This window comes from Podarcis bocagei (assembly GCF_964188305.1).
Source record: "Podarcis bocagei genome assembly, chromosome: 1".
Taxonomy (NCBI): domain Eukaryota; kingdom Metazoa; phylum Chordata; class Lepidosauria; order Squamata; family Lacertidae; genus Podarcis; species Podarcis bocagei.
In genome coordinates, this window is record NC_138125.1 from 130,906,928 (window position 1) to 131,051,106 (window position 144,179).

A 144,179-nucleotide genomic window follows, 5' to 3' on the forward strand; every position below is an offset into this window, starting at 1 on the left:
AGGGGTCCTTTACCTTAACCAACCCTCTGAAGCAGGAGAAATTAAGTTGGCCGCAGAACCCACCTGGGCACTGTGCTGAACACCAAAGAGTGTCCCGAGTTCAGAGTTGAAAGCCATTGAAGCAGTCAGAGTTGAGGCACTGCCGTGAAGAAGCCCAAATTTAAAATTAACTTTAAACAAAGGGTGCAGTAAGCCAGGAGTCTGAAGCCGGCACTCACTCAGAAACCGAGTTTGGGGAATGCCGGCAGCAGGTGACTGACTTTTAAAAACACCACCTGCTCCACCAACTCAGCCTCTTAAGTGGCTGTGATAGGTGAAATTATAACTACCCATCTTCAAAACACCCTCTCACTTGGGATTTGGGTCAGTATGCAAGACAGCAGCTTGTGGGTAACCTAACCTAGGTCCTAGCAGACGTGGCTTCAGGCTGTCCAGTAGGCCAAAGGATTGTTCACTCTGTCTGACAGGTAGTGCACCACAATAAATTCAAGTGCTATCCTGGGTGGAATCTACATACACATAAAAAAAAGTTCTGATTTTTTTAAAAAAGTTTTTTAAAATACATTGAATTTTCCATAAGTTTCACCATCGCTATTTGGTGTTACCTTGTATATTAACAACAACAACAACAACAACAACAATAATTATTATTATTATTATTAATAATAATAATAATAATTTATTTTTTATACCCCGCCCATCTGGCTGAGTTTCCCCAGCCACTCTGGGCGGCTTCCAATCAAGTGTTAAAAACAATACAGCATTAAATATAAAAAACTTCCCTAAACAAGGCTGCCTTCAGATGTCTTTTAAAAAGAAGATAGCTGCTTATTTTCTTCACAGGGCGGGTGCCACTACCGAGAAGGCCCTCTGTCTGGTTCCCTGTAACCTCACTTCTCGCAATGAGGGAACCACCAGAAGGCCCTCGGTGCTGGACCTCAGTGTCCGGGCTGAACGATGGGGGTGGAGACGCTCCTTCGGGTATACAGGACCGAGGCTGTCTAGGGCTTTAAAGGTCAGCACCAACACTTTGAATTGTGCTCGGAAACGTACTGGGAGCCAATGCAGATCTCTCTCTTTTTTTATAATAATTTTTATTCATTTTCCAAATATTTTTATACAATCAGCTCATATTTAATCACATAATCATCAATTTTTGACTTCCCTCAGTTTCTCTGCCAATCTTTCATTAAAATTTCTATTGTTAACGCATTTCTAACCTTATTATTGCCTTTAACCATTCCTCTTCCTTTCTCCTACTTTCTTTTTTACAATATTTCTTAATTTTTCACAGAGACTCTTCAAAACCAACAAGCGTTGTCTGTACATCACATATGCTTTTCAGATATTCTGTAAATCTCCCCCAGTCCTCAATAAACTTTTGGTCTTTCTGATATCGAATCTTCCCAGTTAGTTTATCCAATTCTGCGTATTCAGTCAATTTCATTCTCCATTCTTCCACTGTTGAAATTTCTTCCTGCTTCCATCTTTGCGCCAGAAGTATTCTTGCTGCTGTAACTGCATATCGGAAAAGGCAATGCAGATCTCTCAGGACCAGTGTTATGTGGTCCCGGCAGCCGCTCCCAGTCACCAGTCTAGCTGCCGCATTCTGGATTAATTGCAGTTTCCAGGTCACCTTGAAAGGTAGCCCCACGTAGAGCGCATTGCAGTAGTCCAAGCGGGAGATAACCAGAGCATGCACCACTCTGGCGAGGCAGTCTGCGGGCAGGTAGGGTCTCAGCCTGCGTACCAGATGGAGCTGATAAACAGCCGCCCTGGACACAGAATTGACCTGCGGCTCCATGGACAGCTGTGAGTCCAAAATGACTCCCAGGCTGCGCACCTGGTCCTTCAGGGGCACAGTTACCCCATTCAGGACCAGGGAATCCTCCACACCTGCCCGCCTCCTGTCCCCCCAAAAGAGTACTTCTGTCTTGTCAGGATTCAACCTCAATCTGTTAGCCGCCATCCATCCTCATTAAGTGCAATATTGCACTTAAAACGTTTTATTTGCAGCTGTATAGCTGAGTTCCAGGTTGGGGACTTCTACGTGCAACCACAGACCCCAACGCCCACATTCCCAGTCCACTAATGCTGTACAGTTTCTTCCTTTTCCAATTTACAGTTCAGTTCTCTACATTTCTGCATCAGTTTCCTTTTTTTAAAAAAAAAGCTTTGTGAAAATTCATCAGCATTTTAGTATGAGTCTCTCCTAAAATACACATTTTTTGTATGAAATTCTATCCAATATACACATTGTTGCAAAATGGTTTTCCCCCAATTAAAAAGTGCATTATGTGTTATTTTCACAAATATATGCATTTATATACACACTTCACTTTAGTGTATGCATTTTTGTACACATTTATACACTGCAGCATTTGAAAGACTACAGATTTCAAAGAATGGCTTTACAGTGCTACCTCAGGTTACAGACGCTTCAGGTTACATACGCTTCAGGTTACAGACTCTGCTAACCCAGAAATATTACCTCGGGTTAAGAACTTTGCTTCAGGATGAGAACAGAAATCGTGCTCTGGCGGCGCAGCAGCAGCAGGAGGCCCATTAGCTAAAGTGGTGCTTCAGGTTAAGAACAGTTTCAGGTTAAGAATGGACCTCCGGAACGAATTAAGTACTTAACCCAAGGTACCACTGTATTTCAGTTCATGTATTCTTTTGGAAAGTATGAATTAGGTAGATTTGCCTTTAAATGCAAACGACATCGAATGTAAATATCTCTGCTATCCCTAGAAGAGAAGAGCTGTCTCTTCTCCTGCCTGGTCAGACCACAGACTTTGTTCCAGCCCATTGCCATTTTCCAAGTGGAATTCAATCACATGACAGAGAATTCAGGTAGCTCTGTAAAAATTGGTTTGGAAGGCTTGCACAACATAGCCTGATCATGCAAGTACAGTGGTACCTCGGGTTAAGTACTTAATTCGTTCCAGAGGTCCGTTGTTAACCTGAAACTGTTCTTAACCTGAAGCATCACTTTAGCTAATGGGGCCTCCAGCTGCCGATTTCTGTTCTCATCCTGAAGCAAAGTTCTTAACCTGAAGCACTATTTCTGGGTTAGCGGAGTTTGTAACCTGAAGCGCATGCAACCTGCAGCATATGTAACCCGAGGTACCACTGTAACACGAAAATGCAATAGAAAATGTGGGACAACACTTGCTTTGACATGTTGTCTAACCTAACAAACACAAATGCTTAATGAATAGCTGGTGTTTAATTTTGTTGCAAACAGATCAATAATAAGTAGATCACCTGGAAATTACCTGAGCACGCTCGCTTTCAGAAGCCATGTTTATTAAATCAAGAGAGCTGCACCAAGAATGAATTCGACATACTGGGTGGTAGGTGGGAGAAAAAAGGTTTCTGAAGTCATGAGACCAATTGTGGCCGAGACCTTATGCAAGTCATATGAACGTTCGTGCCTTTCCAAGCTCTGGCAAACTGAAGGGGAAACGGATAACAAGAGAAAGGAAGAAGATCAAATCGTCGGAAGACAGGAGAACATGGGAGAGGTACTATGCGGAAACGCTTTCAAGTCTAATTGCAGATGTTGCCATGAAGAGATAGAAGACTCATCACAAGACACTATTCAGCCTAATGGAGCAGATTGTGTTTTGAAGGTAAGTGGTATTCCAGCCAGGCTTTGGAGTTACATATATGGGAGAAGGAAAAGGGATCATATTTTCCATGGGATGTATACGGAAATCTCTGTATACATCCCATGGAATGTTTAGTTCACATTTTTTTAATACCATCTGTTTATATATAAAAACCCCTCAAAGTGGTTAGGGTTAGTAATTATTTTTAATGGCTCTGAGTAGGACTCTCAATAGCAATAATCCTATGTAGCTGTGTTGCAAAAAAAAGCATGAGAGAAAGCAAGATGGTGTAAATTCATTGGCTCGACTAATAACGGTCGACTTACGTGCATTCTACTCAACACAGCCACGTATGCACACAGCACCAGTGTAAGAAATTGTGAAGAAATGAAAGATGTGGGCAGGAATATTTATATTTGGGTGCCTTATCTTTTGCCTTTTTGCCCTGGCCAGGCGAGAGAGCCAAACAAGATGCCAAAGCCAGTGGATTCAACGCAGCCACAGTGGTTCCAGACACTTCCGGTCCAAAAAGCTGGAAGACGGCGGCAACGCCGTCTCAGTGATCCTTCTCAGGAGCTGGATTTTGCTGCGAGGTTCCAGTGGGTAAGCTTGCATAAAGTGATTAATAAAAGGCATTTATAGTCATGTATGTGTTTAAAGGTAAAGGTAAGGGTGGCGCTGTGGGTTAAACCACAGAGCCTAGGACTTGCCAATCAGAAGGTTGGTGGTTCGAATCCCCGCCACGGGGTGAGCTCCCATTGCTTGGTCCCTGCTCCTGCCAACCTAGCAGCTTGAAAGCACATCAAAGTGCAAGTAGATAAATAGGTACCACTCAGGTGGGAAGGTAAACGGCGTTTCCGTGCATTGCTCTGGTTCACCAGAAGTGGCTTAGTCATGCTGGCCACATGACCCAGAAGCTGTACGCCGGCTCCCTCAGCCAATAAAGCAAGATGAGCGCCGCAACCCCAGAGTCGGTCACGACTGGACCTAATGGTCAGGGGTCCCTTTACCTATACTTTATGCGTTTAAAGGTAAAGGTAAGGGACGCGGGTGGCGCTGTGGGTTAAACCACAGAGCCTAGGACGTGCCGATCAGAAGTTCAGTGGTTTGAATCCCCACAATGGGGTGAGCTCCCATTGCTCGGTCCCTGCTCCTAGCCAACCTAGCAGTTAGAAAGCACGTCAAAGTGCAAGTAGATAAATAGGTACCACTCTGGCGGGAAGGTAAACGGCGTTTCCGTGCGCTGCTCTGGTTCGCCAGAAGCGGCTTAGACATGCTGGCCACATGACCCGGAAGCTGTACACCGGCTCCCTCGGCCAATAAAGCAAGACGAGCGCCGCAACCCCAGAGTCGGTCACGACTGGACCTAATGGTCAGGGATCCCTTTACCTTTACCTTTATGCGTTAAAATGTGCAGTCCAACCCACTGTAAATAAATTTGACAATAAATGTAATAGATGAGCCAATGATGATCACAGAATCATAGAAATGTAGAGTTGGATGGGTCCCCAAGGGTCATCCAGTCCAACCCCCTGCAATGCAGGAATCTCAGCTAAAGCATCCATGACAGATGGTCATCCAACCTCTATTTAAAAACCCCCAAGAAAGGACAGTCCACAACCTCCCAAGAGAGAGCATTCCGCTGTCAAACAGCTCTTACTGTCACTTGTTGGGGACATGCAAGTCAGACTGTGTTCGTTCCCGGCCATCTTGAATCCCATCACCTCTCTTTTTGGCAATAAACAGCTGCGGATTTGTTCCACATCATGTAATCAGCTGAAGATCAGCTGCTTATCCAGTTTGTCCGATGAATAATTTTGGGTAACTTCAAAAGCGTGTTCACTTCAATACCATACCAAATCAATCCAGTAATAAGTATCATCCGTTTTCCATTCATTGACAATATAGCCTGTGTTTCTGCTGGGTTTGAAACTCCTTTGTTAAATCTAGTATTGAATACAGGCTTTCTCTGTCCTCACCCACATCTAAGCAAAGAAGAGGTCTCCCGTTTGGAAATGCTTCATCCTACCTGAATCTGGAGAAGCTGAGTGGGAGTTCTCATTCCACAGTATACAAAGGAATCAGCAGGTGAGTGATATTACAGGGGAAACCTTGGCTACTCTTGCATTAGTTGAACCTATAATGATTAAAATGTATCAGATTAATTGAGCACCATCAACTTAAGCATCACATGATAGATGAAGTATTACAAGAAACATTCCAGAATGCAAAGAAAATGTTTGCAGAGGAAATGAAAAGTCTGATATCTGTGCATCTGTTCTAGGCTATAAAAAAAAGGTAGCTTAAAATAGTCATACTGAAGATAAGTAGTTTTGGGTCTAATTTTAGGCATTTGTAAACATTTGACGCGGGTGGTGCTGTGGGTTAAACCACAAAGCCTAGGACTTGCTGTACAGTTCGAAAGCACCTCAAAGTGCAAGTAGATAAATAGGGACCGCTCCGGCGGGAAGGTAAACAGCGTTTCCATGCACTGCTCTGGTTTGCCAGAAGTGGCTTAGTCATGCTGGCCACATGACCCAGAAGCTGTACGCCGGCTCCCTCGGCCAATAAAGCGAGATGAGCACCGCAACCCCAGAGTCGGCCACGACTGGACCTAATGGTCAGGGGTCCCTTTACCTTTTTAAACATTTGCAAAATGTTTTCTGAATGTTTATTTTATTTTTGTAATATTTTTTTAAAAAGTTTTCTTACACAATTATCTAAATATGATGCATACAGCAAAGTTTGCCTGACCTGGATTAGAGGACGTTTCACCTGCAGACACTGGGAGGGAAGATTTGTTTGTGAGTTGAAGATGGCACATAGACAAAGGTGTACCAGCTGGGCCATCAGGGCAGAGCTTTGGAGCAAAAGTCCACACACACACACACACACACACACACACACACACACACACACGGCAATTGCAGCAGGGCTGATGACATATATTTTGAATTAAGGGAAGAAATGCACATGACCATATGGAGAATTTTCACCCTCTACAAATAAGACTCTACAAATAATAATAATAATAAAGTAGAGACATCACCTTGCCAACAAAGGTCCGTATAGTAAAAGCTATGGTTTTCCCAGTAGTGATGTATGGAAGTGAAAGCTGGACCATAAAGAAGGCAGATCGCCGAAGAATTGATGCTTTTGAATTATGGTGCTGGAGGAGACTCTTGAGAGTCCCATGGACTGCAAGAAGATCAAACCTATCCATTCTGAAGGAAATCAGCCCTGAGTGCTCACTGGAAGGACAGACCCTGAAGCTGAGGCTCCAATACTGTGGCCACCTCATGAGAAGAAAAGACTCCCTGGAAAAGACCCTGATGTTGGGAAAGATGGAGGGCACAAGGAGAAGGGGACGACAGAGGACGAGATAGTTGGGCAGTGTTCTCGAAGCTACCAGCATGAGTTTGACCAAACTGAAGGAAGGCAGTGGAAGACAGGAGTGCCTGGCGTGCTCTGGTCCATGGGCTCACGAAGAGTCGGACACGACTAAATGACTAAACAACAACAACAAATAAGACCATTAAGTTCAGGCTCTAACATTACTTAACAAAATCACTGTTTAACTCCACTGCTTCCCTGCTGGAAAACTGTGGATGTATGTCATTAAAGCATATATAAATATATTGGGCAACCATTAAAAGTAGTGGGTTCTCCGTGCAAGTACTGTTTTCATGTGTCTGTAAAACTACATGTCATATAATACTATATGACCACAATTTGGAGAACAGGGGAAAGTTTTTTATCCTGTATTCTCAAAACTCGCAGAACATTGGTTTGCGGGAGAAGTTTGATTCAATTCGCATTTAAGGCCAACCAACCTAAATCACACTTTCTGAAATAATACACGAACTAAAATGCAGCCGTCCTTCAAAATTTGCACTTTCAGTGCATCTATCAGTAGAAGTAGCTTGCAAAAATGAATAATATTAAATAAAATTGCTTTGCAGAAAAATGTGTGCTAGAAGAAATTTGCACTACAATGTTGTTGAGTTTCCATGACTTCTTTTCCAATAATAATTGGAAACTGGTGTGAGAAATGTGGACCTCCTGCAAAACTCTACAAATGAGTAAAACAACTTTTAATTTATGGCAACACAACAGCATCATATTTCCTGACACAGTAGTCACTGATTGTTCTTTTTCTTTTCTCTTTCTATTATTTTAAATTTTATTCATTGCTTTTTGGTTACAGGTATACCAAATACACCGTTCTGTTTATGTAAAATTTAATAAAAATATAAAAAAATTCCTTCCTGTAGCACCTTAAAGACCAACTAAGTTAGTTCTTGGTATAAGCTTTCGTGTGCATGCACACTTCTTCAGATACACACACATGTGTATCTGAAGAAGTGTGCATGCACACGAAAGCTTATACCAAGAACTAACTTAGTTGGTCTTTAAGGTGCTACAGGAAGGAATTTTTTTATTTTGACTATGGCAGACCAACACGGCTACCCATCTGTTAATAAAAATATATTTTTAAAAATGTTACACGCATTAGTATGTAATACACAACTTGCTTCTTCAATGGTACTAAATCAGTTGACTGAACCAGTGGCTGAACTAGGTTGAAACAGTTTTGTGTGTGCCTTAAATAGTGGATCCAGTTGTTATGTATGGGGTTTCATCAGTTGTGCTCTGTCCCTTTAGGATATATGGACAACTAGTAGCTTTGAAAGTCATTAGCCTGAAGACTGAGGAAGGAGTCCCTTGTACAACCATAAGAGAAGGTAAGATATTCACCATCTCTGGTAGCAGGGCTCAGTCCCTGAATCCACTTTCTGTACCAGGGCCGAGCCCTACACTATAGGAACTAATAAAAGTGCGTCTACATACATGCAGAGTACCAGTTCCTTGCTGCCAAACTATCTCATCTAGCAGGGCCAGGCTGCCTCAGGCATCTGATTTGGGGGGTGGGGGGAAAGGGAGATGCATGTGGGATTTTCTGCCTCAGGTGCCTAAATAAACCTCATCAGCAGTACTATGCACCTTGACTTTAGGAGAGGAAACAATTTCCTGCTGTCTCTCAGGCAACCAATTATATCTGGCAATTCCTGGCACATACAATTAAGGAGGGCTCCTAGCACAAATGGGACGCGGGTGGCGCTGTGGGTGAACCACGGAGCCTAGGACTTGCCGATCAGAACGTCGGTGGTTCGAATCCCCGTGACAGGGTGAGCTCCCGTTGTTCGGTCCCAGCTCCTGCCAACCTAGCAGTTCGAAAGTACGAAATGCAAGTAGATAAATAGGTACCACTCCAGCGGGAAGATAAATGGTGTTTCCGTGCGCTGCTCTGGTTCGCCAGAAGCGGCTTAGTCATGCTGGCCACATGACCCGGAAGCTGTACGCCGGCTCCCTCGGCCAATAAAGTGAGATGAGCACCGCAACCCCAGAATTGGCCATGACTGGACCTAATGGTCAGGGGTCTCTTTACCTTTACCTTTACCTAGCTTAAATGACAATAGTATATTCCAGGGACATCCAACTTCCAGGGGACTGCGATCTACTCACATGATTAAAATCTGTTTCAGGTCAAGGTTGTTAAGCTTTTTTTAGAGAGGAGCGTCACGCGTTTTAGGGAGGAACAACCCGATTTTAGGGGCGCGGATTCAGGTCATAGGGAATATCCATTTATTTAGGTGTTTGGGTAAAATAAAATAAAAAACGCTCACAAACAGATCAATAATGACAGTCTGCCGCACAGAGGAAACTCCAGCTTCCGCTCTAGCAATCTAGACGATGGGGGGAGGGGGCAGGGCCGGATGGAGGAGCCAGCGATCTACCGTGATCTACCTTAACCTCCTGGGGATTGCCCAGTCGATCCCGATGGACCTCTTGGACATCCTTGGTATATTCTAAGAAACCAAAGAAATTGCAAGTTAAAAGGTAAAGGTGAAGGACCCCTGACAGTTCAGGTGAAGGTGAACGACCCCTGACACAAATGACTCTGGGGTTGCGGCGCTCATCTCGCTTTACTGGCCGAGGGAGCCGGCGTTTGTCTGCAGACAGTTTTTCTGGGTCATGTGGCCAGCATGACTATGCCGCTTCTGGTGAAACCAGAGCAGTGCACGGAAATGCCGTTTACCTTCCTGCCACAGTGGTACCTATTTATCTACTTGCACTTTGACATGCTTTCAAACTGCTAGGTTGGTAGGAACTGGGAGCGAACAACGGGAGCTCACCCCATCACGGGGATTTGAACCACCGAAATTGCAAGTTACTCAAGGGCAAAAAGTTACTCTTTTTGTTGGTGTGGTACCAATACCTATTTTGAGAGTGTTCTCCCGCCATAATTGTTTTCGTTGATCTTGTACTGGGCAAAATGTCCAGAGTTTTCTTGGTGTCTCTGAGTTGATGCATTAGATTAAGATTTTAATTATTGCCTTCAGGCCTTTAGATGCTCCCACTGATATAACATCCAAAAGCAGCTTGTTTAATTTTCCATTAAGACTGTTGCTTTAGTCTGCCTCTAAGTCCCAGTGGAAACATATTATTTTCCCCTGCTAAGGGGTAGATAAACAATTTAATGCCAGCCTCTAGAAAGAGCAAGGGCTGCAGAAATAATTTCTCATGGTGCTCCTAATTTTTTGTTCTTTCCCCCACTCAGCTCTGCATTTCCTAATAGGGGTGAGCAAAAAATAAAATAAAAAATGATCAAGATTGACAGGTAGATCTCTGGGGGATTTAACAATAGTCACAATTGAAAAAGGTTTTCTTTTTCTTTTCTAAATTTAGTTACTGTGATTTAAAAAGTTTGCGGGGAGGGAGAAAGGACTTACAGTGGATTTTTTTGTGAAGGGTTATCTGTTCAGTTGAAGTTCTGAACATATATTTCTGGCATGTAATATGAGCACATACTAAGAGGCACTCAGTTTCTTATATCTAGGTATATGACATCTAATCACTATTTTGCACCTGTCTCCATTTGTAGATCTTGGGGTGCTAGTGAAAAAGCAAGGTATAGAGATCCCACAACAAGTCTGAAGTCTGCCCACCCCCATCCTAACTCATCCTGAATGAAATCGTGCATTGGGATAAATGAAAAAGACTAGATTTTGTCCAGCTAAGTCAGTATTTCCCAAACTTGGGTTTCCAGCTGTTTTGGACCACAACTCCCATCATCCCTTGCTAGCAAGACCAGTGGTCAGGGATGATGGGAGTTGTAGTCCAAAAACAGCTAAAGACCCAAATTTGGGAATCTTCCACTTCCTCCCGCAGTTTGGTCAAACTCATGCTGGTAGCTTTGAGAACACTGTCCAACCATCTCGTCCTCTGTCATCCCCTTCTCCTTGTGCCCTCCATCTTTCCCAACATCAGGGTCTTTTCCAGGGAGTCTTCTCTTCTCATTAGGTGGCCAACGTATTGGAGTCTCAGCTTCAGGATCTGTCCTTCCAGTGAGCACTCAGGGCTGATTTCCTTAAGAATGAATAGGTTTGATCTTCTTGCAGTCCACGGGACTCTCAAAAGTCTCCTCCAGCACCAGAATTCAAAAGCATCAATTCTTCGGCGATCAGCCTTCGTTGATTCGCATAAATATGGAAGGAGTGGGAATGTACTAAATGTGGAATAAGCAGTAATGTGAACATATCCAGAGTCGCATACAACCCGAAATTAGTAGGAGAGGGTAGTGTTCTTTTATGCCAGCATCTGGGGCTTTGCCCTGTGCTGTCATTGAGAGAGCCCAATATCTAGGCTGTTTTGGCATCGTAAAGGTAAAGGGACCCCTGACCATTAGGTCCAGTCATGACCGACTATGGGGTTGCGGCACTCATCTCGCTTTATTGGCCTAGGGAGCCGGCGTACAGCTTCCGGGTCATGTGGCCAGCATGACCAAGCCGCTTCTGGTGAACCAGAGCAGCGCACGGAAATGCCATTTACCTTCCTGCCAGAGCGGTACCTATTTATCTACTTGCACTTTGACATGCTTTCGAACTGCTAGGTTGGCAGGAGCAGGGACCGAGCAACGGGAGCTCACCCCGTCACGGGGATTTGAACCGCCGACCTTCTGATCGGCAAGTCCTAGGCTCTGTGGTTTAACCCACAGCGCCACCCACGTCCCTTTGGCATCTTGGTTAACCTCTAATAAGAAAAGCATGGTGGGAAAGGTTTCTAATTTTAACTGTTCTATCGCTTCTGAGGCATTCCTCCTGTTTAAGAAGAACACAAATTGGGACCAGCTCCTGCTCAAAATTCCAGGTGTGGAAATGATGGGCAGTTGAATTTGACAAAGCAGTCTTGCCTTGCTTTCTGTGCTGTTAAATTGTTTCCCCCTCTCGCAGACAGCAGGCTGACCCCTATTTATGTGTCCTTTAGCATCTCTCCTCAAGAGCTTGAAGCATGCCAATATTGTGCTCCTTCATGACATCATCCAGACCAAGGAGACCCTGACGTTAGTCTTTGAGTATTTGGTGAGTTGATTTTCTCAGGTTTATTTAGGGTTTGTGAGCTTTCTCACGAGCCGGTAAACAAACCCTGGGTCCTATTTTTGCAGTGCTACACAGCGTTTTATAGCAATGCGTAAGAGTCCATCATGGTGACATATGTTTCTTGCTTGCTCCCCCTAATTGCCTTTGAGAGCTATCTTCTCAGATCCCTAACTTCTCTTAAGTAACAGCTGCGTTTTAAAAACATGCTTCATTTGCAGAAAAGCTGGTAGGAACTGATTACTCTTGCAGCTGCCATGACAACAGACTCGTAAAACCACTGGTTTGTTCGTTCACAAGCACACATGCAAAAACCTTTCCCTCCCTCACCATTTGAGTAATGATCCTTGTAAAAGCAGCACAAGCAGAGAAATACAGTGGTACCTCGGGTTACAGACGCTTCAGGTAACAGGTTACAGACTCCGCTAATCCAGAAATAGTACCTTGGGTTAAGAACTTTGCTTCAGGATGAGAACAGAAATCATGCAGCAGTGGTGCAGCAGCAGCAGGAGGCCCCATTAGCTAAAGTGGTACCTCAGGTAATAATAATAATAATAATAATAATAATAATAATAATAATTATTATTATTATTATTATTATTATTATTATTATTATTATTATTATTATTATTATTATTATTATTATTATTATTTATTATTATTTGTACCCCGCCCATCTGGCTGGGTTTCCCCAGCCACTCTGGGTGGCTTCCAACAAAGACCAAAAATACACTAAAATGTCACACGTTAAAAACTTCCCTGAACAGGGCTGCCTTCAGATATCTTCTGAATGTCAAGTAGTTGTTTATCTCTTTGACATCTGATGGGAGGGAGGTTAAGAACAGCTTCAGGTTAAAAACAGACCTCCAGAACGAATTAAGTTCTTAACCCGAGGTACCACTGTAAAGTCGTCAAGCTGTAAAGCTAAAGGTAAAGGGACCCCTGATCATTAGGTCCAGTCGGGACCGACTCTGGGGTTGCGGCGCTCATCTTGCTTTATTGGCCGAGGGAGCCGGCGTACAGCTTCCGGGTCATGTGGCCAGCACGACTAAGTTCTGGCAAACCAGAGCAGCGCACAGAAATGCTGTTTACCTTCCCGTTGGAGTGGTACCTATTTATCTACTTGCACTTTGACGTGCTTTCGAACTGCTAGGTTGGCAGGAGCAGGGACCGAAGAATGGGAGCTCACCCCGTGGCGGGGATTTGAACTGCCGACCTTCTGATCAGTAAGCCCTAGGCTCTGTGGTTTAACTCACAGTGAGGTATATGTAAATTCTCCTACCTTCTGTGTACAATCTTCTGGTGATACTCTGACAAACCTTTTGTGGGATTAATTCAGTCATGGTGTGGGGACCCTGAATTCCTCAGATCTTGTTGGCTAGTTCTCTCTTCAGCCCCAGCCAGCAAGGCCTCATCTCAAGGATGATGAGAATTGTTGTCCAGGAGCATAGGTAATGCCACGGGTTTCCCATTCTTGCATTAATCCTACAGAAGGAAGTGCAACCTCCATTAAGAACAGGCCAAACAAACGGCGAGACTTTTATATGCCCAAAGATGGAAAAACTCATTATTACCAACAGTGGAGGAATGCTTGTTAAAATTAATGGACTTAGCTGAGGTGGTGAAATTGACATGCTTAATCAGAGAAAAGTCATTGTTAACATTTACTAAGGATTGGTAACCTCTCATAGATTTTTTGCATGAAAAAGAAAAAGAAATAAAGACATTTGGATTTGAGGATTGAAGAGAACAATCAATAGAAAGTGGCTTTATTAGGTGTTATATTGGAGTGGATGACGTGAGTAATGCTCATATATAGCACTGAGACAAAGAATCGGAAATTCTTTAGTTCTTAACTTCCTTCCTCTCGTAATTCTGGATTGTTTTATTGATGTTTTAATATGCTGTAAACCGCTTTGAGATTTTTATTTAGAAATATAAAGCGGTATAAAAATGAAATTAATAATAATAATAATAATAAACCTTTTTCTCTCTATATCTATCTCTTTTCACCTTTCTCCTCTTTTCTTTCTTCTTTTTGCCTTTAAATTAACATTTTAGTTTGGACAAAATAAGGATATTTGTTAATAATCTTTGTATTTTTATTACTAAACCCTAATAAAAATGTATTTTAAAAAGAAGAAGAACAGGCCAAACAACACCTCCACAGCCAGAAGGGCCACCTGCCAGCAGCCTCCATAGTGTCTGGATTCTGCCTCAATTTCTTAGCTCTCATCTTAATCTTCTATTGACTCCAGGCATAGCTTTTAATTATCAAAATTGCAGAAGGCAGAGAAGGGAAATGTTCCTTCCCCTGCTGAGATCCTGTAGAAACATCTCGTCTGAAGCTAATATTTGTACTGGGACGACATGCACACATACACTGGCCCAGAGGAGGGATTTTCCTCAGGACCTCAGCAGGGATGGAAAGGGTTAAATGACCCCTCCCTGGTTGTTCTCATTCCGCTGATTGTCAGCCGCTCTCCAGCAGATGCAGTTTGCCCTTTTAAAAGACTCCTACATCATGAAAGTATCGCAGCCCATGTTAATGTACTTTATATATTGTGATATCTTGCTCGCATGGTCGACACACTTTTAAATGGCTGTGTGTTGAAAGTAAAGATGGATTCAGATCATGATCTTTTGCCTCAGCATAGTTCAAGGAACTGGCATCGATCAGTGTAGTACCGTATTTTTCGCTTTATAAGACGCACCAGACTATAAGGTGCACCTAGTTTTTGGAGGAGGAAAACAAGAAGAAAAATATTCTGAATAAGGCAGAAGCCAGGAGAGGTGCTTCGCTGAAGGGGCACTGTGCAGAGAGGGAGAGCTGTGCAACGTCCCTTCCGCGAAGTGGAAGGAGGAATAGAAGGGGTTCCGTTCCTCCTTCCGCTTCGCTGAAGGGGCGCTGCGCAGCTCTCCCTCTCTGCAAAGCACCATTCGCTCCATTAGACACACTCATATTTCCCCTTACTTTCTAGGAGGAAAAAAGTGCGTCTTATGGAGTGAAAAATACGGTATTTGTGTGTCCCCAAGGCACACACAAAGCTCCAGGAGGAGAGTTTCCATCTCCCCATACAATGCCCTACTAGTTTCATCAACAAGGGGCTGGCAGGAGGCTTGTGCAAGGCACATAACATGTGGTTGCATGGATTTTGCAGAAAGTATCTAAGAAAATTGGGTTCACCGCCCTCAATTCCATTTCCTGTCTATTTATTTAGCACACAGACTTGGCACAGTACATGTCCCAGCATCCTGGTGGGCTTCATCTTTATAATGTTAAGGTAAGTTCTTGAAGAAAAATGTACTGTTCTTAAGTGTGCAACAGTTCAATCCTATGCATGTCTACTCAGAAGTAAGTCCCATTGGGTTCAATAGGAGGCGCTCCCAAGTGAGTGGACATGGGATTATAGCCTAAAGCTCATATGCCAAGAGCAGCTCTGGTTATTGGATAGATTGTTTCACTGAACTGAGGAGACTTGGGACTCAGCTACACAGGTCAATTATAACATTAAAAATGTGACACCAGATGGCGCTGTAGAGCAGCAATCTGAAGTCAATGGTAAACTGCATTGTGAGCTATATATATTTTCAGAGCAGTTTTTTTATATCTGTGTAGATCCAGCCTTGGTTCAAATCTCTGGTTGGTTGGTTGGTTGGTTGGTTAGTTGGCTATATATTTATTTTACAGTTTCTGTCCTGCTTCTAAGCCCAGGCATGGGTGCTCAAAAATTATCAGTTGCAATAAAACGAGGTTTGGTTTTTTCTTCTTCTTTTTCAAAGAAATCAGTTCCATTCATACATAAATACAACTACGAAGCTCATTTAGCAAGTCTCTCTCTTGCAGCTGTACCTATCTTGCAGAGGTCTTGCAATAAATGAAACCTTGAAATGGTTTTTTTGAAGCTGTAGACAGGTATGTCCATTGGTGCCAAACGTAAATAATTTGATTTGCTCTGAAGCAAAGCACCCCATAATAGTCTACTGCCTCACCCTGTGCTGTTGATTATAAGCAGCTTTCACCATATTTTTCACTCCATAAGGCGCACTGGACCATAGGGCGCACCTAGTTTTTTTGGGGGGGGGAATCAAGAAAAAAAATCTTATCCCCCCCCCCAGCCCCAAAGAGCAAAGAAGCCAAGGCAGCGAGTGGGATCCATCCTGCTGGCTGTCTTGGCTTCCTCTTTAGCCGTGTGCAACCTCTCCAGCCGGGAAAGCTTTGCGCAGCCATCCCCAAGCGAGAGCAGCGCTCCGTCTCACTGTTCTGGCTTCGGGGACAGCCTTTGAAGCCTCCGCAGGGCAGCGGGGTGCCTTCACCCCACTGCCCTGCGGAGGCTTTGCGCAGCTAACCCCAAGCTAGAACAGCGAGACGGAGCGCTGCGCAGCGCTCCGTCTCCTTGTTCTGGCTTTGGGCTTAGCTGCGCAGCCTGCATTCGCTCTATAGGACGCACACACATTTCCCCTTAATTTTTGGAGGGGGGAAGTGCGTCCTATAGAGCGAAAAATACGGTATATGTATTTGCTTACTTTTCTATCAAGGGTTTATTCTTTTGCTTGAAATGCAGCAGTAAAACTGATCAGTCATTAACGAATTATGTCCTTTTTCTGTCTGCCAGCTCTTTATGTTCCAGCTTCTGCGAGCCTTGGCTTTCATCCATGAACACCGCATCCTTCACCGGGACCTGAAACCTCAGAACCTCCTCCTCAGTTGCCTTGGAGAGCTTAAGCTAGCTGATTTTGGTAAGCCATCATAGTCAGACTGCTGGACAATATCCAGACCTTCTGGCAAAGGCCAGCTTTCCCATCTTTATGAATCCCACATTGACAGGGGGTTTTTTTTGCTTTCACTGATCTTTTGGAGGAGCACATTGCTGTACAATGTCTTTTGTCATCATCCCTCTCCTACGTATAACATAAAATAAACAAAGAATTTAGAAAATATCCCTGGTGAAACCAATTGACTTCAAATGAGAATTCTCTCCAGCTCCATAGGGAACGCATGCCTGCCAACAGTTGAAAATTAAAAGTAAGGGGCAGAGATCCATAGTTCATTGGCAGGGCATATTGTACAGCCGTCAGCATTGCATTCAATACTAAGGTTAAAAATTGCCTTTTTGTATGTATGGAATAGCCCTCAGTGAAAACAGTTGACTGCACACAGACATGACACATCTTGTGTGTGTGGCTGGGGAAACCCAGCCAGATGGGCGGGGTACAAATAATAAATTATTATTATTATTATTGTTTCATTTATTGCAATTATTTATTTCATTGGCATCTGTTTGGCTACATTTTCATAGCTGGCCTTGTATCTTGGGTTTCCATCTTTGCACAGGGACGAGTACGTTTCTTGAGAGGGCATTAATGTAAAATCTACACTTGCAGGAAAGTAGCATAAAATAAATGTAATAAATTTAGCTCCCTAACTAATAAGAGTTAAATGAGTCTGCTGCTCCATGTACAGAGGCCCTTGGGCTCTTTGTACTGCTGTGGCAATTATGTACACTTTAAGGCCCCTTCATGTAATGTCCTTGTCTATTAAAATGGCTCAGAGACATCCAGAATGTTCAAACTGGACTTCCGGAGGCGGCGCGAAACAGCAATGGCGGTCCTCTTCGGTCTCTGAAGAGGGGCTCCGCAGAAAAGGGTCGTCTGCTGCGGCACAGCGACGACCCACTAAGAAAAACCACGGGCAGAGCGAGCCCGTGGCCGTGGGACTCGGCGGGCACCTGGAGCGACCCCCAAAACGAAGAAGCGTGGAGGGGAAACGGTGCTGTGAGTTCATCGCTCTTTCTGCGGGAGTGAAGCCGCGCGGCTGCTGCTGATGAGCGCTGACCTTTCTTCTTGAAACATCAGACTCCAAATTACTTACTCGTGAGTAAGGATTATTTTCTTTGGAATTATAAATTTGAAATTCGGCTGAAAGCGGGGGACGAAAAACAGGAAGTCCGTCTCCCGGCAGTGCTTAAAGCTCAAAGGCAAAGAAATTGACAAGCGGGAAGCAATTTAAAAGGACTTTAAATTTGGAACTATCGTGCGTTGGAATTGGCATATAAAAGAGAAAGGCAAGTTTCCTTTTTTTCTATTTATTGTATTGGATTTTAATTGGGACTCTCCTCCCTTTTGTGGATTATAAAAATTAAAGATTCCAAATATCGGACTGACAGGAGAAAAGAGAACTATCATTGCGGAAACTGTATCTAAAGTAGAATTGTTACAGTTGAGCGTTACTGGAAGATACAATCAAAGAACTGCAACTTGCACCTCCTGTATGAGACTTTGTGGCAATTTGGGAAGTGCTCTGTAAGTTAAAAAAAGTTTGAAGGACTATTGTTGAAACGTTCGGGACTGCAGGGGCTTTAATGGCGGATTAACTTCTTTCTTTCCTTTCTGAACTGTAACAACACTCCCCCTAGTGGAACTTTGGATTTATAAGTGCCTGGGAACAAACTTTATTTTGACTCTCTGCTGCTTTATTGTTTACATTTGGGAACTGTCTTTCCCATGGGACAATATATAAGTTGACCTTGACTCATAGACAGGTGTGGAATGAGTGGCCCACCGAAAACAAGATCTGCAAAAACGAAAGCAAGGCAAGCTCAATTTGTGCAAACAACTTTGACTACTCAGACACGCAGATCATCTGTCCCAACTATACTGGGAATACAAGGAAAGGAAGCTGAACAGCCAACAACAGAGGATATGGCTGCAGGAGGATCTGATACCTTCTTAAAAGAAATGCTAGAACAATTTGCAATTTTAAACAAGAAGGTGGATGATCAAACAGCAAAAATTGACCTAGCCACATCCTCTATTACAAAATTGTCTGAACAAGTTGCACAGCATACACAAGTAATTGGGAACCTTAAAGAAGCCACGGCTGAGAATCGGAAATTGGCCGAGGCAGCCAATTTGAAGGCAGATCAAGCAAATCAGAAAGTTGAGGCTATAAAAGGGGAGGTGAGGCCACTCCACAAGCATATTAGTGACCAGCAGGCCTACCTGTCTATGGTGGAATTGAGAAATCGGGAAAATAATTTGAGACTAAGATTTATCCCAGAGCTTGAGAAAGAAGATTTGATTGGCTATCTGACAGCAGAATTTTCCAAGTTCTGGGGTATAGAAGTAGACAAAGACTTTAAAATAATAACTGCGTTTAGATTGGGAAGAGTGGCAAGGAAGGACAGGCCCAGAGACTGTCTGATTATTCTGAGATCTAAACAGGAGAGAGACAAAATATTAGACCTCCATTTCAAGAAATCACTTGACATTCAGGATAAAAGAGCGGAAATCTACAAAGATATTCCAAAACAACTTTTGGACCTTAGAACCGTATATACTGACTTGGCAAGACTACTTAGAGGCAACGGGATTCCTTACAGGTGGGAGTTTCCCCAAGGTTTATCTTTCAACTACAAAGGAAAGAAAGTTAAAATCAAAACAACAGAGGACAACCAGAAGTTCCTGCACGACCACGGTGAGGATTTGCAGAAGGGAATCGCAGTTCTTTGGCCACAGCCACAGTTTGGAATAGAACCAACACCGTCCCCCTCGGGCCTGGACGAAAAGAAGGACACCCCATAAAGAGGAAGGACAGATTGACTCAGGATGTCTCTGCAGCTGTATAGTTGGAACATTCATGGAGCAAATTCCCCGGAGAAAAGAAGAAGGATCTTTCATATTTTGAAAAAAGAACAATTGGACATTATCTGCTTGCAGGAAACGCATGTGACCAGACTCCACAGGAAAGTGTTAATTAATAAAAGACTAGGCCAAGAATTTATTTCATCAGACAAAGTTAAAAAGAGAGGAGTGGTGATCTATGCAAAGGAGAACTTGTCACCGAAATTTTTGTTTAAAGATGAGCAAGGAAGAATTTTGGCAATCGAAATACAAACTCAAGGAGAAAAATTTTTGATATTAGGAATTTATGCACCAAATGAGGGGAAATCGGAATTTTATAAGAAGCTACATGAGACATTGCTGGACTATCTGGATTATTCCAACATCATCATGATGGGCGACATGAATGGGGTGGTCTATACCTATATGGATAAGTCACAAAATCAAAATCTAACCAAAGACGGCAGACTACCAAAAACTTTTTTTGAACTAACCGACAATATGGATTTGATTGACATTTGGAGGACAAGAAACCCCCTAGGTAAAGAAGGAACATTCTTTTCTGAGGCTCACCTGTCATGGACAAGAATCGACCAAATATGGACAACTAGAGGGCTGGCACCTAAGACTAGAAGAGTGGAAATCTGCCCAAAGACTTGCTCCGACCATAACGCGATGAAAATGGAATTGAGACTTACTCCGGCCGGTTCTTTTAGATGGAAAATGAATGACACCCTACTAAGAGATCAAGAGACTGTAAAGAAGGCCCAAAAAACCTTGAAGGACTATTTTGAAATTAACTTGAACACCTCGGTGGAAAAGAGAACAATCTGGGACGCAAGTAAAGCTGTAATGAGAGGGTTTCTGATACAACAGAATACGATCAAGAAAAAACTTTGGAATGGAAAAAAGGACAAGATATTAGAGAAGATAAGAGATGGAGAGAAAAAATTGAGATTAAAACCAAAATCAAAAGAGATTTTAAGAGAAATCAAATTTCATCAAACACAATATATGAAATTGATAAATCAAGAAGTGGAATGGAAAATTAAACAAATGAAACAAAGATCATTTGAATCGGCAAACAAATGTGGGAAACTGCTAGCATGGCAGTTGAAAAAGAGACAAAAATTGAACTTTGTTACCAACTTGGAAGTTGAAGGGAGAAACATTCAGAAACCAGACGAAATTAGAAAGTGTTTCCAGAAATATTTTAAAAAACTGTATAAGCAAGGGCCCGAGGAAGTATTAGAGATGGATCAATTTTTGAAAGTTAACGGCTTATCAAAGTTATCTCAGGAGAAGAGATCAATCTTGAACTACAGAATAACACAACAGGAAATCGAGGGTGCCATTCAGAATATGCAATTAGGCAAATCTCCAGGCCCAGACGGACTTACCTCCAAGTATTATAAGATACTGAAAGACTACTTGATTCAACCATTAATGGAGGTTTGCAATCAGATTATGGAGGGAGGGAGGGCACCGGAAATGTGGAAAGAAGCTTTCATTACATTGATACCCAAATTGGAAACTGAGAAGACTCAGCTTAAGAACTACCGTCCCATCTCACTCCTAAATGTGGATTATAAAATATTTGCGGACATCTTGGCAAATAGACTTAAAAAGGTATTAAATGAAGTAATTCACAAGGACCAGGCAGGCTTTCTCCCAGGTAGACATTTGTGTGACAATATTAGGAACATCATTGATATTTTGGAACTGTTGCAAACTAATATTAACACTAAAGCAGTGTTAATTTTTATTGATGCGGAGAAGGCCTTTGACAATATTTCCTGGAAGTTCATGAAGAAAAATTTGGAAGGGATGGGAGTGGGACGGGGGTTCGAAAATGGTTTAGAAGCAATTTACTCAGAACAAAAAGCTAAGTTGATAGTGAACAATGTGGTGACAGAAGAGTTTAAAATTGAAAAAGGAACACGACAGGGGTGCCCTCTCTCCCCCTTACTATTTATCTCAGTCCTGGAGGTGCTTTTGAATATGATTAGGGAGGACCGGCTGGTCCAGGGTGTGCGGGTCGGAGCGAAACAATACAAACTGAAAGCTTTTGCAGATGATTTGGTTTTAACACTACAGGAGCCAGAATCTAGTACAAAAAGAGTTTTAGAATTGATTCATGATTTTGGTCGGGTGGCGGGTTTTAAGTTGAACAAACAAAAAACCAAAGTTTTGGGAAAGAACTTGACTCCCTTAGAAACAGATGGGTTTCAGAAGGAAACAGAGTTAAATGTGGTTAAAAAAGTGAAATACCTGTGGGTCAACTTGTCTTCCAAAAATTTGAACTTATTTAAAGACAACTATGAAAAATGTTGGTCAGAGGTAAAAAAAGACTTAGAAACTTGGTCAAGACTGAAACTTTCCTTGTTGGGCCGAATAGCAGCTATAAAAATGAATGTTTTGCCAAAGATGTTGTTTTTGTTTCAAACTCTACAGATCGTGGACAGAGTGGACTGTTTTGGAAAGTGGCAGAAGGATATTTCGAAGTTTGTTTGGCAGGGCAAAAAGCCCCGAATAAAGTTTAAAATATTAACTGATGCAAAAGAAAGAGGGGGGTTTGCCCTGCCAGACTTAAGGTTATATTATGAAGCTGCAGCCTTCTGCTGGATGAAAGATTGGTTGCTTTTAGAGAACACGGATGTCCTAGATCTGGAAGGGTTTAACAATTCGTTAGGATGGCATGCATATTTGTGGTACGACAAGGTAAAGACTCATAAAATGTTTAAAAACCATATTGTCAGAAAAGCAATATTTATGGTCTGGACAAAATATAAAGACTTACTAGAAAGTAAGACCCCGAGGTGGCTATCACCAGTGGAGGCTAAGGCTCGAAAAAAAACCAATATGGAGGCCGGCTGGCTGAAATATGGGGAAATAATAGAAAAAATTGGAGACAATTGGAGGTTACAGAGCTATGAAAAACTAAAAAATAAGGTGCAAGATTGGTTTCATTATGCTCAAATTCAAGAGGTCTTTAAGTTGGATAAAAAAGCAGGATTCCAGGTGGAAAAATCGAAACTAGAGACAGAACTGTTAGAACCTAAGACTAAGGTACTTTCGAGAATGTATAACTTGCTGCTTAAATGGAACACTCAGGATGAGACAGTCAAATCAGCCATGATAAAATGGGCTCAGGACATTGGGTACAACATTATGTTCGAAGACTGGGAAAGGTTATGGACCACCGGTATGAAATTTACGGCATGTAATGCCTTGAAAGAAAATATTATGAAAATGATATATAGGTGGTACATGACCCCAGTCAAGCTGGCTAAGATATATCATTTGTCTGATAACAAATGTTGGAAATGTAAGGAGGCTGAAGGGACATTCTTTCACCTTTGGTGGACTTGTCCCAAAGTGAAGGCCTTCTGGGAAATGATTTACAATGAGTTAAAAAAGGTGTTTAAGTACACCTTCCCTAAGAAACCAGAGGCCTTTCTCCTGGGCATTGTCGGCCAAAAGGTGTTAAAGAAGGATAGAACGTTTTTTATGTATGCAACTACAGCAGCAAGAATTCTTATTGCAAAATATTGGAAGACTCAAGATTTACCCACACTGGAAGAGTGGCAAACGCAATTGATGGACTACATGGAATTGGCTGAGATGACTGCCAGGATCCGAGATTTGGGAGAAGAAGCAATGGAGGAGGACTGGAAAAAATTTAAGGATTATCTGCAAAAATTTTATAAGTTATATGAATTATAAGAATTCGCATGATTTGGAAAGGTTAGCTCTTGCAATGAGAGTGGATGATATATGAAATTAAGCAATATTAATGAAAGGTCCAATGTTTAAATGTTTAAAATAACATTATATTGGTTTTTGGAGTAAATTAATTAAGTAATTTAAACTTAAAAAGCAATTAGCTGAAAGTATAAAAGAAACGCATGAAACAAGGTTATAATTTGCTGATATTTTTATTGTTGGGAATGCACGGTGAGGGAGATGTGGGGAAGTCCGGTAGAAGACTGAAAAGAAGTTTTGAAATGATTCATCTTTCTTTCTTTTCTTTTCTTGATGTTCTTATGTCTTTGTATATCTGACTGTGTATTTTTATATGGAAAAAATGCAATAAAAAATGTTATAAAAACAAACAAACAGAATGTTCAAACTGAACCATAACATTGGGCACTTAAACTCCCGGTAATGAACCAATTAAGTGGCAGCACTTGGAAATAATCTAGTTTAATGCCCATGAAGCTACTGGGGGAAATTATCTTAAATCCAAGTGCTTTGACGTAAGATGAATTGAGGAGTTGGGGTTGGCTGCTCACTTTATATTGACACTAGTGGGAAGTGCCCACTGCTGCCCAGGATTTTGTAGACCCCCCCAAAAAACCCCAGTGATTTCAAAATAGATGTTATAATTTGTAAGCTTGGACCCATCATGCTAACAATTGGGTGAAGTCACACCAAAGTCATGTTTTGGTTCGCCATTTTAATTCAAAATGGTGCCTTGTATCCAAATGTTGATGAAGGCTGCTGCCCCCATTTTGGGAACCCTTTGGCGATGATATCTCAAGAGGCGGCTGAACGCCTAGTGATCAAACAGATAAACCACTTTCTTTCCAAAATACACAGTGGATGAGTTAGCTGTCGGAGCCTCTGTACAACCGAGCTGAAATGGCTCTCCTCCTCGTCGTATCTTTGGAATCCATCTAGGCTCTCCTCCGATGGTGATTAATGACTTAAACCTTTGAATGAGGCTTCAGGCACGCTCCCCATTACGCAGAGTACCCAGACAGCAGAAGGAGCCAGAAATATGTGCTACATTGCTGCTTTTATTTCTAACTATGCCAACAAAGGTCCTTATAATAAAAGCTATGATTTTCCCAGTAGTGATGTAGGGAAGTGAGAGCTGGACCATAAAGAAGGCTGATCGCCGAAGAATTGATGCTTTTGAATTATGGTGCTGGAGGAGACTCTTGAGAGTCCCATGGACTGCAAGAAGATCAAACTGATCCATTCTTAAGTAAATCAGCCCTGAGTGCTCACTGGAAGGACAGATCCTGAAGCTGAGACTCCAATACTTTGGCCACCTCATGAGAAGAGAAGACTCCCTGGAAAAGACCCTGATGTTGGGAAAGATGGAGAGCACAAGGAGAAGGGGACGACAGAGGACGAGATGGTTGGACAGTGTTCTCGAAGCTACCAGCATGAGTTTGACCAAACTGCGGGAGGCAGTGGAAGACAGAAGTGCCTGGCGTGCTCTGGTCCATGGGGTCACGAAGAGTCAGACACGACTAAACAAGAACAACAATGCAGGACAGAAAAGAACATGCGTCTGCTCTCTGTGAGAGACAGAGAACAACAGGGAACAAAAGAAACAGGAAACCAGTAACTTCAACATCCGTCTCCCGTGAGACTTCCAATGGTCTGGAATGTCAACAGAGTCTTGTGACTCCAAAAACTGCACAATGTCATAACAGAAATCTAACATCCTCCCCCTTTCTGTGAACACCACTGGGCAGTGTGTCAGTACAATCTCAGTACAAACCCAGTTTCTGTACATAGGTACAGTGTTGATCCCTTGGAACAAGCTTGGACAATAAATCAGCAGGAATTAGGCTTATGCTCAAACTTGCTGCAGAGGAGAATCTGCAGGTTTCTCATCACGATGTGAATACAGTGTTGACATCAGCCAATAAGTATAAGATACTGAGAGTTTAGATATTTGGGCTTCTAGATTATTCAGAAACTGAAAAGCCACCAAAAAGTGGCTGCATGTTCAAGGCCTTGCATGGCTATCTATACGAGAAACTCATTTGATATTATTCACATCAAAAAGATGCGAAATAATAGTAATGGGTTGGTGTTGCAGTTAATTGTAAAGGAAAACTTCATAAAGGCTAAAATCCTAATCCTGTCTATTAAGAAGTAACAAAGTGTTGTAGTTGTTTTTTAATTTACTGGGGCTTATCTCCAGGTAGGAATGCAGGAGAAATTTGGCTCTATTTGCATTTAAAGGCTAACCTACCTAATTTTCACTTTCTGAAAAAATGTGTGAACCGAAACAGTTATCCTTTATAATTCGCATTTCTCTGAATTTTGCAATGCAATTCTCCCACTAAGTGATGTCCACAAAAAGGCATGTACTGGGGTAAAGTATGCATTAAATGTATATATGAGTGAAAATAACATACAGAAATGCATTGCATTAGAGAAAATCGCACTATTAAATGTGTATATTAGGCAAAACTACATGGTAAAACATTAGAAGTTAGTACTAAATTGCTGATGAATGATTTTTCAAAAATTCTGCAAGCTGATGTGGAACTGATTTTGAAATTTGAATAGTTAGAAACTGAGAGAAACCAAAATTGACGGGATTGCATATCATTTAGGATTGCAGCCTAACCTTGATAGAAATGGCCGTGATATTTATGCTATAGAGAGTGGATTGGAATTATAATTTCATGCATGGTTTTAAAGGACTTGTTTCTTGGCAGGTCTTGCTCGTGCCAAGTCCCTTCCCAGTCAAACATACTGTGCTGAAGTGGTGACATTGGGGTACCGACCTCCTGATGTGCTGCTGGGAGCCACTGACTATTCTGCTGATGTGGATATCTGGTGAGAGCCAGCTGTGGAGATGCTATAAATCATGTTGAGCGTAGCAATCTTCCCCTTTCAAGCATATACAGAACGTTGGCAGGGTGCAATAAGAGACTTTTTGAGACCATCATTAAAAATCACTTGAACTTCATAAAAATTAGGGATGCGGGTGGCGCTGTGGGTTAAACCACAGAGCCTAGGATTTGCCAATCAGAAGGTTGGCGGTTCGAATCCCCGCGACGGGGTGAGCTCCCGTTGCTTGGTCCCTGCTCCTGCCAACCTAGCAGTTCAAAAGCATATCAAAGTGCAAGTAGATAAATAGGTACCACTCCGGCGGAAAGGTAAACGGCGTTTCCGTGCACTGCTCTGGTTCACCAGAAGCGGCTTAGTCATGCTGGCCACATGACCCGGAAGCTGTACGCTGGCTCCCTCGGCCAATAAAGTGAGATGAGTGTTGCAACCCCAGAGTCAGTCATGACTGGACCTAATGATGGTCAGGGGTCCCTTTACCTTTACCTTTACATAAAAAGTAAATTTGCAAGCATAATAAAAGGAAGAGCTTTTCTCGACTTTCAAGGCTGACACAGAAGTGGGGTTTGTGGGACCTAGATCCCTACCCCCAAGCCAACTGATACCACCAATTTCTAGACTTGAATTGGACTTGAGCCCCTATCAGAATAGATACGGAGATTCTTCCCTCTTTCTTACTGAGACAGGTCCAGAAGAACGTAGAAGCAGAAGTGAGATATTTTACCATGCCCTTGTGTTCGTGGTGAGGAGCACCACACATGCCAATACTCATTCCATCTCAGCATGGTAAATGCACACCTGACAGGATGCTGAGAGGAGTTTTTATCTCTCTTCAACTAATATATAAAGTCCCTTTAAGCAATGATGGCAGGAGGGCTAGACATTACATCCACTTCAAGGCAATGACACATATGTCCGATCCACATAGCATTTTATTTCTGAATTATTTTTGACATTGCTGCTGCTTTTCTTCTTGTGAGGCAAAGAGAGAGACAAACTTAACATACTTGAAACAGTGCAGGTGATCACTTCTGTTCATGATTAGTTCCTGTCCATTTTAGTTATTTAAGACCTGCCAGTGCTATTTTTTCTAGGAAAAGAGGTGTGGGGACTCACCATTAACACCTTGTTCTGTTATACAGTGGTGCCCCGCAAGACGAATGCCTCGCAAGACAGAAAACTCACTAGACGAAAGAGTTTTCCGTTTTGGAGGTGCTTCGCAAAACGAATCTCCTATGGGCTTGCTTCGCAAGACGAAAATGTCTTGCGAGTTCCTGCTGGTTTTTTTCCCTTCCCCCCCTTTTTTCTAAGCCGCTAAGCCGCTTATCAGCTGATCCAATAAGCCGATAAGCCGCTAAAAGCCTCTAATAGTGCTAATAGCGCTAATCCGTCAATGAATGGGCTTGCTTCGCAAGACGAAAAAACCGCTAGACGAAGAGAATCACAGAACGGATTCTTTTCGTCTTGCGAGGCACCACTGTAATGGCACCTGAGAGGTGCCAGAAACTGAGTTTCAGCAAGTTCTGGCTGAAAAAAAGCCCTGTAATTATTATCTGTATTTTACTTTACTTTACTTTATACCCCGCCCATCTGACCAGGTTGCTCCAGCCACTCTGGGCAGCTTCCAACACATATGAAAACATAATAAAACATTAAACATTAAAAACTCCCGATACAGGGCTGCCTTCAGGTGTCTTCTAGAAGTTGTATAGCTATTTATCTCCTTGACCTCTGATGCCAGGTTCTTTCTTGCATTATGCTCACTGAGTGGGAGCCATTGCAGAGTAGCTCCTGCCCAGGTCACCACTGAAACGTGATACAGCCGGGGGCATATGGGAGAAACCTGTACCACAGCCTAGGCCAGTGCCATCCCAGAAACTGGGATGCGTGAAGGAGGTGTCATTTTCTGGACTGACACCACCCCCTCCCTATTCCCGGAAGCTGCTCATATACCATATTTTTCGCTCCATAAGACACACTTTTTTCCTCCTAAAAAGTAAGGGGAAATGTCTGTGAGTCTTATGGAGCGAATGTGTGGTCCATCGCTGGCTCCCTTTCTGGCCTCGCCCCCTTGCCCAGGCCTCCATTGTTGAATGTTCTGCAGATGGAGGCTGGTTTTCCCCCCAGTGACATGTGACTGCCTGATTAGATTATCTGTCTGGAAACTAGGCTACATTATTACATGAGCCCTGTTCCACAGCATTTGATATTTTCATTTCCATACATTCATTCGAAATAAGATGGGTTTGGGTTTATGAAGCAATTCTATACAGTGGTGCCCCGCAAGACGAATGTCTCGCAAGACGGAAAACTCGCTAGACGAAAGAGTTTTCCGTTTTGGAGCTGCTTCGCAAAACGAATTTCCTATGGGCTTGCTTCGCAAGACGACAATGTCTTGCGAGTTCCTGCTGGTTTTTCCCCCTTCCCCCCCCTTTCCTAAGCCGCTAAGCCGCTTATCAGCTGATCCAATCAGCAGATAAGCCGCTAAAAGCCGCTAATAGCGCTAATCCGCTAATCCGTCAATGGGCTTGCTTCGCAAGATGAAAAAACCGCTAGACGAAGAGAATCACAGAACGGATTCTTTTCGTCTTGCGAGGCACCACTGTATCCTCCCACCACACTGACAAAGAATTCTACAAAACAGTAGCTAATATCTGGAATCACTGTTCAGTGTTGGACATCATATTTGCTGAATATACAAAGCTTCCCAGCTTGTCTTTCATCGTACAAAGTCTGGTACCTCGCTTCATTTAAAGATTTTCATAGACTTTGAGACTAAAGATTTCATTTTGTACTTGTTATGGTTTGAAGGAATTCTATAAAGATTGTCTATTGCGTATGTACATGGTCATCGTGTTGACTAGACATTGCTGATGGAAACTGTAGAAAGGGCTCCTTTTCCTTTCCTAAAGAAGCTGCAGAACTGTGCATTGAACCCCATAAAAACAGGATTTCCCCCCTTTGCAAAGTAAGCTCAACAACTTTGAGCTGATCCTCAAAAAATGGGGCTTTCCCCCTTTGCAAAAGAAGCTGCACAACTTTGAGCTGATCCTGAAAAAAACCAGGGCTTTTCCCCTTTGCAAAAGAAGGTGCAAAACTGTGAGCTGATCCCCCCAAAAACGGGGCTTTCCCACTTTCCCCCTCTAAAAACTAGGTGCGTCTTATGGAGCGAAAAATACAGGTACAGTGGTACCTCGGGTTAAGTACTTAATTCGTTCCGGAGGTCCGTTCTTAACCTGAAACTGTTATTAACCTGAAGCACCACTTTAGCTAATGGGGCCTCCTGCTGCTGCCACACTGCCGGAGCACAATTTCTGTTCTCATCCTGAAACAAAGCTCTTAACCCAAGGTACTATTTCTGGGTTAGCGGAGTCTGTAACCTGAAGCATATGTAACCCGAGGTACCACTGTAACTATAAAGAGAACTGGGTTGGTTTTTTCCTGGGAGGAAATAGTACCCGAGGTACTATTTCTGGGTTAGCAGAGTCTGTAACCTGAAGCGCATGTAACCTGAAGCATATGTAACCCGAGGTACCACTGTAGTTGCATTGCACCTGTCTCCCTCCTGCCCGCCCCAATGACCAATATAGCAGCTTTGCAGAAGTGATTCGGATTAGGAGCACAATGTGGTGCATGTGTTGGGAGCAGGGAAGAGCTGATCACCCTATTGAGCAATCCTATTTAACAACTGTCTTTAATTGGGAGAGCCATTGATTGTCCAAATCAGGCCAGAGGGTTTGATGTTTTGGGAAAACACTTTTTACTTTGAATAGAAAATGTAACTGAGGACGTAGTGCATGTGGTTTTCTTCCACCTCGATCTGGACTTAGGCATATTTATCTGTGTATTTAATATCCGCAGTGTGAGACTGAGTGAGTGAAGAGAATGTATACCTTTTCTCCAGGGGTGCAGGCTGCATATTTGCTGAGATGCTTCAGGGTCAGCCTCTGTTTCCAGGGGTTTGCAACACCTTTGAACAGTTGGAGAAGATCTGGGTGGTAAGTATAATGATACATCTGGGAAACTGGAACAAAGATCATTAGCATCTCAAAAGGGTCAGCTTCTATCCGTCTATCTATCTAGTCCCAATGATGGATGCAACAGAAATAAGGCAATTTGATTGAAAGTCTCACTCACTCCCAGTGTGTTAAGTTTGGGGTTGTAGCCAATAGGCTGGTCTATATTTGGCAATTTCCCCACAAACACTAAGATAAATCAAAGTGACTTCCCTTTGATGCCTCTCTTATCTCATCAAAAATTTAAAGCCAATTAAACGGATAGCAGGTTGAAGGAGGCACACAAAAATGGAGTTGCTGCACTTTCTGCTCCCTCTTGTATTTCTTTGTGTCGTGTAAAACAGCCTTCTTGTGTGTGTGTGTTTTGGGAGTTGTTTTGGGAAGATTATCCAAAGCTGCAGCCCTATGTTGGGAACAGGAACAGTGCTTTTTTGTGATGGTACTCAATGGTATGGCGTACCGCAGGCATAGGCAAACTCGGCCCTCCAAATGTTTTGGGACTACAGCTCCCATCATCCCTAGCTCACAGGACCAGTGGTCAGGGATGATGGGAGTTGTAGTCCTAAAACATCTGGAGGGCCGAGTTTGCCTATGCTTGGTGTAAATGCTCAGAAGAAACTGATACGATAAATATTAATTTTAAAAATCCTTAGCATTTTCTAAGCCAACTCTTCAAAGTATTGGTCTGAATCACAAGTTTTGAATCAGTTTGAGCTTTGTTTGTCAATTTGTTCAAGTTTGGAACCACAAATTTGCTACAAAGGGGAAGGGGGATATCTATACATTTGGAATTGTTGGTTTTTTGTGAACTTGAAATTTCAAAAGAAACCAGTCGAAAAGAAAAAGTGTGACAGGATGAATATTCATTTCATTATTAGCATTTTCTGATGCTTTTAAAACAGCTATGTAGCTGCTCCAATTGCAAAGGCAAATAAGGATTCAGAAGTATTGATCACTCAGCCAGTAACAAAAAGCTTGCTTTGGTGGGGAGGACGTATCACATTTTCATTGGCACAGATTTGTTTGCTTGCGGGCAGAATCCTAAGGTGGACTCAGACCACCTCATCAAGATACAGCGTACTTGAGGCCCAGAATGTCTTTGAATTGTGCCCCGGATGGGTTTTTTGAACACCTGTCAGAAGATTCGTTTGCTATCTATTCCTTTTCATCTCAAAGCAGCAGGGATCTCCATCGCAGCCAGTGTACGGCTTCGGAATGCCTATCATTTGGGGGGAGCTACTACCATCAGGAGTCACTCATCAATGCAATCCTGGTCTCTAGGGGAGCACCTTGGGTGTAAAAAAAAGACTGTACCATGATCCTGACTGCTGCTGATATATTTGAAATGGCACCTGTCTTTGCAGTCGCTAAAGCACATTTGTATTCCTAGCTACATCCTCGTAAGAAAACCTTGCTGGGCACCCTTTTCCAGGAGCAAAACTGAGACTAGAATCTAGTCTGCATACATGTATTTGGAAAAGACATTGGGTGTGTGCTGAGTTGTTCTTTTGTTTCTGGTTTGTCTCTTGCTTTATGCAGGTACTGGGAGTCCCAACCGAAGGAACATGGCCAGGGGTTTCAAAGCTTCCCCTTTATAAGCCAGGTATGATCTCTCTTCAGATGGCAAATATGCCACAAATGCTATTTGAAGCGGCTTTTCATATGAGCAAAATCCATGGTTGCATCCTGAAGGTAAAGGTAAAGGGACCCCTGACTGTTAGGTCCAGTCGTGACCGACTCTGGGGTTGCGGCGCTCATCTCGCTTTACTGGCCGAGGGAGCTGGTGTACAGCTTCCGGGTCATGTGGCCAGCATGACCAAGCCACTTCTGGCGAACCAGAGCAGTGCACGGAAACACCGTTTACCTTCCCGCCGGAGCGGTACCTATTTATCTACTTGCACTTTGACGTGCTTTCGAACTGCCAGGTTGGCAGGAGCAGGGACCGAGCAACGGGAGCTCACCCCGTCACGGGGATTCGAACCGCCGACCTTCTGATCAGCAAGTCCTAGGCTCTGTGGTTTAACCCACAGCGCCACCCACGTCCCACAATCCTGAAGGTAGCAACACTTTTAAGAGCTTTTGGCTCATCCATAAAACAGTTCAGTGTTAAACAAGAACCAGAGAAAGATTGATAATACTATGACATTCATCACTTCATACCTTCCATTCATAACGCTATGGAAGGTATAGGCTTTCTCCCTTCTGGCTATTCTCTTTGGTTATAATAATACAATAATAATAATTTATTATTTGTATCCCCGCCCAGCTGGCTGAGTTTCCCCAGCCACTCTGGGTGGCTTCCCCCAAAGATTAAAAATACATTAATATGTCACACATTAAAAACTTCCCTGAACAGGGCTGCCTTCAGATGTCTTCTAAATGTTAGGCAGTTGTTAATCTCTTTGACATCTGATGGGAGGGCGTTCCACAGGGCAGGCACCACTACCGAGAAGGCCCTCTGCCTGGTTCCCTGGTTGCCCTCTCTTTTCTGTAATAATAATAAAAAATAGTACCCCACCCATCTGACTGGGCTGCCCTAGCCACTGTGGGCGGCTTCCAGCATATTCTACATTATTTCCTTTCTCTCTTATGCTCCTGGTTTCCTCTGTCCCTCTACTTAATCATGTATTTTACTCTCTTTTTCTCTGCTTCCCTTTTCTAAGGTTTCTACTTCTGTCCCCTCCTTGGACTCCTCTCTGGCCCAGTTCCCCCTTTCTCCTCCCCTACATTTCTGGGCTCCCCAGGCGTCTTCTGCCATTCCTTATTTAAACACCCTTTCCCTCAAAAGCCCCTTTGCTGTTTGACGGAAGCCTCCTTCTTGGGCTTTCCTCTGCCTCTCAGTCACTTTGTTACCTTCCTGCAGGAATTCGCACTCAGGGCTCCATTCCCCCCCCCCCCAAAAAAAATGCTGAGGATGAGGGTGCTTGGAAAAGTGGTATTATACCGACAAAAATAGAGTGGCTTGCCAAATTATTGCAGTACTACAATATATCCAAAACAATGGGATAAATTGGAAGGTTCTCAAAAGAGAAGATAGACAGGGACTGGAAGGTGTTTAAAGGATACTTGCAAAGCCATATCGAAAAATCAGAACTCCTATTAGAATAAACAAGTTCCGTTTTAAATACTGAAATACTAAATAAGATGGATAACAATGTGTAATAGAAAAAGAAGCATGAAATTAGGTTAAAGGTGTGTGAAAGAAAGTAATAGAAGTGGAAAGAAATTGCAATTGAGTAGACTGGAAGTCTAACACAAAGGTGGGGTGAAGGGTGGTGGACGGTGATGGGAAAAGGAATTATCTGTGGGATTGAGTGTAGGTATGTTTGAACATTTTTAAGGATTGTATGAAATGTAAGTTTGTATGCCTGTATATTTGCAATATGTGTGTATTAATGCTGAATTGTTTTAACAATAAAAACTTTTTTTAAAAAAAGAAAGAAAAAGGAATTGTAGCTCTGAGAGGGGGAAACAGCCATTTCCCAGGTGATTAAAAGGTGTTTAAAATGTGCTCTGCGCATGGGCGTAGCCAGGATTTTTGTTGGGGGGGGCAGAACCTCAGTTTGCTATGTATTTTTATTGATTTTTTAATTTAAGGGGGCAGCGGCCCCTCCCTGCCCCCCCGGCTATGCCCATGGCCCTGCGTATGCAGCCTTCTGAAGCTCACCTCTACTCTTCGTTCCGTCTTTCTTTTTTCCACTCGGCATGGCAGGCCTTCGGGTGCATTGCCACATGGTGGCAGTGTGGGACAGCACAGGCTAGGGAAATCTGTAGGTGGGGGGGCACCAGCAGGATACGTGCCATCTGCCCCTTCCGTCAGCCATGCAGCCATTGTGCTAGACACTGTACATGTGCATCAAATACACAGAGTCCTTCCTCTGCAGAGTCTGCAAGAGGTGGCAACAGGTGGAGGCCACAGATTGAATAGTGACATGATCTCTGATCAGCCTAAAGAGATCCCTGTGTATGCTAATCATGTTGGCTTGTCAAATTTGAAATACGCTGGCTGATATTATATTTTGGCTTTGGTGCTATAAAACAGATTGTGGCTATACAGTGGTAAAGGTAAAGGTAAAGGGACCCCTGACCGTTAGGGCCAGTTGTGGCCGACTCGGGGGTTGCGGCGCTCATCTCGCTTTATTGGCCGAGGGAGCCAGCGTACAGCTTTTGGGTCATGTGGCCAGCATGACTAAGCCGCTTCTGGCGAACCAGAGCAGTGCACGGAAACGCCGTTTACCTTCCCGCTGGAGCGGTACCTATTTATCTACTTGCACTTTGACGTGCTTTCGAACTGCTAGGTTGGCAGGAGCAGGGACCGAGCAACGGGAGCTCACCCCGTAGCGAGGATTCGAACCGCTGACCTTCTGATTGGCAATTCCTAGGCTCTGTGGTTTAAACCACAGAGCCACCCGCGTCCCTATAAAGTGGTACCCTTGGTTTAAGAACAGTCCGGTTTAAGAACGATTCAGTTTACAAACTCCGCAAAATCGCAAATAGTGTCCTGGTTTGAGAACTTTACTTCGGTCTAAGAATGTAATCCGAATGGTGGAAGGGCACTGGCAGCGGGAGGCCTCATTAGGGAAAGCACGCCTCGGTTTAAGAATGGGTTCGGTTTGAGAATGGACTTCCGGAACGGATTAAGTTCGTGAACTGAGGTATCACTGTATTGTTCAGTTTTTCTTGAGATGGGTCGGAGGGTCCCCTCTGCCTTTCTGTCTCTGATTTTGATGTGGGCAAGGCAAGAAGTGTGTGTGAGAGAATGTGAGCGAGAGAGAGAGAGAGAGCGTGCGCATGCACAGCCACACATGTGATTTATAAAGCAAGTTTCTTTTATTCCCATGCAGACTGGGTGAGACTTCTGTGTCCTGAACTTCAAAGGGCCAGTTGTCTCTTATTTTGATGTGGGCAGATTGAGAAGTGCGCTTTGAAAAGAAGGCTCCCCCCCACCTCCCGGTTTTCCTTCCCTTCCCCCCTCCTCTTTTTTTGTTTAATGTTTTCTCGTGGGATATCTTTCAGAGCACTATACCCAGGTGCCAGAGAGGGCTGGGGTTGGGAAATGATCAACACCAATTCTCTACCTCTCAGCAGGATCATTCTTTTGGAAATATATATATATATCTAAAAGTGAAATATTTAAAAGCCTGAAATGTGAAATCCATCCATCTGCGTGTTAGCTGGTGTACCTCTTGCTCGCACTTGGAGTGATGAGGAGGGAGCTGTTTGAAAACCAGGAGTAGCAAGAATTGTGATGGGATGGGGGGGGGGAGAGAGAGAATGCTTTCAGCCAGAGGTTTGCAGGTTTAGCAGAGCATAGTAACATCTCTTCAAAGAAGTGGGTGTTGTTCTGTGACTTGCTCCAAACTGCCCTTTCTCTGGCTCCAGTGCTCGAAAACTAAACCTCTTCTTATTTTCACATGCTAGCCGTGATTGGCTAAACAATAACCCAAACTTGCATTGTAAAGGTCTGGAATTTTTCACACAATTAGCCGAGTCTCATTAATCAAACTGGCGTGAAATGAGAATGTGTCGCCTTCCTCTGCAGACGTAAGGGTCGGGTGTCCCATCTTCCCCACATAATAACCGGGGGGGGGGGGTGCGAAGGGCAAGTAAGTTTGCTAGCAGGGGTAGCTGTACTTACTCCAGCGAAGTACTTTAAAACAAAATTGGAGAAGAGGCACATTCTGACATTGGGACGAGAGAGCAGATCACTACAAAAGAACTAAGGAACATTTTTTTTCTTTTTGTTAAGCGAAATATTCACCAGTGGTGGATAGTCATTGCTCATATTTGTTGGTGCTTTTAAGAGAGACCTTGATGAGTTCTATAGATGGGAATGATCTAAATGTCTGAATAACAAGCTTTTTAAAAGACCACAAAATCTTGTGAGTCTGAGAGGCATGAGCTGGGTTGCTGATTTTTTATTTTTTTTAATATAGCAGAATAATACAGTTCTGGAAAGCAAGTGAAAGCAATTCATTTCTGACTTCAGTGTGTTTTTATACAGACATGGCATAAACCTACCCAGACATCTGGGTAGGGAATTTTTTTTTTCTCCCAAGCCATACAACCAGGAAAAAAGCAAAGGGAAAATGTGTGTTGTTGTTTTTTGGAATGTCAAATAAAACACCGTACATTCCAATTGTTCTGAAACGATGTAGAAAGGAGGAGGAAACTTTTAAAAAGCCAAGAAAAACCACAGATAGGAAGGAAAGCCCTCTGATGGGATAGAGGGAATGGGTCAGGTTCATCAGTTGTCAGATGCTACATAAAATGAGGTTGGGGCCATGGGCTGCCCACCTGTGTTGTAGGTGCACAGGTGAGTGGACAGGTGAGAGTTGTTATATGATGGAGATGCAGGTCCTCCCCATCCTCACTAATACACAGAGGTAGAAGCTTGTGAATTAGACACAACAAGGTGATCCCATGGGACCTTTGTTGTTGTGTTGTTTAGTCGTAGTCGTGTCTGACTCTTCGTGACCCCATGGACCAGAGCACGCCAGGCACTCCTGTCTTCCACTGCCTCCCGCAGTTTGGTCAAACTCATGCTGGTAGCTTCAAGAACACTATCCAACCATCTCATCCTCTGTCGTCCCCTTCTCCTTGTGCCCTCCATCTTTCCCAACATCAGGGTCTTTTCCAGGGAGTCTTCTCTTCTCATGAGGTGGCCAAAGTATTGGAGCCTCAGCTTCAGGATCTGTCCTTCCAGTGAGCACTCAGGGCTGATTTACTTAAGAATGGATCAGTTTGATCTTTTTGCAGTCGATGGGACTCTCAAGAGTCTCCTCCAGCACCACAATTCAAAAGCATTAATTCTTCGGCGATCAGCCTTCTTTATGGTCCAGCTCTCACTTCCATACATCACTACTGGGAAAACCATAGCTTTAACTATACGGACCTTTGTTGGCAAGGTGATGTCTCTGCTTTTTAAGATGCTGTCTAATGCCTAATTCATGCCTAATTCAGGGCAACATGTCCACTACTCCCATCATATGAAGGCTTTGCCGGTTTGATGAATGTATAAATCTGCCCAGGCAGTGAGTATCAATCATGGTTTAATTAGCCTGCATCTCCTGCGTTCCAGAGCAACGTTATCAATAGAGTTCCTTGACAGCTGCCTTGCAAAATAGTTATTTCACATTGAAGTGTACACTTACGTGCTGTGTTCACAGTATGGAGAACATTACGCTCCAAAGGCTACTGAGAACAAAGAGTCTGCCTAGCAAGAGCAATATAAATGCACGATTTAAGATTGGCTTCTCTGCTTTCACCCCTACTGTTCTCAATTAGTCACCACTTGATACTCTCAAGCTATCGTCCCTTTTTACGTGGTGGTTGGCACATTTACACAAGATCAACTGCTGCTCGGTGTTAACCTGACCTGGGCTATAAAACGCCGTAAGACCAAGTGAATCATTGACAGAGATGCTTCCAAATTCACTGGTTTTAAGTTCGTTTCCTGAGACACATGGCAGATACAGCGTTACACTTTTGCTCACACAAAAAGGAACTGAGCACAGCCCCCGCACTGAAATCAACACAGCGTCACACTGGCAAAACCTGCCAGTTTTCCTTCCTCCTTTGATTGGTTGGGGAGATCCATACATTTAAAGCACATCCACTGCACGTTGTGTGAAGTAGTTCCGCAGGCATTTCGGGGGATTTATATATAAAATTTGGAGTGTATGTGGTGTTAGGAGAGGAGGAGTAGCACCTCTGGTGGAGGGACACATTGTGCTCCTTCTGGGGTAGTTTGTCCACCTTTGTGTCTGGAGGCGGTTGGAGGATGGATGGCGGCTAACAGATTGAGGTTGAATCCTGACAAGACAGAAGTACTGTTTTGGGGGGACAGGAGGTGGGTGGGTGTGGAGGACTTCCTGGTCCTGAATGGGGTAACTGTGCCCCTGAAGGACCAGGTGCGCAGCCTGGGAGTCATTCTGGACTCACAGCTGTCTGTGGAGGCGCAGGTTAATTCTGTGTCCAGGGTGGCTGTCTACCAGCTCCATCTGGTATGCAGGCTGAGACCCTATCTGCCTGCAGACTGTCTCACCAGAGTGGTGCATGCTCTGGTTATCTCTCGCTTGGACTACTGCAATGCACTCTATGTGGGGCTACCTTTGAAGGTGACCCGGAAACTACAATTAATCCAGAATGCGGCAGCTAGACTGGTGACTGGGAGCGGCCGCTGAGACCATATAACACCGGTCTTGAAAGGCCTACACTAGCTCCCAGTACGTTTCCAAGCACAATTCAAAGTGTTAGTGCTGACCTTTAAAGCCCTAAATGGCCTCGGTCCAGTATACCTGAAGGAGCGTCTCCACCCCCATCGTTCTGCCCAGATGCTGAGGTCCAGCTCCGAGTGCCTTCTGGTGGTTCCCTCACTGCGAGAAGCCAAGTTACAGGGAACCAAGCAGAGGGCCTTCTTGGTAGTGGTGCCCGCCCTGTGGAACGCCCTCCCACCAGATGTCAAAGAGAAAAATAACTACCAAACCTTTAGAAGACATCTAATGGCAGCCCTGTTTAGGGAAGCGTTTAATAGGTTATTGTATTTTAGTGTTTTGTTGGAAGCCGCCCAAAGTGGCTGGGGGGACCCAGCCAGATGGGTGGGGTATAAATAATAAATTATTATTATTATTATTATTATTAGTCCCCCCCCTGCACTCGGCTCTCACCTGTGGCTCTTAGAAGCTGTCAGCATGTGACAGTAGCCACAGCCCAGGAACAACTTCAACTGGCCAGCTAAACCAGGTGAGGGTAGCCAACGGGTCTCAAACCCTCAGTGGGTTAGGGACTTCTCCTGTATGCAAAGACAGGCTCTGGCGTGAAAAGATCCCTCCGGCGCCCCCCCCCCCCGGTAACTCCAAAACAAGGGAAGGGGCAGTGGAAAATGTCCTCTGCCTCCCCCACCGCCCCAATCCCCGACGTGGCACTCCCATTTCTTTAAGAACTTGCCATAGTTTGCTGTGGTCGACACAGTCAAAGCCTTTTGCATAGTCAATGAAGCAGAAGTAGATGTCTTTCTGGAAAGCGTGTTCTCCTTCATGGAGAGCACGTGTTGCGGTGGGGGCCACCAGGACACTCCAAAGTTGGGGGGCGGGCTAATTGATCGTTGGCCACTGATACGATTGGGGCTTCCCTTGTTGTTGGGAAGAAGTTAATGTTGCCATTTTTTGATTGACAGCCAGAAATAGTAAAACTCCTTGCACGAGGCTAGGGCTTCCTCTTTTTGCCCGTGCATCAGATTGCCCGTCCCCCCCTCCCTAGAATTAGGGTTGTTCGCTTGACCTTGCTATGCCTGTCATGGGGTCGTCTGCTCTTGGGGCAGGGGCCTGGTAGGAATTTTGTCCATCTGGCTGATTGGCTGGGGTCATTTGGTTTTTGCCTACTGCGTAGCAAATCGTCACAACTTGTAAGGTTCGCGGTTAGGCATTGGTCTATGGTTTGGTTGGTTGAGGGGCATGGATTGGCTGTGCCTGCCCCTCTAATGTTACTGCTGCAAGGGATTCCGTTAAAGGAATACAGGGGCTCACTATTGCTTGTCCACTCTGTCAAGGGGGCTCGGGCCATAGCAATGAGCTCCTGGTTGCATTTGGGGAGGGCTGAGGGCAGGTTCCCTGCTCTGCGTAACCCCCAAGTGTATTCCCCCATTCTGACTTTCGCATCGTGCGGAATGTCAGTCTGTCCCCCATGGTGGGGGCAGATAGTCGCAACCAATGCCTACGCAACCACTCACAAATTTGTATTTTAATAATGTTGTGGCCAAAATTATGCCAAAAATCTTAAACAAAAACTTCTGTGTGATGTGTGAGTTATTGGGGTGGACCTGGGGACCTCGACACGCAACTCTCTAGCTTTCTCCATAATCCAGCGCATGTTTGCAATTTGGTCTCTGGTTCCTCTGCCTACCTGCTGCTAATGCTTTAGCAAGAGTTTTGCCTTGTGCCTGTTCATTTGGTTGGGCTGTCTTATTTTGCTGCTTCCAGGGAGGAAGTTGTAAACTCTTTTAATACAATGCTACCCCCCACCCCCACCCCACATCCCATGCTGGGTGAGCTTAAATCCTCGCATTAATCCACTGCTGTGTTTGTTTCACCATGCTGAAAAGCAAGACATGTAAATCCTCTCTCAATTCCGCTTGTGCACCTAAAGGCCAGCAGCCTGATCTTTTTCTAGATATGTTAGAATGAGGCAGTTGGACTCTAGATACATCCTGAGTTCAAGGATAGGAAAGGATTAGGGATGACGGGACAGCTCTAGCCAAAATGAAATTGCTTCCTGCTGCGTTGAGGGGTTTGGGGGGTCACTTAGTTTAAAACTTGCATCACACTGAAACCTGCATCCCCACAGGGGACTGCCTTGCCTCTAAGCACTGCTTTTTCCATTTTTAATCAATGTGGCAGCACATTCATTTTTAATTTTATTTTCTTGGTCTTTTCCCCCCAGAACCATTGCATATACTGTACGTTCTAGAAGCAAGGGTCACCCATACAAAAAAAAAAAAAACACAAAAAAAACAAACACACAAAAAAAGGATGTAATCTGGTTCTGGGGTATGATGAAGCTTCATAGACCTGGTCAGTGTCTCATGTGAATCACTTGGGTGCGCTCTCTCTCTCTCTCTCTCTCTCTCTCTCTCCCATGTGGAATGCCGGAGAACTTCTTGGCAGTTGAATGAATGAATGAATGAATAAGGAAGAGGTCACTGAAGGTAGAAGGTAGAAAGTTTTTGGAAATTGGAAACTATAATCATAGTTACTTGAGCAGAGCTAAAGTGGTCCTTCCCCATTTCACTATCCCATTCACAGGCGGCAAAAATGTCACCAGTTTCTTTGGTGTAGGAGATGTGTGAAGGCAGAATTTACTGGTAGTAATTCCTCCTCCTCCTCCTCCTCCTCCTCCTCCTCCTGAATTCAACTGATTGCCAAAATCCTACAATTTATTGATGTCTAGGATTTAGGAGGGCTCCCCCCCAATCTATTACATTATTATCGGTTCATATAAAGGTAAAGGGACCCCTGACCATTAGGTCCAGTCACGACCGACTCTGGGGTTGTGGCGCTCATCTCGCTTTATTGGCCGAGGGAGCCGGCATACAGCTTCCAGGTCATGTGGCCAGCATGACAAAGCTGCTCCTGGCGAACCAGAGCAGCACACGGAAACGCCGTTTACCTTCCCGCCGGAGCGGTACCTATTTATCTACTTGCACTTTGATGTGCTTTTGAACTGCTAGGTTGGCAGGAGCAGGGACCAAACAATGGGAGCTCACCCCATCGCGGGGATTTGAACCGCCGACCTTCTGATCGGCAAGTCCTAGGCTCTGTGGTTTAACCCACAACGCCACCCGCGTCCCTACTGATTACCATAGAGGACACTATTTCCCCACCTCAGAATCACCCCTTGGAATGATGCAACATGATCGGGCCCAGTGTCAACATCTGACATAGGGGTCACCCAGACTTCCTTTTCACCTGTGTTTTTAGGCACGCGTCCAAACTTTAATGCTATGCGTCCTATTGTAGGTGTTTTGTTTTGGCGCTTCCCTCGGGAAAGCCCATGTTTTATCATTGAATTATAGCAAATGGCAGTCGGGTTTTCTGCAGATTGACATTTGCTCCAATTGAGCGGTAAAACGTGGGATTCCCCAGGTAAAGCGCTGGGACAAAAAACCTTTTTGGTCAAGGAGCTTCAAAGATGTGGAACCTGTGCCTGGAAAGCATGATGCAAGATGAAGTATAGATGTGTGTTTGTGTTGAGCTGGGTGGCTGCAGCTGCCACCATCTTCCCCCACTCCCATGCCTGTAGGCCTCACGCCCAACGTAGTGACACTGAACCAATAATAAGAATAATAATAATTTATTATTTGTACCCCGCCCATCTGGCTGGGTTTCCCCAGCCACTCTGGGCGGCTTCCAACAAAGATGAAAAATACACTAAAATGTCACATATTAAAAACTTCCCTGAACAGGGCTGCCTTCAGATGTCTTCTGAATGTCAGGTAGTTGTTTATCGCTTTGACATCTGATGGGAGGCGTTCCACAGGGCGGGCGCCACTACCGAGAAGGCCCTCTGCCTGGTTCCCTGTAACTTGGCCTCTTGCAGTGAGGGAACCGCCAGAAGGCCCTCGGAGCTGGACCTCAGTGTCCGGGCAGAACGATGGGGGAGGAGATGCTCCTTCAGATATACTGGACCGAGGCCGTTTAGGGCTTTAAAGGTCAGCACCAACACTTTGAATTGTGCTTGGAAACGTACTGGGAGCCAATGTAGGTCTTTCAAGACCTGTGTTATATGGCCTTCCTTGAGGACCTGTCATGGCCTTCCTTGAGGATAGATGAACACAAGGAGTGTAAGGAAGAGCCCATGGATCAGAGCTCTCCCACCCAAGCTGGGAGCTGAGTCCTTCTGCTGTGACTCTCCCTATGGAAGTCCCTCAGGTCCCCTCTTCCTAGGGATGGGGAGCTAGAGCTGGTCGGTGGGCCAGATCTTTACCTCAGTCAGCCACCCATGAGCCAACAATCACTTGTGAATTGTTGTCATTATGACATCAGGTGGTGACTTCAAAAGGGCTTATTCTCTCTCTTTTTAAAAAATAACTTTTTATTCAAAATTAAAACAAAACATATTATCCAGGAGCATATCATCCTTATCCCCCCCCATTTTTCCTCCCTCCCCCCACAGAACCCACCCACTCCCACCCCCGACTTCCCTCAGTTCCAGTCTTTGATTTCTCTAAAAATGCTGTTTTCTGCATGTTACACAGTTGTATAGATCCTCAAACTATTTAGCTGATTATCAATAAAAAGATTGTGAATGTTTATTCAAAACCAGCCAAGGAGTCCAGTTCACTTTGTTGCATCTTCAAATACTTTGAAAGGTTCCCATTCATCTTTAAAGTTACAGTTATCCTTGTCCCGTAGTTTGTATGTCAGTTTTGCCAGTTCTGCATAGTCCATCAATTTTTCTTGCCATGTTTCTTTAGTTGAGGTTTCTTCAGTCTTCCATCCTTGTGCTATTAACACTCTTGCGGCCGTTGTCGCATACATGAAGATATTTTTCAGCTTTTTGGGCAGATCTTTCCCTACAATCCCTAATAAAAATGCTTCAGGATTTTTACCAAATGTTAAATGGAACATTTTCTTCAATTCGTTGTATATCATTTCCCAAAATTTTTTAATTACCTTACAATCCCACCACATATGATATAATGTCCCCTCCTTTTCCTTACACTTCCAACATATATTTGAACTAGTTTTGTACATTTTCCCTAACTGCACTGGTGTCGTGTACCATCTGTACATCATCTTCATGTAATTCTCCTTCAGTAGGGAACAATCTGTAAATTTTAAGTCAGTTTTCCATAATTTTTCCCAATCTTCCATCATAATGTTGTGACCCACATCTTGTTCCCATTTAATCATAACTGATTTTACCTCTTCATCTTTCGTCTTCTTTCAAAAGGGCTTATTCTCAGCGCTGCTCAGTTGACGGGCAATGTGAGAGTGTGCCTCTGAAGTCCACATGCAGACTTCATATGCATTCAAAACTCTGCCTGCAAAATGTCCATATACTGTGTCTGGAAACAGCCTTTGGAAAATGGGAAGACCCTGTCCCTTACTCTAAAGCACAGGAGCTTTATTTTTATTTTATTTTTAAGGCCTCTTGCTTTTTCACTTTCTGCCAGCAGATGGAAGCAAGAAACAAGAAGCGCAGTCTTGCCAAACAACAGAGTGCATTTGTTCGATAAATGACGTCCAAGATCTGGAATGTGCATTTTAATATTTTGAAAGCTTTTTCTTCCCTTTCCCAGTTTCGTTGATTCCTTTAAAAGAATACATCTCTACGGGGCTGAAAGAAACAGAATTCTAAAATGAAGGCAAATCTTCCTTGTCATAGGAGCTTTTAGATCTAAAAGTAATCATAGCTGCTGTGTGTGTGTGGATCAACAAGGGAGTTTGCTGTCTCCACCACGGCCTGGAGGAACCCTTATTGGCAGAGTCGTCTTCTGCACTGACAAACTGAGAGTGCCTTCAGCCTCTGTAATTTAAGATAAATAGTTCAAAGTTCAGATGTGGGAAATTCAGGGTCAGTTCCCTTCCCACTCAGCCATGAAACCCATTGTGGGGCAAGTCATTGTACGCCAACTCTAATCTCCTTACACAGTCATTCTCAAGGCAAAAATTAGCCAAGTTTGTGCTATGTAAACAGGATCTGATTAAGGGAGTTCACGCAATATATATGGACTAAATAGATCCATGCAGTGTTTGACACTCAGCATCGAAGCAGCCAAGTGATTGCTCAAACATGCATCCAAGCCATAAATCAGATCAATCCCAACTCACATCCAACAGCTTTGCAGATTTGACAAATAGCAGGCTCACCTTGATGGAAGGTTGGGCTGCAAATGTGACAGACAGATAGGCAGATCAGTGTAGATGCGTAGCCAGGTAATCACTCCCAATGCTACTGCAAGACTTTGGATCTGCCACCTGGCGTGTAAATGTTTGCATCTGCAATCCTGAGAATAGGTGGGCTGTTTGAATTGCATTGGGTTCAAATGGTGCTTAAGGCATTCAAGTACACAATGTCAAACTGATCACCTCTGTATGTTGATTGAGAGTCTCAAGGAACTCTTAAAGGTTCATGAGAAAGGACTGGCCCTTGCAGAAACCATTCTGACTTTGCTTCAGCAAGGCTTGTTCTCATATATTTTTGTTGTTGTTTAGTTGCTTAGTTGTTTAGTTGCAAGGTGATGTCTCTGCTTTTTAAGATGCTGTCTAGGTTTGTCATTGTTTTTCTACTTGGTTACTTTTATCTTTAACAATACATTCCCCCCAAGTTTCTCATTAAGGACCCCCCCAAGATCCCCTTTTAAGAATAGGTGTTGCTTTGGTTATTTTCTAGTCCTTGGGCATGGAAATTGAGCTTAGGGACAAGTCACATATTTTTAGCAATTTCACATTTGAGTTATTTGAGAACTCTCAGGTGGATACCATATGAACCTGGTGATTTGTCAGTTTTTATTTTGTCTATTAGGCCTAGAACTTCGTCTCTCCTCACTACTATCTTCCTAGGTTTCTCAAACTCCCTTCCTGCAGGAGTTAGTTCAGACACTGAGATCTGCCCTATATCATCCATTGTGAAGACAGATGTAAAGAATTTGTTTAGATTCTCTGCAGTCTCCTTATACTCCTTTAGCATACCTTTGACTCTCTCGTCATCCAGGGCCCAACTTCTCCGTGCTACTAATTTTTTAGAGAGTTTCTTGTTGTTGATCTTAATGCTTTTAGCAATGTATTCCTCAATATATTTTTTTAACATGCCTTTCTGTCTGCTTGCACATCTTTTGCCAAAATTTCTGTTCTTTTTTGTCTTTTTAATTTTTCAAAGGAAGACTTCTTGCCTCTGATAGTTTCTTTGACTCTGCTAGCTAACCACGCTGGCATCCTCTTGACCAGTGATGGCCAAATTTGGCCCTCCAGCTGTTTTGGGACTACAATTCCCATCATCCCTGACCACTTGGTCCTGTTAGCTAGGGATGATGGGAGTTGTAGTCCCAAAACAGCTGGAGGGCCGAGTTTGATCATCACTGCTCTTGACTCTTGTGGTACCTTTCCTGATCTGCATTTATAAACTCCACTTGAACTTCTAATATTGTTCTTTAAACAGCTCTCACATATTTTGGAATGATTTGACCCTCCTGACTTTACCTTTCAATTTCCTTTTTGACTAATCCCCTAATTTTTGATAAGTTTCCTCTTTTGAAGTCAAATCTGACCATGTTGGTGTTTCTTGGCAAATGGCTGTTTACATGTACATTTTGTTTAAAAGCACTATGGTCACTGCTCCCAATGGGCTAAACAACACTTGCATCTTGCACCAAGTCCCTCAAGATTAAGTTCAGGGTCCCTGCCTATGCTATGCTATGCTATACCTACGCAGACCCTGCCCCACAGGAAAGAAGGGCAAGTAACATGCAAGAGAGCTGGAAATGAAGAGGGGTTTCTTTTCAAAGTTCCCAAATGCAAAAGGGGATAGGAGCCCATGCCACCAAATGTCCATCAGACCAAACACCCTACCAGACACCTGCGCCTAACATGCAACAACTATTTCCTGAATAATTGGCAGGATTATATAGCTATCTCGGACATGGGTGGCACTGTGGGTTAAACCACAGAACCTAGGACTTGCCGATCAGAAGGTCAGCGGTTCGAATCCCCGTGACGGGGTGAGCTCCCGTTGCTCAGTCCCTGCTCCTGCCAACCTAGCAGTTCGAAAGCACGTCACAAGAAGATAAATAGGTACCGCTCCGGCAGGAAGGTAAACAGTGTTTCCGTGCGCTGCTCTGGTTTGCCAGAAGTGGCTTAGTCATGCTGGCCACATGACCCGGAAGCTGTATGCCGGCTCCCTTGGCCAATAAAGCGAGATGAGCGCCACAACCCCAGAGTCAGTCACGACTGGACCTAATGGTCAGGGGTCCCTTTACCTTTATATAGCTGTCTACGGGTTTGGCCATCTCCCTGAGCACTGTGATGCTCAGCGACCTTACAGGACTCTTCTTTTAATCCTAGGTCAGGAGTTTTCAGTAACGAACTTTACCCATTGAAGATCCATGCTTTACACACACAGAGGGAGCTATCGGCACACCTCCGCCCCATTCCAGCGAATATTTACAAATGCCAGAGGTGTGATGTGCTTTCATATCAGTAATTTTCAACTTACAGCTTTAAGTCAGCTCATCCACCCAGTCTGGGAATTATTATTTTTATCACTTATCTCTAATCAGTAGTCACAGCGTCTTGCATTCTGGCGGTTACGAAAGAGCTACTTCAATTACATTAGAGAGCTCCAAGGGAATCTTATTGTCATTGTAATCAAAGCACCAGTTTTCTCTTGTCACTCCTTCCCTCCCCTCATACACACATTCGTATACTGCAAGTCAACATGTTTATTGGCACTGAAATTATAGAAAGGCATGGGCATGGTGACAATTATAACACCTCTCTTAGGCTTTTTTTAAAAAAAATATTTTTTAGCAAGATTCCAGAGTGGTGAAAATATGAATCAAGGCCACTGTCTTAGTAGGTAAAGTGAGGCTGTGGATGCTGGGATTTGTGAGATGTCAGAGGACAGAGAGATATGTGTGCCATGTAGCTTGGTGTGTGCCCCCTAAGTTAGCCTGATGCCTTCAGGTGAAGTGGAGGATGTCAACGTTGCCAAGATAGAAGGACAATTCAGCTGCCAGTCCAGCTGGCTTCAGTATGTGGAGAGGGGGGTCTCAGGTGGCAAAATGTCTTGGGCCAGCCTTGGCTTGAATGGAGTGCAGAAACACCCAGATAGGCTTTGGGAGGGAAACCAACAGTTTATTTCTTGCAATTATTTATAAATTGTAAAAAGTAAAGGGACACGGGTGGTGCCGGGGTCTAAACCACTGAGCCTCTTGGGCTTGCCCACCAGAAGCTCAGCGGTTCAAATCCCCGCGATGGGGTGAACTCCCATTGCTCTGTCCCAGCTTCTGTCAACCTAGCAGTTTGAAATCACACCAGTGCAAGTAGATAAATAGGTACTGCTGTGGCGGGAAGGTAAATGGCGTTTCTGTGCACTCTGGTTTCCGTAACGATGTCCTGTTGCGCCAGAAGTGGTTTAGTCCTGCTGGCCACATGACCCAGAAAGCTGTCTGTGGACAAACACCAGCTCCCTCAGCCTGAAAGCGAGATGAGCGCCACAACCCCATAATCGCCTTTGGCTGGACTTAGCTGTCCAGGAATCCTTTACCTTTTACCTATGTATTGTAAATACTGTCAAAGGCAAGGAGACTATTTATTTATTTGCTCATGAAATTCCTATGCCACCCTTCACCCAAAGGCTACTTTTCTGGGCCTTGGGGTGGGGTGGGGAAGTTATTTGAACGCTTTCCACCTCCTCCGCAGTGTTTGCCCTGACTGACTGGACCGGTGGAGAACAAACAGTATCAGCAAGGTTTTCCACAGTAGCATGATACAGAAGTGGAATGTTTTCCGCTGGTACCGGGGTTGAGGTTAGCGCAAGTGTAGTTTAGGGAAAAGAATCCTTTTCAAATTGTCTAGGAAAGTCTTTAAAGCCTGCCTAAGTGTTGTTACACGCTGTGAATTCTCCTCTCTATCTCGGCAACTGCCATTGATGTGGATTGCTGACAGGGAAACTCACCATGATACCCTTGATTGACACTTTGAGTTGTAATAGAGCGCCGTGTGTGAGCGTGTTTGAGTGTGCACGAAACTCGCCACAAAAATGTTGGTAACCGAAGGCAAGGGCAATGTCTAGCCCAGGATAACATGACATCTCTTGATCAGAATTTCTAAACCACTTAAGATTTTAAAATTTCTAACTGGTATACAAAAACACTTAATATTACTGTACAGTGGTATCTCGGGTTAAGTATTTAATTCGTTCCGGAGGTCCATACTTAACCTGAAACTGTTCTTAACCTGAAGCACCACTTTAGGTAATGGTGCCTCCTGCTGCTGCCGCACCGCCGGAGCACAATTTCTGTTCTCATCCTGAAGCAAAGTTCTTAACCTGAAGCACTATTTCTGGATTAGCGGAGTCTGTAACCTGAAGCGTATGTAGCCTGAAGTGTATGTAACCCGAGGTACCACTGTATTTTATTACTGATTATTTACTTATTGTTCATTTATATGCTATATTTTTCTCCCAGGGAGCTCAACAACCCTGTGAAGTATTTTTAAAATCTCTGAGTGGTGTATCTAGTCCACAGGAGCAGTGCCAAAAGGATAAAGGGGTGGGTGAGACTCCAGTTATTCAGAAGAGTGGACAGAGCAACAGCCAAGAAAAAGAGAGGGCTTAAGACTCCTGCCTATCTTAATCTAGGGAAAGTTGTATCTCTTCAATGAGACACTGTAAGGCAGTGACAGATTGCGGATTTTGTGCCTCCCTGTACAGTTGTAGCAGGTCATGTGAGAAAACAGATGGTCACTTGTACCCAGTCACTTGTACCCACATACCCTGATTCAGTTGCGGAATTTGGGAGTCCTGGTTGCAGAATCTGTATTCTTAAAAAAAAGAAAAAAAGAAAATTCAAGCGTCGGTGCCTATATTCTTTAGCAAATGGGTAAAGAGCACTACAGAATCGCTTTATACCAGTACTCATGCTTTATAGAAGCAATGTAGCTTTATAAATACACCAAATTTTATAGCAGGATTTGAAAAGCTAAGTGCAGGGTTTGGACTGTTTCCCTGGGTTTTGTTTAATCTGGTGATTGCATATTAACTTTCCAGAGAGGTTCTTCGCCAGCAACCCTCGGAGGCTCGGAATGATCTGTGACAGGTAAACTACCTATGACAGCGTTATCATGCTTTCCCTTAGGGTCTGTTTGTTTTTATATGCAAGCTTTTAACTCCAGACTTGGAGTCAGAATAAGGCAACTCCAAAGTAGTCTGTGGAAGCAGCAGATTCCAAGAAAAAAGGCATCATTATTGGGCTATTTGCATGAACTACCTAAGCAGCCGCAAGTGAACCATTTCACGACAAGTCATCAGTATGAAGCAAGAGGTCTCTGAGCTTATAGTAGTCACTCTGTAAAAACCCAGGCTGAAATACTTACCAGCTTACCCAATGCTTGCTAAATACACACATCTCAAGGGGTTGGGGTCAGAAATTCCTGCATTGCAGATGGTTGGGATGACCCTCAAGTTCCCTTCCAACTCTACAATTCCGGGTCGTGTGGCCAGCATGACTAAGCCGCGTCTGGCGAACCAGAGCAGCGCACGGAAATGCCGTTTACCTTCCTGCCAGAGCGGTACCTATTTATCTACTTGCACTTTGAGGTGCTTTCAAACTGCTAGGTTGGCAGGAGCAGGGACTGAGCAATGGGAGCTCACCCCGTCGCGGGGGATTCGAACCGCCGACCTTCTGATCGGCAAGTCCTAGGCTCTGTGGTTGAACCCACAGCGCCACCCACGTCCCGTTTGTTGACAATAGTTTGCAAACAAAACTTCTGCACAAAATCCTGCCAGTCAGTGTGGACGGACCTCAAGTAGATGGGCCAATGGACTGACTCATATCAAGGCAACTTCCTAGGTTCCAGGTTGTGTGTCTCGACATGGGAACTTCCTTCAGCCTTGTGCATTGGGACCATGCTGCTTGGCCGGCGACCGCTCAAGTCCAGGGATGTTTGTCTTTTTTTCATGCCCACCCACGAACTTTCACCCATCTTTGTTGGACGGTTGAAGAGCGGAGGCAGCCTTGATGTACACCCCCCACATGTTTCTACCTTTTGCGCAAGTACGTAAGGTAAAGGTAAAAGGACCCCTGACCATTAGGTCCAGTCGTGACCGACTCTGGGGTTGCGGCACTCATCTCACTTTATTGGCCGAGGGAGCCGGTGTACAGCTTCCAGGTCATGTGGCCAGCATGACTAAGCCGCTTCTGGCGAACCAGAGCAGCGCACAGAAACACAGTTTACCTTCCTGCCGGAGCAGTACCTATTTATCTACTTGCACTGGCGTGCTTTCGAACTGCTAGTTTGGCAGGAGCAGGGACTGAGCAACGGGAGCTCACCCCGTCACGGGGATTCAAACTGCCAACCTTCTGATCGGCAAGTCCTAGGCTCTGTGGTTTAACCCACAGCGCCACCCGTGTCCCATATGCATGCGCAAGTATGTAGACACGCATAAAAGCATTTGAAGTGGAGAAGGCACCCAGTTCATGAGAAGATCAGAAAATATTCCTCTATGCCCGTGTAAATGGCTCCCGCTTCTTCTCGTCCCCCACTACCTCCCCTCTCCTCAAAAGGCGTTGGCAGCTGACATGAGATATTCACGCTCCGAGCCCAGTTCGTTTTATGGGTATGTTTTGGTTGGGGCTCCAGGCTGAGAATGAAAGTGAGCAGATCCCAGCGGCGTGATGTCATTCGGAAGGGAAATGCCCGGCTGGGGAGGGTGTGAGGAGAGACACAGCAGCCGGGGCTCTAACAGGCCACCTGACGCTCTGAATAAGCAAGCAAATTAAATGCTATAAAACGCAGGGCACTGTTTTTGTTTGCTTGGCGGTGTTTTCGTCTTCTTCTTCTGTTTTGCTTCCTACACTCCAAACTGTCATGTTCCCCAGGTGTCAGCCACTTGGCATTGAAGTCCCCCCCGCCCGCGCAGACATAGCTGTGGGGAGTAGAGAGGGGAACCGCACAACTTTGTGACATGAAAGTGATTTACATCAGACCATTGGTCTGTCCACATTGAATGTCAGTGGCTCAACGGTGTTTCGGCTAGGAAGTCAGAGTGCTTATATAATAAAACGTTCTGATGTCAGATCTATGGAGCATCTGAAGAACATTCTTCGCGTATGATGAAATGATTAACGGGGCGGTTAAAAACACCCCGCTCCCCTTTTAATGCCGTAATGACACAACAAAGTTTCCATGCTTAACTTTTCTGGCAAAGTTAACGGAACATGTCACAAATTTAACAGGTTTGCCCCTCCACTCCTCCCCGCGCCAAAAAAACCCAACCCAGGGTGACTTTGCTCCCTTATAAGCCTCCCCAGGGAGGCTTTGGCTTAGCTTTGGTAGACAGATAAATGCCTCCACTCTCTTGCAGGATTATTTAGAGTTGCATGTACTTGTGCGTTGGCCAGGACTGGCCCTCTCATTGCAAGGAGCAAGGCAATGAGGAATATCAGGAATACCCTTTTCAGTTAAAGGGCACCAACTGATTTAATATAAGTGGTTGTCTCTATCTACAAACCCTTACTAGTATGTGCCCTCACTTTGGTGTAGAGATTTTACTTGGGGTACTAAGTGTCAGGGCTGCCTCAGGTCTCAGCTCACAAAAGACCAACGCCAGGTTCTTCTTATATACAAGGATGTTTATTGCAGTTCATTATTGCTTTCACAACCGAGGCGCGCAGCCCCGCGTCTCTTAGCCTAGACGTTTTTAGTCCCCTCTGAATCGGTCCCGCCCCTACACCAGCTTAAGAGGCTTGTGCTAGTCCACCTCTTCCTGTCTTTCCTTTTCCGCAGGGTCTTTCTGCCCCCCTGGGTCCCTTCTCTCCTGCTCTCTCCTGAAGCGGATTCCTCAGATGCCTGTTCCCCCCTCCTTCGTGCTTTGGGGCCAGGCTCCTCCTCCGGGCTCTCTCCATTTCCGCGCGCCTCCACATTTGAACTTGGCGCGCGTTCGCTACCCCTGACCTTCCTCTTGACACTTACACTACTCCCTGTACTACTCTCCGCCTCTTCCGGCAGGACGTTCTGCCCCGATCTCCTTCCCCTGTCTCCTTCCTGCTCTGCTCCGTGTGTCACACTGGGAACTCCACTCTCTTCACTTCGTTCCTGCTGGGAAGCCGGCCCCGATCTCCCACTCCCACTCGGGGTTTCCCTGCTGCTTCCCTGCCCCTGGCATGTCCCCCCTGTGAACCCCCTTGGCCTGACTAGGGGCGCCCCCTTCTGGGAATCCTCCGATTCACTTGAGAGACTCATGGAAGACCTCAAGTCATTGTCCTCCTCTTCCTCACAGTCCTGGGATTCTTCCCCATCGCTCTCCGTCTCCCCCCTCACCTGTGCCTCTGTCCCTGAACCCCTGACACTAAGTATTAAGTCTGCCACCTCCTATTCAACCATCATTCAACTCCCCTAAAGTTAAAGGTAAAGGGACCCCTGACCATTAGGTCCAGTCGTGGCCGACTCTGGGGTTGTGGCGCTCATCTCGCTTTATTGGGCAAGGGAGCTGGCCAATACAGCTTCCGGGTCATGTGGCCAGCATGACTAAGCCGCTTCTGTCGAACCAGAGCAGCGCATGGAAACACCGTTTACCTTCCTGCCGGAGTGGTACCTATTTATCTACTTGCACTTTGATGTGCTTTCGAACTGCTAGGTTGGCAGGAGCAAGGACCGAGCAACGGGAGCTCACCCCGTCGCGGGGATTTGAACCGCCGACCTTCTGATCGGCAAGTCCTAGGCTCTGTGGTTTAACCCACAGCACCACCCACGTCCCTCAACTCCCCTACCCCCAGGTGATTGTGCCTTTCCTACCTCATCATTCCCCCAAATGATGTAATCAGTTTCCTAAGTTCAGCATTTGACTCAAAGCAAAACAAGCTATTTGTCACCCAGTTATTAAGGAGAGGTCGAATAACCTATCACTACCCTCGTTGGTCTTTACCTTCAGAGTATTCGGTATTGTCTATTCTTACCAGAACATTATACTTTTTGGTCTGGGTCTTCATTTCATAACCAGAAATTTAGTAAAAGAATTGTGTGCAGCTTGGAAAGAATCCTGGCTGTTCAATCCAATGTATACATTTATTCTTAGGTTTGGGGTGAGTGGGGACAATGTTGGACCGGACCCAAGTATGACCATTGCAATTTCAAGCCAAAATTTAATGGTAACAAAAGCAATATGCATTGCATTAGTCTGCTATTGGTCCTTCCCATGCATTTAAATCCTTTGCTTCCAAAGTAGTGATTTTGCTTCACAATGGATGGCTTTGGAGGAGGGAGGAAAAAGCTTTCTCTGGAAATGAGTCTATAGCATTCTCCAGCAGTTAGGTCCCTAACTTGGAATAAATTTGGAGGAGATGCAAAATATATTGACCCATTTATATACCTTTAACTGGCATAATTCTGTGGCTGAGTTGTTAACACACAATTTTTCAAATTTCTCTATCTATACCTTCGCCCAAAGGGACGCGGGTGGCGCTGTGGGTTAAATCACAGAGCCTTGGACTCGCCAATCAGAAGGTCGGCGGTTCTAATCCCCGCGACGGGGTGAGCTCCCGCTGCTCGGTCCCTGCTCCTGCCAACCTAGCAGTTTGAAAGCACGTCAAAATGCAAGTAGATAAATAGGTACCGCTATGGCGGGAAGGCAAACGGCGTTTCCGTGTGCTGCTCTGGTTCGCCAGAAGCAGCTTAGTCATGCTAGCCACATGACCCGGAAGCTGTACGCCGGCTCCCTCGGCCAATAAAGCGAGATGAGTGCCGCAACCTCAGAGTCAGTCACGACTGGACCTAATGGTCAGGGGTACCTTTACCTTTACCTTTTACCTTTGCCCTGCTTTGGCCAGTTCGCTCGTGAAAGATCCCCCATGATAGCCTTCCTCAAGCTGATACCTTGAACTACAGCTTTCTTCAGCCCAAGCTGACACAGTCTTGATGTCTGGGGCAGGTGGAAGTTGTAGTGCAAAAACATCTAGTGGGCACCAGGTTGGCAGAGTCTCTCCTGTGGCTAAACCTATGGCTCAAGGCCTTGTTTTGGTGTTGGTTATTTCTCTCTGTTGTTTTTTTTAGGCTGGGCAGAGAATCTGAAGCTGAAGACTTGGCAACGAGAATGCTAAAACTTTGTCCACGGGACAGGATCTCAGCACAGAAAGCATGTCGTCATCCTTTTTTCAACTCTTTACCTTCTCAGCTGCACCAGCTTTCTGATGGTATGTCATTCTATTTTCTAACTGCCTCAACAAGATGCCCTTCAGATGTTGTTGAATGACAACCAGTGCTTTTCTCGCAAGAAAAATAGGTGCCGGAATTCACCATGACGTTGTTACAGTAAGTCACTGGGCGGCTCAGGGCAGCCCTCAACAGATGCCAGTTTGACAACAGCCACCGTCACCACCCGCAGAAGTGTGAAAAACTACAGCAAACTGTCTCCCTAGCTGGTTTGGGCGTTGCTTCTGGTTTTGGTACAGGTCAAATAAATGCGCCCTAGCACCCTCGTTCTCCTAGATTCAGGCAGATGGCTAGGGCAGCTTATAAGGGTCCTCGCACATGCAGCGGTAGAGGCCTGACTGGAAAGCTTAAAGCTCGCCGCCACTACGTGGGAGATGGACTGAGGAAAAGGAAATAAGAATTGGCCCTGCCCTGTGGCTTGACCAGTCATGGCTAGGAGTGGGTAGGAGCTTTTCTTGTTGTTGTTGTTTAGTCGTTTAATTGTGTCCGACTCTTCTTGACCCCATGGACCAGAGCACGCCAGTCCCTCCTGTCTTCCACTGCCTCCCGCAGTTTGGTCAAACTCAGGCTGGTAGCTTCGAGAACACTGTCCAACCATCTCATCCTCTGTCGTCCCCTTCTCCTTGTGCCCTCCATCTTTCCCAACATCAGGGTCTTTTCCAGGGAGTCTTCTCTTCTCATGAAGTGGCCAAAGTATTGGAGCCTCAGCTTCAGGACCTGTCCTTCCAGTGAGCACTCAGGGCTGATTTCCTTCAGAATGGATCGGTTTGATCTTCTTGCAGTCCATGGGACTCTCAAGAGTCTCCTCCAGCACCATAATTCAAAAGCATCAATTCTTTGGCGATCATCCTTCTTGATGGTCCAGCTCTCACTTCCATACATCACTACTGGGAAAACCATAGCTTGAACTATACGGACCTTTGTTGGCAAGGGGATGTCTCTACTTTTTAAGATGCTGTCTAGGTTTGTCATTGCTTTTCTCCCAAGAAGCAATGACAAACCTAGACAGCATGGGTAGGAGCTAGGTGGAGTCATTGATCTAAAAAAAAGTGTAGACTCACACATGCTGGCCAGCTTCTGTTTTGACTTGAAATGTTCATTTTGGGCTTCTCAGAAGTTCATAAAGGCAAGAAGCGGGGAGGGGGGGAACCGCTGGCCTGCAATGGGGAAAAAACTGGGGGGGGGAGCTGGGGGGAAAAACACTGACTACAACTCCTAGCATCCATGACCACTGACAGTGTTGGCTGGGGCTGAGGGAAGTTGGAGTTTAGCAACATCTGGAGGGCACCAAGCTGGGGAAGGCACCAAAAAGTATCCAGAGTTAGAAAGAAATCTCCCTGCGCATGGGATAATAATAATAATAATAATAATAATAATAATAATTTATTATTTATACCCCGCCCATCTGACTGGGCTTCCCCAGCCACTCTGGGCTGCTTCCAACAAAATATTAAAATACCGTAATACAGTGGTACCTCGGGTTACATACGCTTCAGGTTACATACGCTTCAGGTTACAGACTCCGCTAACCCAGAAATAGTACCTCGAGTTAAGAACTTTGCTTCAGGATGAGAACAGAAATTGTGCTCCAGCTGCGCAGCGGGAGGCCCCATTAGCTAAAGTGGTGCTTCAGGTTAAGAACAGTTTCAGGTTATGAATGGATCTCCAGAACGAATTAAGTACTTAACCCGAGGTACCACTGTACATCGAACATTCAAAGCTTCCCTAAACAGGGCTGCCTTCAGATGTCTTCTAAAAGTCTGGTAGTTGTTGTTCTCTTTGACATCTGGTGGGAGGGCGTTCCACAGGGTGAGCGCCACTACCGAGAAGGCCTTCTGCCTGGTTCCCTGTAACTTGGCTTCTCGTAGCGAGGGAACCGCCAGAAGGCCCTCAGTGCTTTCTGGGAAGCTTTCTTGTCAGGAAAATGTCTACTTTCTAAGGCTTTTGCAGACATTGACTTTAAAGCTATCCTCCATTCAGGGACACACCTATAAGGCTACCATATTTTTTTCAATGAATCCAGGGACACTTTTCAACTTCAGTGGAGTTTGTATGGGGACTGATTTGTAGAAACGGGGACTGTCCCCAGGAAACGGGGACGTCTGGTAACCTTAACCTAGGGGTTGCTCAGATTGGCCTCTGCCAAGGACGAAAGGCCCAGGGGGAGGGGCACAAAAACCACCTCTTTCCACTTCCGGCTCAGAGTCGCTAGAAGCCCATTTGCCTGTCCATGTGCTCCCTGGCACATGCCTCTGCTGCTCTGGGCTGCTGGGCGAGACACACAGGCTCCCCTGGGCACCATGGTGGAGGACTCCGGTTGCTGGTGTGGGCTGTCGCAGCAGCCTCACTCACCTTGTAGTGGTGAGTGGGCTTGCATGTTCCTATGATAATATGACAGCAACAATCGCAGATAACAGTGGCTCTCAAAGTGAACCATTCAAAGTGGGATCAGGTGTTAATCAGGGCTGCATTATCGCTCCAACTATATTCATTATTTTCGGCGGCCCTCTGGGGTCCCCTCCCCAGCGAAAGGCGACAAGAAGCAAAATTTTTGAATTTCCAGTCCATAGTCTGAAATTTGACTCCTACAATTGACTCCTAGAATTTCACTTTTATCGTTTTGATCGCCATCTTTGTTTGGTCCATAGTCCTCAGGCTCATGAGGAAATCTCTCGTCTGAAGGTCTCTCCATCCCTCCCAAGGGCCAAGGGGTCCACGGTTTGGACCTCTGCTATCTCCCTCATTGAATTCACTGTGGTCAGGGGGGAAAGTATGCCTGGACCACCTCGTCTCCATTTCTCTTCTTGGGGTGGGCCTCCCCGTCCCTCAAATTCACGTAAGCGATGGCCAAATCGCTTGTCTGGATGGAAGTCTTCACAAAATTCAGTCACCATGGAACTCTGGATGAGGTCCCCTTCTGTCTGGCACGCCCCTATTTTCTCTACCATCACTCCAGACTTGGCCACCTCGGAAGGGGTCCCTCTCAGGGCCATGATCAAGACCACCAAGGGAGCCTAGGACTCCTCTGCCTCCATGAACGTGATAACTGACAGCAGTAGAAATACCTCAGAGAGAATTAAAGCTGGACCTCACAGACGGGGACGCAATATTCTTTGCGTACGAAAACAGCTCTTGACAGGCTTTTCCCGTCCTGTTATCGGGCCCGGGTTGTGGGTGGGTTGGCGGGTGGGAAATAAATGATTTTGACTTTGGAGGCATGTTGCAGTCTGAGCAGAAGCCAACAAAGACCATGAGATTCATGGGTGGAATTAAATGAAGTTGTTGCATGCACAGAACAAGGTCCACATGTGCGATGGGACTCCCCCCCCCCGCCTCCTCTCTCTCCCCCCCCCCCTCTGTGTATAGAGCAAGGGAGAGAACTGCATCCCCTTTCTACCCAACCAGCCGCAGAGCACAAATCTACTTTGACACTTTTAGAAAATTGAAAAGATGGAATCTCGTAGGAGCCTGCCTTTGCTGGGGGGGGGGAGGCCGAGGAGGAGGAGGGGAGGACTCTCAGCAGGGTGGGGGGGGGAGTTGACTTTTCTTTATACATATAGGTTTTTTTCCATGCAGAGTTTAAATTATGCCTGATAAAAGGAGTTTCGTGGATGTTTCAGTTCTTTCAAACCCTCCTGGCTTCCTCCCAATTAAATGAGGTTTGTCAAAGCCACAGGGCTCTGCCGCTGCCTGAGAGGCAGACAAGCACTTCCTGCAGTGACATCTCAAATCCCCGAGGGAGGAGATGAAAGTGCCCGTGCCAAAAGACAGGAAAAGAAGGAGAGAGAGAGAGAATGTGTGTGTGTGGAGGGGAGAGGTGTGGGGGGGAGAGAGAGCAAAGAGACAGGAACGCAGGAGGGGAAAAGGTGGGGAGGGAAGGAGGGAGGCAACAGATTGGCGAACACAACATGTCACTCCTGGAGACGAGATGGATCATTTCCATATGAGGAATGCATTTCTCAGTCCCCTGGGTTGGTATATTGGAGTGTTTCTTACAGTGGCTGATATTTTACCCCAGTTGCAGCCCGTGGCGCCTTGGTGGATTGGGGGCAAGTCCATGATGTCATCATGGCAACCAGAGTATTTCAGGCAGAAACCGTTGCAGTTTGCGATCCAGCAAGCTCGTATTCTCAAGTGAATTCACTACGATTGCAATGATGATAATAGGTGGTACCCAATGCTAGTCATGGGGACGCGGGTGGCGCTGTGGGTTAAACCACAAAGCCTAGGACTTGCTGATCAGAAGGTCGGCGGTTCAAATCCCCACGACGGGGTGAGCTCCAGTTGCTCAGTCCCTGCTCCTGCCAACCTAGCAGTTCAAAAGCACGTCAAAGTGCAAGTAGATAAATAGGTACCGCTCCAGCGGGAAGCTAAACGGTGTTTCCGTGCGCTGCTCTGGTTCGCCAGAAGCGGCTTAGTCATGCTGGCCACATGACCCGGAAGCTGTACGCTGGCTCCCTTGGCCAATAAAGCGAGATGAGCGCCACAACCCCAGAGTCGGCCACGACTGGACCTAATGGTCAGGGGTCCCTTTACCTTTACTAATGCTAGTCATAACCAATAAAATAAACGGGCTGAAGTTACTGAAGCCGATTGATTTCCGTGGGTCTACTCAGAATATAGCTAATATTGGATATCACCCAACGACAGCAATGTGATTTCAAAAAAACAAAAAAAAAACTCCTGACAAACATCTGTCTGTACTTTCACAATCAAGCAAGACATTTGGGTTCCAAGGTCACTGCAGCTAATTGAATTGAATTATATAAAATTTAGCATTCTGAGTGCATACAAGATTGTGTTCTGGCTGTAGCCTAGTCTAGGGGATGCTGGTGATTAGCTTTCGTGTGCTCAAGTACAAATTTGAAGTGGCAGTGGGTAAAAGAACCAGCTTGTTATCTTCATCTGAAAGGATACGAGAGAGAGATCCCCTCCCCCCAACATTGTTATGAAATTGTTCTAGCAGGGACCACTCTTTCCTGTAAATTGCCACAGGGGGTGACTAGGTGGGTGGGAGGGAGATAAATGAACGATGCAAAGATCGCTTTTTTATTTTAAAAAAGTAGTTTTGATGATGACAACAAGAACAACAAGATTTTAACGATTATTGAAAAGAATGCGAAGGATCAGATGTTAACTGCGTCGGATTCTGAACTGCCGGCAGAGGAGGCTGCTTTGCTTTGGTTCAGCAAAAAGGAGGTGGGAGGGAGGTTTGCAGGAAGGGTGGGGGCTTCTTGTCCCCTTGTAACACGGGTGGGAAACCTTTTTCAGATGGAAGGGCCACATTCTCCTACGGCCAGGGTCAAAGGCTGAAGCAGGTAGAGCTACAAATGCATACGTTCCAAGTGTCCCGATTTTCCAGGGACAGTCCCGGAATTACAAAAGCCATCCCAGCTTCTGATTTGATCCCGAAATGTCCCGATTTTCCCCGCCAATGCCGCTGCTACTGAGCTCAGGGAAGAGGGTGTCCCAAGCGATTGTGGCTGCTGCTCTGCTGCTGCGAGGGAGAATCTTGTGACCTCTCCCTGGCCACTGCTTCGAGTAAAGGTAAAGGGACCGCTGACCATCTTGCTTTATTGGCCAAGGGAGCCGGCGTACAGCTTCCGGGTCATGTGGCCAGCATGACTAAGCCGCTTCTGGTGAACCAGAGCAGCGCATGGAAACGCCATTTACCTTCCTGCCGGAGTGGTACCTATTTATCTACTTGCACTTTGACGTCCTTTCGAACTGCTAGGTTGGCAGGAGCAGGGACTGAGCAACGGGAGCTCACCCCGTCGCGGAGATTTGACCCGACTTTCTGATCAGTGACCTACTGCTTCGAGTAGCTATGACCTAAATGTGGCGAGGGATGCATATATATTCCTGTAGAAAAGTAAACTTCATCTGACAATCAATAAGTCCGACAAATTAAAAATGATTGGAAAAAGTTGACTTCAACAAATAGCCCACAGTCGTAGAATTCAGTCAAAAGTCTGCTACTAATTGCAATACAGTCGTACCTCGGAAGTCAAATGCCTTGCAAGTCGAACGTTTTGGCTCCTGAACACCACAAACCCAGAAGTGAGTGTTCCAGTTTGCGAATGTTCTTTGGAACCCGAACGCCCAGTGCAGGTTCTGCAGGTTCCAATTGGCTGCAGGAGCTTCCTGCAGCCAATCGGAAGCTGCGCCTTGGTTTCCAAACGTTTTGGAAGTCGAACGGACTTCCGGAACAGATTCCGTTCGACTTTTGAGGTACGACTGTACTATTACTATAATCCGTGACTAATAAAAACAGTAGGCACTCAGCATGCAACTTGTATCTGGTTTTCAGAGAACCACTGGGGCTGCAATCTTATATACAGAGTCAGCCCAAACTCAACTATGGTGGGGCTTACTTCTGAGTATACTTGTATAAAGATTGCACTGAACATCTCTTAAGGTTTTGGCCTCTCCAGGGATGGTGGCTTGTCCATACTGAAGGTTACTGCGTGTTTCTAGCTGTTTAATCTACATAGCCCACAAATCACCCTCAAACTATACCAATCACCATGCTTTTCATCCATAAATTCCAGTTTGCCTGTAAGCCACTCGGGGAGCCCTTGTTGGCTGAAGAGGCAGGTTAAAAATTATTAAAATAACTACGTTTGTGGGAAAATGACTTCCATATATAGATTGGCCCACTGAAGGCTAAATTCTAACAGCTGCTAAGCAAAGTACACATCCAACGGTACAGATACAAAACACATTGGGCCGCATGCACACTGCTGGGCACATAGAGTTGGAACCAAAGGCAGTTAAAGAAAACCACGGTTTGTAAACCAACAGTAAACAATGGCTACAAAGTGAGGGGGGGTTGGCAGCAAGCAAACTATAGTTAAACTACTGGGCAGGCTTCACACATAACACTAAGCCACAGTTTAATAAACAATAGTTTAATACACCATGGTTTAGCCACGTTATTGGGTTGTTGCTTTGATTTTGATTATATATATATTGTGGTTTTTATGCTGATCTTTTCTCTGAACTGCCCTGAGACCGCTGGGTATAGGGCGGTACATAAATTCAATAAATAATAATAAATAATAATACATCATGGTTTAGCATTTCATAAGTGTTAGCTCAGTACACCATGGTTTAGCATGATGTGCAACCCAGGTCTATAAGGCAAGGTTGCTGCACTTTCCCATACATATTAATGAAAATATATGAACCCTGGGAAAGTTAATTCCATTTGGTAACTCCAGTCTTGTATGGCCAGACCATATTGGTGCTGGTGCACAATAGTTTAGTGATAACAAGGGTCCCTTCTATCCCTTCTTGAATAGTTCTTCGAACCATAATTAATTCCACTCCCTGTCAAAATTTAAGCTGACCCCAAGTAGTCTGTTCACCAGAGTAGCTGACTTTGATGTGAGATTTCTTTAAGAAAAGACCAGGGAAAACAGTAAATTGTGGCTGTGAGCTAGAGCTGTTGATATTGCATACTTAAGAATCCTCTTACTCTTTGGGGCGATTGCAGCGTTAACTTGCAGAAAAGTGCTTTGAATTTCATCCGTGAGATCCGCCCTCCCATCCCTGCCACCGCTTTAATGATTTTGGAGCTGTGGTTGGTAAAGGGTAAAGGGTAAAGGGAACCCTGACCATTAGGTCCAGTCGTGGCCGACTCTAGGGTTGCGGAGCTCATCTCGCTTTATTGGCCGAGGGAGCCGGCGTACAGCTTCAGGGTCATGTGGCCAGCATGACTAAGCCGCTTCTGGCGAACCAGAGCAGCACACGGAAACGCCGTTTACCTTTCCGCTGGAGCGGTACCTATTTATCTACTTGCACATTGACGTGCTTTCGAACTGCTAGGTTGGCAGGAGCAGGGACTGAGCAACAGGAGCTCACCCTGTCGCGGCGATTCGAACTGCCGACCTTCTGATCGGCAAGTTCTAGGCTCTGTGGTGTAACCCACAGCGCCACCCCCACCTAATTTTCCACTTCCAATGCAGATTGGCCTTTCTGTGGCGAGCATTCCAAATATATTGTTGTTAACTAGAAGTCCTTAAAGATCCTTGGAGTAAATTTATCACGAAAAGTCGATGAGAAACTGGGAGGGAGTGCCTTAATGCCCGGGAGGGAATGGCTGGGAGCCTTCGTTAAGACTTCATTAACTTCATTGGGTCCCGGCACCGAGGAGGATAAAATAAGATGTTCAAAAGCACAGCGAGATAATGAAAGGAAATAAAATCCAAAGGAAGGAGGGGAGTCGGCAACAAAGGGCATTTAGTTAAAAGAGTTCTTTGAGCTCCGATAAGAGCGTCTTACCTCGGCGCCATCTTGAATTTTCCGTCAATATTGTTGTTAACACCACTGTGTAGATCCTGGTCACCGACCACTGAGTGCTGTCATCCCTGCTTCATGTCATTGGTAGTCAGGACAGGAGACTCACTATGTCATGGGTGGGGAGCAGTATTCCCTGGAGAGCCAGCGTGGTGTAGTGGTTAAGAGCGGTAGACTCGTAATCTGGTGAACCGGGTTCGCTTCCCCGCTCCTCCACATGCAGCTGCTGGGTGACCTTGGACCAGTCACACTTCTCTGAAGTCTCTCAGCCCCACTCACCCCACAGAGTGTTTGTTGTGGGGGAGGAAGGGAAAGGAGAATGTTAGCCGCTTTGAGACTCCTTCGCGTTGTGATAAAGCAGGATATCAAATTCAAACTCTTCTTCTTCTTCTTCTTCTTCTTCTTCTTCTTCTTCTTCTTCTTTTAAGTAACCTAGTCAGAGTCACATGCCAATGGTCATAGAATCATAGAATCATGGAGTTGGAAGAGACCACAAGGGCCATCGAGTCCAACCCCCTGCCAAGCAGGAAACACCATCAGAGCACTCCTGACATATGGTTGTCAAGCCTCTGCTTAAAGACCTCCAAAGAAGATTCCACCTAAACATTAGGAAGAACTTGACAGTAAGAGCTGTTCGACAGTGGAATTTGCTGCCAAGGAGTGTGGTGGAGTCTCCTTCTTTGGAGGTCTTTAAGCTTGACCCTTGTGGTCTATTCCAACTCTATGATTCTATGATTCTAAGTGGGAGCGCAGCCCGGAAGACGCATGTCCTGGTTTTGTGTTGGGACATGTTGGAGGGTATGGTGGCACCATTCGCATAACGAAAACCTCACCACATACATGTCAACATTTTCAAAAGTAGGGGTTCCGAGAGACCTGTCAGGAGTAAGCATGGACCAATGGTACCAAATAGTATGGGGGGGAAATAAGAGAGAGAGACATTGTACACACTTTTGTAAATCAACAAAATCTATAATAATAATAATAATAATAATAATAATAATAATAATAATAATGATGATGATGATGATGATGATGATGATGATGATGATGATGTAGGGGTTCCATTGCTTGGCTTTTGAAAAGCAGAGGGTCTGCAGTACTTACCTAACTGGGGACCACTGAGCTATAGGAATACCTGTAGATTTGTGTTTAACATCTTGTGTACAGTGGTACCTCGGGTTACAGACGCTTCAGGTTACAGACGCTTCAGGTTACAGACTCCGCTAACCCAGAAATAGTACCTCAGGTTAAGAACTTTGCTTCAGGATGAGAACAGAAATTGCGTGGCAGCGGCGGCACAAGGCCCCATTAGCTAAAGTGGTACCTCAGGTTAAGAACAGTTTCAGGTTAAGAACGGAGCTCCGGAACGAATTAAGTTCTTAACCCGAGGTACCACTGTACTTAGCTTTAAACACCACCAGTGGGAGTGTGCCGGAGCCAGAGTAAGTGGTAATTTTTACACAACCTAAGAATCCCATTCCCAAGCTACTCATACCGTTGATATATATTTTTGTAGTGGAAGTAGAAGCATCTGGGGGGGAGGGGATTTCCAGCAGAAAAACCGTGTGAGGAGGAAGGGCACAGAAATTCCTCTCCCGCCCTCCAAACTGGTCCTCTTCCTCAAATTACCGCCTCTAAAGCAGCTACGCTGTAGAAAAGGAAAATTGAAAAAGACTCAAAGGACTACATAGATCGTGTTTGTTGTTCCAGCGGCAGAGGCAATATTTAAACCGGAGCGCTTGTAATTCCCCACCCCCATCCCACTATACTTGTGCCCCCCTCCCCAAGACAGAAATAATTTAAAGAGTAACTGTGCTCTGCAATGTGCCACCGCTGCATTTTGCTGGCTGGATTGCTTTGCAGCCAGGGATGCTGTGGGAGCTAGGCAGAACTGAACACTGCTGCCACCCCCAAGCTCAGAGGAGAGGAAGAGAGAGGAGCAAAATAGAGATGCAGGTTTCACAGGGAACAAAAGTTTAAAAGTTAAAGCTGGAAATGGTGACAACAACAAGCCATCATCCACCAAGTGAGGAACTCAATTAGTCTGAAAGACAACTATGGCACTGTCTTTCCCCCCCAAAATGCTCTAAATACGCACGGATATAAAAATTTAAAACAAACTATCTCTCTCTATTGACTGCCTGGATGACGGCCCTTTCCCTTCTCGTTTTTCTTTAAACATCCACTTTCATATTTATTTATTCTAAGCGCAAAGCAGCTGCGATAATTAGACTGTCAGATTCGGTAAGTTAATGAGGAGTCAGTGGAGTGGAAGCGTTTGCATTTGTTAAGATTGCTGAAGAAGGGAACCACCATGCTCTTGGTTTGCTCTGTCTTTTTGTCTCTCTTCTTTTCTCTCTCTCTCCCCCCCCCCCTCTCTCTCCCCTTCCCTCCCGCCCTCCACTGGGTGGGAAGAAGAGAGCTTGGCAGCACATAGGAAGATTTGAATCCTTTTGATTAGCAGGCTGCATTCCCACTACTGTTATGCCAAATTATTTCTTTTCTGGGGCTCCTGGCATTTAAAAAAGAGAGAATTTCCAGATAAGAATCCTACGAGGGCAGGAAGCATGGCTAGAGAATCCTAGCTTCACTCCACACACCCTCCAGATGGAAAAGGGAAACTTGTAGAAGTTTCTGGGCTTCTTTTTATTATGATATTAGGAAAATACTAACGTGCGTTTCTTCCTCTTTACATTTTTTTAAAAAAACAAAGTACAGTGGTACCTCGGGTTAAGTACTTAATTCGTTCGGGAGGTCTGTTCTTAACCTGAAACTGTACTTAACCTGAAGCACCACTTTAGCTAATGGGGCCTCCTGCTGCTGCCGTGCCGCCGGAGCACGATTTCTGTTCTCATCCTGAAGCAAAGTTCTTAACCCAAGGTACTATTTCTGGGTTAGCGGAGTCTGTAACCTGAAGCATATGTAACCCGAGGTACCACTGTAACTATAAAGAGAATTGGGTTGGTTTTTTTCTGGGAGGATTAAAGGTAAAGGTAAAGGGACCCCTGACCATTAGGTCCAGTCGTGACCGACTCTGGGGTTGCAGCGCTCATCTCGCTTTACTGGCCGAGGGAGCCGGCATACTGGCCCAGGGACCCCTGACCATTAGGTCCAGTCGTGACCGACTCTGGGGTTGCAGCGCTCATCTCGCTTTACTGGCCGAGGGAGCCGGCGTACAGCTTCTGGGTCATGTGGCCAGCATGACTAAGCCGCTTCTGGCGAACCAGAGCAGCGCACGGAAACACCGTTTACCTTCCCGCCAGAGTGGTACCTATTTATCTACTTGCACTTTGACGTGCTTTCGAACTGCTAGGTTGGCAGGAGTAGGGACCGAGCAACGGGAGCTCACCCCGTCGTGGGGATTCGAACCACCGACCTTCTGATCGGCAAGTCCTAGGCTCTGTGGTTTAACCCACAGCGCCATCCTCCTCCCTGGGAGGATTACTAGGACTGAAATGTAGATATCCTGGACAACTTCACATATTGCCCGAAGTGCTGCACAGTAAAAGCACAAGTGTCCGGGATAAGGAGGGCCGGCTCTATCATTGGGTAGAGTGAGGCACCCATCTCAGGCAGCAGATGCTGGGGGGAACTGGGACTGGTGGCAAGGTGTTGGAGGACAGGCTTTGCTTGACACACACACAGGAAGAACATAGGAAGGCTACCTTGTACTGAGTCAGACCTATAGCCCATTGCATTGGGCTCAATATTGTCTACAGTGACTTGGAGCAAGTCTCCAGGATTTCAGACAAGGATCTCTCCCAGCCCTTAAGCCAAAAGAAAGAGGCTGGGGAATGGAAAACAGTCCATAATTGGGACAGGTTAGGCATCCAGGCTGCAATGTATGGTCTGAGAGAGAGATGGAGTGCCAAGCCAAGGCTGATGGTCAGACAAAGTCTAGGTGTGACTAGTTGTTGTTTTTTAATCCCCCAGCATCCCATCAAAAAAGCCATCAAAAGAGGTGACCTGGAAGACTTGTCAGGGGGGGTGGGAACCCCATCAGTTTAGTCTGATAAGCAACTGGCTAACTGGAGCCAAGGATAATGGCTCAGGAACCATTCCCTGCTGTGCAGCGATAACAAGCAACTGACTCATCCACTTTGTGTGCTTCCAGGCTCATATAGGATCAGGGAACATGTATAATCTGTGCCCACAATCAGATCTTGCACATCTCACAGGGAGGAAGATGCGCACACACACAACCTCAAGATTACAAAAAAGTGGGTTCATTAGTCACTGGGATATTGGCTCTTTGACACTTCTTATAACGTGCAAAGCTACCCCATTGCTTGCTTGTTAAATAATGGGGATGTGTGACTTTTTGCCAGTAAATCAACTGATTGCCGGTTTACTACTAGAACTGCAGAGTGAATATGTTTCTTTCCACGGTTGTAGTTTCCAGTGGTGGTTTCGTGTTAAAATTACTTTGGGAAGGAGTCCAGGAATAGTTTGCTGCGGGTTCCTATGGTATGTTTCAGTCTGTGAATGAATTTCTGGAACAGATTGCCTGACTCCCTTCATTAACCTGGTGTTTTCCAGATTCTTTGGAGTAGAACTCCCACCAGTCCCAGCTACCACAGAAGATAGGAGTTGTAGTCCAAAATAACTGGAGAGTTGCTGGCTTGCAAAGGCTTGGACATGGCATAGCTACTGGGTTAAAAAAAAAAGTTATCATAAATGTTACTAAAATGATAGATTCCACTAGAAGAGGGGTTGAGAACCTACAGATGTTGTGGGACTCAAGCTCCCATCATCTCTGACCATTGGCTATATTGGCCGAAGCTGATGGGAGTTGGAGTCCCAATATTTGGAGAGCAATGGGTTATCCATCCCACTTGCACTGGTGTAAAGGCTCTCCACGAAATCTGGGGAAGTTCACCCAGGAATAAGCTTACTCCTGTGTCAAGCAGCATCACATAGGAGCAGTTTTCTTTCAAGACAAGCAATGTGGGTCACCATCAAGGACAGATTTGACCCAGTGCAGGCTCCCCTGTATTGCTCCCCTGTAACTGATCCTTGGCTTCTTTGTTTCCTTCATAGCACAGTCCATCCTCACGGTTCCCGGAGTGAAGCTGAAACCAGAAATGTGTGATCTCTTTGCTCCATACGAGAAGGGTCATCACAAAATCAGCTCTAGCAAGTTTTGGTGAAAAGAACAAACGAAGTGTGGACTTCTTTTCTGGGGCGAGGAAGTCAACGGATGCAGTTCATCGTCACTATTTGAGTCTGGGCTTGCCCTTAAAACTAAGAAGTGATCATAGAAAATAGGAGCAGACTGTATTATAGGCATAAGTAAAAGGAGCAAAATATTTCCCCCCTTTAGGTTTCAGGATTAAGTGCAACTATCAATGTGTCCTGGGACCATTTGATTAAGGGTGGGCTATATGAACAGATTCCTTCCAACCTAGCAGTTCGAAAGCACGTCAAAGTGCAAGTACATAAATAGGTACCACACCAGCGGGAAGGTAAACGGTGTTTCCATGCGCTGCTCTGGTTTGCTTAGTCATGTTGGCCACATGACCCGGAAACTGTACGCCGGCTCCCTCGGCCAATAAAGCAAGATGAGCGCCGCAACCCCAGATTCGTCCGCGACGACCTAATGGTCAGGGGTCCCTTTACCTTTATACGAACAGATAATAATGTAATAGATTGGGGGGGACGCCTCCTAAATCCTAGTGTGATGGCCTGGGATTCCGATTCGGAGGATGAAACAGAGGAATCCCAGCCTGCACAGGAGTCCCCGCCTCCAGGGCCGGCTGAACTGGGGCAAGGCCTAGAGGCTGAAGAGCCTGCACCTGTGGCAGTGCAGCAGGAGCTGGCCCCAGGTGAAGTCCTCCTGGCCCCAGAGGAGCCTGATGACTCAGTGGCCACAGGTGAGCCTCCTCCAGGGCCCAGTAACCCTTCGGCCTCTCCTGATCTGCAGAGGCTTAGGGCAGAGAGGCGAAGGGAACTAGTTGCCCCCAGGAGGAGTGCTCGCCTTAAGGCCAAAGTAGGCGGGGCTCCTGGGGGTCGGGACCGCCCCTGACCTCAGAAGAGGATAAAAGCCCACTCATCCCGGCCCCAGGTTGCGGGAGCAACGTCGTTGTTGGCTTCGGACCTTCCTGTGATCCTGATCCTTGCTCGGCCTTCTGTTCCTGACTAACCGGTACTCCTGTTCCCTGATCGGCTTCCTGTTCCTGACTATTCAGTACTCCTGTACCCTGCTCGGCCTCCTGTTCCCGACCATCCGGTGTTCCTGTTACCTGCTCAGCCTTCTGTTCCAGCGTTCCTGTTCCCCGCCCGTCTCTCTGCATCGGACCTCGCCCCGCTTCGTGTGGACTCTGCTACTCTCACGGTACCTTACCCCCGGGACCAGCACACCTAGACATTAATAAATGGTTTGTTGTTGTTTAGTCGTTTAGTCGTGTCTGACTCTTCGTGCCCCCATGGACCAGAGCACGCCAGTCCCTCTTGTCTTCCACTGCCTCCCGCAGTTTGGTCAAACTCAGGCTGGTAGCTTCGAGAACACTGTCCAACCATCTCATCCTCTGTCGTCCCCTTCTCCTTGTGCCCTCCATCTTTCCCAACATCAGGGTCTTTTCCAAGGAGTCTTCCCTTCTCATGAGGTGCCCAAAGTATTGGAGCCTTAGCTTCACGATCTGTCCTTCCAGTGAGCACTCAGGTCTGATTTCCTCAATAAATGGTAGGATTTTGATTATTTGGAATGTGAAGGGAGAAATACAAGCTGCAGAGGAACTCCTGGGCCAGCCCATGCAAAATGACCTAGCCAAGCTAGGGCCATTAAGAAACAAAACAGGGCCATTGAGGACCAAGGCCAGCTGGCACCAACACCAATCAAGGTCTGCGAGACTGGATGTATATATGAAGGCCTACAGAGCTGGGCCTCAGATCCAGCCTGAATCATAATCTGGTGCTCTTTCATTGGTCAGAAGACCAAGAAAGAAGGTAGATAAGGGACTGTGGTTGTAGTGACCCAAGAGAGCTAATCTTGCTGGGGAAAGGGCTTTGGCCACACTGTCGCAACACTGGAGCAAGCCCACAGCTCCTAAATCCAAGGTCTGCACTTTGTGTTAGCTATGAGTTATAAGAAGGACATTTTCCCTTTGATTTGAAGAGGCTCACCACTCTCAACTTTATTTTTATTGAGTGCTACAGCAAAAGTTTTCACAGCACAAACAACACTGCACATAGCAAAAGCAACAGCGAAAGACAGTTTGAGCTGCAAGTTCATTTGGGTCACGCACAAGCCAAGCTTTTTCCCATTTTTAAAAGAGAAAAGACATTTTCTATCACAAAAATAAATTGGATTTGGCTGTGCTTTTGTAATTAGCGAATCTCTGATGTTTACATCAATCTATGGCTGACTTCAAAGGGATGTGGGTGGCACTGTGGGTTAAACCACAGAGCCTAGGACTTGCCAATCAGAAGGTCGGCGGTTCGAATCCCCGCAACAGGGTGAGCTCCCGTTGCTCAGTCCCTGCTCCTGCCAACCTAGCAGTTGGAAGTGCAAGTAGATAAATAGGTACCGCACCGGAGGGAAGGTAAACGGCGTATCCGTGTGCTGCTCTGGTTCTCTAGAAGTGGCTTAGTCATGCTGGCCACATGACCCGGAAGCTGTACGCCGGCTCCCTCGGCCAATAAAGCAAGATGAGCACCGCAACCCCAGAGTCGGCCACGACTGGACCTAATGGTCAGGGGTCCCCTTTACCTTTACCTTACAGAAGGCTAGTTTCTATGCTCTCACACACCCCTCCCGATCCTTCATCCACGAATCTGATCAGGTAGCCTCCAGAAATAGCATGTTTCACTCAGAGTTTGTTAATGAATATATTATTTATTTAACATAATCGAAACCTCCAGCATTTCCCGTTAATAAACAACGTACAGTCATACCTCAGGATAAATACGCTTCAGGATAAGTATTTTTGGGTTGCGCTCCGCGGCGACCCGGAAGTACCAGAGCGCGTTATTTCCGGGTTTTGCCGCTCGCACATGTGCAGACGGTCAAAATGACGTCACGCACATGCGCGGAAGAGGCGAAATGCGACCCGCGCACACGCAGACGCACAGTCGCGTCTTATGTTCTGTTCAGGATGCGAACGGGGCAACCCCAGTCGGTCATGACTGGACCTAATGGTCAGGGGTCCCTTTATTTATGGCTGACTTACACCAGCATAGATGCTAACAGAATCTGGTTACGGGCCATGTCTTCCTTCTCTGACGACACATCTCAGCAGTAACAGAGGAAACAGATGTCCTGAGTTGCGTATTATCTTTTGTTTAGAAAGCAGTGTCAGTAAGATTGACTTGGCAACCGAGATGTTAACAGTGCGGTCTGATTTTTGGACCCTTAGGATAAATCTGACTGTCCCTTGATAAAGAGATTGCCAGACCAGGGTCTGGGTGGACAAACAGAACAGATGGGAGCCGATAATTTCAAGAATGTATTGACTGATCCAAGGCTTAGGGACAGACTTGTCATTCCTGGGGTTGGTTTCCGATCTTTCCCAACAAAGGGATTCCTGGAGGAAGGAGAGGATTAGATTAAAGTCGAACAGTGTCTCCGGGGAAAGATGGCTTATTGGATGAAGTCAACAAAAGGAATTGTTTAATATTTGTTACACTGTCCTAGAGAGACCTTGCACCATCGCTAATGTGATTATCATTATACCAGTTGCATGCCAACGGAGTATTCAAAACGTGCCGAGTGGGCGGATGACTTCGCTAAATTCAACTGTTCCATCCCAAATATGTCTGCTTTTGAAAAAGGAAAGGATTGCAAGTGAGCTGATATGGATCCAGCCAAGGAATTTTGGTGGTGGAAGTTTTCAGCGGAGGCCAGTGATATTCTAGTGAGTCAGAAGCACATATTTAATCTCCTTGATCTCGCCATTCTTGACAGAATGACAGAATGTCAATAGGAAAGGTGCTCTTAAGCGACTTCTGATGTGGTGGGAGCATCTTTTGAGTTCTTTCATAGACAGCGCATTCTCACAGCGTTTCTCATCAGAATTCGTTTCCAGAGAGAACAAGAAAACTCAAGGCTTGCTCTTGTGTTTTCCTCCAGTCAGCCAAGGCAAACTTGCTTATCTCCAAATAATCAGGCCCACAACTGAGGGAAATAAATATAGAGATGATAAAAGTCATTAGCAATTATATAACTAAGTCCATGAAAGTTAATTGCCCATCTGCCCACACAGATCTGTATTAGTCATTTGTGACCTAAAAGAAACATTTTTTTTTAAAAAAAAGATTGCCTTGAGGTGATTCTTACTCACCACAGCTGGCTAGACAACTAAGAACCCCAGCCTGTTTGCATGAGTACGCTCCTGAATCATGCCACAATTAGTCAAAAGGATTATTCTGCAAAGTCTGAACTAGATAGCCCTGTGCCTTACAAATTAACCATAGATATCCATACATTAAATCATAATGCACACAAGGAACCATGAATACCTATAGAAAGTGCTAGGGAAAATTAGGGTCCGTGCTCCAGTTTTACCAGTAATTTAGCTTTGTTGTTGTTGTTTACTCGTTTAGTCGTGTCCGACTCTTTGTGACCCCATGGACCAGAGCACACCAGGCACTTCTGTCTTCCACTGCCTCTCGCAGTTTGGTCAAACTCATGCTGGTAGCTTCGAGAACGCTGTCCCACCATCTCATCCTCTGTCGTCCCCTTCTCCTTGTGCCCTCCATCTTTCCCAACATCAGGGTCTTTTCCAGGGAGTCTTCTCTTCTCATGAGGTGGCCAAAGTCTTGGAGCCTCAGCTTCAGGATCTGTCCTTGCAGTGAGCACTCAGGGCTGATTTCCTTCAGAATGGAGAGGTTTGCTCTTCTTGCAGCCCATGGGACTCTCAAGAGTCTCCTCCAGCACCACAATTCAAAAGCATCAATTTTTTGGTACAGGTCATTCACAAAAACCTCACAACGGGATCACAGCAAACCCATCCTCTGACAACTTCGTGACACCTTCAAATAATTTGAGAATATACCAACATGAGGAACTATGTCACGCATGAAGATGGAGGGTGTGGGGAGCGAATTGTGGCGAAGGAGAGAGAAAGTATGCTTTAAGATGTACCAAAATAGGGTTTTCTTCCGTTTTAAAAAAGGCCTTTATCAGAGCAATGCTAACATTTTGGGGAAAGGAGGGGGGCATGTTTCCCCCCAGTCAATTCAAGTACTGGCTTGTGGAGGCAAAATACTGCAATATTCTTTGGGTTCCCCCACCCCTAGACCCTTGGATTGTGTGCTAAAGTAGCATACTTGAGTAACAAACAAATTGACTATCGTATTATTTACCCCCCAAAATCATCATTATTTATTTTTACAAGTATGTGGTTTTTAAAAAATAAAATAAATGAAATGAAATTCTTCTTCGTTTCCTCCTCCTCTTCCACAAAGTAAATTTCATGACCATTTTTTAGGGGGAAAAACCACAACCAACCCAAAGGAGAACTAAGCCACAGATCTCTTGTCTAAACGCTGACACAACCGTAGCCAGAATGGCAAACAATGGGCAATATTCTCTCAGAAACCCTGCAAAAATCCCTCACACAACCTGCGACTGCGTTTGGGAAACGCAGATTAAAAAAAAAGCCCCGTCTTGGATCATGGGAAGGTGTCACCTCAGTAATGATACCAGGGACAGAGATAAAAGTCCCCTGGCTCTGGTCATGAGACACAGCTTCATTACTCGCACAGCGGGTGGTCCTGTGGCTCTCAACGCTTGCATTTATTTTTTTATTTTTATTTTTTTATTCTCTGATAATGAGAAAATGTTAAAACTCCCATCCCTGTGTTTAAACACTTCTTCCTGCTGACAGCAGCAGGGAGAGCCCTTGATCAGCTGTCAGGCTGAAAAGTGCACTTTTTCCGGGAAAGTAAACAGCATGTTTGCCAGTGGGAAATAATTTTCTATTTGTTTGCACACTGTTAGTGCTGGGAGTGATGGAGCCATGTCAAAGTAGCTGATTGACTCTGAGAGGGGGAATAGCAAATGGGCCGGGGGAGGGGGGAAATGCCCTTTATTGTGTGCTTTTGGTAAAAAGAGCCTGCGATTTCGGAGATTTCACCGCACACCAACATTTTGAGGCTCAGTTTCGGAACCTCCCTCTGTGTGAGCCTCTGAATCAGTGGGGTGCAGAAAGAATAATAGGGAGTTGCGGCGCAGTTCAATATAAAAATCTGTTGTATGGAGAACATTTTACAAACCAGGTGTTCTTTTATATATAAAACATGAAACAGGATTTACACCTGTCTATGTATTTCTTAGGGACGCGGGTGGCGCTGTGGGTAAAAGCCTCAGCGCCTAGGGCTTGCCGATCGAAAGGTCGGCGGTTTGAATCCCCGCGGCGGGGTGCGCTCCCGCTGCTCGGTCCCAGCGCCTGCCAACCTAGCAGTTCGAAAGCACCCCTGGGTGCAAGTAGATAAATAGGTACCGCTTACCAGCGGGAAGGTAAACGGCGTTCCGTGTGCTGCGCTGGCTCGCCAGATGCAGCTTTGTCACGCTGGCCACGTGACCCGGAAGTGTCTCCGGACAGCGCTGGCCCACGGCCTATAGAGTGAGATGGGCGCACAAACCCCAGAGTCTGTCAAGACTGGCCCGTAACGGGCAGGGGTACCTTTACCTTTATGTATTTCTCAGGGATGTGGGTGGTGCTGTGGTCTAAACCACAGAGCCTAGGGCTTGCCGATCAGAAGGTTGGCGGTTTGAATCCCCGCGATGGGGTGAGCGCCTGTTGCTCGGTCCCAGCTCCTGCCAACCTAGCAGTTCGAAAGCACGTCAAAGTGCAAGTAGGGAAATAGGTACCACTCCGGCAGGAAGGTAAATGGCGTTTCCATGCACTGCTCTGGTTTCGCCAGAAGCGGCTCAGTCATGCTGGCCACATGACCCGGAAAAATTGTCTGTGGACAAACGTCGGCTCCCTCAACCAGTAAAGCAAGATGAGCACCGCAGCCCCAGAGTCATTCGCGACTGGACTTAACTGTCAGGGGTCCTTTACCTTTTTACCTTTATGTATTTCTCATATAAACTACTCAGTTGCTAGATTTTACAAAGCGTGGTAGACTGGAGAGGTCTGTTTACCTTAAGGATATTTTCACATGAGCATGCAGTGATCAAATGGATCGCATCTCAGATACACTCACCTATTGCTGTTGTTTTAATATATTTAAAATTTTTGTTGTATGACTTTATTCCAGGCCGCTCTGAGTACAGTGGTACCTCGGGATGCGAACAAGATCCGTTCCGGAGCCCCGTTCGCATCCTGAACAGAACGTAAGATGTGACTGTGCGTCTGTGTATGTGCGGATCGCGTTTCGCCGCTTCCGCACATGTGTGTGACGTCATTTCGCATGCGCGAGAGGCGAAACCCGGAAGTAACGCACTCCGTTACTTCCGGGTCGCCGCGGAGCGCAATGCAAAAATACTCATCCTGAAGCGTATTTATCCCGAGGTATGACTGTACGTTGTTTATTAACGGGAAAGGCCGGGGGTTTCCATTATGTTAAATAAATAATACATTCATTAACAAACTCTGAGTGAAACATGTTATTTCTGGAGGCTACTTGATCAGATTCGTGGATGAAGGATCGGGAGGGGTGGGTGAGAGCATAGAAACTAGCCTTCTGTACAAATGTACAAATGTAAAGTTTAATTTCCTTGTATTATGTACTGAAGTTCTCACCCTGGGCCAGCAGGGGGATGCTGTAGATAGTTCAGGTCCACATATGCAAATAAGGGATTGAAAGTGACGTTCAGTGATTGGATAGTTACAGAAATTTGCTACAGTTACGTTGTACTGGAGCTCTATATAAGCAGGCTGGCTGAACCCTTCAGTTCTGTTCTGTTCTGGCCTGTGAATAAACAAGAGCTGTTTGAAGAATCACTGTGTCGTCTGATATGTTCACCCACGACTTAACACCTTGCTCCACTTGCATTTCCCTCTGGCCCTGCCCACAATTGCATGTGGCCCTCAGAAAGCTTCTCAGAAAGAAATGCGGCCCTTGAGCTGTGTAAGTCCCCCCCCCCCTTGCTTGGTACAGTGACTTTGCACTAGCCTAACCGGCATTGCGCCCGTTCAGGTTTAAATGCTTTCATACTTTTTGGAGTACCGACAGCTTTCGATATACAGCTCTATCCAAATATATGAAGCCCTAGCGTCACTGACAAGAGGCTTTCCTTTGCGATTACCTGGAAGAAGCTTGGCAGCAAATTAATCTGTTCGCAACTGTAACAAGCATGAATAGGCCAACTGCAGGGAAGGTTGCTTAAGAAATTGAACCCCAGCCTCTTCCTCTCGGCCCCTGAGGGCAGCGGCTTAAGAGTGTGGCACACAAATGTTTGAAAGAAGCAAGTGACTCATGACACCAAAACTGATCTCTGATCAAGCCAGGCATTTGGCAGCTGGACAAATTTTCACAGTCTTAGAAAAGGTTTCCCAGCTATCATACCCTAGCTGGGAACACGCTCACAGCCTAAAAGTTCCTCTTTCGTTCCCTGCCATTTTCATCTTTTCCTTCTCTGCTTTTCTCCTTCCAAAGGGAATGTCAACATGGCAGCTTTCTGTACCGTGGTACCTCAGGTTAAGTACTTAATTCGTTCCGGAGGTCCATACTTAACCTGAAACTGTTCTTAACCTGAAGCACCACTTTAGCTAATGGGGCCTCCTGCTGCCACCGCGCCGCAGGAGCACAATTTCTGTTCTCATCCTGAAGCGAAGTTCTTAACCTGAAGCACTATTTCTGGGTTAGCGGAGTCTATAACCTGAAGCGTATGTAACCTGAAGCGTATGTAACCCAAGGTACCACAGTACTACTTTTCATAAACAGAAGCATGGAGGGGAGTGTGTAGGCTTGGTTCCAAATATTTGTTAACTCATGGGTAGGCAAACTAAGGCCCGGGGGCCGGATCCGGCCCAATGACCTTCTAAATCCGGCCCGCGGGTGGTTTGGGAATCAGCGTGTTTTTTCATGAGAATGTGTCCTTTTATTTAAAATGCATCTCTGGGTTATTTGTGGTGCCTGCCTGGTGTTTTTACGTGAAGAGAATGTGTGCTTTTCTTTAAAATGCATCTCTGGGTTATTTGTGGGGCATGGGAATTTGTTCATCCCCCCCCCCCCCAAAAAAAAATATAGTCCGGCCGCCCACAAGGTCTGAGGGACAGTGGACCAGCCCCCTGCTGAAAGAATTTGCTGACCCCTGTTAAAGGCAATTCGCTGGAGGAATATTCCAATATCCATATTGGGGCAATACCTTTATCAGACCAACGCAAATGTCACAAGGCTTTTGAGCTCTCCAGAACTCATCAGTAGGCTACATGGTCAACAACACAAAGGAAAAAATGAAACTGGCTCTTCATTAAGCCACGCACACTCCATCCCATCCTTGTGGGGGACTCCCTGGTCCTGAATGGGGTAACTGTGCCCCTGAAGGACCAGGTGCGCAGGCTGGGAGTCATTTTGGACTCACAGCTGTCCATGGAGCCGCAGGTCAATTCTGTGTCCAGGGCAGCTGTTTACCAGCTCCATCTGGTACGCAGGCTGAGACCCTCCCTGCCCACAGACTGTCTCACCAGAGTGGTGCATGCTCTGGTTATCTCCCGCTTGGACTACCGCAATGCACTCTACGTGGGGCTACCTTTGAAGGTGACCCGGAAACTGCAATTAATCCATAATGCGGCAGCTAGTCTAGTGACTGGGAGTGGCCGCCGGGACCACATAACACCGGTCCTGAGAGATCTGCATTGGTTCCCAGTACATTTCCGAGCACAATTCAAAGTGTTGGTGCTGACCTTTAAAGCCCTAAACAGCCTTGGTCCTGTATACCTGAAGGAGCGTCTCCACCCCCATCGTTCAGCCTGGACACTGAGGTCCAGCACCGAGGGCCTTCTGGCGGTTCCCTCATTGCGAGAAGTGAGGTTACAGGGAACCAGACAGAGGGCCTTTTCGGTAGTGGCACCCGCCCTGTGGAACACCCTCCCTTCAGATGTGAAGGAAATAAGCAGCTATCCTATCTTTAAAAGACATCTGAAGGCAACCCTGTTTAGGGAAGTTTTTAATATTTAATGCTGTACTGTTTTTAACACTTGATTGGGAGCCGCCCAGAGTGGCTGGGGAAACTCGGACAGATGGACAGATGGGCGGGGTATAAATAAATTATTATTATTATTATTATTATTATTATTATTATTATTATTATTATTATTATTATTATTATTGTCTGAACCGATGTTCATAGTTAAGCTCTCTACATACCAACCATGTGCTGTAGCCAAGAACAAACTTTGGCTGCAACTTGTGGTTAGTTAAGAGCTTAATCACAAGCCTAGACTAGACAACATGGCATAGCACAGGAGGAAAAAGGACCAGGGAGTTCCTCTTCCAGAGGGTCCCAGTAAGCCATAATTTGGCTTTGCTGACCATGTCATGCACAAAAAGTCAACACACACACACACACACACACACACACACACACACGTGACGCTGTGGTCTAAACCACCGAGCCTCTTAGGCTTGCCGATTGCAAGGTCAGCGGTTCAAATCCCCACAACGGGGTGAGCTCCCATTGCTCAGTCCCAGCTTCTGCCAACCTAGCAGTTCAAAAGCACATCAGTGCAAGTAGATAAATAGGTACCACTCCACCGGGAAGGTAAACGGCGTTTCCGTGTGCACTGTTTTCCGTCACGGTGTCCCGTTGCGCCAGAAGCGGTTTAGTCATGCTGGCCACATGACCGGGAAAACTGGTCCGGGGACAAACGCCAGCTCCCTCAGCCTGAAAAGCGAGATGAGCGCAACACCATAGTCACATTCAACTGGATTTAACCGTCCAGAGGTCCTTTACTTTTACATGCACGCAATATCTAATACACCCTAGAGATCTCGCAACACAGGCGCTCCAAACGCTTGCAATCCAAATTCACATTTTCGTATTGATTACTTCTTTCCTTTTGCTTACTTGACACAGGCCTGCAATGCTTCAAGAAATGGTTTCCTCAGAACCAATTTATTATGGAGCATTTCAGTAATATTCTCTATTAATATCCTCTGCAGGTGATTCAGAATTGCTTTCCTTTTCTTAATATAGTGGTACCTCGGGTTAAGTACTTAATTCATTCCAGAGGTCTGTTCTTAACCTGAAACTGTTCTTAACCTAGCTAATGAGGCCTCCCGCTGCCACCGCGCCGCCGGAACACGATTTCTGTTCTCATCCTGAAGCAAAGTTCTGAACCCGAGGTAATATTTCTGGGTTAGCGGAGTCTGTAACCTGAAGCGTCTGTAACCCGAGGTACCATTGTACTTAGTGCTTTAACTACTGATGAAGCCCAGGACGGTGAAACAAGGCCAATATTCCAGAAATCTGTACAGTGGTACCTCGGGTTACATACGCTTCAGGTTACAGACTCCGCTAAACCTGAAATAGTGCTTCAGGTTAAGAACAGTTTCAGGTTAAGTACGTACCTTAGAAGCGAATTAAGTACTTAACCCGAGGTACCACAGTATAAACGACTCTTACATCCTTGTGGGAAACTGTTGGTTAGCCTTCTTGTCCGATGTGGCTCAATATTAGCACACAATTTAATCAGCAAGGGGAAGAGCAAAAGGAGGATTCTGGAATTAACCAGGGGGGTTGGGTGTCCCCCACCCCATACTCTGTTTTTCCTTATATCAGTATGCTTTCCTAGAAGCTGGATGTAACAGAAACTATACACCATGCAAAAGCATTTAATGATTTATTATTGTAGAAGAAAAACATTTTTTTAAATAACTCCCCCCCCCCGCAAAAAAATATCTAGCTTGGAAGGAGGGTTGAAATTAAGGCCAACCTATTTGCATTGTGAATAAAAGCTACCCACTCTCTAAGAAAATGCAGAAATTATCAATGCCCTCTAATGAACTCTGTGGGGTCTGGGCCTTTGATATGGATCTTGCTGCTGAAGAGGAAGGGGAGTTCTAGCCAGACTGAAGCCCAGCGTGGTGTGGAGGGTGGTGGGCAACCCAATCTCCCTCAGAGTGAGAGAAAAGAAGTGGGATTATAGTTTGTTTTCCTTGTCTCTCCTGTGAGAAGGCCCAGCTGGGGCCCAAAAATGGAAGCAAGAAGAGTTACCAACGATTGAAGAATGGAGGATGAAGTTAATGGGCTATGCAGAATTAGATAAACTAACAGGAAGGATTCGAAACCGCAAGACCAGAAATTCACGGAAGACTGGAGTAAATTTACGGACTATTTGAAAAGTAATTGTGAAGAACAGACGACATTTGTTGGTTTGCAAAAAGTTTTGTGAGGAGTATTATTAGAAATATTGTAAAAATGGAGAAGGGGGAGGATGATTTGTTAAGAGACGTAAAGGCAATATAAAGTTAAGAAATGCATAAGAAGTGGTTAAAATGGTGGATCATCAGAGGTGCTGATGGAAGTCCAAAAATATTGTATAAGTGATAAGTTTTGTGGTACATTTTTTAATTTATATGTTAAAATTAATAAAAAATATTATATAAAAAAAGAGAAGGCACCGCTGGGGAGTTAAATCCAGCCCTGTTTAATCAGGACTATAGCCATCTTCACAAAAATCAGAAGCAAAGCCACATCTTTCTCAAACTGAGAATGAGTCATCCTGAGGTTAGAACATCAGTGACAGGAGCAGCCAGACCTGTCTTCGCATTACATTTGCGGCTACTTTAATGGTGTGCATGTTTGCAACCGGATTCTCACAACCCTTCCTCCCTTGTGAAGCTTCAGTCAATTCACACTTCAATGGTCATGTGAAGAATATAAAACCTACATTGGCTAGAGCACGCATTTGATTTATTTTCCATACTCTGTGGCGCATGGAGAACCTTTGCCCATGACACAAAAAGCGTGAGAGAGGCTCAGAGAGGCTCCTTGTTTTGCTTTGGTCTGTTCCAGAAGGCACAGCACGCTCACATGGATAAATCCTACTCCTTCTGTTATGTACTGAAGTTCTCACCCTGGGCCAGCAGGGGGATACTGTAGATAGTTATACAAATGAAGGATCGAAAGTGGCATTCAGTGATTGGATAGTTTTAGAAAGTTGCTACAGTAACTTTCTAAAACAGTAACGGGAGCTCTATATAAGCAGGCTGACTGAGCTCTTCAGTTCAGTTCTGTTCTGGCCTCTGAATAAACAAGAGCTGTTTGAAGAATTGCAGTGTCCTCTGATATGTTCACCCACAACTTAACACCTTCTTTCCTTGAGGGAGGCTGGATCAGAGCCACTTTGGTGTAGGGATCTGTGGGAATCACAAGTTCATCTTTGGTCACAACTGGTTCATGTTCAGACGACCTTTTCATTTTTAGCATTCATTCCAATTGGTTTGCATAGAGCTTATACAGTGGTACCTCTGGATGTGAACGGGATCCATTCCGGAGCCCCGTTCGCATCCTGAAGGGAATGTAACACGCGACTGCGCGTCTGTGCGTTTCGTGGGTCGCGTTTCGCCGCTTCCATGCATGTGTGTGATGTCATTTTGAGCATCTGCGCAGGCGGCAAAACCCAGAAGTAACGCGCAACGTTACTTCTGGGTTGCCGCGGAGCACAACCCAAAAATATTCATTCCGAAGCTACTTCAACCTGAGGTATGACTGTACAATGTTTGCATAGAGGTTATACAATATTGTGTTGTTGTTTAGTCGTTTAGTCGTGTCCGACTCTTCGTGACCCCATGGACCAGAGCACGCCAGGCACTCTTGTCTTCCACTGCCTCCCGCAGTTTGGTCAAACTCATGCTGGTAGCTTCGAGAACACTGTCCAACCATCTCGTCCTCTGTCGTCCCCTTCTCCTTGTGCCCCCCATCTTTCCCAACATCAGGGTCTTTTCCAGGGAGTCTTCTCTTCTCATGAGGGGGCCAAAGTATTGGAGCCTCAGCTTCAGGATCTGTCCTTCCAGTGAGCACTAAGGGCTGATTTCCTTCAGAATGGATACGTTTGATCTTCTTGCAGTCCATGGGACTCTCAAGAGTCTCCTCCAGCACCATAATTCAAAAGCATCAATTCTTCGGCGATCAGCCTTCTTTATGGTCCAGCTCTCACTTCCATACATCACTACTGGGAAAACCATGGCTTTAACTATACGGACGTTTGTTGGCAAGGTGATGCCTCTGCTTTTTAAGATGCTGTCTAGGATACAATATTGTATCAAGCCCTTATTTTCCCTGACTTTCACATGCATTTCCCCCTCAATTTTACTTATCGCAAGTCTGAAGGCAGAGTGGGGGAGACAGGAGCAGGTTTGTTGCTCGCAAGCACCCAATCTGTTTGAGCTGCACAGTCTAAATTTGCAGGTGTGCAATTGAATCCCCCTCAGTAAATAGCGATAGACTGGAAGCCCCCATGGGCCAAGACAAAGCGAGGTGCCTCTGTCGGTGGATGTGCTTCTTCTGGACACAATGGCAACACAGTGGTTCCGCATTTCAGCCGACTGCAATACACATGTCTCAGAAAACCCAGGAAGTGCTATGCTATTTGCCCTGCATGGACTGTACACATGCTTGCTAATTCAAAAAGGACAAAACAACAACAAACAAACCTATGGTCATGTAAAGCATCCTCAATAAACACACGAGACATAATTGGCTGTGTTCTTAGATAAATAAGGTATACTATTCATTGTATCCAATTGTAAATTTCCACAGAAGTACAGTGGTACCTCGGGTTAAGTACTTAATTCGTTCTGGAGGTCCGTTCTTAACCTGAAACTGTTCTTAACCTGAAGCACCACTTTAGCTAACAGGGCCTCCCGCTGCCGCTGCACGATTTCTGTTCTCATCCTGAAGCAAAGTTCTTAACCTGAGGTACTATTTCTGGGTTAGCGGAGTCTGTAACCTGAAGCATATGTAACCTGAAGCATATGTAACCTGAGGTACCACTGTAACTCATAAAGTTCAACAAACGAACAAAGCAGAAGACCCAGTGGATCAGATCATTCTCTAATCAGTTCATGCATAAGGTCCATCCGTGTAATGGTGCCTATTCCACCTGTCTGTTCATAAAGTCCAAACAATCCACATGAAAGGTTGTTACAGTTCCACAAAATCCTTTCACAGAGTCTAGGCAAGGATTTCCGGAATATTGGCCTTGTTTCGCCGTCCTGGGCTTCATCAGTTGTTAAAGCACTAAGTACAATGGTACCTCAGGTTACATATGCTTCAGGTTACATACGCTTCAGGTTACAGACTCCGCTAACCCAGAAATAGCTTGCGGGCAGTGCAGTGGGGTTGCCCAGAATCCCTGCAATGGCTATAAAACGTATGTGAGAGACTATTAGCTCTGCGAACCTAAATGACCACCAGCAGAGATCATTTATTCCCAATCAACAAAAAGAAATGAAAGCCCCAGCTGTGAAGAAAGTGAGTTTTGCTTCCAAATATCAAGTAAATTGGGACGCGGGTGGCACTGTGGGTTAAACCACAGAGCCTAGGTCTTGCCGATCAGAAGGTCGGTGGTTCGAATCCCCATGACAGGGTGAGCTCCTGTTGCTCGATCCCTGCTCCTGCCAACCTAGCAGTTCAAAAGCACCTCAAAGTGCAAGTAGATAAATAGGTACCGCTCCGGCGGGAAGGTAAACGGCGTTTCTGTTCACTGCTCTGGTTCTCCAGAAGCGGCTTAGTCATGCTGGTCACATGACGCTGTACGCCAGCTCCCTCAGCCAATAAAGCGAGATGAGCGCCGCAACCCCAGAGTCGGTCACGACTGGACCTAGTGGTCAGGGGTCCCTTTACCTTTACCTATCAAGTAAATGGTATGTATAGGTTCAAAATAATCAACAATCCAACTACCACCATCAGAGCATTGGGTTGAATTTATATCTATATATCTATATATATCTACACACAGAGAGAGAGAGAGAGAGAGAGAGAGAGAGAGAGAGAGAGAGAGAGAGTCATACCTCGGGCTGAAGTAGCTTCAGGATAAGTATTTTCGGGTTGCGCACTGTGGCGACCTGGAAGTAATGTTGTGCGTTGCTTCTGGGTTTCGCTGCTCACGCATGCGCAGGCGGTCCAAATGATGTCACGCGCATGCGCGGAAGCGGCAAGTTGCAACCCACGCACACGCAGACATGCGGATGTGGGTTGCGTTCGCTTCTGGATGTGAACGGGGCTCCAGAATGGATCCTGTTCGCATCCAGAGGTACCACTGTATATATATGATAGTAGCATTAATGCATGTGATCCTTGTGGCTTCTGTTTGTTTGGGTTCACAGAGCTATGATATTTTCAACCGTCCTTAAAACCACACAGGTGAGAAACTTGAAACCTTACATCCATTCCCCTCCCTCCCCTCCCTTCCGCGTGGCCCCAGGCCCTGGCAACCCACGCTACACCACCAACAGATTTCGGAGGGATTAAATTGAAAGTGCTCGTGCGTATATGAAAGCACACAAACGTGCACATGGAAACAGTCAGCCATGTATACACAGTCATGCCCTAGTGTGGACGCAGCCTAGGATTACACGGTCAGCATATGTCCAGTGAATTCTTATTTCTTTTTTTATAATGTTTTTTATTAATTTTAACATATAAATTATAAAATGTACCACAAAACTTATCACTTATCACTTATCAAATCATCCTGCCCCTTATCCATTTTTACAATACTTCTAATAATACTCCTCACAAAACTTCTTGCAACCCTACAAACGTCGTCTGTTCTTCACAATTACTTTTCAAATAGTCCGTAAATTTACTCCAGTCTTCTGTGAATTTCTGGTCTCGCCGGTTTCAAATCCTTCCTGTTAGTTTATCTAATTCTGCATAGTCCATTAACTTCATCCTCCATTCTTCAATTGACGGTAGGTAACTCTTCTTGCTTCCATTTTTGGGCCCATAATATTCTTGCTGCTGTTATTGCATATAAAAAGAGCTTACATTCCTTTCTATTTATATCACTCCCCACAATGCCCAATAGAAATGCTTCTGGTTTCTTTATAAATGTATATTTCAACATTTTTTTCAACTCATTATATATCATCTCCCAGAAGCATTTCACCTTTTTACATTCCCACCACATGTGATCAAATGTTCCCTCTTTTTCTTTACATTTCCAACATTTATTACTAACTTTATACATTTTTGCTAACTTAACAGGTGTAATATACCACCTATACATCATTTTCATCACATTTTCTTTTAGGGCATTGCATGCAGTAAATTTTAACCCTTCCTTCCATAATTCCACCCAATCACTCAGCTGTATATTATACCCAAAATCTTTGGCCCACAGTGAATTCTTATTTCAATTCCACTGAAGCCCTTGTTTCTTAGTTAGGGCAATGAATTCTTTGCTCTTTCGGAAGGGAAATAGAAAATGCGGTGCAAAGGCAGACAAAGCGAAGGTAGAAGAGACAAGAGGTGAGGAGACTGCCTTTTTATTTTTGTAGCATGGAGGGGAAATGAGGAATCCAGCTGTGAGTCTCCTCCAATATGCAGTCTGACAGTATGGCATGTGAGGTTTGATCCTGCTCCAGGCATGCTTCACAGGGAATACTCTGTTCAAAGTAATTATCCTCTCGAACAGCCTAAGTATTAATTTATGTTTGGTGAGGGAGGGGCAAAGGGAGAATACTACCCTCGATGGTAGGAGTTGATTACAAAGTTAATTTTATACAATTTGCATGCCTCGCCCACAAAGTTCTGGAAGGGCCTGAAGCTGGGGTCCTTTAGCAATTAATAATAAATAATAAATAAATTTTTATTTATACCCCGCCCTTCCCGGTTCAGAAAACCGGGCTCAGGGCGGCTAACAACAAATTTAAAACACTTAATGGATGCGACAAAAAACAGCATAAAATACAGTATAAAACGTGAATAACAATAAATTCAGAATTCAAAAATCAATTTAGGGGGGAAATCCATCCAATAAACATTAGATGACCACCAGGGCTAGCTGGCTAAATTAGTCTTATTTGGGCCAGCGAGGAGACCAGGGGAGAATTAGCTGTGGGATCCCAGAGTGGGTAATCTTCATAAAAAGGGGAGGGGGGAAGGAAGGGGAATAAAAGATCAGGCTAAGTTCAAATTGAAAGCCAGGCAGAATAGCTCTGTCTTACAGGCCCTGCGGAAGGAAGTTGAATCCTCCAGGGCCCTGGTCTCATGGGGCAGAGCATTCCACCAGGTCGGAGCCATCACTGAGAAGGCCCTGGCCCTGGTGGAGGATAATCTGACTTCCTTAGGGCCCGGGACCTCTAGATTATGATTATTCATGGATTATTCATGGATTATTCATTATGATTAAGGTCCTCTGCAGGGCATACCAGGAGAGGTGGTCCCATAAATACGAGGCCTTTAAAGGTCAAAAGGCTTTAAAGGTCAAAACCAGCACCTTAAACGCAAGGAGACAGACAAACCAAGAAAGGGCTACAAAACAGCCCAAGTCAGGAAAGCAGCTTTTAAAGGGAACAGCAAGGCTAGTTCACCTTGTTGTCTTAAAGTTTCTGCTCTCAATTAATTTAGTTCAGGGAGGGAATTTGCTGCAGAAGGTTGCCAGGACTAAGGGCAGCTGAGCTATTCAGAAAAAAATACTTGTATTCAATTAAAAATGAACTGATAGTTTCTCGTGTTACTTCTTCTGGTTGTATTGGTAGACTTCTGACGTGCGTGCGTGCGGCTGAAACAAAATACTAACGTTTAGAATGGAGTTACTTTCAATTACTTTCCAGAACAGTAATGTATTGGTCCATATTACTACTTTGAAACCATCCAATTCCTTATATCTCTTCCGGATCACGGAAATCTTTGTGCATGTTATTGGTTGCTGGTTCAATGGGTAGTGTTGATTGGCTGTTGCTGCGGCAATTGGGTGGGCAATTGGCAACTTCTGCCAGCAAGGGGACAGACGAGGGGCGAATTTAGTGGCACATGCGGGTGAGCGATTTTCGAAAACAACGCTGGGCAACCCTCTGCAAATGAAGCTCAACAACCCTATGCCATCTCCCCCCATTTTCTTAAATTTGAGTCCCCCAAAATAGGCAAAATAGGGGGCATCTTATACACATCTTATATACGGTAAATTCAAACTCACTGTGACTTATTTCTGAGTAGACCTGTCTGGTATTGGAAATTCTAATCTGATGTATCTGTTAAGTTGTGGGTGAACATATCAGACGACACAGCAGTTCTTTAAACAGCTCTTGTTTATTCACAGGCCAGAACAGAACTGAACTGAAGGGCTCAGCCAGCCTGCTGCTATAGAGCTCCACTACAACGCAACAGTAACCACTTTCTGTAACTATCCAATCACTGAACGTCACTTTCAATCCCTTATTTGCATATGTGGACCTGAGTGAAAACTATCTCCATATCCCCCTGCTGGCCCAGGGTGAGACCTTCAGTCCATAACAGTATCCATGATGGAAACCGAGGCAAGGCAGTCTTTATTCCAGATTAGTCAATCCCAAACACTTTTGTCTCTGACTCTGCTCATCGCCAACTCTTATCAACAGAAAAATAAAATATTACCTACTCCTGATCTCTGAAATAGTGCATATTTCACTGGAGGATACAAAAGCCTTCCAAAAAAAGAAAAAGAAAGCACAGTGGTGAAGATAATCCAAAATTCTGTTAAAAAAATAAAATATACAATAAAACAGCGAACAGATCAGCCCTTCCGGAGTAAAAGGTAACTATGCATAAAAGAAAACAGATAAACTAGAACTCCCCAAGAGGCTTTGAGTCTGAAACTTCAAAGGAGGACGTCAAGTTAATTCCCTTCAAACCTTTAAAAACAACCAACCTGAACAAATATGCAATTTTCAATAATTACTAATTGAAATCACATGACCATATATCCCAGCAAATCCCAGGCCATGAAATTACCCTTTTCAGAATTTACCATGTTGTTTTTCGTCAGTATAGCCATTAATGTAACCTTGCCAAAGTTTACGAAAGGTTACCAAACAATTAGGACGAATAACCCTAAAACATAGCAAGGAATATCCCTGGGAAAGTCCCAGGTACTCTCAAAGTTTTAGATTCAGATGATATGAGTAATGCATATATTTCCCTGTTTAGGGAAGCTTTCAATGTTTGATGGACTACTGTATTTTAATATTTTGTTGGAAGCCGCCCCATGGGCGGGGTATGAATAAATAAATAAACAAATATATTATTATTATTATTATTATTATTATTATTATTATTATTATTATTATTACTACTACTATATGATCCTTTGAGATTATAAGCAGATCTTCTGGCAAAGCAATCCTGTGTTGGCTATTATTTCCAATTCGACTCAAATAGTTTTGTCTAAGAGATGCAACGCTGAACGTATCACATGCAATCCCACCTGCAAAAAATGGAATTTGAAAAGTGTGCGGCACTATTTTTGTGGCTACCGCAGCGCCAAGGGAGGGGAGGTTTTATATGAAAAACAAACAAACTGGGGGGAGGGAGTAGCCAAGCCGGTTGCTGTTGCCGTCCTTGTCTCAGCATCCCCAACGCCTCTTGCAGCAACACATAATAATAATAATAATAATAATAATAATAATAATAATAATAATAATAATTTATTTATACCCCACCCATCTGGCTGGGCTTCCCCAGACACTCTGGGCGGCTTCCAAAAAATATTAAAATACTGTAATACATCAAACATTAAAAGCTTCCCTAAACAGGGCTGCCTTCAGATGTCTTCTAAAAGTCTGGTAGTTGTTGTTCTCTTTGACATCTGGTGGGAGGGTGTTCCACAGGGAGGGCGCCACTTCTGAGAAGGCCCTCTGCCTGGTTCCCTGTAACTTGGCTTCTCGCAGTGAGGGAACCACCAGAAGGCCCTCGGTCCTGGACCTCAGTGTCCGGGCTGAACGATGGGGGTGGAGACGTTCCTTCAGATATACTGGACCGAGGCCGTTTAGGGCTTTAAAGGTCAGCACCAACACTTTGAATTGTGCTCAGAAATGTATTGGGAGCCAATGTAGGTCTTTCAAGACCGGTGTTATATGTTCTCGGCAGCCGCTCCCAGTCACCAGTCTGGCTGTCGCGTTCTGGATTAGTTGTAGTTTCCGGGTCACCTTCAAAGGTAGCCCCACGTAGAGCACATTGCAGTAGTCCAAGCGGGAGATAACCAGAGCATGCACCACTCTGGCGAGACAGTCCGTGGGTAGATAGGGTCTCAGCTTGCGTACCAGATGGAGCTGGTAAACAGCTGCCCTGGACACAACAAGAAGCCTTGTTTACACCTTTCAGCCTAACAAATTTAGTATGGCATTTGTGGACTCAAGCCCACTTCATCAGGAGCACGCAGGAAATCAGTCACTGTGGTTAAAATACTTCCAAGAAGCCTTTTCAGGGAAGTTTTTAATATGTAACGCTGTACTGTTTTTAACACTGATTGGGAGCCGCCCAGAGTGGCTGGGGAAACTCAGCCAGATGGGCGGGGTATAAATAATAAATTATTATTATTATTATTATTATTTGGCACACCCACCCATCCTCATCCCTTATTGTAACTTGGCTTAAGTGTGTAACCAAAATAAATGCACCTTCTCCCCTTGAATATGCTTTCTATCTTTCTCTTGCCCTTACGCATGCCAACGCACAGCTACATTCCTCTGACATGCTTTGCTATCCATCCATTCAGCCTTGACTTTCAAGATGACTCACCAACCTGAACTTAGATAGCTGAACAAAAGTGCTCCAAAAATAAATGTCACTGAGGGGTCAGGCCTCACTGAACTAGACCATAATTTAATTGCTGCCATAGTGAAAGTGAAGCATGCAGGAGTTGAGTGATAGAACCCGATACACTGATGTCAAAGCCAGGCATCTGAACACCTAGTAGTTTAATTTTACTAGGGATATAAATAGGGTTGATATTTCCTGCTGGCCCTGTAACAATAATTTATTCCTCTGTCTCAGTTTCTGTTTTATGGCGTATCAACCGGGAGAACAGAATTCCGCTTGGCCATGTAATGAGACTCACAGAGTCTTAATTCTGGCTAATAATAATAATAATAATTTCTTCTTCTTCTTTGGTGATCACTCGTAGCCGAGTAAGATTGTCTTCCATGAACACGGTTTTAACAGTGAGTCCGTAAGTGACTGTGGAGGCCAATTCTGGATCCACACGTCCTTCCACAGTGGGGACATTGGTTTCTGGGCGGGAGTTGATCATAATGAGGGTTTGCCAAACGTGCCTTCCTCTTTGTGCGTTTCTTCCTTTCGTCCGGAATTTGAGTGTCTTCCACATCCATGACATCTTTGGTAAAGGCTGTGCCCACACATTTGGCTACATTGCCCCAAAACATATAAAACATACCGGTAATAAAACGTAGAACATCAAAAACTTCCTGATACAAGGTAGCAGGGCTGCCTTCAGATGTCTTCTAAAAGTTCCCCATCCAATTCTATATATGGGATGGGATGAGATGGGGGAATAATCTTTTTGGGCCAAACTTGGTCCTCTGCCATTGAGCTACTCACCACAATGATGTGAGGTGTGTTAGGCTGAGAAGAATTTTGTCCAAGGACACCCAGTGAGATTCATGGCTCCCTTGGTAGGAATCAGAACATGGTTTTACTCCAAGTGAAACACTCCAACCACGATCCCTGTGTTGCCATTAAAAGAAATTACAGTTGACTGGCGTATGAGGGTTTCTCTAGGAGCACAGGTCATGGCAGGGCTTTTTCTGGCTAAGAGCACATTTGGAGTTTTGAGGCAGTGCTGTGGGCTCCAGTCACAAAATGGCCACCACTGGGGGTGGCACAAGGCAAAATGGCCGCTGTGCTGGTGTAGAACAAGACAAAATAATTGCCAGGCAGTGTGTGATGTGGCAAGAAATGGCTGCCACAACTGAACGAGCAGAAAAAGCAACAGGTTTGGACATGCCCCTCCATCAGTGTGTGTTTATGTGTGTGTTTGTGTGGAGATATTCTCTCACCAAGAGAAGCTATCTGCTGTTAAGAATAGGGTGGGGGTCCAAACTTGGCATCCAATGAAATGCTTGGCAGAAAGGGTATCCGATCTAGGACAGACCCTCCAAGTGTCCCTATTTTCCAGGGATGTCCCTGAATTTAGAGAAGCCATCTCGATTTCTGAATTGATCCCAGAATATTCCACATTTCCTTGTTGTTGTTTGGTTGTTTAGTCGTGTCCGACTCTTCGGGACCCCATGGACCAGAGCACACCAGACACTCCTGTCTTCCACTGCCTCCTGCAGTTTGGTCAAACTCATGTTGGTAGCTTCAAGAACACTGTCCAACCATCTCATCCTCTGTCGTCCCCTTCTCCTTGTGCCCTCTATCTTTCCCAACATCAGGGTCTTTTCCAGGGAGTCTTCTCTTCTCATGAGGTGGCCAAAGTATTGGAGCCTCAGCTTCAGGATCTGTCCTTCCAGTGAGCACTCAGGGCTGATTTCCTTCAAGATGGGTAGGTTTGATCTTCTTGCAGTCCATGGGACTCTCAAGAGTCTCCTCCAGCACCACAATTCAAAGCATCAATTCTTTGGCGATCAGCTCTCACTTCCATACATCACTACTGGGAAAACCATAGCTTTTACTATACAGACCTTTGTCGGCAAGGTGATGTCTCTGCTTTTAAGATGCTGTCTAGGTTTGTCATTGCTTTCTCCCAAGAAGCAGGCGTCTTTTAATTTCGTGGCTGCTGTCACCATCTGCAGTGAGCCCAAGAAAGTAAAATCTCTCACTGCCTCCATTTCTTCCACTTCTGCCCCTATTTTCCTTGGAGAAATGTTGGAGGACATGGAGTTATGCAACCTCCAAGCCAAGGAGATAAGTATGGTGTTATCCCGAGTCGTCTGAAGGCAATCCTGTATAGGGAAAGTTTTTTTTAAATTGTTTAATGTTTTATTATGTTTTTATATGTGTTGGAAGCTGCCTGGTATATACTGGGACAACCCAGTAAGATGTGTGAAGTATAAATAGCAAAATTATCATTATGGAATGGGACATCCCTATTTTCATCGGAGAAATGTTGGAGGGATAGGCAGAACCAAAGCAAACAGGAACTGAGCAGGAAGAGTGAAGGGTCTCTCACATGCCATAAATTTTTGAGGGGATATTGCAGACACCCTGGGCACATTTAAGCTTTTGTTGGATTGGAGGCCATTCACAAACAGCCCAACTTCAGCCCTGTCTCAGGATAACCACAGCTGCCTCTGCGCTCCATCGCAATGTGAAGTGGCATGATTTCAAACACATGAAGAGGCGGGACGCTTTACGGTGGCTGTTTTACAGAAAGTGAAACCCCTGAGGCCTGCGGATTCGGTGCCAGAGATCAGCTTCCATGTAGAATCTGACACGTTTTGGATCCCAGAAGGCAACCGGCGCCTGTCTCGCCTTTTGCGCAATGACAGTGAGCTCCTGATGGTTCAGACAGCCACAGAAAAGGAAGTTCTGCGCAAGTGACCTTGAGCACTGGCGGCGCAGCAGGGAGCTGGTGTACTGATGTAAAAAAATATGGCAGGAAGCACCCTTTGTATCCCCTGCCCGGTTGAGAGAGAGGGCAGCTTGTCGCCAGGAATTCAGCGCGCAATAACCAAGAGGGTCTCGAAGGGGTTAACTGGATTCTGCCTATCTTTTCTGTTGAACTCATTGATTCAGGGGTGTTTCCACCCCCTCTCTCTGTTCCTATTCCTTTCTTTTACTTTCTTCTTCTTTCTCTTGCAGCTGATTAAAAACTCTTTTGAGTTTGAAGGGGCTTTTTTGTATCAAAACAGCTCAGCTGCCAGCTGGGTGCCAAGCAGTGAATATTCATGGTATTTAAATGCGACAGCATAGTAGGGTGGGTTGGGGGGGAAGGATGGACTAGTTATAGTTCTTTTTAGATGGAGATTAGCTGCCACTTTGCTCCTTATGTTCTTAATCAGGACTGTTGTTGAAATATTAAGGCTTCTGTTACTACGACTAATGCCCCCTAAATGAAGAACAGGCTCCTCTGAATAACATCAAACATCAAATGGTCACTTTTAATTTCAATACAGCATTTCTTTCCACTTTGGGTGGATGGGGAGAAAGAGCTGGCCTGACACCATCCTGTTTGGTTTCAGAACCAGAAGGCAGTGAAGAACTTTGGCTGCCTAGTTAAAAAACACGTGCTTCTCCTCCTTTTCTTCATCTGAGTTCATGATAAGGTAAAGGTAAAGGGACCCCTGACCATTAAGTCCAGTCGTGGCCGACTCTGGGGTTGCGGCGCTCATCTCGCTTTATTGGCCAAGGGAGCCGGCGTACAGCTTCCGGGTCATGTGGCCAGCATGACTAAGCCGCTTCTGGCGAACCAGAGCAGCGCACGGAAACGCCGTTTACCTTCCCACTGGAGTGGTACCTATTTATCTACTTGCACTTTGACGTGCTTTCGAACAGCTAGGTTGGCAGGAGCAGGGACCGAGCAACAGGAGCTCACCCCATCACGGGATTCGAACCGCCAACCTTCTGATCGGCAAGTCCTAGGCTCAGTGCTTTAACCCACAGTGCCACCCGCGTCCCTATGAGTTCATCATATCCAACCTTTAAATAATGCTTTTTACCTGCAGTGGAAGCAAGCGCATGCTTGCTCCAAAAAAGAAGCTCCATTGTGCTGGATGGGTTTCACTCCCTCATAAACTACATTTAGGATTGCAGCTGGTTCATAAGCTACTAGAGTTCTCTTGAATGAAATTCAAAGCACATCAGCCTAGGAGTCATTTTGGACTCACAGCTGTCCATGGAGGCGCAAGTCAATTCTGTGTCCAGGGCAACTGTCTACCAGCTCCATCTGGTATGCAGGCTGAGACCCTCCCTCCCTGCAGACTGTCTTGCCAGAGTGGTGCATGCTCTGGTTATCTTCCGCTTGGACTACTGCAATGTGCTCTATGTGGGGCTACCTTTGAAGGTGACCCGGAAACTGCAACTAATCCAGAATGCGGCAGCTAGACTGGTGACTGGGAGTGGCCACCGAGACCACATAACACCGGTCCTGAAAGACCTACATTGGCTCCCATTACATTTCTGGGCACAATTCAAAGTGTTGGTGCTGACCTTTAAAGCCCTAAATGGCCTTGGCCCAGTATACAGTGGTGCCTCGCAAGGCGAAAATAATTCGTTCCGCGAGACTTTTCGTCTTGCGATGTTTTTCGTCTTACGAGGCACGGTCCGTCGCAACTGCGCCTCTTCAAGCGGCTTTAAAAAAAAGCGCAAGATGTTTTCGTCTTGCGAAGCAAGCCCATAGGGAAATTCGTCTAGCGAAGCAACGCAAAACCGAAAAACCCTTTCATCTAGCGAGTTTTTCGTCTTGCGAGGCATTCGTCTTGCGGGGTACCACTGTACCTGAAGGAGCGTCTCCACCCCCATCGTTCTGCCCGGTCACTGAGGTCCAGCTCTGAGGGCCTTCTGGCGGTTCCCTCAGTGAGAAGTGAGGTTACAGGGCCTTCTCGGTGGTGGCGCCCGCCATGTGGAACGCCCTCCCATCCGGTGTCAAAGAAATAAACAACTATCTGACTTTTAGAAGACATCTGAAGGCAGCCCTGTTTAGGGAAGTTTTTAATGTTCGATGTTTTATTGTATTTTTAATATTTTCTTGGAAGCCGCCCAGAGTAATAATAATTATTATCAGCATCCGCATCATCACCACCAGCACCATGAAAATTAATGAAATTAAAAGCACATCCTGAAATGATGCACCATTGACCCCAGTAGTTCATATTGTTTTATTATGTTGGGTGCATCAATGCCGGATTTAGCGCTGTGTAGAAGAATTGATGCTTTTGAATTATTGTGCTGGAGGAGACTCTTGAGAGTCCCATGGACTGCAAGAAGATCCAACCTCTCCATTCTGAAGGAAATCAGCCCTGAGTGCTCACTGGAAGGACAGATCCTGAAGCTGAGGCTCCAATACTTTGGCCACCTCATGAGAAGAGAAGACTCCCTGGAAAAGACCCTGATGTTGGGAAAGATAGAGGGCACAAGGAGAAGGGGACGACAGAGGACGAGATGGTTGGACAGTGTTCTTGAAGCTACCAGCATGAGTTTGACCAAACTGCGGGAGGTAGTGGAAGACAGAAGGGCCTGGCGTGCTCTGGTCCATGGGCTCACGAAGAGTCGGACTAAACGACTAAACAACAACAACAAAATGGTTGTGGTACTAAGCAATACCAAAATGCTTGTTTACAAATCTATTGTACTACCAGCATTACTGTATGCTTGTGGTACATGGACCACTCCAACGCCACATCCAAGTCCCCAAAAGATTCCATCAACAGTGTCTCCAATTTTATTTTATAAATATTTTTATTAAACAATTTCAACATAACAAATTATCAGTCCAAATAATCAATTACATTATCCCCCCCAAGACTTCCCTCAGCTCCCCTTTCTGGTTTCTTTAACACATATTGTTCTCTGCATGTTATAAAATTGTACATACTCTTGCTTTGTCTACCATATGTTCAACTAATAAATTTGTGGATGTTTATTCAAAACCTGCCAAGGAGTCCAGATCATTTTGTTGTCTTTTTAGGTAGTTTGTAAAAAGTTCCCATTCTTCCTTGAAGTCACAGTTGTCCTTGTCATGCAGTTTGTATGTCAATTTAGCCAATTCCGCATAGTTCATCAGTTTTTCTTGCCATTGTTCTTTCGTTGGGATTTCCTCATTCTTCCATCCTTGTGCTGGCAAGACTTTTGCTGCTATTGTAGCATACATAAATAAGTTCTTTATTTTTCTTAGCCGGTCTTGTCCTACAATCCCTAATAAAAATTCTTCTGAGGTTTTTTTTTTACAAAAGTCATTTAAAACATTTTTTTCAATTCATTATATATTATTTCCCAATTTTTTTAAACTTCTCTATATTCCCACCACATATGATAAAAAGTAACTTCTTTTTCTTTACATTTCCAACATATATTTGACCCGGTTTTATACATTTTTGCTATTTGTACTGGTGTGGCATGCCATCTGTACATCATTTTCATATAATTTTCTTTCAAGAGAGAATATTCTGTAAATTTCAGATCTACCTTCCACAGTTTTTCCCAGTCCTCAAATTGTATATTATGTCCTATATCTTGTGCCCATTTGATCATGACTGATTTGACCTCCTCGTCTTTTGTTTCCCCTTCTAGCAGAATACTATATGCTTTCTTCAGCAGCTTCACTTCTTCTTCTATAACTTTCTTCTGAAATCTGGAAGTTGTGTAACTGTTACCCTTTCTTGATATCTTCCTTATACATCTCATGTAATTGTCTATAGTGTAACCAACTCTGAAAGTGATCTTTAATTTCCTCATAATCTTTTAATTTCCATTTCCCTTCTTGATAGCTCAGCAAGTCTCTAGATGTAGGCCACTTCCCCTTTTTGCCCCAGTTTTTTACAAATCACTGGGGAATACAGGTGAACTAATGCCAGTGTACTGGAAGAAGCAAAGATCACCAGTTGATTCTTCAACATCAACTTCGTTGGACTGGTCATGTTGTGAGGATGCCTGATTATCATCTTCCAAAGCAACTACTCTATTCCGAACTTAAAAAATAGAAAGCGTAATGCTGGTGGTCAACAAAAGAGGCTGAAAGACTCTCTCAGGGCAAATCTTTTAAAATGTAGTATAAATACCGACAACTGGGAAACACTGGCCTGCGAGCGCTCCAATCGGAGAACAGCCTTTACCAAAGATGCTCCAACTTAGGAGTGCTAAGACGTGCTAAGAGGAAGGCACGCTTGGCAAACCCTCACCGTGATAAACTCCCACCCAGAAACCTGTCCCCGCTGTGGAAGGACGTGTGGATCCAGAATTGGCCTCCACAGTCACTTGTGGACTCACTGTGAAATCGAGTCAAGAGTGTATTTCATGCTCTTTATTCAGCTCATAGTTGTGAGGAGGAATGGAAGTTCCCCCAGAATGTCTGCTTTATATACATTATTTACACAATGGGCCCCACGTGATTGGCTAATTCCGGGATTCTCCTGTAGGCCAATCAAGTTGCGGATTCAGTTCCACCTGGAGCTGGATTGGGTGGCTCCTGTGGACCAATCAGACTGCTGCATTCTGGATCCTATTGTTCTAGGACCAATCAAACTGTTGCATTTTGGATCCTATTCAACTCAGTACATAACAGTCCCCAAGAGATCCAGCAAAACAGAAAGGTGTGCCCGGTTCCCTTTCCAGTTCCTCAATGCAGATCACCTGCCAAGGTGACCCACGTCACCTGCGCTCTATTTTCAAGATCTCTACACGAGCCAAGAGTTGCGTTCCCAGCCCCGAAGCCAAAAGGCTTCCCCGAACCCACTCCTTTTCCTGTCTCCTGTGTCGACGACGTGCTGTCTCTGCTGAGCAATTTTGTTTCCAGCTCATTATTTCCGTGTTCTACCCAAGGGATCATTAAGTCTCATTAGGCTTCTCTTCATTAAACAATGTGTATTGGCGTAATATCTGGGGCTACTCCCCTCCCCATCTCTGTTGTTGACATTTTGCAGTGTTGCTTGACCCCCTACTAAGCTTGGGGGGAGTGAAACTGAATATTGGGGTTCTGGGTGCCTTTTCCTTGAGGTTACACCCCGATTTTCGGGTGTGAAGTAATGTGTGCACGCCTGTATACATACACACAGACATCTGCCATCTGGATCCACGTTGGGATTCTTCAAGGAGCTGTGGCTGAGGAAGACCTTCACCTCCCAACTTCAGAGAGAATGTGCTACACAGAGCAACATGCCCTTAAACCAGCCCCAGCTTCAGGAATCTGAAGTCTGGGACAGGATTAATTACCCAGAATGAGGCTTGTCAGAAGCCGTGTTGGCAAGCAGATAAGGGGAACTGTAATAGAGCCAGCCAATTAGGCAGCCAATGGTGCTGAACTAAGTATGACCTCATCATTAATTGTGGGAGTTGTTTCTCAGCAGTTTTTCATCATGTTGAGGTTTGGGGTGAGTAGGAGGAAGGCAAAGGAGGGGGGGAGGAGAGAGAAAGACTTCGCTTAATTTGCTTCTGCTCACAAAATGTACCAAAAACATTTGGGGAAAGAATCACACAAACGCACACACAGGCACACACACACACACACAGTGGATTTGAAAAAGACGCACATATATCTATTCCGAGAAGGAAAACAAAATTAACAAAAAGCCACACAAGGCACATATGTTGAATTTGGGATAGATGCAAAAATGTAAGCTCTAGTAACACATCTCCCGGTAATTTGCAGGAGATCAGCATGGATTCCTGGCTCCCAATTGCTTTACAATAGCCACAGCAAAATAATTCTCCCTACCCCCCAGGCGTACGCCAATCTGCTGTGATAAAGAAAGTCTTAAGGTAACCAAGAATGGATTGTTGTGTGAGGTCTGCTCATTTTCTGGTGCTCAGAACAAATCCCCAAGCCCTGAGCTCAAAGGCACCATATTCCTTATTTTTAAGTATTTACCTTTTTATTTTTTACTTTTGCACCTGGCTCTAGTTGTGGGCAGACTCTCCTGGTGTCCCTATTTTCCAGTCCCAGATTTACAGAAGACTTCCGAGTTTCAGATTTGATCCTGGAATGTCCCCCTTTTCCTTAGGATGTCCCTATTTCCATCGGAGAAATGTTTGAGGGTATGGTAGGATGTCCCCATTTTTATTGGAGAAATGTTGGAGGGTATGGCTGAGGGATCTCAGGGCTTCTAGTAAAATACAGTGGTAGCTCGAGTTACATACGCTTCAGGTTACAGACTCTGCTCACCCTGAAATAGTGCTTCAGGTTAAGAACTTCGCTTCAGGATGAGAACAGAAATCGTGCTCCGGCGGTGCGGCAGCAGCAGGAGGCCCCATTAGCTAAAGTGGTGCTTCAGGTTAAGAACAGTTTCAGGTTAAGAACGGACCTCCGGAACGAATTAAGTACTTAACCCGAGGTACCACTGTACAAAGATTCCACAAGCCTGAAATCTGCCCTTCGCTATTCTAAACAATTTTTTGAGGCACAGAAGTCTCATAATGAGGACAAAGGCAAGTGCAATCTTCTGCCATCGCCCCTGAAGCTGGATGTCCTGTCCACCAACCTTGTACCTACTGCTGCTGCTTTTAAAAGCCAGGTCAGTTCAAAGTAAGACAGGCTTCCTCATCCTCGGCCCTCCAGATGTTTTTGGCCTACAACTCCCATGATCCCTAGCTAGCAGGACCAATGGTCAGGGATGATGGGAATTGTAGTCTGAAAACATCTGGAGGGCCGAGGTTGAGGAAGCCTGTAGTAAGATCTCCCACATCCATGATCTGATAGCAAGTGAGGAGACTGAACTTGTGTGCATAATAAGCCAGGGGTAAGCAAACATTTTTAGCAGGGGGCCGGGCCACTGTCCCTCAGACCTTGTGGGGGGCAGGACTATATTTTGGAAAAAATAATGAACAAATTCCTAAGCCCCACAAATAACCCAGAGATACATTTTAAAGAAAAGGGCACATTCTACTTGTTAAGTTGTGGGTGAACATATCAGACGACACAGCGATTCTTCAAACAGCTCTTGTTTATTCACAGGCCAGAACAGAACAGAACTGAAGGGTTCAGCCAGCCTGCTTATATAGAGCTCCACTAGAACGCAACAGTAACCATTTCCTGTAACTATCCAATCACTGAACGTCACTTTCAATCCCTTATTTGCATATGTGGACCTGAGTGAAAACTATCTACAGTATCCCCCTGCTGGCCCAGGGTGAGAACTTCAGTACATAACACTACTCATGTAAAAACATGCTGATTCCCGGACTGTCTGCAGGCCGGATTTAGAAGGCGAATTGGCCGGCTCTGGCTCCCGGGCCTTAGTTTGCCTACCCATGGCATAAGCCAATGGTCTGTGCTTGTTTGTGTGTAACTGGAGGAGTTAGTCTCCCTCAGCTATGCACTTCTGGTGGGTGGGTGCTTCAACACCCATGGCTTGGCGGGACCTGGTTGCTGACTTTGTTGGACTGGTCATGTTGTTCGGATGCCTGAATACCGTCTTCCAAAGCAACTACTCTATTCCGAACTTAAAACTGGAAAGCGTAACGCTGGTGGTAAACAAAAGAGGTTTAAAGACTCTCTCAAGGCAAATCTTTAAAAATGTAGTATAAACACCGACAACTGGGAAACACTGGCCTGTGAGTGCTCCAATTGGAGAACTGCCTTTACCAAAGGTATCATTGACTTTGAAGGCAGTCAAACTCAGGATGAAAGGGAGAAACGTGCTAGGAGGAAGGTACGCTTGGCAAACCTTCACCGTGATCAACTCCCGCCTGGAAACCTATGTCTCCACTGTGGAAGGACGTGTGGATCCAGAATTGGCCTCCACAGTCACTTACAGACTCACTGTTAAGACTGTGTTCATGGAAGACCATCTTACTCAGCTACGAGTGATCTCCAAAGAAGAGGAAAAAGAAGGTGTTCTCCATAGCAGTGGTCCTCACAGTGGCTGACCAGAAGTTCTTCTGAATACCAGTTGCTCAGAACCACAGGCTTCCCACACGCATCTGGCCCTCCACTGTGAGAACAGGATGCTAGAATAGACATTGGCCTCATCGAACAGACTGTTACGTTTTTCTCTGGCTTTTCACCCACCATTTTTGAAAGAACGTCTCTATAGAACGAAACCCCACCACCTTTTAACAGTATTTTCTACCACTCTAAACATAGCGGACGGTTCTGAAGCTTCTTGTGGACCTCTTCCAGAATATACTTTGGGACAAATTACATACCCTCCAACATTTCTCCAATTAAAATAGGGACATCCTATTGCATAATAATATTAATAACAACAATTTTATTATTGATACCTTGCCACCACATCTGACTGGGTTGCCCCTGCCATTCTGGGCAGCTTCCAGCATATACAAAGACATAATTGAAATATACTTGGATTCATGCAGTGATTTCATGCTCTTTATTGCAGCTCGTAAAACAGTGAATGAATTCCCCCCCGCAAACCTCAGGGTTTTTATAAAGATTATTTACACAATGAGCCCCATCTGATTGGCTGCTTCTGCTTCCCTCCTGGAGCCTGATTGGGCCGCTCCTTCAGGCCAATCAGGTTGTTGCATTCTAGGATCCTACCTGCCTATTGTTCTAGGATCCAATCTTAGTACATAACAATAATAAAACATTATACAGGTCTGCCTTCAGACATCTTCTAAATGTTGTATAGTTACTTATCTCCTTGGCTCGGGGGTTGCATAACTCAATGCCCTCCAACAATTATCCAATGAAAATAGGGACATCCTAAGAAAAATGGGACGCGGGTGGCGTTATGGGACACGGGTGGTGCTGTGGGTTAAACCACAGAGCCTAGGACTTGCCGATCAGAATGTCGGCGATTTGAATCCCCGCGACGGGGTGAGCTCCCGTTGCTCGGTCCCTGCTCCTGCCAACCTAGCAGTTCGAAAGCACATCAAAGTGCAAGTAGATCAATAGGTACCGCTCCGACGGGAAGGTAAATGGCGTTTCCGTGTGCTGCTCTGGTTCGCCAGAAGTGGCTTAGTCATGCTGGCCACATGACCCAGAAGCTGTACGCCGGCTCCCTCAGCCAATAAAGTGAGATGAGCGCCGCAACCCCAGAGTCGGACACGATTGGACCTAATGGTCAGGGGTCCCTTTACCTTTAAGAAAAACGGGGACATTCCGGGATCATATCAGAATCCAGGATGGTTTCTGTAAATCTGGGACTGTCCCTGGAAAATAGGGACACTTGGAGGGTCTGAAATTACCCTGTTTCCCACCCACCCTTTCCTCCAGTTATGCTTCTAGGGTGCAGATACATTCGAGCTTTTACACAGGACCAATTTCAGCTGTTTGCTACAGCGCTGGAGACCCTTGCAATATGGCAGAAGGGCAGCTTCTTGCCCGTCCTCATGGATCTGCCTGATTCCTTGCTAGCTCTACATCAATGAAAGGGCTTGATTCACTCCACATTTGTGCTCTCTCTCTCTCTCCCCACCCCCCTCTCCCGCCATGGGTCAGGATAACATATTTTAAAGAATCCCTTGGGAGCTCATTCAAGCTCTCTGTTTACATAGCAGATTGGTGGCTTTATGTTTGAAGTCAGGATTTAAGCTGTTCCTTCTAATTACAGAAAGACTTTGAAACCAGAGAGACCTCAGCTATGGAAGAGAGAAGGGGGGGGGGCCAGGAGAGGATTGGTGAAACAATGACTTTAGCCAAAGCTAAGCTTCCTTAGAAGAATGGGTGCAGGCCTTGGTATGCAATCGGCTCACAACCAAATGAGACATATGTTCATTTTCCCTTCTTATGTTTTTTAATTCTTACTACTTCTGACACATACCCCCTGTTCCATATCCCATGCATCCCATAATTTTCATGTAATTGTTAAGTGGGAGTGAAAGCCAGACCCTCCAAGTGTCCCTATTTTTCCAGAGACAGTCTCAAATTTACAGATTTAATCTCTGAATGTCCTGCTTTTCCTTAGGACGTTCCTATTTTCATTGGAGAAATGTTGGAGGATATGGAGTTATGCAAACTCCCAGGCTGTCTGAAGGCAATCCTGTATAAAGGTAAAGGGACCCCTGACCATTAGGTCCAGTCATGACCGACTCTGGGGTTGCGGCGCTCATCTCACTTTATTGGCCGAGGGAGCCGGCGTACAGCTTCCAGGTCATGTGGCCAGCATGACTAAGCCGCTTCTGGCGAACCAGAGCAGTGCACCGAAACGCCATTTACCTTCCCGCTGGAGCGGTAGCTATTTATCTACTTGCACTTTGAAGTGGTTTCAAACTGCTAGGTTGGCAGGAGCTGGGACAGTGCAATGGGAGCTCACCCTGTCGTGGGGATTCGAACCACCAACCTTTTGATCGGCAAGCCCAAGAGGCTCAGTGGTTTAGACCACAGCGCCACCTGCGTAACTCAGAGTGGCTTACATGCAGCTCCCAGGCACTCTCCAATCAGGCTGAGACCTGGCTAGCTTTTATAATGTAATAACATCATGTGCTCTGTGGCCAGAAATGGAGCCCTCTAGATGTTGATGGGCTCCAACTCCCATCAGCCCTTGGACAGCATGGCCAACAGTCAGGGGTGATGGGATGTGCAGCCCAGCAGCAACAGGACAGCCGCATGTTCCCCATCCCTGTTGAAAACTTTGCAAAACTGAATGTCGGCAAACGTCTGCATTAGAAGCAACTATTTCCTTGTACCCCTTCATGGATCACTGCCTTGCCATGGCAAAGGGGCTTGAATAACTCAGAGAAGCTATGAACTATGCCAAGCAGGGCACCCAAGATGGACAGGTCATAGTGGAGAGTTTTGACCAAACGTGATCCACCTGGAGGAGGAACTGGCAAGCCACTCCAGTATCCCTGCCAAGAAAACTCCATGGACAAAGACAACAAGTAGTGATGTATGGAAGTGAGAGCTGGACCATAAAGAAGGCTGATCGCCAAAGAATTGATGCTTTTGAATTATGGTGCTGGAGGAGATTCTTGAGAGTCCCATGGACTGCAAGAAGATCAAACCTATCCATTCTGAAAGAAATCAGCCCTGAGTGCTCACTGGAAGGACAGATCCTGAAGCTGAGACTCCAAGACTTTGGTCACCTCATGAGAAGAGAAGACTCCCTGGAAAAGACCCTGATGTTGGGAAAGAGAAGGGGGCGACGGAGGGCGAGATGGTTGGACAGTGTTCTCGAAGCTACCAGCATGAGTTTGACCAAACTTCAGGAGGCAGGAGTGCCTGGCATGCTGTGGTCCATGGGGTCACGAAGAGTCGGACACGACTAAACAACAACAACAACAACATTTCCTTTTAATTTCCAATCCCTTTGGGGTTGTGGCGTTCTCTTGAACAGGCTAGCAGAGGCCATACTCCTGGAGGGACTCTACTTCATTTAAATGTAATTTATTTCATTTATGCAGCTGATGTCTCATTCTCGCAAGCCAGGAAAGGGACGCCACGAATGTGTGTGTTGCTCCTCAGAGGAAACTCAACTTGCTAACACTTTAGTAATCAGATTAAGGGTCTCAAACCGCAGCTGTGTTTGCACTATATAATTATTCTACTTTATAACGTGAAGGATTGTCTTCTTTCCAATTAACATGACCAGGCGTTTCCTTGCCTCCTGTTTTTCAATTTGTTCCCTGAATAAATAGAGCCCCACATTTGCAACAGTGGATTATTGCTGTTTGAACCACACTGATCCAGGCAAACTCCGGCAACAATTATAATCTCTTATCTGGAAATGACTTGAGGGAAGGGGGCCATAAGTCCCACTGAGATGGAATTCTTTCCAGTATTATCCACCATTCTAATGGATATAGATACAATCTATATTAATTAAAAGCCACAGGGCAGCCAAGAGTAAGATTTGGTGGGGGGGGGGCTTACTTCTCATATTTTATGACCCAAGAGGATGTTCTCCCATCTTGCCTCCAGTTCTCTCCCCCAAGGCCTTCTTCAGTAAGCAGCCTGAATGCATATTTTCCCAGCAAAAGGAAGATCAGGGTCGGCAAAAAAAGAATTAAAAGGAAGGCAGTCTAGAGTTTGTTTTCTTTGGCTTGGCGGGCGTGTGCCAGAGATTGGATTAAGTCACGCAGCGGAGATCATATGGAGCTGCATCTAAGAGGGCTCGTACCTTTCTACAGGTTTGGAAAAATCAATTGAGCGTCATTTCCGGGTTTGGAAAAGCTGCTTGGGTTTGCCAGCAGGAAAAAGATGCCAAAGTCAAAAAGCACCAGCTTTTGGCTGCAACACAGGAATCAGGAGGGTGCTTAGAGACATTTGGGTTGCAGATATACAGTTAAAGGGCAAAAGCACAAAGATTCACAAAATGTTTAGGGTTATGCATACTGTTAAGTTGTGGGTGAATATATCAGACGACACAGCGATTCTTCAAACAGCTCTTGTTTATTCACAGGCCAGAACAGAACTGAACTGAAGGGCTCAGCCAGCCTGCTTATATAGAGCTCCACTACAACACAACTGTAACCATTTCCTGTAACTATCCAATCACTGAACGTCACTTTCAATCCCTTATTTGCATATGTGGACCTGAGTGAAAACTATCTACAGTATCCCCCTGCTGGCCCAGGGTGAGAACTTCAGTACATAACAAAATTATTAATTTGAGGGAGGGTGGGTGGGTGATCCTGGAAGGAAGAAAACCAAAAGAGGCTTGTACAAAGCGGTCAGCCGCTTTTCTATGGCCTTAGCCCCACCCCCAGCCGGCCGTCCATTGTCCTCCCTGGCTGAGGGTGGGTCAAAGGCTAGCCCAAACAGGTGGGAGGCACCTGCCCAGGTGAGCCCCTGCTCGGTGCTGCAAGCCCCGCCCACTTGTGGGGAAGGGAGGGAGGAAATTGTTGCAGCAGCTCTGGCTAGAAGCTCCCCAGGCAAATGATGACTCTGGGGCTGGCCTCCTCACCACTATGAGCTGAATAAAGAGCATGAAATCCACTCTCGACTCCAAGTATATTTCACAGGCTGAGAGAGTTACCTGCCAAGGCCTGTGTCAAGTTCTCACTTCTGAAGCACAATAAAGTTGTGGCCAATTTGAACCCATACTCTGGTCTATTGCCTCATTCTTTGGGGAAAGGGTAGGCACCACAGACAGGGTTTAGTGTGTGTGCCCACAAGAACCCACAGACGCCTTTGGGAGGCAGAGACATAGCTGTCAAGCGTCCCTTATTTGGTGGGAAAGTCCCTTATCCCAGTGCTGTGTCCCACTGCTGTCCCTTATTGATGATGTCCCTTAAATTTCCTGGGTTTCAAAGGAAGCAGCTCCTCTCCCTCCCTCCCTGCCGGCCAGGGAGGAGGGAGGCTCCAACTGTGTTGCTTGGCTGCGTTGCTCACCCAATAAGGAGTCTAAGAACTTGCACGTGTTGCCTGGGGACTCACCTTTGCTCAGCGCTTCCCAGCAGGTGACGGTGGTTTTCTTTGCTGCATCCCCTTTGCCGGGTTGCTGCGCTGTAGGAACCACCGCTTGAGGCTTCATTTGGCTGCTGGCTGGGCTTTCTGCCTTTGGCTCGGAGGGGCTCAGAAGTTGAACATTACTGTCCTCCTTGGAAAATCCCTTATTTTGGCTGCTGGTCCCTTATTTTCAAGGCTGCTGGTCCCTTATTTTCAAATCTGTAAGTTGACAGCTATGGGCATAGACATGAGAAGGCATCAGAGAAGGGAGGGAAGGAAAGAGGGACAGAGGCCAGTGTTGCCCACGGCACCCCTGACCATCCTTCAAGGCACCCCAGGGTGCCACAGCACACTGGTTGAAAACCACTGGCGTAGGTGGTGTAGAAAGAAATTGAGGAGAAAGGAATGTATTTTTGGCTGCTCTTGAAGCCACAGACTTTGCATCTGGTCACAGTGTTAGGAAAGGAGGGAGGAAGTAGGCATTCAAATGAGGCCCTTTTAGATGCTATGCAGGTATTGGATTGCAGGAAGGGTGCCTAGAAGCAGCAACATGAAAATGACTGATTTGCCTTCTCTGGTCAACTCTCAGCATTCGGCAGGAGGAATTCAAATGCATACTGGAAATTTAGCTTTGCAGCGTTAATTTAGGCTCCTGTTCTGCCGACCCGGTGCCACAAATCCACTTGAAAACAAACGAACATCAGACTTGCTGCAGTCAGGAAAATGGTGTGGAGATGCACTAGAAAGTGTGGGGCGATTGATTAAGGAGAAGATCTTATAAACAGCACAGAATGAAATCAGGATGACCGTTCCGTCTCGTAAGTAAAGGTAAAGGGACCCCTGACCATTAGGTCCAGTAGTAGCTGACTCTGGGGTTGCGGTGCTCATCTCGCTTTACTGGCCGAGGGAGCTGGTGTACAGCTTCTGGGTCATGTGGCCAGCATGACTAAGCCGCTTCTGGAAAACCAGAGCAGTGCACAGAAACGCCGTTTACCTTCCCGCCGGAGCAGAACCTATTTTTCTACTTGCACTTTGACGTGCTTTCGAACTGCTAGGTTGGCAGGAGCAGGGACCGAGCAACGGGAGCTCACCCCGTTGCGGGGATTCGAACCGCCGACCTTCTGATCGGCAAGTCCTAGGCTCTGTGGTTTAACCCACAGCGCCACCCACGTCCACCCACGTCCACAGCACCACCCGCATCTTGTATAACCTCCCTGCAAACAAATCACAACCCATAAAGACCGGACCTAGTTTAACCTCCATGTAGACTTTGTGTAGCACGAATGCTCCATAAGCAGGGTGTCTGGAGCAGCCCTCTGAAAACATAAACAGCAGCTGTTTCCCAAATCATCCTTAGGCAAAACACACAGGTTCCTTGCTGGGTGGAAAACAGGAACAGAAACATCACTTTGAAGAATTAAAAAGGTAAACTGCAATTTCACGGGCAAGGCAATTAGCCAAGCGGGAGCGATTCTCAGCATAGGCCTGGCATGAGTGGCTAATCCAGAACAAGATTCTTGTCCCATGACAACTTATTACCTGATTTGTTTCCTTACAGTTTTTACCCTGTCTGCCCCCTATTTTTGTTGGAGACAAGTTGGACGGTATGCAGTTATGCGACCCCCCCCCCTTAACCAAGGAGATAAGTAACTATACAACTTTTAGAAGACACCTGACGGCAGCCATGTACAGTGGTACCTCAGGTTACATACACTTCAGGTTACAGATGCTTCAGGTTGCAGACTCCGCTAACCCGGAAATAGTACCTCGGGTTAAGAACTTAGCTTCAGGATGAGAACAGAAATCGTGCTCCGGCGGCGCAGCAGCAGCGGGAGGCCCCATTAGCTAAAGTGGTGCTTCTGGTTAAGAACAGTTTCAGGTTAAGGACGGACCTCCGGAACGAATTAAGTACTTAACCCGGGGTACCACTGTATAGGGAAGTTTTCTCATGCTTAATGATTTATTATGTTTTTATATATGTTGGAAGCTGCCCAGAGTGGCTGGGGCAACCCAGTCAGATTAGCTGGGTATAAATAATAAAATAATAAAATAATAAAATTATTATTATTATTATTATTATTATTATTATTATTATTATTACAGTCATACCTTGGTTCTTGAACGCCTTGCAACTTGAACTTTTTGGCTCCTGAACACCGCAAACCCGGAAGTAAGTGTTACAGTTTGTGAACATTTTTCGGAACCCAAACTTCCGACACAGCTTCTGATTGAGTGCAGGAAGCCGCGCCTTGGTTTTTGAATGTTTTTGGAAGTCGAACAGACTTCCAGAACGGATTCCTTTCAAGAACCAAGGTACGACTGTATTATTTTTATTATTGTTAGATAAAGGTAAAAGTAAAAACAGTCGCTTACAGACACACTGTTAAGACCATATTCATGGAAAACAATATTACTTGACTGTGAGTGATCATGGGATGCGGGTGGCACTGTGATCTAAACCACAGAGCCTAGGGCTTGCCGACCAGAAGGTCGGCGGTTCGAATCCCCGCAACAGGGTGAGCTTCCGTTGCTCGGTCCCTGCTCCTGCCCACCTAGCAGTTCGAAAGCACACCAGTGCAAGTAGATAAATAGGTACCACTCTGGCGGGAAGGTAAACAGCGTTTCTGTGCACTGCTCTGGTTCACCAGAAGCGGCTTAGTCATGCTGGACACATGACCCGGAAGCTGTACACCAGCTCCCTCTGGCAGTAAAGCAAGATGAGTGCCGCAATCCCAGAGTCATTTGCGTTTGGACTTAACTGTCAGGGGTCCTTTACCTCTTTACAAACAAGGCAAACTTTTTAAAAATCTCAAAAATGTGTAAATCTTGTGTGTGTGTGTGTGTGTGTGTGTGTGTGTGTGTGTGTGAAAAACTAGTTGCAAGTACTGTATAGCAGTAAATAAATATTGGGTTTTTAATTGGTATGAGCCTCATGTCAAGATGAAAACAATCTGATATTCCTTAAATGTAACATAGCCAGTATAAAGGTACAACCAGTGCTTTTTTTCTGGGGGGACGCAGGGGTATGCATACCCCTAAACATTTTGTGAATTTAAGTTTGACCTCATTGAGGGGCAGTATTTCAATATCAGTAGGAAAATGAGAGCACCCCCTAAACATTTTTTAAGGGGGAAAAAAGCACTGGGTAGAGTCATCATAGTGATCCATAGTTAAAAGCAGAAGTTGGCAAATGTGTTCTCATTTTTGCCCTTCAAAATATGGCAACCCTACAATCAGCTTTCTTACCCTAAACAATTGCTTCCCCCGGCATTCCCAGTGGAACAGCTTGCTCAAATCCAGGTAACTTCCTTTCTGAGAAACAACATCTGGCAGAAACATCTTCTTCCTCTCATCCAGCTGTTGCATGTGATCCTATCAACATTTTTATTTATTTTAAGAGATGCGGCTAGTTAGGCTTGAGTACAAAAAGCGTCAAACTCCCCTTTGCAGAGGAGATATTAATGTTTCCTACACCACTAAGTAAGAGAGCCACTTTCAAGAGATTCACTGCTAGTGAAAGGTGTGCAGTAATAAGCCAGCCATCTGTCTGGCAGGAAGCACCATGACAATTAAGAGATCATTTTCAAGAAATCTTCCCTGAGCACATAGCTCAAAGCTAACCAGTTGCTGGAGGCATTTTTCCGGACTAATGAGAGAAGGAAAAGATAAGGGGCCTGCACCCAATGCTAATCTTAGAGAAGTCCCATTGAAATTAATGCACATGAGTGACTTGGATGGGGTTGCCGTATTTCAAAAAGTGAAAAGTCGTTGGGCTTTTTTTATAGTTTGCCTGAAGTTGCTGCTTCTTTTTGCAAAATCTCAAAAAAATAAATGATTTTTTTGAGCTATTTTTAATGAAAACCACCAAAAACGACACTGCTTACATGGGTTGCCATATGTCCAGATTTTCTTGGACGTTTCAGTTATTTTTGCCCGGACACTGCTTCCGACGGCTGATTGCCGGCTATGTCTGGAAAATTCCGGACATATGGCAACCCTAGCCTGGATTAATTTAATTAGATCTACTTGGAATGCACGTTAGTCGGATGCAACCAATGGCATATAAACAATAACAACAACCATAACATGTGCATTCCTTTTTGCATGTTCGAAAACCTTTCCCATTACGTTCACCATCTTCATTGTGATGCCTCCAGGCCATTTTTGGGATGGATTCCATCACATACCACAAATTTAGGTAAAGGTAAAGGGACCCCTGACCGTTAGGTCCAGTCATGGCTGACTCTGGGGTTGCGGCGCTTATCTCGCTTTATTGGCCGAGGGAGCTGGCGTACAGCTTCCAGGTCATGTGGCCAGCATGACTAAGCCGCTTCTGGCGAACCAGAGCAGCGCATGGAAACGCCGTTTACCTTCCCGCCAGAGTGGTAACTATTTATCTACTTGCACTTTGACATGCTAGGTTGGCAGGAGCTGGGACCGAGCAACGGGAGCTCACCCCATTGTGGGGATTCGAACCGCCGACCTTCTGATCAGCAAGTCCTAGGCTCTGTGGTTTAACCCACAGCGCCACCCGCGTCCCAACTACAAATTTAGGTTTATACAATTAAAGTGGATTAAAGTGCTTTGCTGAATCTGTTATAAGAAAATAACCCACTTTAAAACAAACAAAAACAGCAGAAGATTTTTTGCACAGTCATCCAAGAGTGTGCCATTTCTATTTTGTCGATAATGCATGTATTTTATTACCTCCATAGTTCTCTCCACAGTGTGACACAGGAGCAGAAGAAAGGCCTGAGAGTTTCCTTGCCCGTTGCGAAAAACAGTACCATTTTCCTGCAATGTGTGTTCTTCGACTGGTTGACTTGACGCTTAATTTGTTAGATAACTTTTTTTTTAAGCAAAGCTATGTTCAAAATGTGATGAAACTTTACTGCTAATTTTTGTAAGCTGCTGTGGGAAACGTTTTTGCTGGAGGAAGCCCAGCAAGGAGCTGGGCATGTTTAGCCTGGAGAAGAGGAGGTTAAGGGGTGATATGATAGCCATGTTCAAATATATAAAAGGATGTCACATAGAGGAGGGAGAAAGGTTGTTTTCTGCTGCTCCAGAGAAGCGGACACGGAGCAATGGATTCAAACTACAAGAAAGAAGATTCCACCTAAACATTAGGAAGAACTTCCTGACAGTAAGAGCTGTTCGACAGTGGAATTTGCTGCCAAGGAGTGTGGTGGAGTCTCCTTCTTTGGAGGTCTTTAAGCAGAGGCTTGACAACCATATGTCAGGAGTGCTCTGATGGTGTTTCCTGCTTGGCAGGGGGTTGGACTCGATGGCCCTTGTGGTCTCTTCCAACTCTATGATTCTACGATTCTATGATTCTAAGTCTTATCTCCCATCCCAGCCGGCAAGGAGTGCCTTACTGCCAACATTGTCCCGCAGGGGTGTTGAAAGACAGTGACCAAGGAGAATTGAACCTCCTCCACTCCAGCTGACACAGACTGTTCAACCCTGCTTTCTAGATGCAAGATCCATCTGTGTACTTGCAGTGCACCTGACGTCACATGCTGATGTCCAGTTTGGGGGCAGGTGGGCATAGTCTAGGAAAATGGCCTGGCATGTCAAAATGGGCTAAATTTGTCCTAAGACTCCCCACCCCTGCCCTCAACCAGAACCCGGGCCTTTTCAACACTGGCTCCGGCCTGGTGGAACGCTCTTGTTATGTACTGAAGTTCTCACCCTGGGCCAGCAGGGGTATGCTGTAGATAGTTTTCACTCAGGTCCACATATGCAAATAGGAGATTGAAAGTGATGTTCAGTGATTGGCTAGTTACAGAAAGTTGTTACTGTTGCGTTGTAGTGGATCTCTATATAAGCAGGCAGGCTGAACCCTTCAGTTCAGTTCTGTTCTGGCCTGTGAATAAACAAGAGCTGTTTGAAGAATCGCTGTGTCCTCTGATATGTTCACCCACAACTTAACAGCTCTGTCTCATGAGACCAGGGCCCTGCAGGATCTGATTTCTTTCCACAGGGCCTGTAAGACAGAGTTGTTTCGCATGGTCTTTGGCTTGGAATCAACTTGATCCCCTCCCCCTCTTTCCTTTTTCCTTTCTCTTTCTGTGATGGAACTCCTATTTGGGGACTTCCCTGGCTTTTTTCTGGCCCACGTAGGACCAGTCTGGATAGTTGGCCTTGGTGAAGATTTGACGTTTTCATCCCCAAAAAGTTTTTGATTGAAATGAGGCTGCATTTTAATGTTGTATTTTAATCTTGTTTTTAAGTTGTATTTTAATCAATTGTTTTTATACCTGGTGCTAGCCGCCCTGAGCCCAGTCTTGGCTGGGGAGGGCAGGGGTATAAATAATTTATTATTATTATTATTATTATTATTATTATTATTATTATTATTATTATTATTTCAAAATACAATATTGAAATAATATATACAATTTAGCTACCCAGTAGCTCACTTCTCCAGCCTCTCGGCGGATTTCAGGTACCTTTTAAAGGGTGCCAAATGATTTCACTAGTGATTCACTATCATATTCATTACTGTGGGATTTGTGCCACTGCTGTGTTCCTCGTCTGTGGCCTTAGGTGCCAAACTGTCTTGGGCTGGCCCTGCTTGCCTCAAGGCTGCTATACCCAAAACATCATGGAACTTTGAAGTGTCAGGCATAGCCCTAATGGCTTTAGCCCAAACGTAGCAGAGTTTTCCTGCACAGCGAAGAAGCTAGTTGAGGTGGAAATGACTAGTCAGCTAGACTCAGAATAACTATTTACAGGATTTATTAAAAGAAAAAAAAAAACCAGCAGAGTTTCTGCATACAAAACAAAGCAAATAAAACCTTTCTTTCTCTCTCTCTTAACCATACACAGCACTCCTACTCCTTCAACACACCTAACACACCAAACTGTGCTAGCATTCCTAGATAACTGTGTTGAGTGCTGGTCGTTAACCAATCAGTGTAAATAGTTTCTAGGTCAAACAGACCTTGGCTTTCTGCCAAGAGTAAATTGACACTGCCTTGAGTTAATTGTGTGAAGCCAGAATCTGTAAGTTTTCATGAGAATCAATTAACAGAAACTGAACAAAACAAACTGTCCTGCCATTAACTTCCAGACTGCTGGAACCTGCTCCCTTCTTTTATTATGATGGTGCTGTGGGAGCTGATAGCAGGAGCAGAGAGCCTGCCTGTACCACAAGACCCTCTGAGCCTCAAGGAAGGAGAAATCTGCTCAGCATCTCTTCCCTGCACAATCATCCCCCACTTTTCAGAGAGTTTTGCTGGCGTGGAGAGGAGCCGCCAAGTGCCGACCCTTCTTATGACCCTGAGTAGTGTAGCCGAAGTTGTACTACTCACCTTACCTTGTTGTATGCTTGTAAAACGTGGACCACTTATAAACGCCATCTCCAACTCCTCGAAAGATTCCATCAACGGTGTCTCCGAAAATTCACCTGGGAAGACAGGCGAACTAACACCAGTGTACTGGAAGAAGCAAAGATCACCAGTGTCAAAGCAATGATTCTTCAACATCAACTTCGTTGGACTGGTCATGTTATCGTCTTCCAAAGCAACTACTCTATTCCGAACTTTAAAATGGAAAACGTAATGCTGGTGGTCAGCAAAAGAGGTTTAACGACTCTCTCAAGGCAAATCTTTAAAAATGTAGTATAAACACCGACAACTGGAAACACCGGCCTGTAAGTGCTCCAATTGGAGAACAGCCTTTACCAAAGATGTCATGGACTTTGAAGACGCTCGACCTCAGGACAAAAGGGAGAAACACGCTAAGAGGAAGGCACGATTGGCAAACCCTCACCGTGATCAACTCCCGCCCAGAAACCTATGTCCCCACTGTAGAAGGGTGTGTGGATCCAGAATTGGTCTCCACAGTCACTTACGGACTCACTGTTAAAACCGTGTTTATGAAAGACAATCTTACTCGGCTATGAGGGCTCACCAAAGTAGAAGAGGAAGCTGAAGTACTTTTAGACTCTGGACTTTTGTCTTACATGTCCCCTCGGCCACCAGCTTTTGGTTTTAGCAATGTGTGCTACAGGAGTCTCCAAGCTCTCTGTAAGGTAAAAAGGTAAAAGGTCCCCTGACCGTTAAGTCCAGTCGCAGACGACTCTGGAGTTGCAGCGCTCATCTCGCTTTACTGGCCAAGGGAGCCGGCATTTGTCTGCAGACAGCTTCTGGGTCATGTGGCCAGCATGACTAAGCCGCTTCTGGCAAACCAGAGCAGTGCACGGAAACGCCGTTTACCTTCCCGCCAGAGTGATACCTATTTATCTACTTGCACTTTGACGTGCTTTCGAACTGCTAGGTTGGCAGGAGCAGGGACCGAGCAACGGGAGGTCATCCTGTGTAAACATCCCCTCAAAGATCCACAACGCAGGAGACTGTTCCTCTTGCTCCCTTCCTGTTTACATTGGCTAATGGCATGAATTGTCCATTCATGTCATGAATTGGCAGGACACACAAGGAAGGAGAAGAGGAATCTGGCCCAGGGTGCCAGCCCAACTGGTACACAACTGGTACACAACACAAAAAGGCAAGATGGGGAAGGGTCATAATGTGGTAAGTCGGCCCTAGTGTCTTGCAGGGGGGCCCTCCTCATTTTATTGAGTCTCGCCCTGAGCTCTTTCCTCAAATTCTTGCCCTGACAGTGCCAAGGATGCCTCAGGGCTTCCAACAACCGCATGAAAAGAGGCTCCCTTTTCATGAAAATGATGTACCGGTGGTATTTAACACCTATAAAACTAGCAAAGATGTATAGAACTGCTTCAAATGTATGTTGGAAATGTAAGGAGACTGAAGGCACCTTCTTCCACATGTGGTGGACATACAAGATAACAAAAGCATTCTGGGAAAGGATATATAATTAGTTGGAAAAAAATGTTTAAAATAACATTTGGGGGGGAAACCAGAGGCTTTTTTACTAGGAATTTTAGGTGCGGAGATGCTAAAGGAGCAGAAATGATTATTTCTGTATGCAACGACAGCAGCGTGGATATTACTGGCCCAGAGATGGAAAGAAGATAAAGTCCCGACCAGCGATGAATGGCTGATGAAGATGATGGACTACGTCAAAATGGCGAAATTGACCAGGAAAATCAGAAACCAGGAAGAGAAGACCTTTGAGAAGGGATGGGAAAAATTCACAATGTACTTAAGAGAACACTGTAAACAACTCAAAACTTTAGTAATGTTTGTAATGTACTAAAAACTAAGAAAAATAGAGAAAATAAGGGAAAGAGTGGGAAAAGATTGAAAATCACTACCATGGAAGGGTGAAGGGGAGTTAAAGGATCCAGGAAATCCTAAATGGTGGTGATGATGTTTATTGTTTGAATTTAAATTTAAATAAAAAAGATTTATTTTAAAAAAAGAAAAGAGGCTCCCTTGATAGAGGTCAGCAGGAACTCCCTAGATGTCAAAAGCTGCATACACACAGCATGTGTGAAACACATTTAAAGCACATTACTTTTTCCAAAGAATCTGGGAATGACAGGTTGTTAAGGGTGCCGGGAACTATAGCTCTGTGAGGGGTAAACTACAGTTTCCAGGATTCAGGGTGGGGTGGGGTGGGCGAAGGAACATAGCCAGAGAAACAGCAGGAGTGGGTGGCAATTTGACACCTAACATGACGAAGGGAGAAACAGCAAATGTTTTGGCTCGGATGCCACAAAAACCAAAGTGTGCATGCTAAACCCTTTGTTGGCAAATAATTATTATTTTCCTAAGGGGTTTCGTGGAAACCCTTTGCCAAACTTGTCAGGCAAGTAGTGCAAGGCACTGATTAACCAATTATTTTAGTGCCAAGGGCAGTGCCAACCTCAGCAGTTTCAACAGTTTCTCCTCTTCGACTTGGGCTCAATGGAGGTAGCTTGATGCCTTTTCCCAGACAATTCTTCACATAGTCAACAAAAGCCGAGACAGTGCTATGTGTCATGTAGACTTGATGGGAATTTTTTAAAATTAAAAATAAAAATAAAATTGTATATATTCAGCCCTTCCTCCAAAGCACTCTTAACAAATAGATGGTGCTCCCATTTTATGTTCACAGCAAACCAGTGGAGAATGTTAGGCTGAGAAATTCTGGCTGGCACAGAGCGAACCAGAGAGAACTTCATGATGGAGGCGGAATTTGAACCTGGGTCTTCTCAGTCTGTGGCTGGTACCCACACCATACATTTAAAGCGTATTTGAAGCACATGATGTCCTCCACCAAAGTATCCTGGTAACTGTATTTGGTTTTTAAACATATTTTTATTGAAGATTTCTTGGTTTACAAAAGTACAGTGGTACCTCCGGTTAAGAACCTAATTCGTTCCAGAGGTCCGTTCTTAACCTGAAACTGTTCTTAACCTGAGGTACCACTTTAGCTAATGGGGCCTCCAGCTGCCACCGCACCGCCACCGCGCAATTTCCGTTCTCATCCTGAAGCCGCCGTTTACCTTCCCGCCGGAGCGGTACCTATATATCTACTTGCACTTTCACGTGCTATCGAACTGCTAGGTTGGCAGGAGCAGCGACAGAGCAACGGGAGCTCACCCCGTCGCGGGGATTCGAACCGCTGACCTTCTGATCGGCAAGCCCTAGGCTTAGTGGTTTAGACCACAGTGCCACCTGCATCCCAATACATCTCTAAAAGGTAATGGGACCCCTGACCATTAGATCCAGTCGTGACCGACTCTGGGGTTGTGGCGTTCATCTCACTTTATTGGCCGAGGGAGCCGGCGTACAGCTTCCGGGTCATGTGACCAGCATGACTAAGCCACTTCTGGCGAACCAGAGCAGCGCACAGAAACGCTGTTTACCTTCCTGCCGAAACGGTACCTATTTATCTACTTGCACTTTGACGTGCTTTCGAACTGCTAGGTGGGCAGGAGCAGGGACCGAGCAACGGGAGATCACCCCGTCGCGGGGATTCAAACCGCTGACCTTCTGATCGGCAAGTCCTAGGCTCTGTGGTTTAGACCACAGTACCCCCCACGTCCCAACACATCTCTATGGGCCCCCAAATAGCTCTCTAGCATCACTTTTGGAAGACCCCTAGATGCCTAGACGGTGTAACTGGCAGAGATAAAAGGGGGGGGGGTGTCTTTGAAGAAGGTGGCTAATTCACTGAGCCGAATTCACTCCACCACCCCCGCCTCCTGACCACTTTGGCATCACCCACCGTCTTTTTAAATCCCGGTTCTGCTTGCTGCCTCATCCCTTTGACATCCAGACAATTGCAGCTATTCAGCCAACTCCTCAGCCACCTGCCAGCGGCCTTTCTTCTGCATGTGGGCAAAAAACGAATCACAATGCAGAGAGGAGCTACTCCACTAGGAAACAGAGTTCTTCCCCCCCCTTCCCCCTCCCATAATGTTTTTATTAATTTCGAAAACTTTTACAAATCTACTTAAAATTCAATATATATTTTTTGTTTTAAAAATTTGACTTCCCACCCTTACCTGCATTGTGTTTCTGTCCCCACCCTGTACCTTCTGCTTTATATAACATATTAATACAAATATCCTCTCTTTCACTTACGGTTGCATCCACTCTGCTGCTCATAATTCGAATCCTGCAGCGTTTTCATTTGACTATAGCAGTTCTTCAGATAGTCTCCACTATTCCTTATCTGAAGAAGTCTGCATGCACACGAAAGCTTATACCAAGAACAAACTTAGTTGGTCTCTAAGGTGCTACTGGAAATTTTTTTTATAGACCGGTATTTCGACTGCGTCAGACCAACACGGCTTAATCTATTCCTTAAACAGTTTGTCTCTTTTATCTCTTATTTTTGCTGTCGATTTTGCTGTTTCCACACAGTCTGTTAACTTTTGAAGTCATTATTCCTTGGTTGGTACTTCTCCTTCTCATACCTGCAAACATTTCTCTGGTGAAAATAGGGATGTCCCATTCCATAATGATAATTTTACTACAGTGGTGCCCCGCAAGACGAATGCCTCGCAAGACGAAAAACTCGCTAGACAAAAGAGTTTTCCGTTTTTTGAGTCGTTCCGCAAGACGAATTTCCCTATGGGCTTGCTTCGCAAGGCGAAATGTCTTGCGAGTTCTTGCGAGTTTGTTTCCTTTTTCTTAAAGCTGCTAAGCCGTTAATAGCCGCTAAACCGCTAATAGCCGTGCTTCGCAAGACGAAAAAACCGCAAGACGAAGAGACTCGCGGAACGGATTAATTTCGTCTTGCGAGGCACCACTGTATTTATACCCCACCCATCTGACTGAGTTCCTCCAGGCACTCTGGGCGGCTTCCAACATATATAAAAACATCATCATTCTTATTCTTATTCTTATTATATAACATAATAAAACATTAAACATGAAAAAACTTCCCTATACAATAATTCACAAAGGAAACAGTTGAAAGGAAAGAAATTAAAAAGCCGATATCGGGGTGAAGGAAGTCAAAACTTTATGTGTGGTGTAGTGGTTAAGAGCGGTAGTCACGTAATCTGGGAAACCGGGTTCGTGTCTCCGCTCCTCCACATGCAGCTGCTGGGTGACTTGGGCCAGTCACACTTCTCTGAAGTCTCTCAGCCCCACTCACCTCACAGAGTGTTTGTTGTGGGGGAGGAAGGGAAAGGAGAATGTTAGCCGCTTTGAGACTCCTGAAGGGGAGTGAAAGGTGGGATATCAAATCCAAATCCAAACTCTTCATTTATGTGGTGTAAATGTTGACGTTTCGTTGGTTGTAACTTTTATTGTCATTATCTAATTTTTAATTTCTTTTTATTGCTGTATATTGTTTTTGTTTTGTTTTCCTGTTTTGTTGTTGTTCCGATGTATCAAATATATATATATATATATATATATATATATATACACACACACACACACACACACACACACACACATTTAAAAAACTTCTCTTAAGGCGGCTTGGGTGTTGGATAACTCCATACCCCCCCTAACATTTATCTGATGAAAATAAGGACGTCCTAAGGAAAAGTGGGACATTCCGGGATCAAATCAGAAACTGGGACGGCTTCTCTAAATTGGGGACTGTACCTAGAAAATAGGGACACTTGGAGGATCTGCATTCTTTCCATTTTATTTCTGTGAGTACAGTGGTACCTCAGGTTAAGTACTTAATTCATTCCGGAGGTCCGTTCTTAACCTGAAACTGTTCTTAACCTGAAGCACCACTTTAGCTAATGGGGCCTCCTGCTGCTGCTGCGCCACTGGAGCACGATTTCTGTTCTCATCCTGAAGCAATGTTCTTAACCCGAGGTACTATTTCTGGGTTAGTGGAGTCTGTAACCTGAAGCGTATGTAACCCGAGGTACCACTGTACAGGATTAAGGCTGCTGTTTTTGCATACATAAATAGTTTGACCATCTTTTGGGGGGCAAAGTTTTGACAGAGCGGGGGCCTTTTTTTCTTTTTGCCCCTCCTGAATGCAGTCAGGATACCAGAAAGGCCATCTTTATTGTGAATTCCACAGTGGACTCCTGCCAGGTCTCCAGGAAGCATAATGACTTCTGTGGCCATTCTTGGCTGCTGAGTCAAGCAACCGTAAGAGGAATGGTTAATATGATGAGGATGTGCAATAAACCTCACCATTGCACTGAATAACACAATGAAAACAAGGAAGGCAACATCAACTCACTGACCCAGACAAATGGTGCCGGCTTTGCCTAATCCCTCTCCGCTATGATGGTGGATCGTCATCGTTAGTAAACAGTAAAAGTGTCCCGCCTGAGAATGGTGACTCTATGACTGTGTCCTTTAGGAAGAATTTTTACTACATGCTGCATAGCTAGCTACCAATCTCCTCTCCCCCCCAAAAAACAACAACACTAAAGATACTAATACTATATCGCATCACTAAAAAAAAGATGCAATAATTTACCTTTGAAGACGGAAGTGGGTTGCGCTGTGGGTTAAAAAACAGAGCCTAGGACTTGCCGATCAGAAGGTCAGTGGTTCGAATCCCCGCGACAGGTGAGCTCCCGTTGCTCTGCCAACCTAGCAGTTCGAAGGTATACTAATTTACCTTTGAGAAATCTCTTCCTTTTTAAAGAATGGACACAGTCCTACATTGGCAGAGGTGCAAGTGTGAGAAAAGTGAATCCATAGTCAGAAATTTCTTCTTCTTTCTTAAAAACTTTATCCTCAAACTGGTCACCCCAATGAGCGAGTTGTCTTTCTGTTTTAAAACCATAGCTTCTTGGTTCAGCCAGCGTTTGAATACCCCTGTTTGATATGTTTTTCCTCGAACCAATTTGAAAAGGTAAGCCATGGGTAAGCTGAGGTGTGTACACTTCAGACAGCCACTGCCCATGGGCAGACGACAGCTTCGTGGAACTGGAATTGTGGTTTGCAAGTGGGAGAAACAAATCAGGGAATGTGAAATGGGTACAGACAACCCCATCCTCTCCGTGGTATATACGGCAATGGAAAAATGCAGTTTGAAACACAGCGGTACGGAAGGAGGAACAGGCTGGCAGGTGACCTCACTGAGGTTCATGGCAGATTTAGAAAGATGGAATAAACATCTGAGGGACGCGGGTGGCACTGTGGTCTAAACCACTGAGCCTTGGGCTTGCCAATCAGAAGGTCGGCGGTTCGAATCACCGCGACAGGGTGAGCTCCCGTTGCTAGGTCTCTGCTCCTGCCCACCTAGCAGTTCGAAAGCACGTCAAAATGCAAGTAGATAAATAGGTACCACTCCGGCGGGAAGGTAAACGGCGTTTCCATGCGCTGCTCTGGTTCGCCAGAAGCGGCTTAGTCATGCTGGCCACATGACCCGGAAGCTGTACTCTGGCTCCCTCAGCCAATAAAGCGAGATGAGCGCCACAACCCCAGAGTCAGTCACGACTGGACCTAATGGTCAGGGGTCCCTTTACCTTTACCTTTATAAACATCTTGTCATTTAAGAGAGAAAGGAGGAGATGAGGAGCAGAGCCATGGATTTTGGGCACAGAAGCTAAGAACTTCACAAATCCCACAGAAATCAACGGGATGTTCAAGTGTTGAACTTTGGATAGATTGAGCCCTTTAACGTTCCTCCATGAACAGCACTCGGATGCAATGGTGAGCTGCATTTCAACCACCCTTGCAATAGTACAGACTGGGACTCATTCAGCACTTGGTTTAATGCAATGCACCCCCTTCAAAGTAAAACGGTAAAGGACCCCTGGACGTTTAAGTCCAGTCAAAAGCAACTATGGGGTTGTGGCGCTCATCTTGCTTTCTTTTTTTTAAAAAAAAGATATTTATTAAAGTTTTTTAAAATATAACAATGAAAAAAATAAAAAATAAAAAGAAACAAAATACAAAATATAACATAAAAACAGTTAAAAAACAAACAATTTTCCATAATATATCTTCCTTACGCTTATTTCCCCAGACCTCCTCATACCTCCCTTCTTTGTATTCCACTTCAATTTGTTAGTTCAGCAAATCCTTACCATTAAGCTTTTACCCATTTATAAACCTTTCTTTTTCGTATCTCCTAAAGCATTACAGCTGGAAACCCCTTAGTTTCTATCCAACATCCTTCTAACATTCATTAATTTTACAATATTTCTGTAAATAGTCTTTACATTTCTTCCAGTCTTCTTTCACCAACTCTTCTCCCTGGTCTCTGATTCTGCCAGTCATTTCTGCCAATTCCATGTAGTCGATCACCTTCATCTGCCATTCTTCCAGAGTGGGTAAATCTTGTGTCTTCCAATACTTTGCAATAAGTATTCTTGCTGCTGTTGTAGCATACATAAAAAAAGTTCTGTCCTTCTTTGGCACCAATTGGCCGACAATGCCCAGGCGCTCATCTTGCTTTCAGGCCGAGGGAGACGGTGTTTGTCTGCATATAGCTTTCCAGGTCATGTGGCCCGCAGGACTAAACCGCTTCTGACACAACGGGCCACCGTGATGGAAACCAGAGCGCATGGAAATGTTGTTTACCTTCCCGCCGCAGCGGTACCTATTTATCTACTTGCACTGGTGTGCTTCCGAACTGCTAGGTTGGCAGGAGCTGGGACAGAACAATGGGAGCTCACCCCGTCAAAGAGATTCGAACCGCCGATCGGCAAGCCCAAGAGGCTCAGTGGTTTAGACCACAGAGCCACCCTTCAGGAATGTGCCACATGTAAGGATGGGGCCATGCAAAAACATTTTGCGAATATATTTCAAGGGTTGCTCTCTCCGCATTGCCATGTCACGGTCTGAAAACTGATGATCAAAAAAGGTAGAGCCCACCTGGCCTGCTCCTGGTGTCATATGTGACATCAGGTATGGGACAAGCAAGGATGTGACTACATTGAAATCATCGAGAGCTTAAAGTTGGCTCCAGATTGTTCCTCTGCAAGTGGGGCTTGCAGCCAGTGCCCGTCAGCTTATCAATACTGAAAGCAAGCCCTGTCCATTTGCAGGTTCGCTTCCTGGCAGGCAAGAGAGCCTTCCCTCTAAAACCTGGAATCTCATTTATTTGCAAATTGTTCCTTTTGGGCTTGTTGTGGCCTAGGACTTCTTATGCAACCCAAGAGGAACCAGAGAAGATCAGATGCAGCAATGGAATGCTTGCAAGTTGACGCATCGCCGCAAAGAAGCCGAGCAGACGGATGTGGAAGAGACCACGCACATGCCAGCCAAAACCAGATGTGTTGCCAACTGGAAAGGAAGCGTCTTCACTTATTTCCCCTCTCAGGAACAGCTGTGGGTAATACAGTAGATGCATTCACTGTGAGTGTTGCTGGGCATCTGAGCCAAAGCGCCGCTCGCCTCACTGTGACATGGAGCACAAGGCTTGCATATGGTTGCAGCCCACATTAAAATCCTATGCAGATTTACCTGGGAGTAAGCCCCACTGACGCGGGTGGCGCTGTGGGTAAAAGCCTCAGCGCCTAGGGCTTGCCGATCGAAAGGTCGGCGGTTCGAATCCCCGCGGCGGGGTGCGCTCCCGCTGCTCGGTCCCAGCGCCTGCCAACCTAGCAGTTCGAAAGCACCCCTGGGTGCAAGTAGATAAATAGGTACCGCTTACCAGCGGGAAGGTAAACGGCGTTCCGTGTGCTGCGCTGGCTCGCCAGATGCAGCTTTGTCACGCTGGCCACGTGACCCGGAAGTGTCTCCGGACAGCGCTGGCCCACGGCCTATAGAGTGAGATGGGCGCACAAACCCCAGAGTCTGTCAAGACTGGCCCGTTCGGGCAGGGGTACCTTTACCTTTACCTAAGCCCCACTGAACTCAGTGATAGTGTGGGATGTGATACATAAGTAACAGTCAAGTACAACATTCCTTGTTTTCCTAGAGTGGACATGCAGGGAATGTTTGGTCCAGCCGGTCAAAAACTTCCTGTTTCCTCCTGGCTGGGACATTCCTCCTTTACATGTGACTAGAGGTGGGCGTGACCTTACCTGTCCAGTTAACAAAAGGACAGGGCACGCAGGGCACACGTCATTGGAGCAGCTTTTTAGGTAGAGATGCTCTGTTGGCTTCCAAATAACAGAGGAGAGTGGGATTATCCCCCTATAGCTCCACATGTATATACTTTGTGTATACTAAGTCTGCCTTCAGGGATCCAACTGTGAACTGAATGTGAGTAAACTACTTTTATATACTTTACACAAGATTGTGGCATATTTATTCTTTTAAGAGGGATATAAGGGAACTTACCAGGAACCTGGGACGCAGGTGGCACTGTGGGTTAAACCACAGAGCCTAGGACTTGCCAATCAGAAGGTCGGCGGTTCGAATCCCCGCGACGGGGTGAGCTCCCATTGCTCGGACCCTGCTCCTGCCAACCTAGCAGTTTGAAAGCACGTCAAATTGCAAGTAGATAAATAGGTACCGCTCCGGCGGGAAGGTAAACGGTGTTTCCGTGCGCTGCTCTGGTTCGCTAGAAGCAGCTTAGTCATGCTGGCCACATGACCCGGAAGCTGTACGCCGGCTCCCTCGGCCAGTAAAGCGAGATGCGTGCCGCAACCCCAGAGTCGTCCACGACTGGACCTAATGGTCAGGGGTCCCTTTACCTTTACCAGGAACCTAACAGGGAGAGACTTACACAAGCCTGCAACCATCTACCCGTTGTGCGTTTAAAAAGGGGAATAATAATAATAATAATTTATTATTTATACCCCACCCATCTGGCTGAGTTCCCCCAGCCACTCTGGGCAGCTTCCAATCAAGTGTTAAAAACAATACAGCATTAAATATTAAAAACTTCCCTAAACAGGGCTGCCTTCAGATGTCTTTTAAAGATAGGATAGCTGCTTATTTCCTTCACATCTGAAGGGAGGGCGTTCCACAGGGAGGGTGCCACTACCGAGAAGGCCCTCTGTCTGGTTCCCTGTAACCTCACTTCTCGCAATGAGGGAACCGCCAGAAGGCCCTCTGCGCTGGATCTCAGTGTCCGGGCTGAACGATGGGGGTGGAGACGCTCCTTCAGGTATACAGGACCGAGGCCGTTTAGGGCTTTAAAGGTTAGCACCAACACTTTGAATTGTGCTCGGAAACTCTGCTAAGTAAAGGAACCTGCTAGCGCAAGTTAGGAAGGATATTAAAAAACAATATATCCTCTCCTGCCTCCCTGAACATTCCCACAGAAAGTAGGCATGTAAGGGATTGCATCATTCCTAGTTGCCTCTTTCTCATTTGACGACAAAAGCTTTGTTCTGCGGCTCTTTGCAGTTTGATTTCTCCTGTACAGAACATTCAGAGTTTGTGAGCACAGTACCCCTGGAAATGTGGATCGATGGAGAGACATACAGTGGTGCGCCGCAAGACGAATGCCTCGCAAGACGGAAAACTCGCTAGACGAAAGAGTTTTCCGTTTTGGAGGTGCTTCGCAAAACAAATCTCCTATGGGCTTGCTTCGCAAGACGAAAATGTCTTGCGAGTTCCTGCGGGGGTTTTTTTCCTCCCCCCCCTTTTCTAAGCCACTAAGCCGCTTATCAGCTGATCCGATAAGCTAATAAGCCGCTAAAAGCCGCTAAAAGCCGCTAATAGTGCTAATAGCGCTAATCCTCTAATCCGTCAATGGGCTTGCTTCGCAAGACGAAAAAACCGCTAGACGAAGAGAATCATGGAACGGATTCTTTTCGTCTTGCGAGGCACCACTGTACGTAATTTTTGCAATGTGCCTCTCTAGTGGTTCAGCTAGGCTCAGGCACCTCTATCTTTGCAGTAGAAACAACAGAGGTGTGTGTCTTTCTATCCAGCTTCTTTTTCCTTGACGTGATAAACATCTTCCTCTCACCTAGTTTCAAAGGTGGGACATCTCTTCTTGCCGACCTGAATTGGGCAGAGGGAAGCAATGCTCTCATGAGCCACTTTCAGTAAGTATTTTGCAGGAGGGTTTCAAGGGCATAGTGGAAATTTAGGTGTGCTAAATTTAGGTGGACTAAAGCGCTCTGTTGTCCTGACAGAGCAAATACATTGATAAAAAATCCCAATGGTCTTTTGCTGTTAGGAAAGTGAGGAGGAAAATGTGCAGGATGGAATGGTGAACAAAAATATGTATAACCACTGAGGAAGCAAATTGGGATGAATTTGGGACGAATGCTCATTGTCATATAACCTTGTTGTTGTTTAGTCGCTTAGTCGTGTCTGACTCTTCGTGACCCCATGGACCAGAGCACGCCAGGCTCTCCTGTCTTCCACTGCCTCCCGCAGTTTTGTCAAACTTATGCTGGTAGCTTCGAGAACACTGTCCAACCACCTCGTCCTCTGTCGTCCCCTTCTCCTTGTGCCCTCCATGTCGTCCTCTGCTGTCTCCTTCTCCTTGTGCCCTCCATCTTTCCCAACATCAGGGTCTTTTCCAGGGAGTCTTCTCTTCTCATATGAGGTGGCCAAAGTATTGGAGCCTCAGCTTCACGATCTTGTGCTTCCAGTGAGCACTCAGGGCTAATTTCCTTCAGAAAGGATAGGTTTGATCTTCTTGCAGTCCATGGGACTTTCAAGAGTCTCCTCCAGCACCATAATTCAAAAGCATCAATTCTTCGGCAATCAGCTTTCTTTATGGTCCAGCTCTCACTTCCATACATCACTACTGGGAAAACCATAGCTTTAACTATATGGACCTTTGTTGGCAAGGTGATGTCTCTGCTTTTTAATATGCTGTCCCCTCATGGATCACTGCCTTGCCGTGGCGAAGGGGCTTGAATAACTCAGAGAAGCTATGAACTATGCCGAGCAGGGCACCCAAGATGGACAGGTCATAGTGGAGAGTTTTGACCAAACGTGATCCACCTGGAGGAGGAACTGGCAAGCCACTCCAGTATCCCTGCCAAGAAAACTCCATGGACAAAGACAACAAGCATATAATCTTACCTCAAACAAATCAGGATGAAAGCTCAATAAAGACCTGCTGTAATCTAACCCCTATGTAAGCCTTGTGCATGCCAGCTCATAGAATATTTGACTATGGTCTGGGAGACCAGGGTTCAAATCTCCCATTCAGACACAAAACTCACTGGGAGATCTTGGGCCAGTCTCTCAGCCTAGCCTACTTCACAGGGTTGTTTGGGGGATTAAATGGGGTGGGGGAGAACCATGTAGCTGTTTAGAGGTGTGGTGGGATAGAACTATAATAAAATGAACAAGTAAACAGGTAATCTGTAGGAGCCCACAGTCAAATATTTCCCCAGCCTCAGAGCTAAGAGAATAAGCAGAAATAAGACTCTCAGCCACTGCCTGCAGAGCTTGAAATTCATGCCGGAAACTTGTGGTCTGGAACCAATAGATGGCTCTTGCAGTACCAGATAACACACATTTACAGCAAAAAGAAGGCAATTTTGGGGCCATTGCACTCGTTTGGTGTTTGTAGAAGAGAGAGAATAACCAATATTTGGGTTATTTTGCAATTGATGTAATATGCAGCCTCAAGTGGAAGTTATTCTGTGCCAGTATCCGCCAGTTATGCAACGCTGCATTCCTATTACATTTCTTGTCTTGCTTTCTAATAAAAGCTGGCGCGTTTGTGTGTGTGTGCCCTGGCCGGCAGCACTGTAGTCATCTCCCAATGCTAAAGTAGAAAGTTGGTAATTCTGTAAGTCTGATTGTAGTTCCGCGAAGCTAGCAAGAGATGACTACGTTAGGCTAACCTTGTTTATGATGCTAGAAGCAGAATTCTGAAGCGTCAATATAAGATGCAGCACAAATAATTAAATAGATTTAGTGGCAGGTTGATGCTTGCCTTATGATGCCACAATACTTAAAAAAATAAAATAAGAGGAGGAGGAGGAGGAAAAAGTCAAGGAACCTACTCCTATCGCGTTCTACAACCCAACATCCCCCTGGATGCTATTCAAACAAACATTGTTCTTCCCTACAATGGCTATCTATGGGCGATTTTCCTGGTAAGTCGACAATGCATTCCATCCTCGCGTTGTTTGCATTTCAATGGAGCAGCTACACACAGACAGGCAGAGACGCAGGATCAGGCAATCTGAGAAGCACTGTAAAAATGTAAATAGGGCATAATGTAGCTATTTATACACAAGCAAATATGTCTCATTGCTCGGGATCTGACTGCTGCTATCTGCTATCTAAGGCAAACGGCGTTTATTTCGTCCACAAAAATCCTTCGCAGATTATTTTTGTCTCCAGCATCAACAATTCTTTGTTTGTTTTTTTGTGTGATAATTGTTATTAAAGTTTCCCTTTGGTTAAAAATATGGAATGCTTCTGTCAGTTCTCCTTGCACAGGGGCCATGCTAATCTCTGTATCGTTCCAATTTTAGAATGTGTGCTGTTTATAAATATCCATAAGAATTATACATCCGGCATCATATATCTAAGATGTGTTGCAGGAATTTATGTATAGGTTTGGGGGGGGGTTGCCCCTCCAGCAGATATCATGCACATGCAGCCCACTACCAAAACCAGCACTATCACTTTTGTGACTTTTGTGATTTGTCCCCACAATACACTTCATCACAGTTTCTTCCTATCTATTCAAAGGGCCTTTGCTGCATGATACTAAATGTAAGAATTCACTGATAAATGTATCTATGTACTGGCTCACTGGGAAAACTTCAGAAATTCATATAGACATGTGAGCTTAGCTACTCAGCAGCCCCTCTGCCTGAGGGATAATTCCTGGCATCCTGATACCTGAGTGCCAGACAGGTAGCCATTCCAGAAATAACAAACCCAGATGAAGACAAAAGGGTGTGATTAACTTGGATGGGAAACAGGGAAATGTAAATAGATTTTTTGTTACACTTGATGGATGTTTGGTGGAGGGCAAGGAGAACCATGGGACAGGGTCCAGGATGCTCAGATTACTGCCACCAGACCTCCCCTTTCATGATGTAACCATTATATATGATGTAGTTTGGGGTGGCACTGTGGGTTAAACCACAGAGCCTAGGACTTGCTGATCAGAAGGTCGGCGGTTCGAATCCCCGTGACGGGGTGAGCTTCCGTTGCTCAGTCCCTGCTCCTGCCAACCTAGCAGTTCGAAAGCACACCAAAGTGCAAGTAGATAAATAGGTACCGCTCCGGCGGGAAGGTAAACGGCGTTTCCGTGCGCTGCTCTGGTTCGCCAGAAGCAGCTTAGTCATGCTGGCCACATGACCCGGAAGCTGTACGCCGGCTCCTTTGACCAATAAAGTGAGATGAGTGCCGCAACCCGAGAGTCGGTCACGGCTGGACCTAATGGTCAGGGGTCCCTTTACCTTTACTTTAACATGGGGATTAGCAGCTAATAAACGTTTGGGGGCTCTTTTGTTCAGGACTTCCATCTTGTTCCACCTTGTGGCAGGTGGGAGTCCTGTTGCGACAGTCTTCAATAAAGACCAAGCCTACTGGCTGCTGTTTTGCTCTGGAATTCCTGGCTGGTGTCCTTGTTTTTTGTCCAAGGGAGCCCACAAATTTCTCTGTTAACAGATGGAATTGTGTGTGTGTGTGTGTGTGTGTGTGTGTGTGTGTATTATTACTCTATACAAATAACATGCCATATTTCAGATTTCATTTTGGCAAAATCATTGAGCCCCCCCCCCACCCTTTTTTCTTTTTGGCCAAAGTAGTGGAGCGTTTTTTGTTTTTCAGCTACTTTTAAGGAAATTTGCCCAAATCTACACTTCCGATATGGGTTGCCATAAGTCCGCATGTTCCAGGGCATTAAAGCAGCAATCTCCAGGAAATTCCGGACGTATGGCAACCCTACATGCATGGGTCAGCATGGTCAGGGTTAATGGATGATGGGAATAGTAGTCCAAAACATGTACAGCATTGGTTTTCTAGTGGTGGGTCACAGCCTGATCGAAAGGTGGATCACAGCAGCAACACAGCCATTGTACAAATGCATGGTTAAAACAAATAGGCCCCCAACTGCCTATGTAGGCTAATAGTCTGACCTCAGTGGGAAAAGATTGAGGATAACTTATTTAGAGGGCAGGAAGTTTTTTTCTATTAAAAGAGGCCTGCTTCTTGGGAGAAGAACAATGACAAACCTAGACAGCATCTTAAAAAGTAGAGACATCACCTTGCCAACAAAGGTCGGTATAGTGGTAAAGCTATGGTTTTCCCAGTAGTGATGTATGGAAGTGAGAGCTGGAGCATAAAGAAGGCTGATGACCGAAGAATTGATGCTTTTGAATTCTGGTGCTGGAGGAGACTCTTGAGAGTCCCATGGACTGCAAGAAGATCAAACCTCTCCATTCTGAAGGAAATCAGCCCTGAGTGCTCACTGGAAGGACAGATCCTGAAGTGAGGCTCCAATACTTTGGCACCTCATGAGAAGAGAAATCTCCCTGGAAAAGACCCTGATGTTGGGAAAGATGGAGGGCACAAGGAGAAGGGGACGGCAGAGGGCAAGATGGTTGGACAGTGTTCTCGAAGCTACCAGCATGAGTTTGACCAAACTGCAGGAGGCAGCGGAAGACAGGAGTGCTAAAAAGCACATCACCCTTCCTTTTAGGGCAAGCAGCGGCTAGTGTCACTGACCAAGGCCTATGCCTTAGGCAAGGAGGTTTCCTTCGTATGCCGCCGCTGTCAATGTGGGACCGAAAAGGGGGTGAAAACCCCTAGATGAAGGCGAATGTCTGAGGGGAGAGGGTGGCGGGAGGGAATAAATAAGCCTTTTGTTTTGAAGGTTAAATAGCCAAAAATGCAGCTCCGAATGTTCCATAAAGGTTTAGCTTTCAGCAACACACAGCGGAGACAAAGCTGATTCCTCCTCTTTCGCTGGCCCCGTGACCTCGGAGTTTTATATGGCATTGCCTGGGAAGTCAGGGAACTCGATGGCTTTCCCAGGACATTCAGAGCTTTCCTGCTCTGGGCCTGCCTGAGTGGGGAGCAGCGGGGAGGGAGAGTTTTCGCCTCCAATTTAAAAATACCAGGGGGAGTTTACCGATTAATATTCATGAACAAGGAACAGTCTGCTTTTTGTTACCACGGCCTTTTCCCATGCAAGGTGGGTTCGGAGGGAGGAATACATTAACACACACACACACACACACACACACACATCCTTACTGACACAAAGACTAACCACCTCTAGGATTACCAAAAGGCAAGAGCCAGCGCTCAACACAAGTGGTAAATATTTAACAGGGAAAGAGCTTGCTTCCTTTGCCCTCCCCTCGCCCCGATCTCCTTGCTTCCTTCTAATTTGCCGTATATATTAATCTCATTACTTCGTCTTTAAACAACGGGGCTGTGTTTTCCAAAATACCCGGGCTTCACAGAAAGTCTGGATATAGGAAGGGTGGTGTGTACACACACACACACACACACAACCTTTGCACTAGTAGCACAATGGATTGCGGTTCTTTGTATTGTTTTGGGGGTGGTTGTTTTTTAAATCATGACGGTACATTCCCCGTTGTAGCTAGGGAACAAGGATACCTCCGTTTGCCCCGAGACAAAACTTGTGGTGTAAATCAGGACTTTCTGTCTTTAGCTGGGGGGGGGGGGCAGGGGAATCCTAAATCAGGATAAAATACGGGTGGCAGCTGAATGAATAAAAGCCAAGGTTTTCAAAAGTGACAACTTTGGGGACACGCAGCTCCAAGAGGCTTCTTGCTTCTGATTTTCAGAAACGTCAAAAGACTTGCGGATTTCCCTTTAACTCTGTGCATAGCGCTTAGCACCTCTGAAGGGAAGTCAGATCCGGATTTCAAAACAGTGACATTCAGAAAGCAGTAAAGACTATTTGTTTTAAACCCTTGAGGCTGTCTAGAAGTTTTTGAATAAGACGCATTGTGACGTTCAGTTTAATTGGAGGGGTACATTTTGATTATTCGGGACACCTCAGTCCGCACTCTGTGTATTCTCATGTTTACCCCAACTTCGACAGAGAATTCCCGAGAGCAGAGGAGCACACTACAAATTTAGAAATAACACACGGTGCACCCTTATCTTTGCAGATATCACAGAAGCATTTGCATATCTGAATGGTCTCCTTGATCCTCTGATCCATGGGTAGGCAAACTAAGGCCCGGGGGCCGGATCCGGCCCAATCGCCTTCTAAATCTGGCCCGCGGACGGTCCAGGAATCAGTGTGTTTTTACAGGAGTAGAATGTGTCCTTTTATTTAAAATGCATCTCTGGGTTATTTGTGGGGCATAGGAATTCGTTCATCCCACCCCCAAATATAGTCCGGCCCCCCACAAGGTCTGAGGGACAGTGGACCGGCCCCCTGCTGAAAAAGTTTGCTGACGCCTGACCATCACATGCAACAGAGAAGTGGCATATCAGGGAATAGGACTCTGATCTAGACTTCTCTGCTGCTTGTATTCTGCATACAGGGAGCTTGGGGTGTGTAGCAGCAATATCTGCCACAATCCATTTCCCCTGCGGCAGTCTAAATTGGCACTGTCTGGGAATGTTTGTCTGCTACGGATCGTTGCAGGAAACTGCCACCTCAAAAGGGCTATAAGCAAAGTTCAGGCTTCCGACTGTTATAGCCGAGCCACCCAAATGAATTCTCCTCACTATGAAGCAGATTTGTTAAATCGAGGGTATAAGGCCTGGTCAGCAATCCCCTCTCCAGATATTTGCTTCCTTCCAATATACCAGGTTGGGACACAGGTGGCACTGTGGTCTAAACCACAGAGCCTAGGACTTGCCGATCAGAAGGTCGGCGGTTTGAATCGCCGCGACAGGGTGAGCTCCCGTTGCTAGGTCCCTGCTCCTGCCAACCTAGCAGTTCGAAAGCACATCAAAGTGCAAGTAGATAAATAGGTACCGCTCTGGCAGGAAGGTAAACGGTGTTTCCGTGTGCTGCTCTGGTTCGCTAGAAGCGGCTTACTCATGCTGGCCACATGACCCGGAAGCTGTACACCGGCTCCCTCAGCCAGTAAAGTGAGATGAGTGCAGCAACCCCAGAGTCAGCCACGACTGGACCTAATGGTCAGGGGTCCCTTTACCTTTAATATACCAGGTGTGGGGAACTTTTGGTCCCCCGGATATTGCTGAACTACAACTCCCATCAGTCTCAGCAAGCATGACCAATGATTAGGGATGATGAGAGTTGAAGTTCACCTGGAGGACCAAAAGTTCTCCACACCTCCTCTACACAACCACAGTTATATAGTGGGTATCACTCTGAAACTCACCTACAGATGGTACCTAACACCAAGAAAACTAACGCTAATATGCCTAGGAACCTCACCAAAATGCGGGAGAGGGTGCACCTCCACAGGCACATACCTCCACATGTGGTGGGAGTGCCCCAAAATCCAACTATTCTGGACAACAGCCACACGAGAAATATGTAAAATAACTAAGCATGTATTAGACATCACCCCAGAATTGGCCCTACTAAACATCTTCCAAGACAACAATGCCCATTTACAGCACAAAGAACTCATAACCCACCTACTTTCAGCAGCCAGAAACACTATAACCAGACACTGGAGAGACCTGTCAGGAGTAAGCATGGACCAATGGTACCAAATAGTATGGGAAACAGCCCTACTAGAAAAATTAACTAATAAACTGAAACTGACACAGGGACAAACAGAAGAAGATGGCTTTACCCCGGTATGGCTCCCCTTTATCACATACACAGCCCAACAAGACAATGACAATAATCCACCAACAGCATACAAATCAATATGGCTAACCTGATCCAAAACACCCACCCACCCCACTCACACACGAAAACAAAGATCACCACAGCCAACCACAAACAAACAACCACACCCTAGGCCAACCCCAACCTCTCTCACCACCAAAGGAACACAAATGAACAACACAAGCAACGCTGACACCAAACCCTGCATACATTAAGCAAAATAGAAACATCGCCACCCAACCCCATCTTCCCCCCTTCCCCCCAATGTCTCAACAAATGAAACTGATTTGTAAAAAAGGTTCCATGGAAAAAATACGAGAGACATTACACTTACTTCTGTAAAACAAGAAAATCTTTAATATAGTGGATATCACTTAAATCCAGCTTTGTTACATAGGACGGACACCTTCCATACTGGAAAACACTATCCTACATCCCATTTAGAAATTCATTTAACATTTTGGGGGTTTCTTTTAAGTTGGTTACACCCTGATACTTGATCATCACCACTTCAGGGAGAATGTTTTAGAGGTGGAGAAGTTCACTTCCCCTTAAAGTCACGAAGAATATTGGACCTGCTCGTCTCAGAGGCTCGTTGTCAGGAAAAAATGGGGGACTTAGAAAACGGTGCGATACAAATGATTCAAGTCTATATTGAAAAAGTTATTTCCCATATGCGGGGTTTGAAGCGTAAGAAAATATCAGGATATATTAAGAAACAGGTTGGAGAGGATAAAAATAGGTAAGACAGAAGCTTAAAATGAATTGCAATGTAATTTGAGTTGTAAATATCAATATTGGGTGAGTGGAAAGTCACTAGTTTTGTTCAACTGGAATATAATAGTTGAGGAACAAATGTAACTTTCTCTTTGGAAAAAAAGAATAAAATAGTTTTATTTATTTTTAAAGAAAACAGTGTGGTAGAAATGTAATTAACGGATAAATAAAAACCAGTGTACAGTGGTACCTTGGTTCTCAAACGGCTTAGTTGTCGAATAAATCGGCTCCCGAATGCTGCAAACCCGGAAGCAAGTGTTCCGATTTGCGAACATTTTTCGGAAGCCAAACCTCCAACATGGCTTCCGCTTAAATGCAGGAAGCTCCTGCAGCCAATCGGAAGCTGCGCCTTGGTTTCCGAACGGTTTCAGGAGTCGAATGGACTCCCAGAATGGATTAAGTTCGAGAACCAAAGTACCATTGTATAACTGAAAGCAACTTACTTTGTTTCATAAACTTCCAGAGAAGTGAGTTGCATGATCCAGAATACAGGTGAAACTCGGAAAATTAGAATATAGTGGAAAAGTTCATTTATTTCAGTAATTCAACTTAAAAGGTGAAACTAATATATGAGATAGAATCATGACATGCAAAGCGAGATATATCAAGCCTTTATTTGTTATAATTGTGATGATCATGGCATACAGCTGATGAAAACCACAAATTAAGAGATATATCAAGCCTTTATTTGTTATAATTGTGATGATCATGGCATACAGCTGATGAAAACCGCAAATTAAGAGATATATCAAGCCTTTATTTGTTATAATTGTGATGATCATGGCATACAGCTGATGAAAACCCCAAATTAACAATCTCAGAAAATTAGAATATTAAATGAAATCAGCAAAACTAGGATTGCAAATAGACCAATATTGGACCTCTGAGAAGTAGAAGCATGCAAATGTACTCAGTGCTTGGTTTGGGCCCCTTTGCATCAATTACTGCCTCAATGCTGCGTGGCATGGATGCTATTGGCCTGTGGCACTGCTGAGGTGTTATGGAAGACCAGGAAGCATCAAGAGCAGCCTTCAGCTCTTCTGCATTGCTCGGTCTCATGTCTCTCACCTGTCTCTTGGCAATGCCCCATAGATTCTTTATGGGGTTCAGGTCAGGCGAGTTTGCTGGCCAATCAAGCGCAGTAATCCCATGGGCATTGAACCAGGTTTTGGTACTTTTGGCAGTGTGGGCAGGTGCCAAAGTCCTGCTGAAAAATGAAGTCAGCATCCCCATAAAGCTCGTCTGCGGAAGGAAGCATCAAGTGCTCCAAAATCTCCTGGTAGATGGCTGCGTTGACCCTGGACTTAATGAAGCACAGTGGACCAACACCAGCTGATGACATGGCTCCCCAAATCTCTTTTCTGATCAGAGCAGCTTTTGCATCTCATTTGGAAACCAAGGACCCAGAGTCTGGAGGAAGAATGGGGAGGCACACAATGCCAGATGCTTGAAGTCCAGTGTGAAGTTTCCACAGTCTGTGTTGATTTGGGGAGCCATGTTGTGTGTACCTAACCATTTCCCTATCATTTCTGTTCCATATTTCAAAAGACCAGCCCCCACCCTGACCAGTTAAAAGAACTAGGAGGGGCAGCAGTTCTGCAAATTGGCAAAGGTCAACGGGAGCTGTAAGAAGGCTCATCTTCTTGGACAATCTTGGACAATGTCCCATGTATCCAATGGTCAGATCCATCTCTCCCAACTGCCCATCTTCTTGAGAAGACTGTGGCCAATCCAGCCTTTTTTCAAGATGCATTTTCATGAGCTATGCATGAACTTGATCCTATTGTGAATGCAGACCATAACCTTTCTTTAAACAGGTAGGCCAAGAAAGTTATATCTTTCTGCCTTTAGGGACCAGTTTCTGAGTACAGAGGGCTTACCTTGAAAATGTTTTCCATACTGTTTGATGTTGTGGAGCCATCGGTGGGAATACTGAGAGCATTAGGTTCCTGGGTGGTTCATTGATTTGTTCTAGTTTTACTAAATTGACTAACATCAATTCACTCAGACATTTCACTTTCCATACTGAAATGCTTATTCTGAATACCCTTTTGAGGGACAGGGTGGGAAAAGAAGACTTGAAAGTTGAAATATATATCTGAGCTATGTGACGTGGACATGGACTTTATATTTTCGTATATAAATGAATCACTAACATGTTTTGAGTAGCAGAGGGTGCCATTCCTTCTAGCTATTTAAGTTCTGTAAAAATGGATTTTTATGTGCAAAGGGTTTTTAATGATTGAGCATCTATGCATACATATTAATAAGGGCACACTGAAACATGGAGAGAATAAAAACTGCCAAGAGACTTCAAGAGTAAGAAGACCCATTGGTACCACCATTTGATCCAATGAACTCATAATGAGTCATCTGTATCTAATTACTCAAATAACAACAATGGAATAATTAAATGCCCATGGTCACATGCTGACCAGCTAAAGTTTTCTCTCTCCATCCAGTTTCTACCAATACTATTAGGATAAGTTACTTAGCAGTTATTCCCTCATACATCCACATGCACACACAACTTGTACAAATTCTAAGAAAATTTAAAGACCAGATGCTGGGAACTGCAGCTGAGGAGAGTGCTGTTGCACTCTTGCTAGCATAATAACAATAACAATAATAATAATAATAATTTTATTATTTGTACCCATCTGACTAGGTTGCCCCAGCCATTCTGGGCCGCTTCCAATAAATATAAAAGCATAATAAAACATTAAAAACTTCCCAATACAGGGATGTCTTCTAAAAGTTGTGCAGTTCTTTATCTCCTTGACATCTGATGGGAGGGCGTTCCACAGGGAGGGCGCCACTACTGAGAAGGCCCTTTGCCTGGTTCTCTGTAACTTCACTTCTCACAGGGAGGGAATTGCCAGAAGGCCTTTGGAGCTGGATCTCAGTGTCCGGGCAGAACGATGGGGGTGGAGACGCTCCTTCAGCTATACAGGCATCTTGTTTGCCACTGTGCGAACAGGATGCTGAGCTAAATGGGTCATTGGCGTGATCCAGTAGGCTCTTACGTTCTCATGTTTAATTGGCTATCTGGATTCTGTTCATTTACATATTACAACTGGCTCCACCTGATGGAACCCAACTTTCACCAGGGACACATTGGCATGGAGATTCATAGCGCCTTTGCAGAGTCCTCTGTGGATGCTGCTGGCAATTCCTTTGAGGGCAGCAGTGCTGGGATCCATAGGAGGTGAGAAGCATCTCCATCAGTTCAGCTGAGAGACCAGCTCCACTTGGCTCCTCCCCTCCCTGAATTGTATTCATGCCACACATCATTAAAAGAACTATGTAACTTTAAGATAGGTTTGATTGGTTCAAAGTTGGGAAAGGAGTACGACAAGGCTGCATATTGTCTCCCTGCTTATTTAACTTATATGCAGAATTCATCATGTGAAAGGCTGGACTGGATGAATCCCAAGCCGGAATAAAGATTGCCGGAAGAAATATCAACAACCTCAGATATGCAGATGACACAACCTTGATGGCAGAAAGTGAGGAGGAATTAAAGAACCTTTTAATGAGGGTGAAAGAGGAGAGCGCAAAATATGGTCTGAAGCTCAAAATCAAAAAAACTAAGATCATGGCCACTGGGCCCATCACCTCCTGGCAAATAGAAGGGGAAGAAATGGAGGCAGTGAGAGATTTTACTTTCTTGGGCTCTATGATCAGCGCAGATAGTGACAGCGGTCACGAAATTAAAAGACGACTGCTTCTTGAGAGAAAAGCAATGACAATCCTAGACAGCATCTTAAAAAGCAGAGACATCACCTTGCCAACAAAGGTCCGTATAGTTAAAGCTGTGGTTTTCCCAGTAGTGATGTATGGAAGTGAGAGCTGGACCATAAAGAAGGCTGATCGCCGAAGAATTGATGCTTTTGAATTATGGTGCTGGAGGAGACTCTTGAGAGTCCCATGGACTGCAAGAAGATCAAACCTCTCCATTCTGAAGGAAATCAGCCCTGAGTGCTCACTGGAAGGACAGATCGTGAAGCTGAGGCTCCAATACTTTGGCCACCTCATGAGAAGAGAAGACTCCCTGGAAAAGACCCTGATGTTGGGAAAGATGGAGGGCACAAGGAGAAGGGGACGACAGAGGATGAGATGGTTGGATAGTGTTCTCGAAGCTACCAGCATGAGTTTGACCAAACTGCGGGAGGCAGTGGAAGACAGGAGTGCCTGGCATGCTCTGGTCCATGGGGTCATGAAGAGTCAGACATGGCTAAACGACTAAACAACAACAAACTTTAAGAACTGGTGCTTGAGGTTGCTTGTTTTTCCTCTCCCCTCCTCACCCCCTTGTCTTTTTGTGTTGTGTCTCTTAGATTGCAACCTTTGTTTCTGTTGACCTTATACAGTATAAGTTATTCTGGGAGCCGTGTTGACTACAAAGCTGGGTTTAAATGCCCTAAAAATATGTTCGTATGCTATACTCCCCAACATGAATGTGCTGCCTCGGGGTTTTTCAGAGTGCATTGTGAACAGCCCTTCTGTAGAGTGTGAATTGAACTGAGTGGTTTCCCTCATAGAAAGGATCAGTCAGACATTTTAGACTTCAAGTACCAGGCTTGGGGTGGGAAGAGAAAGACAGAAATTGCTGACGCCAGAAAATACAGAAATCCCAATGAAGCTGTAGGCACCATCTCATGTTATAGTTTTACAGGCACTTTCACAAATTATCAGAATTGTGTTTAATGTAGCATGTAATGTGGGGAACAGCGACATCAGTTCAGAAAATAGTGACTATTTAATTCAAATGATCTGGTGGATGCACTCATATGTCCCTGTGAACTGACAGGGCATGAAAGAAATTTGCCTAGCTGCTCTCTTGCATGTTTTGCCTCTCTCCTTCCCTGGAAAATAGAGCAGATACATCCAAAAGTGCAAAAATTTAAATCTTTGCATTCATGAAGTGGATTAGTAGGATATTACACAGATGGAAGAAATGCAATTGATGAAATTGTCTCTCGCGACTACGGGCACACAGTTGGCCATACAATATTAGCACTTTCAAACTCGGATTTATAACAGTGATTAATTTTCATCTCGTTTCCCAGAAACAAAATGCTGCAATCTGAGTATGGGGAGATTGCAACTTATCTGCACAGCTTTGAAAAGTTGGGTAGATCGTCTGCTGCAACTGAGGACCTAACTAAATTAGATTGATGTTTGCCTCACTTTATTTATTAAAAAGCAATCCATGTGGTATGTGGGCATGTGTGAATAAATTGGATCGAGACTGCAGCACCGAAGTTGTTTCTTTTTAACCCTCTCGGAGCCATTTCCCCCAATGTAAACAATTCTTCAAGCATCTGCTTGCCCCATTAGGGACAATTTACAAGTAACTTGAAAAACAGCTATACAACCTCTGCTCAAAGAAAGGCTGTGGGACAGGTTTCCCCAGCTCAGAGCTCTCCAGATTGTTTCAAAGGATGACTCCAAGCCAGGAGTAGGCAACCTAAGGTTCGTGGGCTGGATGCGGCCCAATCGCCTTCTCAATCCGGCCCGCGGACGGTCCAGGAATCAGCATGTTTTTACATGAGCAGAATGTGTGCTTTTATTTAAAATGCATCTCTGGGTTATTTGTGGGGCGTAGGAATTTGTTCATTTTTCTCTCCAAAATACAGTCTGGCCCACCACATGGTCTGAGGGACAGTGGGCCGGCCCACGGCTGAAAAAGGTTGCTGACCCCTGCTCCAAGCAGTCCCTGTCAGTGATGCCCAGGTCTGCTGGGAATGTATTTATTTAATAAAATTTATATAGCGCTTACCGTGAAAACACACATCTCAAAAGCAGTTTGCAAAAAGAATTGTTGTCCAAAACATCTCGAGGGCTCCAGGTTGGGAGGAAATGCCTTAGGGCCCTAGATAATAATATTTTGAAGAATAATTTTAGTTTCCTTTGAAGAAGCACCTTTTGCTGGGGCTGTGTACAGTGGTACCTCGGATTACATACACTTCAGGTTACAGACTCCGCTAACCCAGAAATAGTACCTCGGGTTAAGAACTTTGCTTCAGGATGAGAACAAAAATCGCGGCGCGGCAGCGGGAGGCCCCATTAGCTAAAGTGGTCTTCAGGTTAAGAACAGTTTCAGGTTAAGAACGGACCTCCGGAACGAATTAAGTACTTGACCCGAGGTACCACTGTACTTTGGTTCCAGTGTGTTCCCACCGCTGGTGGCCAATACAGAGTACACATGACCTTAGCCACGATCCACATTTATCCTATAGTTTATTGAGAAATGCCACTCTGTGATCCGTTTCCGCTCAAACCAGCTTCCATCTGATTTGAAAACGGAAGCCACATTCACTTCTCAGTTAAACTGAGGTATGTGCATTTGAGAGTCCCATGGACTGCAAGAAGATCAAACCTCTCCATTCTGAAGGAAATGAGCCCTGAGGGCTCACTGGAAGGACAGATCCTGAAGCTGCGGCTCCAATACTTTGGCCACCTCATGAGAAGAGAAGACTCCCTGGAAAAGACCCTGATGTTGGGAAAGATGGAGGGCACAAGGAGAAGGGGACGACAGAGGACGAGATGGTTGGGCAGTGTTCTCGAAGCTACCAGCATGAGTTTGACCAAACTGCGGGAGGCAGTGGAAGACAAGAGTGCCTGGCGTGCTCTGGTCCAGGGGGTCACAAAGAGTCGGACACGACTAAACAACAACAACATGTGCATTTGAGATAGCCATTGTGCATGCACAGATGACAGTGCGTGAACAGCTTCGCGAACAGGGTGTGCATGTGTGTTTTTAGGCATGGTGAAACAAATCTGGTTGTGTGCATCGGATTAAAGCACACACACACACACACACACCCCTCCGAGCCTGGTGTGTACAGTAATGAGAGTCAATTCACAGAACCTGTGAAGACCTGCTGAGCCAATTGTTTTCACCCCAGTTGCAGATTGCTTGTGGTGAGCTATAAACTGAAATTGCGTTGGGCATGCTTCTAAAACCTTCCTCAAGTGGAACAATCAGTGGTTTGTTTAACTCTGATGTGGCGTACTGTGACCTCGAGATTCCATGTGTCGAAGTTCTCCCTGCCATAAGCAGAACTTTTGCCTCTTTCGTTGTTTCTCTCGAACTATGAATGGTGTATTGATAGCCGTATCTCCCAAAATGCATTCCTTAATTCTATAATATCAGCTCCAGGACATATAATTTTCCGTTTTTCATTCTGGAAGCAGACAGGGATTTTGCTTTTGATTTCTTTTTCTTTTACAATCGAAACTCTATCTGCTTTCTTTTCTACTTGGTGAATTGGGAAATTGTAAGGCAAGAATCTAGCTAAACAAGTTCCCAGTGCAAACGCCATTTTGTAAACAAAGAACTCTTTGAAAAATGGTTGCAGGCCTCTGGATCCTTGTGATGGCCAGGAAAACTGTTTGTTTTGGGGTGTGTGTTTTTTGCTGTTCCTGGAATTCATCTAAGCCTCTCAGATAGTGTCAAATGTAGCAAGAGTGTTTGCGGTGCAGAAGGAAAGAAGGAACTTTTCTCCGCTGAAGAAGTCAAGCTCTTTCCTGCCAACTAACTATCAACCATGATTACTGAGAGCATTGCTCTTAAGAATATGCAGGAATTTCATACCCCTGTATATGCAAGATTATTGCTAATGCCTGCCCTTTGGCAGACCAAAATATTAGCAGGGGGAATCATCTGAGTCTTTATCAAAGCAGTTTGACTCATAAACCAACCCATCAGCAGAGAGTTCTCTTTCTTTCTTTCTTTCTTTCTTTCTTTCTTTCTTTCTTTCTTTCTTTCTCTTTTTTTAAATCATTCTATGAGGAACTTTTAAAAACTGCACTCCTAAATCGACTCAACAAACTCAACTTTGGTACAAACCTGATGTTTCCACATGGCATCAAATTGACTACATCTTGGGTGCATTTTGAAAGGTTTGCTCTATTAACATTTATCAAGTCAATTGATACCTCTCGTCGAAAGCATTCTCGTCACTGGGTTCTAAAACAGATTCCCATTCCGGTCCCTCCTCTCCCCGGTTTTGAGGGTTTTTCTTCTTCTTTTAAAAACCCATATATAATGTCTTCTAGTGACCATATAGCAAACACAATTTGTGGCCTTTTTCAAAGCTCCTGAAAGAAACGTAGAGCTTGGGAATCGGAATAATCACCACTTTTGTAAAGACAAGTGTGCTCAACATTTTGTATCCTGACAGTATTCTGTTTTCCTCATTTGAACCTTGTAGCTTCTTTTAAGAGGCTGGTGGGAACAGGTTAAAGGTCGCCCTTGAGCTGACAGCAAATCGAGTGAAAAATTGTGGACAGTTCCCCTTTGCTTGGATTAAGAGTTCTATTCTTTCCCTTTGTGATGGCAATACCTTCTCTGGGAGGACTTGTGTGTAGCAAATTAGTGTTCTGACCTCCCTTTCTAATTACTTCTTCAGGTGTAACAGCAAGCCAGCTGTTGGGGAAAGACAGAAGATGCTGCTCAGCGGTGTTCGGTTCACATAATGACATCTGTCACTAATAGCCCCAGAATTACAAAAGGCTCCTTTTGTTTCTCCCCTTTTATTCAAAGAAGTGGAACGTCTTCTTTCCCCGAGGAAATAAAAAGTGGAACTCTGTGAGTTGTATGAAAGTGACGGTGCGATATTCCGTGTGGTCCATGCTTAATGTTGACTGCCAAATCTATACCGGCGGCTCTCAAACTCCCCCTGCCACAGACCACTTGGAAAAAATGCTAATAGTTTTGTAACGATTTTTCTGCTCTATGATTTTTAATTGTATTCTTATAGCTGCTTGCATATTGCATTTCTTGCAAGTTGCATTCCAGAGAATTCAGATGGCAGGAAGGTGAAATACAAAATAAAATAATAAAAGAAACCATTTAAATACAATTAAAAATCCACACAAATATTTGACACAGGCATGCCACTGACCACCAAAATGAAGCTTTGAGAACCTCTGATCTCTCAAAGCCCTTCACGGCCTAGGACCCTCGTACCTACGGGACCACCACTCCCATGGAGAGCCTCAAGGTCCATAAATAGCAACACCCTAGTGCTCCCAGGCCCTAAGGAAGTTAGATTAGCTTCAACCAGAGCCAGGGCCTTTTCAACACTGGCTCCAGCCTGGTGGAACGCTCTGTCTCATGAGACCAGGGCCCCGCAGGATCTGATTTCTTTCCGCAGGGCCTGTAAGACAGAGTTGTTCCGCCTGGCCTTTGGCTTGGAGCCAATTTGATTCCCTCCCTCTCTTTCATTTTTCTTTTTCCTTTCTCCTCCTGTGATGAGGCTGCATTTTAATACTTTAATGTTTCAATATTTTAATGTTGTATTTTAATCTTGTTTTTAAGTTGTAATCATTCAAGTTGTTTTTATTATTGCTTGTTAGCCGCCCTGAGCCCGGCCTTGGCTGGGGAGGGTGGGGTATAAATAAAAATTATTATTATTATTATTATTATTATTATTATTATTATGTATTTAAATGAAACAACAACATTCATGTAATTAAAGTGGCATGTTTTCTGGTAGCTGGAATATCCTAACAACCGAATGTGCTAGAAACTATGAACATATCCAGTAAGTTTCTGTTGTGTAATTCTGCCAGTTAGATGAACATCTGGAAAATTTTGGAAAGCTTAGTAATGAAAGCATGTCACACAGAGCTCTGGCTGCAATGCACTATATCTGAGAAGACGACTAGATGCAGAAGTCAGGGCTCTTGCAACTTTAATAATTGTAATTATTGAATAACAAGTTACACCTGTTGAAATTCCCTGTTTAAGGTATGGGAGTCCTCCTCCTTCTTGCACCCCCGCCATGCATTCTTGATACAATAAGGGCAGGTCAAACACTGCAAAACCTTTGCCAAAGTTTGGCACCGGTTTGGAGTGAATCGGATGGCGTTGGGTTTTGGGTGACCCAGTGACCTCCAGGTTTGAGTGTCAATGGCTCTGTTTGTGGGGCTCCGCAAAACGCAGGGTTTTCGCTGCAAAACTTTGGCACAGGATTGGAGGGGATGCCAAATTTTGGGGTTCCTAGTTGATGGGACATCACCTTGCCGACAAAGGTCCGTATAGTAAAAGCTATGGTTTTCCCAGTAGTGATGTATGGAAGTGAGAGCTGGACCATAAAGAAGGCTGATCGCCGAAGAATTGATGCTTTCGAATGATGGTACTGGAGGAGACTCTTGAGAGTCCCATGGACTGCAAGAAGATCAAACCCATCCATTCTGAAGGAAATCAGCCCTGATTGCTCACTGGAAAGACAGATCCTGAAGCTGAGGCTCCAATACTTTGGCCACCTCATGAGAAGACAAGGCTCCCTGGAAAAGACCCTGATGTTGGGAAAGATGGAGGGCACAAGGAGAAGGGGACGACAGAGGACAAGATGGTTGTTTTCGAAGCTACCAGCATGAGTTGGACCAAACTGCGGGAGGCAGTGGAAGACAGGAGTGCCTGGCATGCTCTGGTCCATGGGGTCCCGAAGAGTCGGACACAACTAAATGACTAAACAACAACAACAAGTTAATGGGACGGTACTGCTGTCCCCCAGAGAAGCGCTATGTGCATGTCAAAAATAACCATGCCAGCAGTCTGTTTCATCAAATCTCTTCATTAAAAAGGTTACCATGGTGAACGGACAGTAGACCATAGATATGCAGCAGCCAC

At 45.2% G+C, this 144,179-nt stretch overlaps 1 protein-coding gene and 1 long non-coding RNA gene across 2 annotated transcripts; one reads left to right on the forward strand and one right to left on the reverse strand.

The window, feature by feature from the left end:
• The first annotated feature begins 3,044 nt into the window (after positions 1 to 3,044).
• CDK15 (cyclin dependent kinase 15) lies at positions 3,045 to 68,519 on the forward strand. Its single transcript, XM_081181146.1, is given in 14 exon segments — positions 3,045 to 3,507; positions 3,510 to 3,635; positions 4,068 to 4,217; positions 5,605 to 5,702; positions 8,280 to 8,359; positions 11,943 to 12,037; positions 15,274 to 15,336; positions 16,669 to 16,792; positions 26,146 to 26,266; positions 30,183 to 30,276; positions 31,834 to 31,897; positions 49,564 to 49,612; positions 54,564 to 54,703; positions 68,067 to 68,519. Coding segments are annotated over 14 exon segments (1,398 nt in total). The 5' UTR covers positions 3,045 to 3,423; the 3' UTR covers positions 68,177 to 68,519.
• LOC308581894 lies at positions 8,868 to 69,824 on the reverse strand. The gene is made up of 3 exons (XR_014005346.1): positions 69,387 to 69,824; positions 68,623 to 68,698; positions 8,868 to 9,040 (listed from the first exon to the last, which is right to left on the reverse strand). It is a non-coding gene; the product is annotated as an uncharacterized lncRNA (long non-coding RNA).
• Positions 69,825 to 144,179: the final 74,355 nt, after the last annotated feature.